General features: G+C 44.5%; 1 protein-coding gene across 1 annotated transcript; it reads left to right on the plus strand.

The window, feature by feature from the left end:
- Window positions 1–10,809: 10,809 nt before the first annotated feature.
- Eif3h (eukaryotic translation initiation factor 3 subunit H) lies at window positions 10,810–94,940 on the plus strand. Its single transcript, XM_027431421.2, has 8 exons — window positions 10,810–10,995; window positions 28,556–28,712; window positions 78,776–78,943; window positions 80,420–80,519; window positions 81,594–81,743; window positions 90,592–90,712; window positions 92,213–92,345; window positions 94,688–94,940. Exons 1-8 carry the CDS (start codon window positions 10,864–10,866, stop codon window positions 94,783–94,785), a joined length of 1,059 nt encoding a protein of 352 aa, XP_027287222.1. The 5' UTR covers window positions 10,810–10,863; the 3' UTR covers window positions 94,786–94,940.
- The last annotated feature ends 49,239 nt before the right edge of the window (window positions 94,941–144,179 follow it).

Here is a 144,179-nt window from a genome sequence, read left to right on the forward strand (position 1 = left end):
ATAAATCAGTCACAGGAGGGAACTGTCAACGATAATAATAGTTAATACTGCAACGAAACTTATGTGAAGTTCTCTTGTCTGTGTCTCTTGCCTAAGATCTTTGGCTTCAGTTTCCACCCACCTACTAAAGAACTACCAGGCTGCTAGTACATATAGTGTTCAGACAGAAAGGCACATTTATTATGAAAATTTCTCCAAGTCATCACTATGTTCATTAGTGTTCCTGACTGACCTTTTGCAGTAAAACACTACTGTTGATCCCATAAGATATTTCCATTAGGTGGTCTACCTAAAACATTTTTACCCAAATGCCAAATGACCTAGTACTAATGGCAAGTCAATATTTGGTTACAACCAAGGTAGAAGCTAAATATTGCCAGTATGCAATAAACTATGAGGCTATAAGTTTATGTTTAAAAACAAATGAATTCCTTTGAAAAATATTGTGATATCATTTTAAAAGCTATAGTCGTCTCTGGAAATATGATTTTATAGTGGCAAGAACAATAATACCTTAACATTGCTACCCTTTAGCTTAGTCTTGGGTTTCGGGACTGTGTATTTCCTATGCCAGACATTTACACGTTCAACTGAAGTGAGTGGAAAATTGTTTTTCTTTACGTTTTACTCTTTACGTTCATTATTGTGTCTGGATCAAATGTAATTTATAGAGTGACGTTACTGGACATGGTCTTGGAAGGTTTTTTTTCTTCATGAAAGTTTGATGAAGCTGAGGTGACTTGAGAATGATTTATTCTTGGAAGGTGTGACTAATACCCAACTAGGACTATTTCATGAAAGATTCATGGTCTAACTGGAATGAAATAGGTAAACATTAACTTCAGTTCCTAAAGGCTATTTTGTTTCACTCATGAATGCTAGTGTAATTTTATTTAATTTCGTGGCCATCGAGGGATGCATGGCACATATCTACTGTGATGTTATCTGCCTTGTATTTGGATTTTAATATGTAGAAACATTTGTTAGGATGACATTAACTCAAGAAGAACATTGCTTTCCTTCTAAATTATGCAGCTGCCATTCTCTTTAAATAAATAATTTATCTAAATAAATTGCATCTTAAACAAGTTGGGTAAACTGCTACAGAGTGAAGTCCTAGCAAGCTTTTAACTGGATAGAGAGAGCATGCGCGCTATACAGGTATATTTTGTTCTGTAGGACGGAAACCATATGGACTCCCTGATTGTGGAATTGCTTACCTGTCTCAAGGTGTTATTAAGACTAAATATAAAGGTGCCACATTTAAAAACTTACCCATGTCAATTACACAACAAGTAGAACAATAGACATATGATGTTAACTCCTGACAGAACTTTTCCCGGGAGACACAATGTACGAATCTACTCGTCCCAGATAGGGAACCCACGACATACCAAAATACAGATACCACCAAAGTCCAGTTTGGTGAACCAGTGAGTTTTATTTTATTTATTTATTTATTTGGTTTTTCGAGACATGGTTTCTCTGTGTAGCTTTGGAGCCTATCCTGGCATTTGCTCTGGAGACCAGGCTGGCCTCCAACTCACAGAGATCTGCCTGCCTCTGCCTCCCGAGTGCTGGGATTAAAGGCTTGCTCAGACAAGGAGGAGCCTAGTGAATCTGGTCAGTTTTAGGGAGTTCTAGAAGCTACTATGTCTACAACAACAACTACTACTAATACTACTACTTGGTTGTTTACCTCCTGGCTTAAGGAGCTAACCCTGCAGTATAGAACGTTTTAATTCTAACTTCCAAACCTGGACTTCCTAGGATTAGTTATCAAACGACTCTTGTCTGATGACTATAAAATTAGACTAGAAAGTTTATTTGAACAAAACCATACAAGATTACTGCCCGCTTGACAAAACTGAAGGAAATTCAATTTTCTGATATGGTTTGGATAGTACTTGGCATTGGAATTTCACTACAGAACCTTTGATTTTACTCTATAAAGGTGTGGGGAAACTATTAGAGAGAAAAGGATGAAGGGCTCCAAAGTAGCAGCCATTTTTAATTTTTCCTGTTAAACATGAAGCAGCTGCACTAAGAAAAATGTTTTGCTTTGATGGAAACATGTTGCCATGTGAAGTTTAGTTACATTATAAGTGAAATAGGTCGAAAAGATCCCCCCTGTGAGGGAGCAATCATTTTAACCCATCAGAGCATTTTAGAGATTAATGAACCCTTCTGAAATTACTCTAGGTAAGCAAATATTAGCGCTGTTCCTTAAATGAGTTTAAGGATTGAAATTTATCTCCGATTACAGCTTAAAAAGGCTTTTCTAACACCACCATTTATTTATGTAGAGCAAGATGTTAAAGCCAACTTTTCACTTACAGTTCCCTGTATATTTTTAATCAGCAGGAGGACTTTTGGGGGTAGAAACTGAACTCCTGGAGGCAAGCAAATAAATGTGCTTTATTAATCCAGTAGAATATTATTGCAAAGTCTGGTAATTATAATTGAATCACACCAAGTGGAGGTATTAATTACACGATAGTCAGACTCTTTGAAATTTTCTCAATGCAAGCTCAATTTGTTTTAATACCAGTCAGTAAGTCATAAATCAACACACTGGGATGGAAAGGCCAAGTGTCATTTTAAAAATTATTATTTTAGCAAACTTACAGAAAATGGCCACACGCTGAGTCTCGTGGAAGTGAATATTGTTTTCTTTTTAATGGTTCTTGCTTTACCCTCCCCACTGCTCCTTCTATAGCATTGAAAAAAATCACTTAAACTTCCAAGCATAGGACACACAGTTACACACAGGACAAAGTAGGAGGTACGTGGGTTAAATTGATACCAAGCCGAGCAAAGGGGAGACTTTTCCTGTGACCGGTGTTGTGGTTGGAATATGAAATACCCCACGGGCTAATAATGTGTTTGAATACTTAGTCTCCAGTGGGTTATGTGGTTTTAGGAAAGTTCTGGAACATCTAGACGACGGGACTGAAGGAAATGGGTCATCAGTGGTGGACTTTGAGGAATTTTAGTCTGGCCAAATAAATACACAGAAACGTGTATTAGGTACAAATGCTGCTTGGCCAATGACTAGGACTTCTCATCTGCTAGCTCAGTCTTAATTATCATAAATCTATATATTTTATAAGACTTATCTTTATAGAGGATGCCTTTCGCTGGCGCCCTCTCTTGCCGGTGGCTCACATCCCACCAGTGGAGGAGGCAAAGGGGAAAAAGGGACACTTCCTGTTTCTCCTTGCTAAATGAGTCTCCTTGCTATGTCACTTCCTGCCTGGATCACCACTTCTCTACTACATTTCCCAGAATCCTCTTTGACTCCTAGTCCTGTCTAACTTGCTGTCTCATTGGCCAAACAGTGTTTTATTCAACAATCAATAAGATAAACATACACAAAAGCACTTTCCCCATCACTATAGAAGTTGGCCTGGAGCCCCAAGCAGAAACATTCCATGGTTTTTCCTTTCTGCGCCCTCACCAAAGGTGTTGCTTAGAAGCAAGCCTGTGGGATGTCCCAAGTGAGCTCACCCCACAAGGAGATCCGAAAGAAGCCATGTGAAATAGGAGTAAAAACTTAAGTGAAGGCAGGCATTGGTGGCACACACCTTTAATCATAGCACTTTGGAGGCAGAGGCAGGGGGATCTCTGTGAATTCAGATCTACAGAGCTAGGTCCAGGATAGCCAGGGCTGCACAAAGAAAAAAAGAAAAAGAAAAGAAAAGAAACCCCCCAGTATTAAGTCGCAGGCTGCGCTGTGATGCTAAAAGCATCATTTGGTCTTTTGAAAGGGGTTTCAGTTCATCTTAGCCAAAGAAGAGAAAATAAGGGGACTCTACATGGCTGGTTTTCAGGCACAGACTGAAGACCACAGCCTGGCACTCACTAGGTGGTGCGTTCCTACTCATTAGAGGGCTTCTGCAAAAACCAGTGAGACTGTTTTTTTGGTGGGTTTTGATGTTGTTTTGTTTTGTTTTACTTTTCCATTCAGGTAAGACACGCTGTCTGTGATTCCTGGAATCACACATCTGCAGGGGCCCTGAACTACCATGAAAGCCCTCAGTACTGGTCCCCACTCCCCTGCTTCCTCTCTCTCTTCTCCCCCCGCCATGCATGTAATTAAATGTGAAATATGTCCAGCAAATAGAGAACTAAAAAGAAAGTTAAGTTCTATGACAGAGAAAATGAAGAATGTAGTCGGAGATACAGGCTGAGTCGATGCTGACCAGTAATGAGTACTGACATTGAAGTCAGTGTCTGCTGCCTTCTAGGGCACGGAAAATATAATGGAACCATTGTGCCCAACCATCTTTGGGTGACACTTGGTACTCCTGTTTAATTTACTATTTCCTGTTATCAGCATGTTTCAGGTGTCTTTCTCCCTCCCTTCCACCTCTCGGTTTTGAAAGGGGTTTTTAGATTACTGATTTGAGACATCTGATTTTTTTTTAACTCAAGTATTTAGCTACAACTTCCCTCTCAGCAATAATATAGCTATATTTTACAAATGTCAGTATTTTATATGCCCTATACTTACCAACCACAGTGTGTGTGTGTGTGTGTGTGTGTGTGTGTGTGTGTGTGTGTGTGTGTTTAGGACAGTGAGAAACCTCAGGATTTGTTCCTCAGGTGCTATTACTTTTATAAAAATAAATTTAAAATGATATTCACTTAGTGTGTGTGTGTGTGTGTGTGTGTGTGTGTGTGTGTGTGTATGTGTGTCTGCCACGGTGCACATATGGAGGTCACAGGACAACTTGCTTGCATTGCGTGGCTTTGGGGCACTGGACTCAGATTGTCAGGCTTGGCAGCAGGTGTTTTTACTCATGGACCTCCCTCACAGGCCCCACGTTTTCTCTGAGAGCATGTTTCACTGACCTGGAACTGGACAAGTCGTCTAGTCTAGTCTGGCTTGTTCAGCATGTCTCAAGGAGCCTTCTGTCTGCCTCCTTAGTGCTAGGTTTACAAATCTGCTCCACTGCACCCCACTTTTTATGTGAGTTTGGAGGATCAGCCACATGCCTTCATGCTTGCATGGCAAGAGCTTTATGAGCTGAGCTGTCTCATCAGCCCCTCCCCCCTTTTATTTTCAACATCTGAAGTGAGTTTCTTCTGGTCATTTATGCTTTGCTTGTGTTTATGTCTGTCTTGTAACTCATATATCAAGAAAAATTATTGTAGCTACTGAAACATTTGGGCTTAAGCCTCCCATTTAATTTGTTTATTTCTGATTTGTTGTCTCTGCTTTCTTTCTTATCCTTGTTTATCTTTCTATTCTTTTTCTTCCCTTCTGCATTCTTGAGGGGCCAGGTGTTCTGTGTTGTCATGGGTTGGTCAAAGGAAGAGGTCATTCCAAGATGAAATTTTAGGCCCGTGTGACAGCTGGAAGGTCTAGCCTCTGATGGACTGAACCTTGAACAGTCGTACAAAGACATATTTATTGATTGTGATTCCAAGTTGTTTTTTTTGAGTAAACAAATTCCCGTACCAAAGTCCTTGATCTAACCTATATGTTTTTCTGAAGGAAAGCGTCACACCCGGCCACTTTGATATTTATTGGGTACCATTTGCAGTACCCAAGAATCCAAGAGCTCCAGGTGTGTCAGAAGTCATGCAAAGGCTGTAAAACTCCCTCAGAAAAAGTTTTCTAAATCTCAGAAAATAATCAATTTTCCACAATGATTTCTTCATGGTCAAAGTATTTCTAGAAAACAACTATTTGTTCTACTGCTTACCCTATATACAATGAAAACTGTTCCTTCTAATGTTTATAGATTCATTGACTCTGCTACAACATTGAGGGTTAATAAACATCTTGAAGAGCCAGGCGTTTGTGGCGCACACCTTTAATCCCAGCACTCGGAAGGCAAGAGACAGGCGGATCACTGTGAGTTCGAGACCAGCCTGGTCTCCAGAGCGAGTGCCAGGATAGGCTCCAAAGCTACACAGAGAAACCCTGTCTCGAAAAACAAAACAAACAAACAAAAAACTTGAAGGATTTTTTTCTCCATTTTTTAATTTAAATTAGAAACAAGATTGTTTTACATGTCAATCCCAGTTCCCTCTTCCTCCCCCTCCTCTCCTGCCCTCCCACTAACACCCTAGCTATCCCATACCATTTCTGCTCCCCAGGGAGAGTGAGCCCTTCCATGGGGGGGTCTTCAGAGTCTGTCATAGCCTTTGCCATAGGGCCTAGGCCCACCCCCATGCGTCTAGGCTGAGGGAGTATCCCTCTATGTGAAATGGGCTCCCAAAGTCCATTCCTATGCTAGGGATAAGTACTGATCTACTACAAGAGGCCCCATAGATTTCTGAGGTCTCCTCACTGACACCCAGTGAGGTGATCAGTTCCATGCTGGTTTCCCAGTGATCAGACTGGGGGCCAAGAGCTCCCCTTGTTCAGGTCAGCTGTTTCTATGGGTTTCACCAGCCTGGTCTTGACCCCTTTGACTCTTCCTGCATCTGGATTTCAGTTCAGTGTTTAGCTGTGGGTGTCTGCTTGTACTTCCATCAGCTGCTGGATGAAGGCTCTAGGATGGCCTATAAGTTAGTCGTAAATCTCATTATCAAGGGAGGGCATTTAGGGTAGCCTCTCCTCTGTTGCTTAGATGGTTAGTTGGTGTCATCCTTGTAGATCTCTGGACATTTCCCTAGTGCCTGATTTCTCTTTAAAGCTATACTGGCTCCCTCTTTGATAGTATCTCTTATTTTGTTCTCCTCTATTCTTCCCCCTACACAACCTTCCTGCTCCCTCATGTCCTCCTCACCCCTCCTCTTCTCCCCTTCTCATTCTCCTAGCTCCCTCCCCTCCCCCATGCTCCCAATTTGCTCAGGAGATCTTGTCCCTTTCCCCTTGTCCGGGGGACCATGCATGTCTCTCTTAGAGTCCTCCTCGTTTCCTAGCTTCTCTGGCAGTGTGGATTGTAGGCTGGTAATCCTTTACTCTATGTGTAAAATCCATATATGAGTGAGTACATAGCATGTTTGTTTTTTGTGTAGGCCATTCTGACCTGCCTGGAACTCCTCATCCTGCCTTCATTTCCCAGGTTCTACACACCTGATTCTGTAAGCATGCCGTATTAATTATCTCTCGCATTTCAACATATTTCTTTGTAAAGCTTATTTGTCCCTTCTCTAGGTGTTATATTTAAGCTTAATTCAGGTAACTGGTTTAAATATTTATAATATACATTTTACTTATAATAGGCAATTTTAAAAAATTTTGCTTTAACTTAAAATATTTTAGAAATCTTGAAAGATGAGAAAAATCTAGTTTTACTTTTTGCGTTTTTAATTATTATGCTATTTTTGTCCTTCATCAAAGTCCAAAATTATTTACTCTTTTTTTTTTTCTTAGGCGGGAACTTCTTTTTTATTTATTATTTATTTATTTATTATTTTTAGGCAGGATCTTCTTAGACGACTTTTCTAAAATTGGTGACGGGGAGATAGGGGTTGAAGGAGGGAATTTGGGGACAGACAACCAAACCTGAAAGACATTTGAGGGGTGGTGTGGAAACCTATGGCAGTGGAAACTTCCTAAAATATATGAAGATGATCCTATTGAAATGCTCAAAAAATGAGGGACACAGAACCCCAGCTGGCCACCTTATGTTATCAAATGTAGTGTCCAGTACTATGACTGAGTTAGATCCAATTGAGTTGTCGGTCAAAGGGGTCCCATAAAAATCCTTAAACAACCCAGGCTGTTAACAAGACAATAGGCTGCTCTCCACAAAGTGACAGAAAGCTCCCACTGCCAAGGACAACACCCACACAACTCATTGAACATGGAGAAGTCCGAGCTGGCACCTACATAGAATCTTCACCCCTCCATTCTTGTGTCTTTGGTACAAGAAGGTACTCTGCAGGCTACCAAAAGATAAATGTGACCACCAACCCAGCCACAATACCTTTGATCCTCAGTGCTGTCCTGCCTGCAAACCTGCTGGGCAATGGTGGCACAAACCTTGTGGGAGTAGTCAACCAATGTCTGATTTGACTCAAGTCCTAGTCCAAGAGATGGGACTCACACCCAACACGGCTTGGGTGACCAGGAACCAGAGATTAGATAGACCAAAGAGACCAAAGAGACTAGGATAAAACCAAGCATTGTTGGTCTTAAAAGAGAAAGTAGAGATAAAATAAATCCTAATGATATTCTTCTATATTCATAGATGAGTGCCTTAGTCAGTCATCATGAGAGAAGCTGCCTCCTGCAGATGAGAACAAATACAGAGACCCACAGTCCACACACACACACACACACACACACACACACACACACACACACACAGAGAGAGAGAGAGAGAGAGAGAGAGAGAGAGAGAGAGAGAGAGAGAGAGACAGAGACAGAGACCTTGGAACACACAACTTCAAAAGGGATGTCTCTATCAAATCCCTCCCCTCAGAATTCAGCCCCCCCCCCCCCGGAAGAGGAGGCAGAGAAAGGGTGAGAGTCACAGGGGATGGAGGACGTCAGAAGAAATCTCTAAATCAGCTGAGCAAAACTCCTATGTGCTGAGTATTGGATCACCTGCTATTGGCTTCCTCCGCCGCCGATGCAGTAAGCCAAATCAAACCAAATTTAGTAAACAGAGCAAAACTCAGGAAGGAGGAGAGAGAGAGAGAGAGAGAGAGAGAGAGAGAGAGAGAGAGAGAGAGAGAGAGACAGACACACAGAGAGATAGAAAGACAGAGTGTGTTCCAGGGAGGAGCTGGGATGGCAGGCTTTCTCAGGGGCGGGGTCTACAGTGGGTGGAGCGGGTCTGGGTGGAGTTTCCCAACAACAGGAATTCACAGAGACTGAAGCAGTTATCAGAGGACCTGAACAAGTCTGCACCAAGTCTATCGAGTATATATTATAGTGAAAGACCCCCAGACCCCTAAGGGCCTCAGGATCCCGAGGAGCCCCCAAGACTCAGAAACCAGACCAAAGGCTGCAAAAGCAAGAGGGTTTATTGAACAAGTGCGCATTCGGGTGTCAGCAATATCGGGGAAGCTGCACACGCCAGCCAGGGTTACAGGCTTCTTATATAGGAAAAAACCGCAGATCAGCATACAGGCAAGGGGCACAAAGTGATTGATTACAAAGTATGAACTCATGTTAGAGTGGTCACCAGGTGTGACCTGCTTTTTTATAAAGGAAAAACCATAGAACGTACCCTGAAAAGTCCTTGATTGTCTGTTGGCCAGGTGTGACCCAAAAAGGATTGTTTGTCTGCCCTCGGGTTGGGGCAAGGCCTGTGGAAAACTTTTTCTCTCTGTGAACTAAAATCTTTCAAAACCTTTTCTCTCAGCAAACTAAAATCTTTCAATAGCTTCCAGTTTAGTTTTTTTTTTTTTTCTTTTCTTTTCTTTCTCCAAGACAGAGTTTCTGTGTAACAGCCCTAGATGTCGTGTAACCCACTCTGGCCTGGAACTCACAGAAATCCTCCTGCCTCTGCCTCCCGAGTGCTGGGATTAAAGGTGTGCACCACCATCACCCGGCCGTTTCTTCCTACTTTTTTTTTTTTTTGGAGCCTATCCTGGAACTAGCTCTTGTAGGCCAGGCTGGTCTCGAACTCACAGAGATCCTCCTGCCTCTGCCTCCCCAGTGCTGGGACTAAAGGTGTGCGCCCCGCCGCTGCCGCCGCCACCACCACCACCACCACCACCACCACCTGGCCTACCCTGCAGGCTCGACTCCCATTTAATTCTTTGTGAGGGTTTTATTTTTGCATTTTACATCCCTGCTACTGATTGGTAGTGTCACTCCTCTATGACCCACCTTGTGGAGATTTTCTCTGTGGTCCAGGAGATGGTCTACTTTGTTCATATTTCTTATAGACTTGAAAAATCGGTCGTTGAATCATTAGTAACACTTGGGGTGTAACAGTTTCTGTTGTCTGTATGATATATAACAGACCCTAAGTACTAGCAACAACGAAATCAAAACATCAGGGTACAGTATGGTTTGCCACGGTGTGAGCATTGCATGACTCCCGAATAGTGAGTGAAGTCCATGCTCATTGCAAACATAAGGCGAAAAGTCACTTGGGAGCAGGGATTGCTTAACATGGCTTGCTGCACAACCGATGCAGTGGTTTGCAGACCTGATACCATGTAGGTCCCGCGTGTCACAGGCCAGCACGGTTTGCAGGGCATGTATTCTGAATGCTCACCATTGCATCAACGTGAACGCTCCAACGGCCCATAAAAGAACCCCTTTGGGGGCTGGAGAGATGGCTCAGAGGTTAAGAGCACTGGCTGCCCTTCCAGAGGTCTTGAGTTCAATTCCCAGCGACCACATGTTGGCTCCCAACCATCTGCAACGAGATCTGGTGCCCTCTAATGTTGTATACATAATAAATAAAATCTTTTTTTTTTTTTTTAAAGAACTCCTTTGGTATTTTACTCAAGCGAAGCATCGGTCCTGGAGACCGCAGCAAGGTTAAGCACGGTCTAAGTACTTTCCGTGCGTTCCCTGGGGTTAGAGACTGCACAATCTGAAACGTCACAAGGCCAGCGAGCGGCCCCAGGAGCTTGTCACTAGTTAGCAAGCGCTGTGGCTTGCCTCACGCCTCCTTGAAAGCTGGTGGGAGGAGTGGGAATTAAACTAGCAGCGGGAAGCACTTTTGCACCGGCCCCGCCGCCCGAGTGCGCGCTCTGTCGCTGCAGCGGCCGCGCGTTTAGCGGAGCGAGTGCAAGCGCACGCTGGCCCGGGAAGGATCCGGGCAGGCACGCAACGCGCATGCGCGGGGCTATCCCCGCCCTCAGGAAGCACGGGGAGGGGGCGTGGCCGCACCCTGGCCGCCCTTCCAGACCCAGACCCCCCCCCGTCCAGACGCCGTGGTTCCGCTTCCGGCGCCGCACGCTTCCCTCTCTTCCTGTCTGGCCGGGACCATGGCGTCGCGCAAGGAAGGCACCGGCCCCAGCGCCGCCTCGGCGGGCTCCGCGGGCTCCGCGGTGGGGAAGGGCAAAGGCAAAGGCGGCTCGGGGGACTCGGCCGTGAAGCAGGTGCAGATCGACGGCCTGGTGAGTGCGGGCGGCCCGGCTTCCGGCCGCTGTCCCCGCGAGGAGCAGCACCCTGGCCGGCGTCTGCACTGTGGCTCCAAAGGTTTCCACCGAGGGGGCCGGGGGCGAGCAGAGCCGGGGTGGGCGACACGTTGCATGCCCTGGAGAGCCGGTCCAAGCCGGTGACAGCTGCTGCGGCGAGCAGGAGGGTTCAGGGCCCTGCGAGGGGGAGAGAGAGAGAGAGAGACACCTCCGGAGGAGGCTTTATTTTAAACATTTATTTATTATGTATTATACAACATTCTGCTTCCCTCTATATCTGCACACCATCAGAGGGCACCAGATGTCGTTACAGATGGCTGGGAGCGACCGTGTGGGTGCTGGGAATCGAACTCAGGACCTCTGGAAGGGCAGCCGGTGCTCTGCACACCATTAAGGGCACCAGATGTCATTACAGATGGTTGTGAGCCGCCGTGTGGGTGCTGGGGATCGAACCCAGGACCTCTGGAAGGGCAGCCGGTGCTCTGCACACCATCAGAGGGCACCAGATGTCATTACAGATGGTTGGGAGCCGCCGTGTGGGTGCTGGGAATCGAACTCAGGACCTCTGGAAGGGCAGCCAGTGCTCTGCACACCATCAGAGGGCACCAGATGTCATTACAGATGGTTGGGAGCCGCCGTGTGGGTGCTGGGAATCGAACTCAGGACCTCTGGGAGGGCAGCCGGTGCTCTGCACACCATCAGAGGGCACCAGATGTCATTACAGATGGTTGTGAGCCGCCGTGTGGGTGCTGGGAATCGAACCCAGGACCTCTGGAAGGGCAGCCAGTGCTCTGCACACCATTAAGGGCACCAGATGTCATTACAGATGGTTGTGAGCCGCCGTGTGGGTGCTGGGGATCGAACCCAGGACCTCTGGAAGGGCAGCCGGTGCTCTGCACACCATCAGAGGGCACCAGATGTCATTACAGATGGTTGTGAGCCGCCGTGTGGGTGCTGGGAATCGAACTCAGGACCTCTGGAAGGGCAGCCAATGCTCCTAACACTCTGAGCCGTCTCTCCAGCCCTGTCACCCTCGCTTTGAGTAAGTAGTGCATCACTTCACCTGGGGCAGACCCTTAGGCAGTGCTCAGTCTGCACAGTAACAAGCCGCAGGGAATAAGCTTTTTAAGCTTTTAATAGGATATTTCTGGGTAAGGTTTATGCACCGGGGCATCTGGAAAGCTCGGGATAAGAAAACGCATGGGACGGAAGACGTGGGCATCTCAAATGATGTGGGTTTCCAAGCTTGAGGAGCATCCTCCAGCAGGTTGTGCTGGCACATGGCTTTACTTGGAGCACTGGTGAGGCGCAGGCCGCCTGGGTGAAAACCCTTTATGCTGGTGACTGGGTGTGAGCTTGTGAAACTGTCAGTCGTGGTTATGGTCGACTGTGATGTATCTGTGGACGCCAGAGTTTGCAGGATGCTCGGGAGAGCTCTGGAAAGGTTTATCTAATATTTAAATGTCCCCTGTATAAGGCAATGCTGTCTCCTTTGCTTCGCTTACAGTTTCAGCTTTCAGTGGCTTTTTTGAAGCAGGTGCCTTCAGGAATGAATACTACATTTTTAAAGATTGTCGGTTAGTTGGTGGGTGGTGGACTTGAATTGTAGAAGTACCAGCTAAACACTCCCGGAACGTGTTTTAAGTCTTAAGAACTAATGTTTTAGTGCACTTGCATATGCTTTGAAACCACTCTTTGGATTCCTTGGTTTCCAGAGTTGTAGAAGGCAACAGGTAGATATTATAAATCGGTAACTACAAATACATATTTTAGGACTTGGGCTGGGCTTGGTGGTACATACCTGTAATGCCAGCACCTGGGAGGGTGCAGCAGGATGCTAGGGAGTTGTTTGTCAGTCTGGGCTACATAGTGAGACTGTCAAAGAAGAGAAAGTAAAATACTTTCAGGGCAGTCTTGAAACTGCAGAGCTGTCATGGGACAGTGCCTTAAGAAATTTGAAGCAGCCGGGCGTTGGTGGTGCACGCCTTTAGTCCCAGCACTCGGGAGGCAGAGGCAGGCGGATCTCTGAGTTTGAGACCAGCCTGATCTCCAGATCGAGTGCCAGGATAGGCTCCAATGCTACACAGAGAAACCCTGTCTCGATTCCCCTCCCACCCCCCCCAAAAGAAATTTAAAGCAATAGGATTGCTGCAGGTGGAAACAGACAGGGTCATTTGAGTTCAGCAAGCAGGCAGTGGGCCTAGGAAAGTCAAGACACTTGTTTGGGATTTCTGTACTCACATACCACTGTTTTCTTTACTTGGAAACTGACTAATGCTCTTCTTAAGAGATTGGATTAAAAGTTTATAATTTACTATGAAGATAGACTTTTTAGTGGCAAAGGGCCTCTTTTAGTTATCAGGTTTCCTGGCAAGTCATACTGAGAATTAGAAGCTTATGAGTGAACCCAAGTGAGTCATCAAAAGGGACACTCAAGTCCTTAAGGGCCTTTACTTGCTGAGTCATCATGGTGGCCCTTAGTTCAAATCTTAATATCCCCTTTAAAGATATCTTGATTTTTTTGTTTGTTTGTTTTTCTCATTCATTCAAAAAATTCCAGATCGTAGCTCCCTTCATTAGATGTTTTTGGTGAATTTGGGGCCCATCAAGGTGTAGTTTTTGTGTTCAGGTTTGTTTCCTGTTCTTCCCACACTTTGTCTAGAAGGTATGTTTCAGTTACCTGTGACCCAGTTAGCCATTCCCTGGCTAGGTCCTGCAGCTCGTCTTCCTTTTGTCCATGACATTCCTCTTGACCGCCTTGTCATGTTCAGGGTTGCTGTGTGTGACTTAATAGAACTGTGGTTTTAATCTCTGGTTTAATTTGAATCTGTGTATTTCAGATATGTTCTGTGATTTAGTAAAATCGTGGATTACCTGTCTTTTTGTTCTTTTGAGAGAGGGTCTCTGTGTAGTTCTGACTATCATGGGACTAACTACATAGACCGGGCTGGCCTCGAACTCAGAATGATCCTCTTGCCTCTACCTAGTTAGTGACATCGAGCTCTGCCAGATGCTATGCATAAGGCATGGATGAGCTACTCAGATATTAATTTCATATTGATTATGGTTGCTTCTGGCATGTTGCTAGTGACTACAACCAGTTAGTATTATCCTTAGAAATATAAGCTCTTGGTCATATTGAAGGTTAGTTCATAAGAATGACTTGATGTATTTCAAATATATTTCTATAATAAATGTATTCTCATGGAATTTAGATGCCTTGAGTAGTTTACCTCTCTAGTTGTTTTTTGGTTATTTGTTTGTTTTGTTGTTTTGAGACAGGGTTTTTCTGTGTAGCTTTGGAGCCTGTTCTGAAACTCTTTGTAGACCAGAATAGCCTTGAACTCACAGAGATCTGCATGCCTCTGCCTCCCGAGTGCTGGGACTAAAGGCGTGCGCCACCATGCCCGGCTGCCACCCTTCATTCTGTCTTCCATTTGTACAGCTGCTTCCTGTGTTCTGTTTTATGCGGCAGATGCTGTTATAAATGCTTTGTGTGTAGGTGGTGTGGGCAGACTAGAGATCACCTTTGGAGTCATCATTCTCTACCTTAATGTTTCTCTTTATTTCTAAAAGTCTCATATATGCAAGAATGAATTTGATCCTATCTGCCTTCCTTTTGCCTCTTTTAACCCTCCCAAGTACTTCCAGCGTGTCCTCCTTCCAATTTCCAACTTAATGTTTCCTTCTTTCCTGCCTGCCTGCCTGCCTGCCTGCCTGCCTGCCTGCCTGCCTGCTGCCTGCCTTCCTTCCTTCTTCCTTCCTTCCTTCCTTCCTTCCTTCCTTCCTTCCTTCCTTCCTTCCTTGTGCCTCTTTTTCTTCTTCCTTTTCCTCTTTTTGGCTGAGATGCTGTTGGTGGTAATCTATACAAATTCCAGTTAGTCCTGCCTATATGGGTTTGGGGTCATCTGCCAGAGCTTTGGAATCCTACTGGGCCTGACTCTCCCTTCCCCAGGGACTACTCACTGCCACTAGCCCCACACTATGGGATGGGCACATCTATCCCATCCATGCCAGACTTTTGGCTGGCTTCATCTTGTGCAGATAGCCACAGCTTCTGTGCGCTGTGCTTCTGACAGCCATGACAGCTTCTGTGCGCTGTGCTTCTGACAGCCATGGCATGCCCAGAAGACGTGTCCTGCAGTAGTACTTTGAGCCTTACATCCTTTCCCCTTCCTTCTCCGTGATGTTCCAGAGACCCAGTGGTAGTGGGGTCAGTACAGCTGTCCGTGTTAGACCTGGACATTGAGCATTGACTCATCGTGCATCTCTGTTGACCACCGTCTACTGCACAAGAGCCTCAGTTACCAAGGTTGAGAGCAGCTCAGGTCTGTCGGTATAAGCATACTTTTAATTAATTTTTTACTTAAATTTTTTTTTTTGTTGTTGTTTTTGACAGGGTCTTACTAAAAAGCCCGTGGCTGGCCTGGAATTCACTGTGTAGATCAGGCTGCCCTCCAACACGCAGCAGTCCACCTGTCTCTGTCTCCTAAGTGTTGGGACTGAAGGTGTATAGCACCATTCTTGGCCAAGCATGAATTGGAGAAGGCATGTTGACCATGCCCATTCAGCGAAGTGGCAAAAGCAAGTTCTGCTTTATGCTTTTGACCAGGATTACAGTATGAGGCATTCAATTTGTGCCTGTGGAGCAGGTCTTTAATACAGTCAGAAAGCAGTTAGTTACCCCATGACCGTTATGCTCCTGTCTTGCCAGTAGGCATGGCTTGTCTGTCAGGTTGGTGCAGCAAGTGGGGTGCAGTGCCTGATGGGGCCATTGGTGTCTCTTCTCCCCCCAGCAGCTTGTCCACTTCCTATTGAAATCTAGGGCCCTGAGGCGGACCTAGACTTGCTGATAGTTTTGCTGCCTGACGGGCTGAGTTACAGGAACCCAGCACTCCTTTCCTCCCTAGGACTAGGGTGTCGGGTGCCAGCACCAAGCCTGGCTTTCTTTTAGGTGAGTGCTGAGGAATTCCGGGCCTCCTCAAGCTGGTGTGGCAAGGCACTTTACAATTCGCTGTCGTCTACAGGTCTTTTCTAAGTGTGGTATACCCGCGCTCCTTCGCAGCGGCCTCCGCTCCCCATGAGCCTCTGGTAAAGGGGGAATAGTGTACGTAGAACTGTGGCTCGTCTGAGAACGGTGGGCACATCTGTGATCCCAGCATGTGAGGAGCAGGTGGAAGGGGTACATTAGAGTCCACCATTACTGCTCACTTGCTTGCTCACACATGGGAGATGGGGCACCTGCTGCTAGCTAGTATCAGAAGTACTGTACTGCACCCGGCGATGGTGGTGCACGCCCTTAGTCCCAGCACTCAGGAGGCAGAGGCAGGCGGATCTCTGTGAGTTCGAGACCAGCGTGGTCTACAAGAGCTAGTTCCAGGACAGCCTTCAAAGCCACAGAGAAACCCTGTCTCGAAAAACCAAAAACAAGCAAAGAAACAAACAAAAACCAAACTAAGTGTTCATATTAGTATGCCTGTTGCATCGATGCAGTTGGTTGATTTTGGTTATTAGGATTCCACTCTGCCTAAGTCACCCAAGCATCTGACATGTTTGATGAGTCCTAGACGGTTTCCTTAGAGTCTCTGAAGGTCACATCCTAGCTCTGAGTTGTAACTTTTTGGAGAGCAGAAAGCCCTCGCTTCACATTCCCCGTGGGCACCCATACCCAGTCAGCTCCTCTGAAGTGCTCCGTGAACAAGAAGCTGAACCTTGCTGTGGGGTATTCCCTTCCTGAGACAGGGTCTCTCTGTGTAGCCTAGCTATTCTGGAACCCTTTGTAAGACTAGGCTGGGCCCAAGCACAGGTCCGCCTTCTTCCTCTCTGTATCTTGAGTGCTGCAGGCAAAGGCATGTGCCACCAAGTTACATGTTGGAAACTGGCCTGTTAATCAGCACAGCAACTGCACTGGGTAATTCATATGTGCATATAGACCACAGACCATGAGCAAGAACAGGCAGTAAAGAAGCGGAACCCCCCATTTACCATCCATCTTTCTCAGACAGCCATAACTACTTATTCTTTTTAATGGCCCCTACTTTTCCCCTGGTACTCACCTTTGGTAGTACTGAAGCATTTGGTAATCTTAGTGCCCCCAAATTCCAGAATGGCCCATCAAGTAGTGCTCAGTGCGCCCGAGTGTACTGCAGTATTTTAAGGAATAGACATTTGGTAGCAGTTTGGAATGTTATTTATTAATTTATTGCTGTGTATGAGACAAGAAATAAATTTTGTTCAGGTAAGCCTTTCTGTCATCAATTTTTCTTTTGCACAATTACCCTCTAGCTACACCTGGGAAAAAATTACAGGTTAAGTGTTACAAGAGATATTGCAAAAACCTGTGAATTAAGCATCCTAGTTAGTTACCATGTAATTGTCTTGTATTCAAGAACATTTGGTTGTACGCTCTGTGACAATTGTAGGAGAGGACTGTTACTTTGTTCTCTCTTGCACAGCAATCAGTTGATTTAACTTTAAAATTGTGAACCATCAGTGAAATTAGATCCAAGAGAATAATCATGAAACGCGTTCTTTCAAAATGAAATATTATAGCGGTGATATTGATGAGCCATAGTGGAGCATTGTAACCAATCTCATATGTGTCAGGGGCAAAGTAACTACCCCACCATTAAAGTTACTTATGTTTCCTTCACATCACAACTTAACGGCAATGATTTAAATCCCATTTGCTCTTTGAGTCAGCCAGTTTCGAAGTGGAGCTCCTATCCCACTTGAGCTGTAAAATGTGTTAAATTTAAGACCAATGCAGCTTTCTGCTTTCTGAATTTACATTTTTGGCAATAACTGCCTTCTTTGTTCACTGTTAGAAAAAAAAAGGTCTAGGCTTAACCAAATAAGAGAACTGGCAAGTTCTCGGATATGGCAGTGAAAGAAGCCGGAATTAAATGAATGTCTAGATACTGACTTTACAGAATATGCTAAAGGGAGATCTTGTGGCATTACAGCTTCTTTGAGAGTAAAATCCGTCTGCAGTAATGGCTGTTCTTTGACAGATTGATGTGAGAAGGGCAGGCTGTGGGCCTTACCTCCCAGGAGCTGCAGAACCCAGGAAAGCCAGCTAGGACTTGGGCATCCCGCCTGAGCTCCTCACCCGCAGGTGCCCCACGCAGCTTGGGCTCTGCTGCTTTGCTTTGAGTTTCTAAGGAACCCTTTTTAAATTTATTTATTTATCTGACATCCTGGCCACATATTCCCTCCCCCCAACCCACTCCTCCTCTGTTTCTGTTCAGAAAGGAGCAGTCCTCCCACGGGAGTCAAGAAAGCATGACATACCAAGCTGCAGTAAGGCTCAGCACCTCCCGGGTATGAGGAATAGGGTCCAGCCAAAGTGTTAGGGCCAGCCCCTGCTCCCATTGTCAAGAGTCCCACGTGGATGAACAGATTAAGATACGTGGGGCTAGAATAATATAGGTTAATTTTATTCGGGGAGAAGTCACTTACACGAGAAACTGATAACCCCAAGTTCCAGCTCCGACGATCAACGCTCACTGCTCTGACCTGACAGGAACCAAGAGAGCAAGCCAGACCAAATCCAACACGCTCACGTACGCACCTGTGACCACACGCAAATGGGCGTGGTCAGTGCCACAGTGCGTAGTTAGATCTCTACTATAGTCCCACAAGTAGACCAAGCTACACAACTATCACATATGTGTGGAGGGCCTCGGTCAGGCTCATGCAGGATCCCTGGTTGTCGGTTCACACTCTGAGTCCTGTGAGCTCAGGTTAGCTGTTTCTGTGGATTTTCTTGTGATGTCCTTGACTCCTACAATCCTTCTTCCCCCAGGGTTTCCTGAGCTCATGTTTGGCTGTGGCTCTGCATCTGTTTCATCAGTTACTGGAGGAAGAAGGCTCTGGTGACAGTTGGGACAGTCACCAGTGTGATCACAAGAGAGGGCTAGTTCAGGCTGTGCATCCGCTATTGCGGGCGGTCTTAGCTGGGGTCATCCTTGGAGATTTGTAGTGGTTTTCCCTGCATCAGGTTTCTACCTGACCCCAAGTGAACCCTTTCCAGTCATCTCTTTCAGTTCTCCTCCCCTCCATTCGCCCCCTAGCCCGGTCCTTCAAGTTCCCATCCCACCCGCCATACTCTTTATGTCCCTTTGCCAGGGGATCCATGTGTAACCTTGCTGTGAATTGTAGCATGGTTATCCTTTGTAGCTCATACATACCCTTGTCCTTCTGGGTCTGGGTTACCTCACCCAGGGTGATTTTTCTTCTAGTTTTATTCATTCGCCTTCAGATTTCCTGATGTCATTGTTTTTAATAGCTGAGTAATACTCCATTGTGTATTAGGGAACTCTTAGAGTAGACATTGTTGGAACCTGGTATGCCGACCCTGCCCCCGACAATGGGACACGCATACGGCGTTCAGGCAGCTCAAAAGAGCCCTGTGTTGCATGGCCACGTCATGGCTACATCATACGTTACGGAGCTGTGTAAGGACTCAGTATGTATGTGCAAGCTTCTGCTTTTATGCGTGTACTTCTCTCTCTCTCTCTCTCTCTCTCTCTCTCTCTCTCTCTCTCTCTCTCTCCTTCCTCTCTCTGTTGGCTCCTCTCTCTGTCTCTCCCCCACCTGGAACAAACTCTATGGTTAATGTATTTCTCTTGTTCCATCTCCATCTAGAGATTTCTAATTTAAACAAAAGAACAACTAATATCTCCATGAATTTTAGCTAGGTTGGTGGTCTTTTAAATGAGAATTGCATGTCTATAACCAATACAGAATGTTTTGAGTAAAGTAGCTTAACAGTCTCTTATGTTTTATTTTTGAGACGGTGTGTAATAAAGAGCAGGCTGATTCCAGCCCAGCTTGCTGTAGCCAGGGCTGGCCTCGTGCTCCTGAGCCTCTGCCTCCACTTTCCAAGTGCTGGGATTGTTGACGGCACCCTCTTAGAGAGCTTGGGATTCAAAGAAGGACCTTGCTGTGGAAGTGCTTTTATTTTCACTCCTCCTAAAAATACACTGTGCGGAATAGAATTAAAGCTTAGGGAATAAAGGGAGGGACCTCCTCAGTGGAAGGAATGTCTCTGTAAGCAGCCGTAGTGGAAGGAATGTCTCTCTAAGCAGCCGTGGGGCAGCTGGAGAAAACCAGGGCTTGGTAGCCATGAAGTTACAAGTTCACACCTGTTGGGCGGATGATTTTTGAAACACTTTATTTTTGTGACATAAATTGATTCTGAAGTCTGAATAACTAAGCGTGGGGGTCTGGAGTGATGGCGCAGTGGTTAAGCACTTGCGTTGATCTTGTAGAAGACCGTAGTTCAGTTCCCAGCACACACATTGTGTAGCTCACGGTTAGGTGAATGACTGCATTCATCTAGTAGGTTTTTTATTTTTTAAACTTTTTGTTTTAGATGTCATGGGTTGTTCTCTTTTGGGTACTCCAAAGGATGTCTGGTATCTTTTGGCAGTAACATTTTTGTTTTTGCTGTGTGTTGTGATACAAGGCTCGAACCCAGTGTTTCTGGCACGCTAGGCAAGCCCACTCATCCTGGCTAACACCCTCATCCTGTTTTACTTCTCATTTGTGCTGTGACTTGAACTTAGCATCCCTCCCTCTCTCCTTCCCTCCCTCGACTCTGTCTACCTATTACCTATCGTCCGTCGGTCGGTCCGTCCGTCCATCCATCTGTGCTAGAATTGAACTTGGGACCTTCCACACCTAGGCAGGCACTACTTTTTTAGTCTCACTAAGTGGCCTCCAGATTGTGATCTCCGTGCTTCAGGTTGCTGGGATTGTCGGCACTGTACTCCATAATCTCTAGATGTTTTTGATGTCCTTAAAATAATTTACTGGGGCTGGACAGATGGCCCAGTGGTTTGGAGGACTAGCTGCTCTTGCAAAGGGCAAGATTTGGTTCCTAGCACCGATGTGGCCGTTCACAAGCATCTGAAACTCCATTTCCAGGGCCTTCAGCACCTTCTCTGGCCATCAGGCACCAACCACATATGTTGTGTACAGACATAGATGCAGGCAAATACTCATAAACACATAGACTCAAAGAAAAATAAAACATGTATTTTATGAAAAGCAGATGTTGTTGTTTTATTTAAAGTGTCCTAAAGGTATACTTTTTGTGTCTTCTTTTTGTTTGTTTGTCTGTTTTCTGAGACAGCTCTGGCTGTCCTGGAACTCTCTCCGTAGACCAGGCTAGCTGCAACCTCCAGAGATCCTCTCCTGCCTCTGCCTCCCGAGTGCTGGGATTAAAGGTGTGCACTACCACTGCCTGGTTCATAATTATTTTTCACAAACTGTACTCACGATCAGTTTTCTTTATTGTCATTAACATTTTAGATATTGTTTTAAAAGTCTCCAGGCTCACACTTTTCATAACCTGTAAACTCCCTCAGTGTCTTGTGTGTGCTTTCATGAGTGTTGAGTAGAGGCTCCAGATGCTCAGTGGAAAGTGATGCAATAAGAGGTTGAGCACAGAGGCAGACATGGTGATCCCCCTGCTTTACAAAGTGAGACGTTAAAGAGACTTGGAAGTGCAAAACAGTTTGAGTCTTCTGTTCTGCATACAGTATTTTTAAAAATCAACTTTTCCCCCAAAAATCTGAAAATGCCATTTGTGAATCCTGAGTAAATATTTTCATTTTGGAATATAGTTATTTTTTCATAAGAATGTAGTTTATGATGGCACATAGTACATTTATTATTGTTGCCAAGAGAAATATTGTTAGAATTCACCAACTGCAGTTTCTGACTGAAATGATCAATACTGGAGTTTTGGGGGCCTTGGTGGACTTAACAACTTACAAGTTTTAAATGAGCATTGAGTGTGCTTAGTTCTTGTTCCCAGTTTCTGTCCCAGAGCTTCTACAACTTTGAGGGCATTGAGTGACAGGAATGGCTTTTGTTCATACTCAGTCCTCTGATCCCATAGGAGTTAATGTTAATGACCTAGGATGGGTTTGGGCTTCATAAAGAGATTGCAGTGCTGAACTTCTGGGAAGGACTTGGGTAAGGTGGAGGAGATGAGTCAAATCAATAAAAACAAGATAAATTTAAAAAGTACTAAAGATGCCAGCCTTGCCGAGTGAGTGGAACTCAGTAGTTAGAGGCCCAGGGGGAGTGGTAGGCTGAGCCACTATTCCTGCTGCAGTCCCTTGCACTGTCCAGTTCTTTGACTGTTCTTTCTGAAACTAGCAGATTTCCCTGAGTTGTGTAAGCCTGTTAAAGCAGGTTTACAGGTTAAACCTGAGAAGGGTGTCGTGGGAATCTCTGGTTTACAGTCTGTTGGCCAGAAGTACCTGAGCCCTGAAGTGTGAGGGTAGTGTTGGGGCATGGAGCTCGTAACTGTGGGGTCTGCTACTAACTTGAGGTCATGTGGAATTGCCTTAAAATCTGAGATGCTCAGGAAGACTTGCTTGGTATGGAAACCTCTCACGTATTTGAGTAACAGACTTGCTGCTCTAAAACTTGGAACCTCATGGAAACAGACTTTGGTGTTTGACTTCATTTTATATTCCCAGGGTATGGGAGAGGTGAGCAGCCTGTAGAATTAAGTCAGTAAATATCCGAGCAAATGCATTAATGAAGGAATGAGACAAGTTGAAGGTAGTGGAAGCAGAAGATGCAAACCCTCTTTAGGTAATGGTCTTCAAAGACATAAAGACATGTATTTAAAGTCTTCCCTGTTAGGAAATTCAAAGGCCCTTACCTCTTTTTTTTTTTTTTTTTGGTGATACAGATCTGGAATTTCCAGTCTTCCACACCATACTGGTAAACTTCTAATGTATTTACAGAGATGTGTTAGGGAATCATAGGGAAGTTTACCATCCCATTAATGCTTTACTTGCCTGTTATGGATTGGTATTTCTCTCTCTCTCTCTCTCTCTCTCTCTCTCTCTCTCTCTCTCTCTCTCTCTCTCTGTGTGTGTGTGTGTGTGTCTTAAACTTCTTTGTTTGTGTTTTGAGACAGGGTCCTTCTGTGTAGTTCTGGCTGTCCTGGAACTTACTATGTAGATCAGGCTGGCCTTGATCCATCTACCTCTGCCTTCCAAGTGCTGGAATTAAAGGCGTGTACCACCAAAAGTTGCCCAACTTCTTTTAAACTTTTTTTATGGAAAAACAATTTTTGTACACTTTATTTGATTATGCTTTCCCATCCCCAACCCCCGGATCTTTGCCACCTCCCTACCTACTCCATTTTGTTTCTTTTCTCTTAAAACAACAACAACAACAAAACTAGTAAACAAAAAACCCGAAATTGAGGAGCTGGAGAGATGACTCAGCGGTTAAGAGCACTGATTGTTCTTCCAGAGGTCCTGAGTTCAATTCCCAGCAACCACATGGAGGCTCACAACCATCTGTAACGAGATCTGGTGCCCTCTTCTGGCCTGCAGACATTTACGCAGACAGAACACTGTATACATAATAAATAAATAAATCTTTAAAAAAAAACCAAATTGAAATACAAAATTAGAAATCAAAATAAACAAGCAAAATACTAATAAGACAGGAAAAGCCCAAACAAAGCAAAATGAGATGAAGAGCCACCAGAATACCATTGAATTGTCTTTGTATTGGCCAGCCACTCCTGAAAACTGGTCCTGCACTAAAGTGTATACCCAGTGAGACTAAGTTGAAGAGAACTGATTTTTTTTGTCAGTGGGTGCCAATTGCAGATAGCTTCTTGGTTAGGGGTGAGAGTTCTTGTCCACTTCTCCCCTTTAGTCCCAGGACTCATCTGGCTTGAACCTGGGCAGGCCTTGTGTGTGCCGCATCAGTCTAAGTTCATATGTGTGTCATCCTGTTGTGTGGAAGAAAGACCGTTTCCTTGGAGTCATCATCACTTCTGGCTCTTGAAATGTTTCTGCTTCCTCTTCTGCATAGATCCCTGAACCTTGAGGGTTCTTACACTTTTGAGAATACTGCTATCTTAAGTTAAATCATTTATTGCTTTTAGACTTTGAATCAGTTAGGCTGTGTTTGTTTTGTTTTCTTTTTTAAAGCCAGGCATGTTAAACATTCCTCTTATGTTCCTTAGAGATTATGTAGTAGCCTGTTTTACCATTTCACAGTGTGCATTAGTGATCTAGAAAAATGTTCCTTGTAGGGTTGTCTGAGCAGACCCAGCATCCTTTATATTTTGCTGGGAGGATTCCTTGCCTTGCTTTATGTTATGCAAACCTCAGAAGTTTCTACTATGGTTCTGGAGACAGCTTCCTATTCTGAGAAGAACACTTAGACACAGTGTGCAGGGCAGACTGTAGGGTAAGCACTCAGACCAGAGTGTGACAGTGTTCAAAGCACAGAGAAGACTGTTTTGCGTTCTTCAGTTTCTTCTATCCTGAGAAGATAGAGTTTATAGGGCCAGGGTTTATAGCAGACTGTCATTGCGCTCATTTCTAGGATCCTACTCATCACTAGTCTGGAGTCTAGGGGTCAGGTCACAGTCCTGAGACTTACTAGGCTAGAGGAAAAGGTCGGCTTCTAAGAAGGAAGGGACTCTGTGATTCTCTTCCCTCTTGCTTCTGTACTGCAGTGCTCTTCCAGGTTGAGCTGAGCTTCTGTATTAAGGGAGATACTTTTGCTTTTGTAAATAAAGTATTCACATTCACATGAATACAATATTCAAAAATATTTTCTGGGGTTTGCATGACACAAAGGAAGGCAAGGAATTCTCACTGTGCTCTGCTTTTAGAAACAATGAGAAGTCTTAGAAGAAAGCAAGCTCATGGCATTACATCTTTGGAGGAGTTAAACACAATAAAGACAGAGGCAGGCGGGATCGTGCTCATTAAAAGTTAGAATAGGGCTGCAGAGATGACAGTTGCTAAGAGCACTTATTTCTCTGGTTGAGGACCCAAGTTTGGTTCCCAGCACCCATGTCAGGTGGCTCACACCCACTCCAGGGAATCCAGTGTCTTCTTCTGGCTTTCACAGGCTCATCATACAGGAGCCGATACCTAACACATAGACACCTACACCTACACATAATTTAAATAATAATTAAAAATATGTTGTTTTAAGATGTTAAGAGCCAAGTAGGGAGATACAGTCAGCTGGAGAATCTAAATGCAGAACCCCCCAAGCAGTGTGCACACCTAGACCAGATCAGTTAACTCTGAATTCAGTGAGTGGGATTGGGCACAAGTGTATTTTAGAGGCTCCCTAGATGCCTCTTAATATGTTCCTAGTATGGGGCATTTATTGATGCTGAAAACATCTGTCAGATCTTTTGTTCAGCTGAGAACAAGTGATGTAGTGCTTTGGGGTGTGTGGGGTCACTTGTGACACATTAAAGCCAAAATATATTATGGGAATGTTTTTGTTTTGGAGAACTAGTAACCCTTCCACACATCTGTTTTTGAAAGTATGATTAGGGAGCCTGACATCACTACATAGGATTAATTAATTCTATCAGCGATGTTTTATGGAAAGAAACATGGTGGCTGGTGGGAGAGAAAGTGAGTGGTCTGCACAGGTGGGGGTTATTGTGGGTGGGCATTCCCGGTTTGCAGATCATGAGACTGATGTGTGGAGATCAAAAGCTGCCTTGCATGCTTGGAGCGGCTGGGCACTTGTTGGCTTTCAGTGAGTTGACTTTCAGTGAGTGACCAGGGCTCAATTTGACCATCGCCATTCGTTCACAGACTTTTGCTGCCTGACCTTGTTAGTTGTCTTTCATGCATGAACCCCTTAGTGTGTAGCCATAGTTACAGGGACACCACCTAGAGATGCTGGTGCTGCATCATAACTGTCTAGCCTTTTTATAAGTGTGGTTAGCGTACCCACACCTTCTCAGTTATTGTAAAGTAACTTAAAGTGCCAAGATTTACCCGCATCTAATTCTCCATGTCCTTAGAGAAGACAGGAAAATAGTCTAATTGGCTTTATAAAAAGGTAGCTGTAAGGGTTGAATTAAGTCATTCATTGCTTATATAAGACATTGGCCAGAGGGTTTAGTGTATCGTAACTGATTGATGATGTTTTTTTTTAATGCCTTCCTTGAGCAGCATCTTTCATGTGCCGGTGTCTGTGTTAGCCGTTGGAGAGAGATGTAATGCTGAGTAAAACAGCCTTCATTTGTCTGAGAGTCTTGAAGAGCAGTGTCATAAGCAGAGGGTTGATAGTTGAGATCCCACACAAGCTTTCATTACATGTGTGTGACAGAGTCTTGCTTGTGTAGAATTACAAAAGTGCTCCAGTTTGTTCTGGTCAAGAATTTCTTTTATTGATCCAATTGTTCTTTTTTTCAGTCTTTCAAATAAATATCATAGGGGCTCGAGAGGCTCAGAGGTTAAAAGGGCTTATTGCTCTTGCAGAGGACTCGGGTTTGGCTCCCAGCACCTACAAGGTGGTTCACGACGACTCTGGCTTTCTACATACATGGGGTGCTTTTGAAGTCACACACACACACACACACACACACACACACAGGAATACATTTTTTTCCTTTCCTTTTCTTTTCTTTTCTTTTCTTTTCTTTTCTTTTCTTTTCTTTTCTTTTCTTTTGAGACAGGGTTTCTCTGGCTTTGGAGGCTGTCCTGGAACTAGCTCTTGTAGACCAGGCTGGTCTCAAGATTAAAGGCATGCGCCACCACCACCCGACACTAAAATATAATTTATAGACAAGGAATTGGGATGAAATATTATAGGACAGAAGTACACATTCTAGAGAGAAGTGTAGGTTTCTCTAGAAAGTAACCTTTTTTTTTTTTCATTTCTTTCTTTATTGCTTTGCTGCCCTAATTTCAAGTTTGTGAAGGATTTCCATTGTATTACTTGAGTAAAAGGTTTGTTATGTTACTACTGATACTCTGATAGTTTAGGTACAAAGTGTCTTTCCAAAGCTTTTGTGTCAGAAGCTACATTGTCACCTGATGGGCTTTGGGAAGTGATTGGGTCATGAGGGCTCTGACCTAGTTCTCTCTCTGTTAGAGTCATACTTGATGGTGTTATTGGAAGCACTGGAGACGTCTGTGGTAGTACTTGGCTGGAGGAATTGGTATCTGAGGGCCTGCTTAGAAGGTCTGTAGTCGTCCCTAATCCATTCTTGTCTCTGTTTGCTGTCATGGAGTCATTGCATAGGCAGCTCCGCCATGCTGTCCACCATGGCGCTCTGCCTCCCTAGGTGGAACCCCTGAATCTGAGCTGAAGTAATTTCTCCTGTAAGTGGTGTGTCAGGAAGCTTGGCACAGCAGCACAAAACAAACATTGTGTGCAAGTGTATTCCTTCGCATTGCTCTGACAAACACCAGAGAAAAACAACTCAAGAGGAAGTTTTCCTTTGCTTCGAGGTTTCAGATGGTTCAGTTTGTGGTTGCATGCTCCATGTGTTTGAGTAGAGCCCGTCATAGTGGCAGACGTGGATGACCTAGGAGACTGTTCTCACGAAGTAGGAGAAACCCTGAAAGGAAGGAACTTGGGCTCAGGTTAGAATTGAAAAGTCATGCCCCGGGCACCTTTATCCTCAGTGAGGTCCAGCCTCCAGAGATACTGTCACCAGTTGAGGCTCAGCATTAAACACAGGAGTCTGGGGCCTTTCATAGTCATACCGTAGCAGTAGGAAAGCAGGAAGACCATACAGCTTCAAATGGTGGATGGGTAAAGATGCTTTGATTTATTTTTGAATGCTTCATTTCATCAGATGGAAATGGCAAGATTGTGCATTGATTACTTTGGTGGCGGAGTCTTTCTTGATAAGTTTTTATTTTGGCCAGTGTTGAATGCTGTAGATAATTTATCCTTAAATTTGAAATTTTATTTGTTGAGAGGATCACTGGTGATTCCCAGGTTTATGTTTCCACGGAAGACCAATGCTCCAGTACCTGGAGCTCCTTTCCATTTGACAGGTACTCCTTTTGAGGGCTTTTCCAGAGATAAGAATTTATTGAAGTCAATGAGTCCTCATCACAGGGTTTTAAGCTTTCTCTGTAATTATCCTACTAGTCATTTATTTATCTGCTGAATTTATTTAGCAGCCAATTGGACCTCTATGATTTCCTGTCTCTTTTGGGAACGTTGAATGGTTAAGTGTCCCTGGTCCATAAGAGGAAGCAAGTGGAGTGCTTCAGGAACGCTGGAAGGAATATGGGATAGTTTCCTATGCTTCAGCTGCAACTGCTTCTTACATCCTTGACAGCCTTCCTTTGCCTTGTTTCCTCTGTGAAAGGAAATAAGGTTACTCTGACTGGCTTCTTTGTGGAAACGTGCTGGATTCTAGACATTAGCATTCCCCTTTGCATATGTGGATACTGGCTTTTAAATTGTAGGATTCTTCTAAACATCTAAGTTCAGCTTACCTGTCTTCTGATAACTGTTACTTTGTTTTTAACAAAGGCTTAGTGATCTCATTAGTAGGGTTAACTATCTAGGAACCTCATGTGAGCCTTATTATTTATGTTAGGTTAAAGGAAATGGTTTGCAAGACAAAATTTGTTGAGTCCTAATATGTAGTTTTGTGGTTTTGGAAACTTACTGGTGGCTTTTCGATCTTTTCCTTAAAAATAAGTAAAACCTAGACTAGTGTGGTGTTTAAGTTGTCTTTCCTGTTTCCTTTTAGGTGGTATTAAAGATCATCAAACACTATCAAGAGGAAGGACAAGGAACGGAGGTTGTTCAAGGAGTGCTCCTGGGTCTGGTTGTAGAAGACCGACTGGAGATTACCAACTGCTTCCCGTTCCCTCAGCACACGGAAGACGACGCTGACTTTGATGAAGGTAAGCGTGCAGACTGGTGTCACGTGTGTCTTTACCGTATCTATGTATGTATGTATGTATATGTATATGTGTATATATACAAGTTAACACATTTTCTAGTGTAGCTTGATAATATGTTATTGGGAATTTTTTATTGGGTTAACCTAAATCATTTGATTTTTTTTTTTTTTTGAGTTTTTTGGAAAATGCATATTCTATGCAATGAGAATTTGCAATAAAGTTCATTGCTTTGTCCTGTTTGGCATCTATTTATTATCTTCTGTTTTGAAGTATTTAAGAAGAGAGATGCTTTAGGAAGATTATCCTGTAGTTAAAAGATTACACCAGACACAAACTAAACATCCTTAAAGATTTCTCTTTTAAAATCTAGTTGAAAATAACTTTTCACTTTTTCAAACTCTTAGGACCCCGTTTATATACGATTAAAAATTAAAAATGGTTGCCTATAGCATATGACCGATTTTTATTATCATAATTTTTATGAATTATGCATGTTGTCAGTAGATCTCTAGAAGTTTCTCATAAAAGTGACACTGTTAGCCTTTCTGTCTCTCACTGCTGATAACCACTGTTCTGTATTGCTTTCTGTTTGCCTTTTAGATAATTGATAAGTTAAATCATGCAGACTTTGAGGCAGTATCAACTTTCATCCATGTTGTAGCATATGGCAGGATTTCTTAAGATTTTTTTTACTTAAAAGATGTGTGTGTGTGTGTGTGTGTGTGTGTGTGTGTGTGTGTGTGTGTGTGTGTGTGCGCGCGCGCGCATGCATGCATGTATGTGGGTATGTTGGATCCTCTGGAGCTGGAGTAATAGGTGGGTGAGCCACCTGATGTGGACCTTAGAAACCAAACTCCAGTCCTGAGTCATTTCTCCAACCAAGAATATCTTTTATTTATTCCTTGACAATTTTTATATATTTATGCAATGTATCTTGGTCAGACCTATTCCCAGATCCTACTCCACCCACCCCCTACTTGCTACTATAAATCCTTCCGCCAAAGCCGCTGAGCCCTAAGGCCACGTGGGCGCTCTCCGCCAGCCGCCCGCCTGAGTTAGGCCCAAAGGAATACACAGAAACTTGTATTAGGTTCAAAGCTGCTTGGCCAATGACTAGGATTCTCATCTGCTAGCTCAGTCTTTTTTTTATATATAGTCTTTTATTATTATTATTATTATTATTATTATTATTATTATTATTAATTCAAGTTAGGGAACAAGCTTGTTTCACATGTAATTCCCCTCTCCCTCTCCCTCCCCTCACCCCCATTCCTTCTCCCCCACCTCCAACCTACCCCCCACCCCATCCACCCACCACTCCCCAGGCAGGGTAGGGCCCCCAACAGGGGCTCCACCAAGTCCACCAAATCTTCCTGTGCTGGGCCTAGGCCCCTCCCCATGTGTCCAGAGACAGAGTGCATCCCTTCAAGTGGGATGGGCTCTTAAAGTCCCCCACACACACCAGAGCAAAACGCCAGTCCACCTCCGGAGGCTCCCAGGAGTGCAGGGGCCTCCCCATTGGCATCCATGATCAGGGGGCTGGATTAGTCCCGTACTGGCCTCCCAGAGAGCGTCTGGGGTCGATATGCTTTCCCTTTTTCAGGCCAACTGTTTCTGTGGGTTTCTCCATCCTGGTACAGACCCCTTCGTTCTTCATTCCTCCCTCTCTTCAACTAGGTTCCCGATTTCAGCTCAGTGTATTTCTGTGTATGTCTGTCTCTGCTTCCATCAGCCACTGGATGAGAACTCTCCTGGCGGATCGGTCGCTGGGAACCTAGCTCAGTCTTAATTATCATAAATCTATATATGTTATAAGACTTATTTTTATAGAGGATGCCTTTCGTTGGCGCCCTCTCTTGCCGGTGGTTCACATCCTGCTGCTGGAGGAGGAAGGGGAAAGGGGACACTTCATCTTTCTCCTTGCTTATCAGTCTCCTTGCTATGTCACTTCCTGCCTGGAACACCACTTCTACTACGTTTCCCATAATCCTCTTTGACTCCTAGTCCTGTCTTGCTGTTTCATTGGCCAAACAGAACTTTAACAATCAATAAGATAAACACACACAGTGCATTCCCCATCACCTACCTTCCTGGCTATTGGCTATTTTATCTTTTTCTTCTTATTTTATTTATTTATTTAGTGACCCACTGGGTCCAATTAATGCCACCAGCTGGAAAGTTGGCGGATCACCAGTTGCCTTGTTCTTGCAGGTCCCCAGTTTCAGTGATTTCATGAGCGTAGTGTCCATATCATGTCAGGAAGATAGCATTTCACAGCACTCCTGCACAGACTCACCCCCCAGCTCTTAGCTAAACTCCTCCTGCCTCTTATATGCTGTTTTCTCAACCTGTATGTGTAGGGACTGGATTGAGATGTCCCATTTTGGGCTGACACTGAGCTACCTTTTCTTAGCACCTTACCAGCCTCTGCATCACTGCCCACTGCAGAAAGAGGCTTTTCTGGTCAAGGTTGACAGTAACATTAATCTGTGGCTATAAATATAAGTATTTTGATGACAGTTTGACAACATGGCCATTTAGCAACAGCAGTAGGCGCCCACTTAGAGCCCTTGGGCTTTTGACCAGGTTTGTGGAATGAGCCACGAATTCCCTTCTTTGGAGTAGGCCTCAAATGTAGCCATAATCTTCTTGGTTTTCCCATAATTTTCATGCACTGTTGCACCAACAGGTACACATTTCCTGGCAGGTCCTTATTGTAGAGTTCAGGATGCAGCCCTGGGTAATGATGTGTTTTCTCTCAGTGGCCTGCATGGCATGTTCTTGATCAACATTGATGCTGAACCATTTTTCACTTCTATCCAGCCCTTGTTTTCCGTTAGGGATTGGTTCTAGGACCCCTCTGTAAACATAAAATTTCTTGTATGCTTCATTCCTGGTCATTTTATCCTATTCTGCACAGATTGTAATTTTTATCAGCCCTATTTGCTGCTTTAAGAAACCGGTGTGTCAGAGATTAAAATACATTGAATGTGCCGGGCATTGGTGGCACACGCCTTTAATCCCAGCACTCAGGAGGCAGAGGCAGTCAGATCTCTGTGAGTTCGAGGCCAACCTGGTCTCCAGAATTAGTGCCGGGATAGGCTCCAAAGCTACACAGAGAAAAACATATATATATATATATATATATATATATATATATATATTGAATATGATCCATATCTGAAATCTATTTATATAAACCAAGTTTAAATCTCTTGGTTTACCTTTAAGAACTAATGAGGGGCTGGGAAGGTGGCTCAGTCTGTCACCATTGAGAACCCAGGTTAGTTCTCCACCTCTCTGGTGCATGTCTGTGATCTCAGGGCAAGGCCCTGGGGTGGAGGGAGGAGGGTCCCTGTACTTCACTGTAAGCCCGTGAAGCTGAATTGATGAGCTCCAAGTCCAGCGAGTATAAGGCAGAGAGAGAGTGATTGACGAAGACACCGGGCACTGACCTCTGGTCTCCGGGTGTGCAAACATGTACTACAACACACACACATACAAAGAACTAATTGCCGATAGGCTTGAATTTTAGGTCCAGTTACCTAAACCCATTCGTTCTCTTAGTAATCTTTAGATTTTCTTGTCAATCAAATAAAAGTAAAATTTATTACCATATTTGGATATCTTAGAATAGTCCTAGATGTGGGTTATTTTGTGTCATGGTAAAGGCTACTTGTTGTACTCACTGGTTTTCCGTTGTTCAGTGTCCTTTTAAATCAGTATTTATTAAGAGAAAGAGCTTTTCTTCTACCACCCACTCTATGAAACTGAAATATCAAGTATTTTATAGTTATGGTAATTATGTAATTTGGGTTTCTTAAGATTTTTTTGGTTGGGATATTGGCTTGGTTTTTTGTTTTTGTTTTGTTAGGTGCCTCCTGTAAAGTGAGGAATTTTAATCTGTGGTACAAATAAAATATTGTAAGTGTTTTAAATTGGGTTGACAAACTGATCTGTGTGCCTGCTGTTGTAAATAAAGTTTTATTGGAAGTCTGTCCTATTTGTTTATGTATTTGTGGCAATGTTATTACTACAGTTGTTAACAGTAATCATATGGGCCTTTGCCTAAATTAAGAACCTGTTTGGACTCTGAAAATTTTTGACTGATAAGATAACTTTCCTACTCCTTATTCTCTGCATCTTGTTTGGATAAAAAGTAAGATGATACTTTCTCTTTTTTATTTTAAATATGTGTTTGTTGGTTGTTGTTCAATGCTTATTTCTCCTGAATGTCACACTTAGTATCACCCAAGTTTAGAATGGAGTGTGAACACCAAAATGAACATTCTAATGCTACTGCATTTATTTCACTGGCAACACTGGGAAATATCACAGTAGATAGGTTTTGCTTTAATCTTAGTGCCTTTTCTTTTAAAGAAAATAGCGCACACTGGGTTGTTATATTTGAGGAACCACAGGGTAGAGGTGTTACTAGGTGTCAACTGTGTTGCATTGTGAAAGGCTGATTCAGGAGCTCTGGTGACAATAAGTAACCTATGACCCAATTCCTACCGGATTGATTCTCTGTTGCCTTTCATTTAGCAGATGCTGGTTGCTGGTTTAGTGAATACAGAACTGTAGTGAAGAAAGAGTTTCCTTAGCATAAAATTGTTTGCCTGGTGTTTTCTTGGACTGTAGTATAGGATAATGTAAATCCTAGAAATGCCTTTTTAGATTCTGTTATTCAGTTGGTATTTTTTGTTTTTTAAGTTCAACGTAGGTAACTTGTTGAGTGTCCAAGTTTTGTTAAACTTACATTAGAGAGCTTGGATTTGATGAAAGTGGGGTAACTCATTCATTAGAGAATATTCTTGAAAATGTGAGTAAAACCCCTCAAGCTAGACCTCCCATTAGGGGGCACTGTTATCAAGCCTAGAGCTGGAGATGGTTTGTTTTCGCAGACATACAACCCTAGCTAGGCTTGCTAACAGAGAAAAATATTTTCATGTGATAAAATTTAGATCCTGTTTTATACAACTGGATTTCTTAAATATGTTATAAAGTGCATTGAACTAAGCACAGATTCAATAGCTCACTGTCTTGTTTTTCAGCAGACTAAACCAATTTAGTATTGCAGGTGATACAGAAAACTTACCTTCTCTGCATCAGAGCCAAATTCATAATTTTTATATTTGGAATGGCCGAAGTTTTAATTTTGCTTGCCTTAGGCTAGTCACAGAGTGGTTGGTCATTGGCTTCCAAACTCGATCTTACCAAGGAAGCAGGTGGTAGGAAAACCACTTGGACAGTCCTACTGGGTAGTCGGCAAATAGGCTCGATGCATGAGACCCATATTTTCTTGGGGTAATTTTTGTTGTGGCAAAATTGTTTTCTTTGTTAAAAGTTTAGTGTTAATTAAAAAAAATATTAGTACAGACAGTTTTGCAGAATTACCCCCCCCCCCAAAAAAAAAAGTTCAAACAGAAAGTGCCGGCACTCTGAAATGGACTTTTCAAAACAAAACAAAACAAAACAACGAAAATGACAACAACAAAAAAACCAAACCTTAATAAAAATAAGGTGCTTTGAGAGTAGCTTTTCACAGTCAGGTGCTGTTTGTCTGGGTGGGTTTAGGGAGTGAAATCTGTGGGTCGGTGCTGGGCAGTGCTCTCTGTCAGAGTCCAGGCTCCACAGTGGAGATAGTCCTGGCTGAATGACTTTTTGCCTGCTCACAAACCCGAGCCAGAACCATTCGAAACCTAGAGGGAGGGCTATTCCTCTTGTCTGTGTTGCCTCAGAGCGTGGCCAGGACTGAGAGCACTGTAATTTTCAGACAGATGGAGACGCTTTGTGGAGAGATGTTTGCTTATTATTTTGTTGATTGGCCTTTCTGTAGTTAGGAATCACTGTGGTCCTTCAGTAGATTCATTCTAAGAAATCTGCTTGTTTTGTTACTTTTTGTTTGTTTGTTTGTTTTTTGTTTACAAAGAACTTTTCTTGGCAGAAACATTAGACAATTCTTTATAGAGACATTAGACACTTTGAGGGGTGTGCTTGAAGCTTCTTGGAAAGATGGAGACGAGACATTTACTTAGTGACCTCAAATCTTCAAGTACAAATGTGATAAAATGCTTCATATATTTCAGGGGGAAGAGATTACCCACAGTACAGTGAAAGAAAGATTGCAAATCCTGTTATAGCCGTGGAAGGTTTTAAGTGGGAGAGACAAGTGTGTAAACAAGAGAGTTTGAGGTATACTTGATACATCTGGAAGGAGGTGGAGAAAATGGTAGGAACCATCAGATAGCAGTGTGGTTTCTTGTTTGGGATGACCTCACACAAGCCAAGTTTGAATTTGTAGATAGATGTCAGTTGGAATTTAAGTAATTGTTAAGGAAGGCAGTATATCCTTAGTGTATCCTGATTATCCGTATTTGTGGGACACAGGAAGTGGCACACACATCTCAAGAAATGAAGCACAAACCACTGTGATTATTTGACCTGGCATTTCGTCTGAGGAAGTTACTTGGTTCAGGTGGGGCTGCCCCGTAGTCCGTACATAGTACGGCTTTTGGGAGGCTCATTGGGATGGGCAAGTAACTCTGCTAGTATCAAGTTTGCTCTCCTTAATATTTAGTAATAAAATGTGGTCATTTTCACATTGTCTGGGCAGCAACCACAGGACTGTATACTAAACTATAATTCTCCTAGTTTTTGTTTTTGTTACTCTCGGTAAGGTTTGAAATGTTAAATATTTAATGATTTTCTGGTGACTTCAGAGCAGTGAACTGATTTAGATTAATGCCACACCGAACTATTTTGATCATTCAGACAGGCTGTTTGTGATTTAGATTTTAAATGGTATGTTTCGTTTTTGGTTCGTTAAGGTGATGAGAAAATGAGAGAGTCTAAATGTGAAACTGAAATCTCAGTATATTCAGGCCTCTTTTTTTGTTCTTTTGAGTTTTTCAAGAATAACCGTACAAGTGTGGGCAAAATCTGGCTTCATTTTAAAACTTTGAAAAGTGTCATTGTGTTTATTTCGTGTTTTAAATTTCACTTTTAAAAAATGAGTTGAGGAGTACCGGTGTGAGAAGGCCGTGCTATTGAAAATGTGGTCCACGTGAAAGGCTTTCTGCTTAAACTGAAAGCGCTCTACCCGTCCTCCAGTGGTCCCCAAAGCGTAAGTGCTATGGTTTGGAGAGAAGCCAAGGAAAACCTGTTTGAATTTTGTGCAGACTTAAAGTAATACTGTAAGATTTGAAAATTACAGGTGGATATAGTACTTAAATAGTATTTAAAATTCCTAAGTTTCCCAAGTCTAAAAAACGTAATCCTTAATTACCGTTCCCAGTGGTTTAAATTTTAATTAAATAAAACCTGCTTTACTTTTGACCCACAACAACTCTAGTTGAGTTACATGAGTTATTACTAAACTTCAAGCTGATAACCCTTTAAGAATGAACTATTTAATACCAATTAAAATGTCAAACAGCCACAATTAGGGTATGTAAGCAAAGGTCCTTGTTATTTCTGTTTTTCTATAAACCGTTTCCTAAGAAGCAAGTTTAAGCTCGCTTCGTATTTTGCCCAGAAGTGTTGGCTAATTTCAGTTTTCCAATTAAATACATTACCTAATCTGTGAATTTTATATATTGCTAGGTTAATTATAATTAGATTTGATGTTTTTGATGCTGATGTTGCATTTTCCAGAGTTATCTCAATCAAGAACATGAAATCTGTTTGTAAATTAACCTTTCTCTGTGAAATTTTATAGGTCTGCATACCCTGTCTACTTGAGACTGAGTAAGCTTTGCATACCTTTCCATTTCCAGCATAAGTTTTAAAGTTGCCTTTTTAAGATCAGTAACTTTCACTTGGTACATTTAATCTACTTTCTGATGTAGTGAAACCCAAAAGCAATGTTTGTTTTGACCTAGTATCGTATAGTACAGATTTGGACAGCCTGGATCACCTCCTGGCCATACCCCTGTGCCCTTACTGTTGCTTCCTCAACATCTAACCTTCAGACATCCTATAATATGCAGGAAGAGTATTATATGTTTATTTCAGCAGTCTTTGTAGAAGTCTGTCCACAGAAGTTGATCAGTGGTGATGCTGGGCACGTGTTTGGTAGCAGGTAACTAACCTTGGAGCCAGCAATCGTGGCAGTGGGAGTCTGGCTGCAGAGCCTAGTTAGGACTCTTGGGATTTGTGACCTGCCTTTAGCCTGAGCAGGCTGCGAGGATGACAGCAGGGACACTGGCTGGACAGCGATAGCTTCCAAGCTCCGTTTATATTCTCATCCCTTCCCCATCTGTTAAACTGGTTGATATTTGAATGAAAACTATATGGAAAACTATACAGCTTCCCACATCTCTACTATGGGTGTTTTGGGGAAGGGAAGTGCTGGAAGGAACTTAGCTGTTGTAAGCAGCCTAATAGATGATGTTAGTAAATCAGAGAACTATACAAAGTGAAGACTGGTGAAGTGAACGTGCCAGATCCTATCTGTCTGTCACCTATAAATTTGGAGAATGGAAAGTGTATCTGGAAAACTCGGCATCGATTCTGTAATTTTAAATGATTCTATATATAACAAAATATTCTGTTCTTGAAAAATTTAAAATTGCATCACGCTAAAGTTCCTGGTATTGTGAAGTATTTCTCCTTAAAATTGTATAATTTGATTTACTGACTTCTATCAACAAGCAGCTTAACTCCACCCCCGTCACCCCCCCCCAAAAAAAAATATTGCTACAACACAGCATTAGCAAGATTCAGACTAGAACAGGGTCAGGGCTGGATGAAGAATGGCGCAGTCGGGCCTTGATAGGTGCGAGTCTTTCCTCTGGTGGGGAAATGGGGAAAGGGATTGTGGAGTCGGGCGAGGCAGACTTGGATCGTAGTGAATGTCCGCGGCGTCCTGCTGCTTCTGCAGTCACTGGTGTGTGAGAGGCGGTGAGACTGCTACTGTTGTCTCAGAGTCTAGCTTTGTGTTTTCTTCTCAGAATGTCTTCTACAGAACAGCGATGAGAAAAGAAAATACTAGTAGCTCATTACGGGAACTGCACACATATATATACTATGAGAGTGTCTGCCTGGGAAAATTTCTCAAAGACATACATTTCCATTGCCAGCCTTTGGAAAGCATGAAAGGAAGCCCAGGCTGAGCTGCTCAATAGTTCGGGCTGCAGTTAGATTTGCCACCAGCTGTCATCTTCCTCCAGCTAGTTTTCACATTTATAATATTGTCTGAGAGTGATACAGACCCTTAAATGGGTTTACAGGCATGATGTGTCCACCTAAAGCATTGCTTGCTGTTATCATTTACTATTGGCAACCGAAGCCAGACGGTTGTTGAGTTTAACCTAGGTGTCACAAAATTTAGTAAGTTTGTATGTGTCCCATAGACATTAAAAATCCAGGGCTGCTCTAAGCTTTGCATTAACCATAAATTAGTGGAGGTTGAATCAAGTCAGCTCAGGCGTTCTCTAAACACAGTTGCTGAAAGTCAGCCTAGCCTCTAGTCTTTGCCACCAGAATGGAGAAACTATTTGGAAGTATAGATTGAGCCGAGTAGGGCAAGTCCTTATTAAATGCCAGGGGCTGCATTTCCAAATAGCGTGAATAGATGGTTTGACTTAGTGTAAGTGGGAGGCCGCCTGATGGCACAGGCTTTGCAGAATCCATTGCTTTGCAGCTGACTTAAACAGACAGTACTGATAAAGCCTGTCATGTGGATTTCCTTCTTTCCCGAGTACACAGTATGGTGAAGTGATATGTTGTGCAATGCTCCCAATCTGCCGCTTCTGCCATCTGGGCAAGCAGGATGAAGGAAGGGCGCAGGGGAGGAAAGGATGCCTCAGCTGTAAGGGACCCATGTGAACACTGGGTGCCACTCACGGCACGCTGAGCTGTGGCAACTAACTGGCTGTGTAGCCCGTGTCAGTTGCCGTGGATGACATGAACAGCCCTCGAGGTCCCTTTTGGATGTCCTGGAACCTGTGCTTGAGACAGACTAATCCAGCACCTAAAACATTCACAGCCAGACAAAAAAGGCCACCAACCATTATTTCTGTTCTTCAGCCAGTCCTTCACTCTGTTTTGTTACTGAATCTTCCCAATGGTTTGTTTTCCGGAGTGTTTTGGGGGGTGGGGTTGAGTTGGTGAAAGAAGGCAGATAAAACAACATTTTCCTCTTTAAAATTGTCTTTCTGCTGCCCCAGGCTTTGGCACAAATGTCTAGGTGGATATAATAACCATTGGCACTTTAACTTCACTTTAGTGAATTCTTTTTGGAGCCTAATTATGCTCTAAAGACAATTCCCCAAATTTCCCATTTGTTGCTTCAAACCTTACAAGTTGTACCAACGGGGGTGGGGTGGGGTGGGGTGGGGGGGTGTTTAATGGTGAGGTTTTGTGTTTGGAGTAAGCCGACACCTTTGTTAGTGGAGACATCTCTTATTTTAATCTTTAGGTTTTAAAGCAGGCTTTTGTCTTATGTTTGCTTTTCATGCTTCAACTTCTTGTTATTATTATAAAATACGTGAGGCCTTACTAAACTGTGCTAACCATGGTCATCTGGAACCTCCTCAGGAATTAACATAGCCCTGAATAGCTGGCTAATAGTAAAAGCCACTGTGGCTTCTGAGGTTTACCAGTTGTGCTTCAGTTGAAACATTCAAAAGACACCCACTCTTTTTGTTTACTTTTATTTTTATTTTTTGCAAACAGAGTTGTCTTATCAGAAAACACGGTAATTTAAGCAGACCCATAACTGGGAGGAATTAATAACAGAAAGTTGTTGTTGACACCAGGAAGTCGGTTAAATAGTGCAGTGCGGTAATAAGGACCGGACCATGGATGATAAGGCCAAGCCACCTGGCTTTTATTAGGCTGCTCGATACTTTGATCACAATATTATTTCAAGGCTTGTCTGTTTAAATTGCTAAGGTTTCTTGTCATCTTGTGATTTAGACCACAATTTCTTTCATTGCAAAAAGTTTCTTCTTTCTTTTTTTATTTTTTAAAAGAAAGATTCTGGCCAAGCCAAAATTTGGAGAAGGTGCAAGTTCAACAGCTAGAACCTTAGAACAAGCAAAGCATTCCAGAGACTTGAAAGCTACTGAATATCAGGGTCATCTGACCTCTGCAGTTTCTGCTTAGATCATAATTACACTCATAGGTTGGGAATGCTGAAGGGATGGCTGGTATAATTCAATTAATTATTGTTTGATATAAATATGTGCATTTCAAACACATATCTCATGCTTTGAGAGGGCTCTGCTGCGCTTGCTTTCCCTCCCAGCTGCTGAGTGGTTTTGATGACATCTTCAAGAACTTAGAGAATGATTTCTAACCGCTTTGGCCATAATGACTGAATTATACTAATCACAGAACTTAATGTGCTTGATAAATTGTCTGGCTTTGCCTTTGAACCAGAAATCTTTAAACTTCAGTTAGCTTAATGTCAGTAAATGAAATGTTACTCATCAAAACCATCAGAATTCCCTTCCATTAATTTTCTTTATCATAGAAACAGTCTTCGCTACTATTTAATGGTTTCTTTGTTATGTGTTATAGCAAATGTTTTAGCTTGGAAAAACATTTATTTTGAGTAGTGAAGGGAGGGTAGGAAACATTTAATAATTTAAGATACTGTATTAGCATAGTAGCAACCGATAGGCACTCAGCAATGTTCTAACATTTATATGTAATACTCTTTGTACATTTGTTCACATTCTCACTAATTGTTACTCTTTTGCTATTTGAATACCCTGTTGTAACTGTTATAATTTTACCTTTAAGTTTCTATTTCCCCATGTAACTTAAGCCTGGTTAAAAACATGTAAGAATATAAATCTTTGATTTGTTCTTGGTAGTAAAAGGAATATGTGGAATTGACACCAGTATAACCTTTATTATTATTATTATTTTATTAGAAAAAAGGGAGGAAAAATGAAAACTAGCTAAAAGACTTTGAATATTGGAAAGACAGCTTACCAAGAGGTATGATATTGTTGATTTTGAAAGTAGGGCTTTAACTTGTCCTGTACAGCTTGTTGAATTAAGAAAGATGAACTTGAACAAAAGACAGACACGAGTAGGAAGGACCATGCGTGGGATGCAAGCATAGAATGATTCGCTGTATCAGTTGAAGGAGAGATTTACTTTTGTAGTAGACTGAAAAAAAGTAGGAGGCAAATGAAGACCGGTTTATATCCTGTAGCAGAAGGTGTGGTAGTGTCAAGCCAGCATTCTGTGGCTTGGAGAGGGTCATCAGAAGGGCTTGAGTGAAATAGCTAATAGCCATAGGTGAATAGTAGAGAGATGAAGGACAGATAAGGCACAGCTAGAGGCTGATTACAAAATAACCCCAGTGCCTGCCGTGTTCCAGAAGAATTAAATTGTGTGTGTGTGTTGTTCCCCACCCCCTTTAAAATGTTTTGTAAAAAATGCCTGTGGTAATGGTATGTGCCAAAGAGCAGATAGGTACAGTAAGGGCAAACAATTGGTAACAGGCCAAGAGGTTCATGTAGTTAGTAGTAATATCATCTTCACTGAAATGAAGTGCTTAGTGTTTTTAAACTTGGGAGTTGTCGAGAATTGTTTAGGTCATTTAACATAGAGAGAATGTGGACCAGTCAGTGTGGTGCAGATGGGAGCTGGTACTTCTAAGGCTAGCTTCTAGAAAGAAAGATGATCATTAAGCCTGAGACAGAGCTCAGACCTACCTACTAAAAATAGAAAGAGGGTGGTGTTTCTCAGTTTTAGCAAGTTGCTGACCTGATTGGTTTGTTTAATGGGTATTTCCTCGTGCCATCTATCTTGGGACCTTTACTATGTTGAGGGATTCCACAGTAGAGTGGAACAGAAAACATTTGACATAAAATAGTCAGCATGTGCTAAGTGGAAGAGCTGAACAGGTAGGTGTACTTGTGGACAGTGACCCTTGTATGAAAGGTACAGCCAGCTGACACCCAAGGGATAAAAGAGTCATTCAGCAGTGCTGGCTGCTGCCTGCAATTCCAGCACTTGGGTGCCTGAGGCAGGAGCATCACTGTAAGTTCTAGGTTATGAGCACCAAGGCAGCCTGGGCTACAGTGTCAGATCCTATGTGAGCAGACAGACATACAGACAAACAGACAAAACCACTGTGCAGAGCCAAGAGAGGAAGAGCAAGTGCAGAGACCCTGCCCTGGACTCATGTTTTTTAACCAGTCTTTTTGACTGGGAAGCTGTTATTCAGAACCCCAGAGGGTGGTCATGGTCTCTGTAATTCATGACTAATCTAAGACTTTCCCTTCTGGTCTTGCCATTTGCTGTTTGAAGTGTTTATGGAAACCCAGGTTGGGAATTAGATTTTTTGGTGGTGTTAATTATTCTAAGAAAGCTTAATGGGTACTTAGATAACCTTTTCTTATATTTTTTGTTGTGAGCCTAGCCTTTAATGGCTGAGCTATACCTCCACTCCTAGATAGATAACCTTTTCTAAATAAACTTAAATAATAATCTTACATTAAACTCCAAGTACACATGCAGATTTCACAATTTTTACCAATATCCTTTGCCTTTCTGAGATTTGAGTGTAGGCCACACATTTTATTTGTCTTTTTTTTCCTTCTTTTTATTCTTTTTGGTTTCTTGCTGTCTATTTTCTCTTTAACAACCTAGGTAGCCTCGAGGAGTCTGATTAAGTATTTTATGATATCTCTCATTTTTAATCTTTTAATGTTTCTTCATAATCATACCAGAGTTACAGGTTTTTGTTTTGTTTTGTTTAAGATACGAGTCTCACTGCGTTGCCCTGGTTGGTCTGGACCTCTTGATGTCGACCAAGCTGGGTTCAGATTTGTAGAGATCCACCTAACTCTAACTCTCCAGTGCTGGGATTAGAGACCTTTGCCACCACACCCATGGAATAATACCCTTCTGGTCATTCCCAGGAGGAACGTCATACCCACATAGTGCCACTGAGGATGCTAGCCTGGTTCCTGTGGTTTAAGGTCTCACCTAATGTCTGAGTCACACAGTATCTTAGAAATCTTTGTCACCTAGGAAAACATTGGAACATGAATTCTCCACTCAAGAAATCAGAAGTTCATTTTGTTTGCATGCAATAGTTCAAATAGCTTCCCTTGCACTTCTTGTCACCAATACCTCATATGGATAGTGTATCTCTTTGCCTTATGTATCTCATGCAGATGGAAGCATTATTTATATACTGTCACATCTTGGTCATAATATTATGTAAATTCCCATAGGTGGTAGAGCATGCATCAGTTTGAATTAGATGTTGGAGAATATTCCTTGTAGTCATTCAATCACCATATTGGCACAATCAACGCTTGGTAACATTTCCCAAAGTGTCACTGGTGTGGTTGGTTCCTGTTGCAAAATATGGTTTATATCAGGAAACTGTAGACATCATTTGAGGTGAACATAGTTTGGGCCACTGCCGTGAACGATTAACGTGTGAGCTGTATAAGAAAATACAATTCATTATACAATTATTTAAATAATACTTGAAATGCTTTCCTTACACAAGCCCTAACTTACAGTGTTTATTTTCTCATGGATAATTGAAACTTAGCCGGATGGCTTTCAGTTAAAAAATAGGAGAGGAAATACTAAAGGTTTAGAGTCACTCTTTTGGTTTTCCTTTAATTCAGCTTTTCCTCAACCATCTGTCTGGTTATTGGTTCCCAGGATGTCCTCATATTTGATGACTAATCCTACTCTAGGAGTATGGAGCAAACTAGCAGCCGTGCTCATTAACAGCAACACCAAGGCTTTGCTGTTAACGTTATTTTTACTACTGTTATAAACTAGCTGTTAGTAAGAAGACTTCTACTCTATCTTTTAAGCTGGCATAGATGGTTGCAGAGTAAAAGACCTGGCCCTAGAGGTTCGATAGGAAGGATGTTATCTTTGTTGTCTTGTTCTTTACATGGATGTATTGATAATGCTAACATTCTAAGCATAGTGGGAATCATTAGCACTTTGGGAGTGTTTGCCATGTACCAAACATTCTGCTGAGCACTTAGCAAGTATTTGTTTAATCTGTAAGATTCATGTAAACTTGCTTCCTGTTACCTCAGACTATTTGTAGTGGTAAGATTTAACTAGGAAAAACATGGCAGAAGACAGTCCGGGTTGACTGTTAATTTTAAATGCTTAGGACCACAAGTGGATCTTGGAGGTGTGTTTTGTGAATGTTTGCATAGATATTACAGACTTAGCATCCTGATTCCGAAAACTCCAAGTCTGAAACTCCTAAAGGGTTTTGAGCACTGGATAAGATGCTCTTATTGGTAGTATTTCAGGTTGTGGGCTGCCAGAGGTAAGATGCCTTCAGAACGTGATTGTGACGAGTGACAGATGTGAGACAGGAGTGGTGACGAAAGGCGGTTGCCATGGTTGGTCTATCTGGGATTCCAGCTGGGTCTTGAGGACAGGACTTCTTGTTCTTCCCTCATTTCTTGCCTTAATCCTTCAGCTGTGCTGAAGCACTTGCTTCCCATACAAATCTGGTCTACCTTCTTCCTAGGTAGTCCTTCTCCACCCCCACCCCCCCCTAATTAACCCCTGCTGCTGTTTCAGGCAGGGCTCAGTTTAGATGATCCTCAGATGCCAGGCTCTCCTCGCCCCCCAGCCCTGGGGTAAGCCCTGGCTGCATGCTATCACAGATGGTGCAGTGTGCTTACCACGTACATATATTGAAAATCTTCTTGATACGTGTATTTGTTTGTTTTTCGAGACAGGGTTTCTCTGTGTAGTTTTAGAGACTCACTCTGTAGACCAGGCTGGCCTCAAACTCACAGAGATCCCCCTGCCTCTGCCTCTGCCTCCCCCCCGAGTGCTGGGATTAAAGGCGTGCGCCGCCAATGCCCGGCTGACACATTCATTTTATCAGTTATTGTTACGTTTGTGGGTTTGAGTTTGTCTGCTTTCTCATGGCTGTGTTGAGATTTGGATTTGGTGGAGACAGTGGTGAAGTCCTCATTGCTCCCATCCCGGGCAAGTGCTTCTTCGAGCACACCAACAGTTATGGCCTCTTGGTCATGTGGTTTTTGGTTGTGACTGAACAGTTTGTGCTTTTCTTTTCCCATACTTATCTAAATGCAGCCTGCACTCAGGTCGGGGCTTAAATTCCATGTCTTTGTGGGAGGAATATCAAAGCCTTGCAGATACATGAAACACTCTGCATAATTAATAAACATTATGAGGACTGTCAGATGGTATCTTTTCAGTTATTACTCACTTCTGCTAGACCGGGTTCTCATTGAACATGGGCTGACACTTACTTATGGTTTCCCTTGTATGTAGAACAGTAGAATGCAAACGTGGTAGATCCTGGCACACAGGAAGGTGGGTGCTGCCCGTTTTCCATCTGTAGGAATGCATCCCAACAGCTTCCTTTGTTTTACATTTATTTGAAATTAAGCATTTTTTTTTTTTTTGTGATTCTCTTATTTTAACATGCTTCTCAGTTGTGAGGAAGGACATCTGATTAAAGCTTTTTGACAGTATAAGTAGGCCAGAAGTCCTGTGATTAAAGTTAGTTGGTTGAATCTTTTGAGTATACCCTACATTTTTAGAAGGGTGGATTCAACTTGGGGAAGCTTATAATTTGTAAGTAAATTAACAGTCACAGAAAAATTCCCCCTCCCCCACTCCCCCAAAGGTGTTTAAAAGCCTCAGTGCTGTGTTTAACCTGGCCTTTGCAATATAAATGTCTGAACCCCAGGCACATTAAGTCTTAACTTATGTAGTCCATGGCAGCTTTTCTTATGCTGCACATCGCTTGCTGGTTTTCTTCCTTCCTCTTTGGAAAAGCCTGTAGGTTGACCCACTAGGAACAGAAACAATAAGCCATGCTTGCATGGAACATTTGGCTCTTTTGTTGTTTTAAACTAAGTAGCAAATGAAACATAAAGACAGTTTTCCTTACAAAAATGACGGGGCTGGGCATGGTGGGGCACATACTTACCCCCAGCACTTGGGGGCAGAGCAGGGGAACCTTTGAGTTGAAGGCCATCTTGGACTGTATAGCTAATTCCAGGGCTACATGGTTTTAAACCAGAACAAAGCAAAGTGCATGAAAACTGCAGATTGATAAGTGGCTGTAATCTTTTGTTTGCGCAGCCGTTGCTGCCACCCTGTGAAGGCTGTCTTTTTCTTCTGCCTTCCTCCTCCTTTGGTGGTGCACTGCTGTTAACTTTGGAGTTAAAGCCATGGCCATTGGCCACTGGAGACTGCTCAGATGTTCTGTCTTCTGTTTCATTGTTTCCATTTAAAAATTACCCATGATGTCAGTGGTTAAGAGCATTAGCTGCTCTCCCATGGGACCTGGGTTCGATTCCCAGCACCCACATGGCATCTCATAGCTCCCTGTGACTACAGTTCCAGGGGGCCCTACACCCATGGCAGGATTAAAGGTGTGTCTGTGGTCTTGCCCCCCCCCCCCCTTACGCATCTGACAGTGGTGTCTACGGGAGCCTTTTGTGTCATGAAAATGTTCAGATTTGTAATAACTAAAGCTGTGGATTTGGGAAGATCAGTTAGATCGTTAGTGGTGGCAGTGAAGACGGGATGGATACCAGAGGTGTGGTGGCTGCTGAGTAATTGACTTGTGAGCCAGGTTTCTGAAGATTGGAAAACCTGAATAAAATATATGTGCTTTACCACCTTGAATAATGAATGTGTCACACTTAGCAGTTTGACATTATAATAATAATTATTATAAATTACTTAGAATGTGAAATGATAGCTTTCTAGTTCACTAAGGTGCATTTAACTGTGATCTTAGTTTGATCAAGAGAATACTATTTACCCTTTGGGTTGTTCTTGAGATTAAGAAATTGGGTTTCATTGTGATAAAGCTGTCTGTCCTTTGGGTTGTTCTGGAGGTTAAGAAAGAATGCAAGTAAACTATTGAGGCGCGCTCGCGCGCGCACACACACACACACACACACACACACACACACACAGAGAGAGAGGGGGGGCGGGAGGGAGGGAGGGAGGGAGAAGGAGGGAGAGGGAGAGGATTATACTTACCAGATTTCAGGCCCGAGACTTGCTGAGTAGATTAATTTGCATTATATAATTCAAAACTAACCAGAGCAAGTTGAGCTTTAGAAGGTTTTTAAACAAGATACTATTTTTTTTTTTTTTTTTGGAACAAGTAAAGGTTTTGGCCCCACGGGAAGGGACATAGCCATTAGCCAGTTTAGTGTGATGAAGACAGGCAGGTCAAGAGTTTGATTCTTGGAGAAGGTGAGTGTAATAGCGTGCACCAGGAATCTCCTGTTTTACAGTGGTTTGGTGGATAGGGGCAGCTGTTCCAGTATATATACATGAGACTGTCATCATCTACAATTGTAATTTATTTTTGTTAATTTTATTAAGTGTTCATGTGTGTTTGCAAGCAGGTGTATGAATGTGTCATGGTACCTGTATTGAGGTCAGAGGGCAACTTTCAGGAATCGATTCTCCTAGTGTTGGTTTTGGGGATTGAATTTATACCAGGCTTGCTTGGGAAGTGCTTTTGCCTGAGCTATCTCCCTGGGCCCTTTATTTAATTCTAGTAAGTTCAACTTAATTCAGAGTTTGTCTGATAAGAAGTGGGTTTCCTTTGCTCCTCTCACCTTAGGTGGTGTGGGTAGCAGAACTGGAGGAGAATCCATTGTGACTAACACTACCTAGACGCCAGGAGAGTCAAGGTAGCAGCGCTCTTTAGTACCCTAGTACTCTATGCGCAAACTGGTCTGTATTTAACTGAGTTTTGAAATATTGTTATGCTGCCCAGGGGGGAAATCTATGGAATTAGTATCTGTGCACACTAGTGTCTCATTTCCACACACATGCCATGGTCTGTGCATGTCCCACACAGACATCCTTTGGGAGATGCACAGGGGTAATACATTTAGCATTTGAAAAAAGTATATCAGAAACAGAGCCTGTGGCACCTTAGTGTCACAGGACACTGAAGATAGTCATGAAGGGGTGAATGGGCCTGTTGCTTCTGTGTGTTCTTCATCCCCCCCCCCCCAGCTGTCTTGTAGCACCGCAGTTGTCTTGCAGGGTATCACTCAGCCCTGCACATAGCACCGCAGTTGTCTTCCAGGGTATCACTCAGCCCTGCATACTTGCACACAGACACTAAATACATGAATGCTTTTATTATATACCTGTAATTTAACCCCAGCTTACCTTAACCTGTATTGTAATGTCATCATTGTATTTACTAAGTTACTATTTAGTGTCTGTTTTCAACACAGACTTTCTCGAGTGTTTGAGCCTTAGTCTTGGGAGGAGGGTTTTAAAAGATGAAGCATTTATGTTAAACATACATCTATAAATTTCTGGGTACATGACAGCTGACCCATGACAGTGAAGATTTATCATTCTTGTTTTCAGATGGGGACTAGTGAGGTTTTAGTGAACTAGCTACAGAAGCTGCTCTGCTCAGTGACTGGTGTCCACTTACAATGCAGCAGTAATGTTTTGCTCAGTACCATGTGGAAGTGTTGAAAATGTCATTTCTGGGGGAAGAACACTAGCAAGAAGAGGCACTCCCGAGTCTGGGAGGCTGCACTGCTAACCCTGTGTTTACAGTCATAAATGGCAGTGGTTAAAGGATTAAAAATACAGTTTTCCCCAAATAAAGCAGTATGGGTTTGGTTATGTGGGACAACCAAATTGTGTATTTTGATGTCTTGAGATACTACTCCATCAGTGTCGCAGAAGGTTCTAATATCTTAGTGCTCATGAGACAACATTTCTGCTTCATTGTGTGTTTTCTGGGCACACACTGAGTATTTAAATATTTAAATCTTAAGAAATTTTCCCTATGAAGTTATTTGGACATAGAATTGAGATCATCTCCGTCTTATTCCTGAGCAGAAACTTATATAGAATATTTTTATTACTACAAAGTTAACTTGAGTTTCATGCTAGATCGAAGAACTTGGGTTTTATAAGGAAGATAAATTCCCAGTGGATTACCAGTTGAAAGTCTGATGTTCTCTTGGTATCTCATAGCTGCTATTAAACCCTGCTGCCATCAAGAGTTAAACCCTTCTTCTCCAAAGCAAAGCCAGCTGATTGGGGCTGATGAGAAGTGCAGTCTGGGGGAGCTCAGAGCGTCCCAGTGTGCACCAGGGGTTAAATGATGGTGCTGATAAAGTGGAAAACTAGTGTGTGGTGGCCCTTGCACGTCTACCCTGGGAGCTGGCAGAATCATACTGTAGCAGAAGAAAAGGGTTGGCCTTACTGCTTGGGTCTGTAGGTGCATAGACATGTGTTGGTTGGGATTTAAGGGAAGCTGGAGAATTGAGCGCAGCCCAGTCTGAGGGTCTGTGTGCACATTACCAGTGTGCAGCTCAAAGGGAGCTGGGGAGGTGACAGAAGCCTCCTGGACTCAAGAGTCGCTGGTACCCAATTTGATTTTCTTCCTTGACACTGGCGTCTTAACTTAGAGAATGAATTCACTAAGTATAGGTATAGGGACACAGTTTTTAAAATCAATGTGTAGTGCCAGAGTCTGAGAGGTAAATACAATGAAGCCGTGAGAAAGGACAGAGTGTGATTTTCCTGATTGCTCCACAGTTGTTCTACAGAGTCCAGCTTAAATTAAAATCTTAGACACTGATTTTGCCAAAATATTCCAGGTGTGTTAAGTTCTAGGTAAGTCAGACTTCAAAACAATATTTACTTTTTTTCCTTAATAGGCTAGGTGGTCTTTTCCTTGTATCAGAATATTTAATTGATCTTTACCATATTATTGCTTTTTCTTTGGTATGATCAAGGTTGCGAAAATGCATGCTGTTAGTAGTTTTTCCTTCAAAGAACTCTTGGGGAGGGGCTTATAATGTCTAGGTAATGGTTCTTTTCTCCTGATTTTTTTTCATTTATTTCATGTTACTGGAATTGTGTTAAACTTTTACTGAATTTAGGGAGTTTGCATATCATGTGCTCCATACTGTAGCCCAGGCTGGCCTCAAACTTGTGATCCTCCAGCAAATCCTGTCAGTGTTCATCACCATAACCAGTCTTTTATTGGGCGCCACAATGAGGCAGACTAAGGAAGTTCATGAATGCCCCGATAAAAGAATAAGAGATATTTGTTTGGAGAGCACTCACAATGAAGGTAAATAGCCAGGGCGGTTTTATTCCCCTTCCAGGATGCTCAGACCACCCGAGTGGGGGCGGGAGGGAAGGAGGCAGGCAGGCCGACCGGCCAGCCAGCCCCTCTTCCTTATAAGGGATCACGTCTGTCTACACACCGAAGCCACACCCTAAGGCCGATCGGTACCTTAAATCTATTGGCATGCCACTACTCCTTTGTTTGTGGAGGATACATGCCAAGTCTCTTACAAGTATCTGAAACCATGCTTAATACTGACTATATAGGTGTGTATATATATTTAGTATCCATGACTGTGCTCAACTAGACACAGTGCGAGATGAGCAATTATCAGCAATACAGTAGAGCAGCCATCACTAGGTACTGTTACAGTGATAGTGATTTGCTAGCTGAAGCTGGCTGAAGTTCTGTCTGAAGATTCTGCAAGGCTCACTGACCCATTGGGATGTGATTTCATGTAGAGCTGCAGTGATGCAGAGCCAGAGCCAGACTGACCTGGGGCTGTCTCTATTTCCTTCCAGAGCTTACATTCAGTATTTAAGCCATGCTACTGATTTCCACAGACCCCAAAGTAAAGATCGTTATCACAGAGTTTCTGAAACCCACTCCAGCCCTGCCTACTTTGCTGTGGCCCATCTGTCTGTCCCCACCACTGCATCTGTAAACAGTGTTGACAGATGTCTTTCTTTTGTTCTGTAACTGTAACATGTTCTTGTAAGCACAGCAACGAATACCCATAGAGAATTAGAGCAGCAATGTTGATGTCAGCGTACTGACATGTGACAGTCATTCTATAACATGGCCACCAGTATTTCTGGACCATGGTCACTCGTTTGGCTCAGACTGAATTCTCTCTTACCCCTTAGGTGAGAGCTGTGTTTGGGGTTGAAAGTGGTTGTGCCACACAGTGGGATGGTCGTGCTCAGAAAGGCATGTAAATTAAAGTGTAAATAATGTCTGTGTTTTTCCATTTAATAGTTTGTACAGACGGGGATTATCATGTATGTCTTCGTTTGTTTGCACCACTGTCTGTTTTTTCTTTCTCTATTAGGTAAAGGAGGGTAGTGCTAGGGAGGATATTTGAGGAGGGTGTAGAAGGTAGGCTCTTATCTGCCTGGTGGCCATAGGAAGTCCTGATTAAAAGAAGGCACTTTACATTGGTGTTAGTGCCAGCTGCTAAGAGATCTCTGCTCCAAGTGTGCAAGGTAATTGTATCTGTCAAACCTGAAAATCAGCGTAGAGACTGAAGATGTTTACTGTCCTCTCTTTTCCAGCTAGAAGGGCACTGCTTCTGGAGGATTCCCCTCTTTTTTTTTTTTTTTTTTTTTTTTGAGACAGTTCAGATTGCTGAACATAAAGCATGTGAGGCGAAGATTCTGATGTTAAAGACTTAAAGAACAGACACTGAGAACCAGAACATTTAGAGTGTCCCTAGAGCTTTTCAAGAAGCCTCCATCCGCAGAAACTCACACTTAGGGCTAGGGGAGTGAACACACACTAAGGGGAGTGAACACACACTAAGGGGAGTGAACACACACTAAGGGGAGTGAACACGCACTAAGGAGAGTGAACACACACTAAGGGGAGTGAACACACACTAAGGGGAGTGAACACACACTAAGGGGAGTGAACACACACTAAGGGGAGTGAACACACATTAAGGGGAGTGAACACGCACTAAGGAGAGTGAACACACTAAGGGGAGTGAACGTGCACTAAGGGGAGTGAACATATACACTAGAGGGAGTGAACACACACTAAGGGGAGTGAACACACACTAAGGGGAGTGAACACACACTAAGGGGAGTGAACATCCACTAAGGGGAGTGAACATGCACTAAGGGGAGTGAACATATACACTAGGGGGAGTGAACACACACTAAGGGGAGTGGACACACACTAAGGGGAGTGAACATGCACTAAGGGTAGTGAACACACACTAAGGGGAGTGAACATATACACTAGGGGGAGTGAACACACACTAAGGGGAGTGAACATATACACTAAGGGGAGTGAACACGCACTAAGGGGAGTGAACACCCACTAAGGGGAGTGAACACCCACTAAGGGGAGTGAACACCCACTAAGGGGAGTGAACACCCACTAAGGGGAGTGGACACACACTAAGGGGAGTGAACACCCACTAAGGGGAGTGAACATGCACTAAGGGTGGGTTTGGCTTGAGCAGTAGTTCCATGCTATCACTATCAACAGTTTGATGAGTGGTATCTCTGAGTTAAGGACACAGCTTACAAATGTGTTGTTGCTTATGGGTCGACAAGGAAAGCCATTCTTTTTATAAGTGTGACTGCTTGCTCTTAGGAATCCCCTGTCTCCCCCCCCCCCATTGCAGCAGGTTGGAGAGGTGCTTAGCTCTAGAGCAGCAGGACACAGCTTACCAGATGATCAGCGTGAGTGTTCTCTCCAGACACCCTGGTGTCAGTCATGTGAATTTGTCTGAACTCAGCTCTGGGATGTGGGAGTTTTTAAAATATGATTATTTTCTTTAGCTTTAGTTCTGAAAATACCTATTATAATTAATTGTTCAGTGAAATAATAAAATGTGTGTATACGTTCAGCTCATAGATAAGCTTATTTAATTTAGAATTATGTAGGCTTTTGAAAATACAGTTTGTTGTGTTGTATTCTTTATAAGCAGCTATGTGCATTTTACAACGCATTCTCCTTGCACACTCATTCAAAGTGAGCTTTCACAGAGGCAGCCCTTCTCTGTCACGGCCATCTCCTGGCCTTCTGTCCTGTCTCACCGAGTCCCCGTTAACCCACTCCCTGCTGGGTTAACCTGCTGCCGGAGGTGTTTGTTTTGTACACTGTAGGGATGTAACCATGTAGCTGTGTTTGCTCTTGATTGCTTTCTTTCACTTGGCATATTTTCAGAGTTCTTTCCCGCTGTAGCACGTCAGTACTTCATTGTTTTCTTTTTTTTAATGCTTTTTTTTTGACAAACCACCTTAGTTTTTTAGTATGTAATTAATTGATAATGATTATATTCATGATGTTGCAGTAATCATTTCTATTAACTTTCTAATCATCCCAAACAGAAACTCTCTACTTACTAAAAAGTAACCTCATTCCCCTCTCCTTCTGTGATAACCTCAAGTTTAATTCCCCTTGCTGTGAATTTTGCTTTTATCTCATGTAGAGGCATCATACAGCATTTGTTCTAGAATGTCTTGCTTCTTTGATAACATTTTCAAGGTTTATCCAAATGGCAGCTTCTCAAAATAACTCAAACAGAACTCAGAAATGTCTTATTAGGACCAGGTAGAATTCTTTATGTGCGTATGTTATCCTTTGTTTATCCATCGCTTGTTGGGCATTTGGCTGTGAGCAGTGCAGCTGTAGGCATTTGTTAGTAGAAGATTGCGTGGATAGTGTACCTTCCTCTCTAGTGTATTCCTAGGATAAAATGGCGGGGTGACATGCTAAGTACATGTAATTAAGGAGCTGCCAGATTGTCTCCCAAAGCAGCTATACCATTTACACATTGTTTATAGAAAACTGAGATATACTTTGCCCATTAGTTTTAAGATCACTTAAAAATGCCCCATTTAAAAGCATTTTTATTGCAAAAGATATCTGGAGGAGAATATAAAACAAACGCAGAGCTTGGGGAGCAATTAGAAAGCGCACATCTCCTAACCACTACCTTGGTCAAGAAATAGAACCCGATAGTATCCCACAGACTCTCCTAGAGTGTTCTTGCTTGATCTCAGCCTACTTGTTTACCCGTTAGTACTAACAGGCATTTTGCTGTCTATGGCATTTCATCTTTTTGCTTGTGCCAGCTGTGTTTACATGCATTATGAGTTTGTCTGGATTTGAATTTTGTAAATGTGCATCTTTTCTGTCTCCCCTCTTGTCCTCGGCATTAACATTTGTTAGGCTCGTCCTCTCTGGTTCATTCATTTTTGTTGCTGTACCCTTTGACATGACTATATCATGCTTTATATTTTCCTCTCTCCTCAGACTACAGCTGTGTTGCTCCCACTTTTTAAGTGGAATTTCCAGATTTTTAAAAAGTGCTGCATGTTAAGACACTTGTATGGTAAAATTGTCTCATGTAGTTGGTAATTTTACAGTTGTCTTAATTATGAGTGCCGGTGGTTAGTGTGTCTGTTGTGGGTGGTTCTTTACTCTAGCTTCTTGTTGCAAAACTTTTTGAACTTTTCCATTGAATTGCTTTAGTTTTTCCTCAGTCATATGAATAATATATAGATTAAAATGAGGGAACTGTGAGATAAAACGAACTATTAAATATGGTATTTGTAATGTATTGTGTTTGTTTTGTTCTCTCTGTTTTTTTTTTTTTTTTGACAGGGTCTTTCTACATAGCCCTGGCTGTCCTAGAATTCAATATTTAGACCAGACTGGCTTTGAACTCACAGAGATCCACTTGCCTCCCCCCCTTCCGAGAGCTAGGATTAAAGGCATGCGTCACCATGCCCTGCTCTATCTATTGTCTTGTATTTAAGCTGTAGTCAGAATCTGTTGGCCTTCTAAAACTGTTAATATCTTTAACTTGTATCATGAGGATATGTAACCAGAACTTGGATCAGTTTAGAATAGTGTTGGGACCATTGTAAATTCTTTGGGTTTGTTTTTCTGTATTTGGTAGTTCTTTTGCAACAACTTAAGTTTGTCTGGTAGCCAAGGCTGACCTGGAACTGGCTATCTAGCCCAGGGTGGTCTTGAACTTCTGGCACTTGTCCTGTCTGAGCCTGTGGAATGGTAAGATTACAGGAATAGTCTACCATGCCCATACATGTTCCATTCTTTTATGTCAATGAAAAGAACACTTGCTTTGGTGACCTTGTGGGTATCTTTAAGAGGAATCATGCCATAGGTAAATAACTTGAGAAACCTCATTTTTATTATTTTTAACAGATTTCACATTATTCCAGAAATGAATGCATCAATGGGAAACTATTGTTTTTAAACCCTGTAAGAATGCCCAAATGAATTTCTCTTTGTCCTTCTAGCTTGAAAAGGGGACCAGGCAGAAAACAAAACAAGTAGTTGGCTAACTTATGATATCAGACATTGTCTTTCACAACACACAGATTATAAATCATGTCAGCTGCTTATGTGAGAATATTCGTGTTGTACTCTTGACTTGTAGATTTTACGATGCCAACGTGAGGTTGTGTTTTTGCTGGAGCACCAGAGTTGAGGCAGATGGGATGCAGATTTGCAGTCTCCTGGTGGATGAAGCCGCTCTGCACCACACCTCAGGTGTCTTCCAGAATTCATTCTCTCCTTTTTCTGATGTCACGCACACACTTTTGGACAAAAGTTGTGACATTTCTTGCAGTTTCATGTTGATTCTTTGTAGTCTTTCTGAATTGCCTCACCCGACCCTGCTGTCTTTTCCTGCACCCTTTTCTTGGGCAGATCTCTTTCTTGTTTACTTAACCCCCATTCCATTGCAGTGCCTACAGCAGGTATCCAGAGTCTGCATTTAAAAAAACCAGTTTTGTAAGTAGAGTTCCGGTCTCTGGCCTTCAGCCCTTTGAGGTGTGCTTCAGAACTATCTGCACCGCCTTATTTCTTGTTCTTTTGCCATGGGCGGTATATAATCTGAGATTGTTAGAGAGCCCCGAAGTCTGTATTCATGTCCTGTGCCTTTGCAGAAGGCTCAGTGGTAGATACCCTCAAGGAAAGGCTGTGATGCCACTCTGACTTTCTGCCTGGCTAACTTAACCACCCTTCGAAGACTAGCACAGGAGCATTTTGTGAGAAGCATTTATCAGTGCCTTCATGTCTGTAGTTCCTGTTACGTCTTTTTCACCTGTCAGTTTTTATGCGTGTAGTTACTTGAAGGCAAGGTTTGTGTTGTCTTTCAAAGCTTGCTGTTAGCTTTTACTGTAGCTTCTGAGGGATAGGATACGTACTCAGGAAATACTGGCTGGAATAACCTAGAAATTAACATTCAAGTGACTTTGAAAATCTGTCTTGGAACTCACTGTATACAGACAAGACTGTCTTGAACTCAGATCCTGCAAGGCCTGTTCCACCACACCTAGGCATCAAGTGACTTTGGATTTCCCATCATGTTGTTCTCGTAAAGGGCGCTATTCTCTTAGTTGGTCGCCTGTCTTTTACTTTTCAAGCTCTGTAACTTGAAGCTGGCTGTTCAGAGGACCACTGTCTGTAACCATCAGTGACCTTTAACTCATGATCCTCTTGACACTACCTCCAGGTGCTGGTGTTACAGCAACTTGGTTTCTATACAGCAAACCCAGAGGGCCTACCCCCATGCTTGCTAGGTAGGCAGCGTGCCAACCAAGCCACATCCTTTTCATGTTTTAGGCCATACATAATGTTTCATTCAGAAGCTGGATTCCAAAATATGCTTCATATAGACTAAGCCCCCCCCCCCCTTAAAGTACATCCTCTTCCTAGTTGTAGAATGCTGTGTTCTTCATGAATGAATCCCTGTGGCTTTCCCTTTTTTCTCCTGTCAGTGGAGCTTGCTATACTGGGATACAAGGTAATTCCTTGTCTTTCTCCTGAGCACTAATGGAAGTGGCTGATGGCTGAGGTGATGGAGACATGGGGCATTGTGAATAGTTTCTAGTCTGCACTTGGCTTCTGTTCCTCTAGGAGACTGGTCCTTCACAGCTGTCAGGAAATCTAAGTGGGCTCCTCTCCCACTGTTCAGATCGTTTCTTGTTGGGGAACCTTTCACGGCACAGTTGGGGCTCTTAAAAGTGTCAGAAATGTAAGGCAGTTTATACTGCAGCAAGCATAGCTTTTTCTTGTTGCTGTTTATGGGACCACATTGAAAGCTGGAGGTACATGGAGAAGGGCTGCTGGGTGTGGTTGCCTTTGGTGAGTTAGTAATGCCACCTCATCCAGACTTCCTCCGTTGCCTTTACTGTTTGTTTATTTGCTTATTCTTTCTATCCCGGGTTCTTTTCAGAACCACCGAAAGGGCAAAATAGATAGATGAATCACAGACAAGAAATGGCATTGATGTACGTGGAGGAGCGATGTAGTCAGCAGCCCTGGAGTGGAAACAGTGTTGAACTCCCACACGCTTGGAAGGAATTTGCAGGAATGTTGCTCCTTGTTCTCTGCGAGCCTCGGTTGTTAGCACACTGCCAAGGAAAAAAGAAAGTGCTCTATGGAACACGCTTCCGCATATTTTCATCCTGCATTGTGCTCTTACTGTTGTGCATGGAGGTTGCAGCTCTTGCTGGGTCCCGAGCTCAGCAGCAGATGTGGTCCTGAGGCGTGTAACACGCCTCACCAGATGCTCTGCCTCTCCTTCGGCTCCCTTCTGGTCAGTGCTTACTGCACACTGTTGAGAACACAGACTTTGAAGAATACGCAGATAGGAGGAAATGGTATGACTCGCCTTATAGTAAAAAAGTGCTGCCACCGCATCTTAGGAATATCTCCTGACTTACCCATACTATGCATGAAAAAGTGTGGCAAAATCTGTTTTAGGAACTGTTCCCAATGAGTGTGTGACAAAGTACCATTTACATATCCTTCTCAAAAAGCGGGAAATACTTCTTGTGAATTTAACAGTGTAAAACATTTGGTAATTGAGCGCATTTGGGGTTTGCTCACTCAGGCATCTGCAGGGTATTGATTTAAAAGCCCTGTAAAATGCTGTGTTGCTATCATGTTATGCACATTCTCCAGGCCATGTTTACAGGTGAGAGGAATTATTTTCTTGTTTCTTTCAGTCTTTGGATTTTAGCACTGCTCAGAATTCTGAGTCTGCAAAAGATTGCACGTATTCCAAGTTTCTCTGTTATTTGTCTTATCAGCAAAAGGTAGCAATTTTATTAAGGACCGTGCCTTATAAAAATAGCTACATAGCTAGGAAGAAATGCAGCAGGCATCACTCTATAGTTAGGACAGGATGGGATACCTACGGGTAACCTTCAGGTTCCTCCTGAAGCGTTGCTTTAGAATTGTGCTTCTTGTAAGTCTCTCTTTCAGAGGGTCCAGCAGCAACAGCTTGCTTGTGGATGAATTGTAGCGGACTGACTCTCTGCTCGTCCTGTTTTCAGTCAACACTTTGTGGAAAATGCCCTTATCTGTGGACTTTCCATGTGCTGAGAACTTGATCTCATTCCTGCCTTGTTTCATCTTGCTCCTCTCAAGTGGTTGTACTGCAAGTTTCTCTTTGGACTTAAATATAAGTCAGTGGTGAGACGATGACTGAGCTGGTAGGAGGTGCTTGCCATGTAAACTTGGAGCCCCTAGTTCGATTCCTGGAGCCCACATAAAGGTGAATGGAGAAAGCCAAGTACACGGGTTACTGCCCTGCTTTCTGATGGGTGCTGTGATTTGTGGACACTGTTTCCCACACTTAGACACTTGTGCCCCTCCCTCCCCTCTTCCGCCCTCCCTCCCTCTCTCTTCCCTCCCTCCTCCCTCCCTCAGAGGGCTTTGGATTTGTGTTGATTCCTTCTAGAAGTAGAAATTGTTCACTTATACTGGGTAGCTCTTCATCTTTTCTTTTGGAAAATGGGGACAGTAACTACTTCAGTCCTGGGTCTGTTTGGAGGATCCACATAAATATATGGGAAGTGACTGTTACTGTTACTGTCTTTTCTCTAAACTAGGTAAGTGTCTTGTTGATCATTCTGTGTCTATAAAAGCACATAATTAGGAAAAATTAACCATCTCTAAATTGCCTTGGTTTCAGAAATCACTGTGGTGAAGTGACATTTAGGATTTATTGAGAGAGATCTTCATGATGAACAGAGATGTGTTTTCTAATGTGTTCTAATATAATCCTGTCTCTGAATGTTGATATTATCATTTCATAGAAGTTACAGTTTAGTAAAGCTAACTGATGTCACGCAGCCCAATACACATACAGTCAGCGTAGAGAAAAATTTAAGTTGTAGACTAAATGTCTGTGTCCTCTTTAGCACCCACCCTCCACAATGTTGACCCTAACCTTCAACGGGATGCTTTGTGGAGAGGGACTTTAGGAAGGTCACTAGTGTTTGATGAGATTGCCACTCCTAAACATGGTAAGAAGGCCGCTTTCAGTAAGCCAGAAGAGTTCTGCACTAGACCTTCATGCTTTGATCTTGAACTTTGCAGAATCCAGAATTGTGAGAAAATAAACACTTATTGTGTAAGCTACTCTACCCATGGCATTTTCTTATGTGTTGATAGCCCAAGAAGATTAACGTACAAGTCCATAATGGAGGTAAATAGGTGTGCAGTCAGCTATGTATGCTATGCTATACCATGGAAATATGAAGTGTTGTAACAACGAAAAGTCATTCTGCACGGTGTGTGGGCTATGGCTTTATTTACCACCATGCCTGATAGCGCAGATGTTTGCTGAAAGTTGTGTTTTATGAAGCCATCTGTAAAACGTTATTGTAGGTGGTAGGTACCCTCAGTGTTTTCATCTTTAACATTGATTTTCTCTGGACTGGCACTGAATGCACTAGTCATAATTTAGTGTCTGATGGTTACCTTCTAAGCAGAGTTCTCTAGGAAAAACCTCATGGGTCACAACCGTGGCAAACCATGTAATACAGCACTTCATGTATGTGTCCTCTTGATTAGGGTGCTGGGTAGAAGTAAGGGGTATTACTCTAGATACCCTTAATAAACTCATTTTACTTTTGTGTGAAGGCAAATGGTTTTGAGTACAGAACAAGGTAAACGGTAATTTTTACTTATGTGTTGTGAGTCTCTCATCTGGTAATTATGTAATATTACATAAGCAGACTTACATAATAGTCTCTAGTATGTGGGCAGGTGAAAAGGGGAGAAACGATAGGTACAGCACAGGCAATTGAACTTCCTTTGCATTGCATCAAATGAGATAGCATCTCTTACAGGGGCTTTTGTGTTGGTGTACATGGGGGTGGTGTGGATGGGCAGAGTGCAGAAGCTGGGGTTGGGTGGCTTGTCAGTCTTATTCCAGTTAAGGTTGGAGCTTCCTGGTGAACTTCAGGGATCTGCCTGTCTCCCTGCACTGGGATTGCACACGTGGACCACAGTGCTCTGCCTTCCAGCTGGGTGATTGTGACCAGAATTTGGGTCCTCCTGGTTACACAGCAAGTCCCTTGTAGACCGAGCCACCTCTCTGCCCTCCTTAACTTAGTCTTTTGATCTCTGTCTTGACTTGATTGTCATGTTCATTACCCAGTGAAGTACTTGAGGGAACAGTCTTCCCATATTGCCAATACTTGCTTTTACTCCGCCTTCAGCTGATACTAATTTGACTTTTGCTGGAGGAGGAGCCTGGCTGGTTCCTCCCTCCCTGTGATGGACAGCTTTGCATCGGGGTGGACCTGACTTTGATGCTTTGTGATCTCAACGTGGCCTTTGAGATTCTGATTTTCTCTTCTCATCTGCTGAAGATCCACAGGATGTCTGGTTTACCTCTTGAACTGCTCCTGTTTTGCATCTCTCTTGCTCTTTCCCCTGTCTTATCTGTTCCTTCAAACCATGACTAGAAAACTAAGGAATGTACTGCAGCTGAACTTTGAGTCTTTGCTTAGTCTTTCGTTTTTAGATGACTTTTGAATGATACAACTATTAGAAAATATTTCAGGGAATTTAGAAGAAGAGAAAAGTATTCAATCTTAAACTGTTTTAATGTGTATGACTATTTTGTCTGTCTGTCTGTCTGTCTGTACCGTGTGCATACCTGGTTTGCATGGAGGCTTGAAGAGCACATTGGTTCCCCAGGACTAGAGTTACAAGATGGTGTGAGCCACCCATGTGGCTGCTGGGAGGTGAACCTAGGTCCTCTGGAAGAGCAGTCACCTATCCAGAACACGTCTTATATTATCTTGAATACAACAGTTATTAGTTTGGCGCATCTCATCTGAACTTTTCAAAAGTTTTACATTTTGCGTGTTTCGTGTATATTTTAAATAAGTCACACATTCTCCTGTAAATGAAATCATCATCACCATCAGTATTGCAGTGGTACTGCAAACTCTGGAATGTATGCACTGACACTTTATCATTACAGTTGACTTGTATTTGTGTGGGTGTGTGCGCATATGTGCAAATGTACGTGGAGGAGGTCAAACAGTGGGCTCTCTCTCTATCTTATTTTGAGATCGTGTCTCTCTCATTGCACCTGGAGCTCACTAGTTTGGTAATCACTGTCTAATCAGGGTTACAGGCCTGTATTACCACACTGCTTTGTCTGTTTTTATGATACTAAAACCTGACTTTTTACTCTGCTTGCTGCTGGAGATCTGAACTCATGTTTGTACAGCAGGCTCTTGATGACCAAAGACATCCCGCAGCCTTTGTGTTTGTTCATTTTTGTTATAATGTTTGTTGCTTTATGTGGGCTTGAAACAAGGCCTTGCTTTAGGCGCCCTGCACTGCCGTCCATACAGGCAGCATTTCCATAACTGGACACAATGCGGAGATCAACAGACTGGAGAGCCCGGCCCCAGTGGATACCAGTTCTTGAATCTGTGGCTCAGGGAACATCGCAGAAGAGGGCACAGAAAGACTGTAAGAGCCAGAATAACAGGAAACCTGTCCTAGAAATGGCCACATAAATAAGAGTAGAATGGCAATATCAATGAGCACGTTAACACGGAGGGGGAGATTTCATGGGATCCCACTGCTAGACAGAACTATAGGTGACTGATGACTGCCAGGAGAAGAAGAATTAGTCTCTCCCAGAGATTAGCCCCTTCATTGGTTGCCAATGCAGAGAGGGCAGCCTTGAAGCCTTATACACACAAAGCACAAAAACAGACTCATTGGATGGTGTGTGTGTGTGTGTGTGTGTGTGTGTGTGTGTGTGTGTGTGGTTTATAATTTGTGCAGACACATATATGTGTGTTTATGTGAAAAACATAGTCAAGGAAACAACTTGAGAGTAGGGCACATAGTAGAGGAGCAAGAGAGACTAGCTGGGAGAGCTTCGAGAGCCTTGTGGAGAGGAAAGTGGGGAGACAAAAAAAGTAAGAACAAATAGATGTAGTGTGTGTGTGTGTGTGTGTGTGTGTGTGTGTGTGTGTGTGTGTGTGTTTTGTTTTCCACACAGGGTTTCTCTGTAGCTTTGGAGCCTGTCCTGGAGTTCACTCTGTAGACTAGGCTGGCCTCAAACAGAGATCCACCTGTCTCTGCCCCCTGAGTGCTAGGATTAAAGGCGTGCACCACCACCATCTGGACAGAAAAACTAATTCTTAATAAGGCTCACTTTGTAGTTCAGTCTGGCCTTGAAATTGCAATAATCTTGCCCCATCTTCGTGAGTGTTGGTATTGTAGTTGTGCTACAACATTCCCAGTTAATTTTGTGATGATCATGGACATAGTTTTCTTTCCCTTAAAGTTTGAATTATAACTTTACTCTGTATTCCTTTCAAAGGAGTCAGTCACTGGGCATAAACATTACTACAGTATATTGGAAATAGCTTGGTCTTGGCAGTTTGGAAAGTCTAGCCTTGAGTTATAGTTGTTGGGCCCTTATTGTGTGGGCCTACGGGCATCTGCCTTATGTAGGAAATATGAGAACTGTCTGATTGAGAGAAATACAGGCACAGAGTGAATGGAACCTTTATTAGTGCCTACATTTTCCCTTTGGGCTTGTTGCTCTCAGTATGTGGGATTTCCATTTAGCTGTGTGCATATAATTTACCATGCAGTATTACTTTTGTCAGGTAAGTGCTGAACCCTGGAAGTTAGGACAGAGAATATATTGAAACCCAGGCGTTGTAGAACATATGTCCTGCTGTGACTAAAGCACATTTTAACTGCCTTTGCGTGGTCCCTCCTCCATTCGTACACTGCACACTTTTGGATGAGAGTTCTGCTGTGAGTTTAACTTCCGTGGTAGATAATGGTGTGTGGGGAGATGCTACTTTCAGTCCAGCAGGTCAAAATTCTGGACATAAGCATATATGAAACCTCAACTTTTCCATGGCGTGTTTTTCTGAAGGTGAAAACGGCTTTATAATGCCTATCATTGTTCTACATTTGGAAAGTTTCATATATAACTCATATATATGAAAGCTTGGAGTCAGCACAGTATTTTACATTGCATTCAGGAATTTTCCCTCTTTCCTCGATAGTCTTAATCATTGAATAAATTTGTAAGTATTATTATTATTATCCAACCATAAGAACATCTACTTCAGAATTCATCTGCATCTTTCAGGAAGGTCTTACTAGAGAATCTACCGTTTCTGGGGACCATCTAGCTACCTAGTGTTAAGGACATAGCCGTTTGTTTAGAAAAGCGAAGGCAAAGCAGCAATAGAGCATCGGGAGACACCTTTCCCAACCCACATGGTACACAGCAGCCATAGAGCATCAGGAGACACCTTTCCCAACACACATGGTACACAGCAGCCATAGAGCATCGGGAGACACCTTTCCCAACACACATGGTACACAGCAGCCATAGAGCATCGGGAGACACCTTTCCCAACACACATGGTACACAGCAGCCATAGAGCATCGGGAGACACCTTTCCCAACACACATGGTACACAGCAGCCATAGAGCATCGGGAGACACCTTTCCCAACACACATGGTACACAGCAGCCATAGAGCATCGGGAGACACCTTTCCCAACACACATGGTACACAGCAGCCATAGAGCATCGGGAGACACCTTTCCCAATGCACATGGTAGGCAGGCTGGAGGGCAGGGGTCCAAAGACATTGAAGATGAACAGCACATGGCCTGTGTGTGCATTAGCTTGTCCTGTAGGTTCAGGCTTGTGGCCCATCCGCTTTTATTTGGTTACTATGTAGCACTGCACTAGGACACTCAATTAGAAAGACTGCTGCTACTTGTGTGTTTCATTGTCTTACTGTTTTTATTCTGTCGTTGTGTCCATAGTCCCAGCTCAAAAATGTATCACAGTGGCTCATTTAGGCATCCAAGTAGTGACATTATTATCTCAAAATAATGTGACACTTGGATGCAACTCCAGTGCTTACAAATTAGTATTCTCAGGACAAACTGAGGCTGGCTTGCCATGAGAGATTAAGTAGTTTGGAACTTTTTTTTTGTTTTTTTGTTTGTTTGTTTGTTTGTTTAAATAAGATTTCTCTATGTAGGTTTGGAACTTGTCCTGGTACTCGCTCTGTAGACCAGGCTGGCCTTGAACTCACAGGGATCCACCTTCCTCTGCCTCCTAAGTGCTGGGACTAAAGGCGTGTGCCACCACTGCCCAGCTTGAAAGCATTTTTGATGGTACAAATCTGAAAGTGTGTTCAGCCCCTACCCAACCCCAGAAAGAATTATCCAAACAAATGTCACCGTTGCCCATGTTCAGGAAAAAATGGTCTGTGGACCTGCAGCTTCTGAGAATGAGGTAGCATTCTTGTGACTGCAATTGATAAAGAGAAGTATGAACAGAGATTGCCGTCACACAGGTCTGAAGAAAGGGTTTTTTGGCTCAGTTAGTCATTGCTCTCCCCCAGAGCTTTGGTTTAGTTGTAAAACATTGTTCAGTTGTGGCATAGTGCCATCAAAATGTTTGTATGATTTAAAAGCGAGTTGGGGTGACATTTGACATTTGTAAATGAAGCAAGGTTTTCTTACATTTTCTGAAGACTTACTCTCTAAATGATGAGTCTTCTCTCCAAAGATAAGAAGTCTCTTTTGCCAGAACAACAGTCAGAGCACGATGTCTGCACACACAAATCATGTTATGTAGTGTGACGGTTGACTCTTGTCTTTTCGAGGGGAGGGGCCCACCACCCACTTCCCAAATAAATCACAAATGGCGTCTTATTATTACTTATGAATGCCTGGCCTTAGCTTGGCTTGTTGCTAGCCAGCTGTTCTTAACTTAAATTAACCCATCTACCTTTTCCCTCTGGGCTTTTCTCTTTCTTACTTCTGTCTATCTTACTTTCCTTCTTACTCCGTGGGTGGCTGGATGGCTGGCCCCTGTCATCCTCGTCCCCTTCCTTAGTTCTGCTGCTTATCCTCTCTGCCTGCCAGCCCTGCCTCGCTATTGGCCTTTCAGCTCTTTATTAGATCATCAGGTGTTTTAGACAGACACGGTAACACAGCTTCACAGAATTAAACAAATGCAACCTAAACGAAAGTGACACACCTTAAAATAACATTCCCCAAACAATGCTGTGGCAAAGAGCGTTTGAAATTGGTTACAAAGTTAGTGAAAAATACATTTTGGGGAAAGCAGAGTAGCCATGTCATTTATTTCCTTTACAAACTGGTGATTGAATAATATTGACTAATATGCAAAAACCATTTAGTAGTAAATGCACACAGGAATGGCGAATGCACTCAGACCCACAGCTAGACTGAACATGTTTTGTTTCTGTGCAGAGTAGTTCTTTTGGAAAACCTGTGATTCTAGAGAAGAGTTTTTCGTCTGTTAATGTGAGCTGTGTGTGATACATGGTTGCAGAGAAGTGTGTTGGAACCAGCCCTGCTGGCGCAGCTGTGTTTTTAGAAGGGAGCATGCTACCACAATGTACTCTCATACACGGCCTCTACAAGGAACCTCCTGGAACATCTCCGACAGTCCGCCTCCTGTTACTCTGACAAAAGCGCCTGGCATAGCTTAAAAGAAGTGAATGTTTTTGTTCACTGATGGATTCAGAGGTTTCAGCTACAGTAATTTGACCCCATTGTTTCCAGGTGGGGAGGTGAGTGTCATTTTGAGGAATAGGGCAGAGCAAAGTCGTTTATTTCATGGTGTTGGGAAGCACAGTGACTAGTAAGTCAGACACTGACTGGATTCAAGTTCTCAAGATGGAGTTGTTACAAAGATACCCACCAGCTGGAAACCAAGTCTTAGGCACCTAAGCCTTTTGGGAAATTTTTTATATCTGAATTATGAAAGCAACTTTTGGCCCTGGTTGTCCAATTAAAATTGTTGGCCTTTCCTTGTCATGCTCAGTAGAATTTTAGACTTGATGAAATAATTACTGAAGGAAATACTGAGGACAATGCATTTCAGGTTTTGGTCTCTAAGTGTTCTTTTTTCCAATGTGCTTGACCTCACTTTTCTAGATTCATTGTGAGGTTACAGAGTTACATTTCCCTATGTTTATGGCACACTTAATGCCAGTAAAGCCAGCCCCACAGTCTTTCAAATAAGGTGGTGTGCTGTAGGTAAGCATACAGTGCCCAGATAAGTGTTTCCTCTTGGAGTGAGCCATGGTAACTTTTACTTACAGAGGACAAAGTTGATGAGATTGCTTGACATTTTTAAAAAATATCTAAATTATTTGGTAGGCTGCAAGTAGCTCCCACAGCTTAATTAAGTCAAGGATCAGATCTGATCTGCATATTTTCCCTAATTAAAATATGAATTTCTAGTTTTATCCTGCTCCTTAGACAACCAATGTGAAGTCACCATGATTGGCTGCTGTTTTGTATCCCCTAGCAGTGGCCAACTCTCACTGTTGACAGATGCCCCTCTTAATTCCAGTAAAGAGCTTTGCAAGCAACCACCATTCCTTACGTAATCCAAATTGAAACAACTCCGTTTTCATGAGCGCCCACTACAAAAAGCCTGAGAAATGCTACTTTTTGTCTGAAAGGAGACTATGCCCGAGATAATAATTGATGTCTGTGTGGTTGATTGGCCCGCCCGCCCTCCCTCTCTCCCTCCCTCCCTCCCTCCCTCCAATTCTGATTCCCAAATATAAGAATGAAGCCCAGGAGCCCCTCGGTGCCTGAGCGGTGCAGTTCTTTGGAGGGAAAGGGTCCCTGTCTTTTTAAGAGGAGGCTGCTTTGAAGCATGGCGTCCTGTATCTCGCACTGCTTGCCCTGCTTCTGGGGCATCTTCACAATGCGATTGGGATAAACTGCCCACTGTGTGGCTTCGGGGACATATACCCCTGCTGAATGGTTAATGCCTACTTGTGTATGCATATGTGGTTTTGGTTTATTTCTGTCCTTGTCACTAACCATGACCTTTGTGATCATGGAGCAGGAACACAGAACAGAGAGCTCCTTGGTCTCTTTGTAGCTTCCAGGTCATTCCTCCAGTCGTTTCCTTGGCTTTCAGTAGCATTTGCTTCCCAGCACACTGTGGCCAGAGTGGCCTTCATGGAAAAGTATCCATGTGAGCTTCAGACTGTGTAAGGACGGCTGTGCAGACAGGTCTCACTAAGGAGTTGTAGAGTCTCTGTAAACATGCTGCAGGGTAAGATGGGTGCGTTTTTTGAGAATGATGTTGCAATGCAATGTTGTCCTCTCCAGTACGTTTGTGGCAGCAGAAAAGAACACCTATATTTTTGTTAGAGGCGGTACTATCCGTATTTGTGTCTGCATCTTTCCCACACATCAGTGAAATCAGCCCCCCGTGTGCCAGCTCTGGTCTCAGCATTGCCAGGAGGGGTGGGTGTTTCTTTCCTGTCCACCTTGGGAACTGTTCACCTGGACCATGGAACGGTCCTGTTCTTGGTGGGAGGAAGGAGTGTTCTTCTGGGGGAGGTTCCTGCTGACAGCTGATATTTTCTCCAAACCTCCTGCCTGTTTTTCTAGGCTTCCCTAAAGGCCTCTCTCTGGTGGCCAGGTCAGTGCTGGCCTGTGCTACTTCACAGCTGTCCCCTCTCTGGACGGATAACTCGGATAAGTGCCTCACACCCAGACTCTGCTCTGCTTCCTGCGCCACAGGAACAGGCTTTTCTGAGAGCCCCGAGCACTCAGCCTTGTTGTTAGCACCTGTTAGCCTCTTTCGCCTCTTAAGACTCTTTGAGAATGTGGTGAGAGCTCTAGGCCCTCCTTCACAGGACTCATACATACGCATGTGTTTGCAGAAATGTAGCCTGAAATCCCAGACCAAGGACCCCTGGGTTGGGGACTGTCTCCTAAAACAGTATCTGAACAGGAAATGAAACATGTCAAAAGGAAGCCACGCATGGCTGCCCTCAGATTTACCGTGAGTTGCTCTGAAAGATCTCAGTTTGACCATTTGTCTCAGCACGAAGTCCTGTGTTTCTTATCCGGTAAAAGTGTTTGGATGAAGCAGAATGCTCTGCTCGGGGAAGGAGGTGGGGACAGACAGAGCGGTGGGGTGTGTGACTATGGGAACGGAAAGGGTTTTCTTACTCAATACAGCCACGGGGAATTATTTTCTCGTTCCATAGTTTCTGTGACAGCAAGTAGTACTGTTCCTTTCCAGTTTTGCCAGCTTCCCTTTCTTTAGGCTGCAGTTGGATACTGTTCAAAAATTGTAGCCCTGGAACTTGCTTTGTAGTCCTGGCTGGCGGCAAACTCGCAGAGATGCACGGGCCTCTACCTCCCGAGTGCTGGGACTACAGGTGTGTGCCTTCACAGCCAGGCTCACAGTTAGGGTTTTAAAATGGCTTTACAAGATAAATCTTAATGTTTGAGGGAAAACTGGACTTTTGGACAGTTAAGGTCGCAGTGATGGACCAGTTCCTTCAGGCAAACATGGTGCATTGTAAAGTTGAGAGAGTACTTTGTATGGCCAGCGTGCCCGAGGAGCCCCTGGCCAGGCCTCAGAGCGGCCTACCCGGGCTTTCGTGTGCTGGCTCCTCTTGCCCTTCCCCACCAGTGGCTTTGTTTTAGTCACCTCTTGGAGGCAGGGTTTATCTCCTCATTTTAAAGGCTTAAAATGGAATCAGGAGATAGAGACTTGTGTAGTACAATGCAATTACACTGTTAGATGCACAGCTGTAATAGAACACTCAAGATTACCTATTTCTGAAATCTAATTTCTGTAGCTTGTCTCTCTCTTTATTGAATCTGTTCTTTATTGTATGGAATATAATTAGCTTATAGTTTTAATACCTGGAAGTAGTTTTCCTTTTGTAATCTTTCTCGTTGTCAATTGGTTTTTGGTCACATTCACGCTTACACATGAGTTTAATGAACGTTAATGCAGCCCTGCTTTGTCCTTTGTGGTCAGGTACAGTCTCCTTTGTATTCCCAATAGAGAAATGATAAATCAGAACTTTATACAATACCAGGTTGTCAAGTTAATCAAACCCAGTTTTCCAAATTGATTGATTTTGATCCCAGGTAAGTGCCTGTTCCTTGATTCTGAATACTTCTAACCACCGGGTGACAGGGACAAGATCTTGATTTCTTTTGAGGTGATCTCCTTAGCATACTTAGAATTAATTATCCTATTTAACATCTTTACTACTTTAGGAGGCAGAGTAGTGTCCTAATGCTAGCATTAGTGCTGCCAACAGCACCAAAAGAAAATAATAGTAAAATCTTGTGTGGTTCTCCTCGGGAGAGCCGGGAGCACTCTGTTGTAACCGTCTCTTTAGGAGTACCCAGTTGTCTCCACATAGCCACCGTGTCCTGACAGACCCACACTCCACCTTGTTTCTCTTCGTGCCTCATGCATCAATGGGTGTTTACCCATGCCATCGTTTCCCTCCAAGGGTCGAAGGGATTGTGGCGGCTGTATGAAAAAGAGACTTTTATCCAAACGTATCTGGCTGTATAAGCTGGGAAAGGGGTAGTAGACTGCTGGCTCGCAGGGTTAGCACTGAAGCAGCCAGAAACAGCGGACTGCAGGGCGGGAGTGATGGTCACTGTGAGCTATCTGTGCTTTCCCCTCAAGTTAGCTTTGGAAATTGTTGTCTGTCGATGCTGTGGTTTTGGAAGTTGAAATAATTATTTTCTAGTTGATGAAATGAAGATCCCAGAGAAGCCAGCATTGCTAGCCATCGTCAGTTCACGGGACCACTCCAGCTTTCAGGCTCCAGTTCAGACAGAGCCCACACACAGAAAGGGCTTCCGACTCGGGAAAGTGATTCTGAGTGCGTCACCTGCCACCAGCCTTCCACGAGCCAGCAGCAGCACTAGCTCCCCCCCCTTTTTACTTTTTTTAGTATACTCTGCAGTGTGTCTCCCTCTGGCTTTTTGTTTTGGTTTTAGAATTGAGGTTTGAAATTGATGCATGAGTCCATATAGGATGAAACTTTTGATTCATTTTGACAGCTGTTTTTAAAAATTTCTTTATTGATTCTTTGTGAATTTTCCACATCATGCACCCAATTCCACTCACCTCCCAGTTCCCCCACCCTCTCCCCCATCCACAAAATTAAAAAATCAAACCAAAGCAAGCAAACAAAGAAAAACAAACCAGACTAAACCAAAACAAAGCAAAGAGAAAGCTCTTTCTGTCTCCTCCTTTCCTGCCTCTCCTCTGTCACCTCTTCATTCGTCCTGGTAGCACTGAGAGCCGAGGCGTGTCATACAGTCTACCCTTTGTCCAGTCAGCTCGACTGATAAATGCTCATCACGACGAGTCGCTGCTCTGGCTCAAGGCCCCTGGTTTCCGGCACGTCATCATCATCACTAGATCTTCACTGGAAGCCCTCTGGGATATCTTGTGGCTGCCTCAGTCCTGGAGATCCTAGAGGTATTGTTGAACAGGAAATGTCCCTTCACAGGTCCTGGATTTGCAGTAGACCTTAGAGTGGGCCAGCTGAAGGCCCGGCTATAGGCTGGGTGGTAGCTGAACTGGTCAGTCCAGGCCACTGGGCCCACCCACCTCGGGTGCAGGGGTTGAATCAGTTCCTATACAACCATACCCTTAGGGTTGGTTCACCTTTGCCTGTGGTGCGGGGTGGAGCCATCTTTCCTGAATGCAGGGTTCAGCTTTCCCTGGGCCAGCGCACGGCAGGACGGCTCATCATGGCCCTCTAATTTCATCTGGCACAGCTCCTATGGCTCCCTGAGGTGACCTGAGCCACAGACATCAACACAGACCCCAAATGCAGCTGGACCACGTACTCAGACATGGCCCCCGGCAGCTGTCTGGGCCAAGATGACAGCAAGGCCTCAGGTTGTGGTTGAGACTCCAGGCCTTGGTGGGCCCTAGTGGTGTCCTGAGGTACAGACATCAACACAGACCCCAGCTGTAACTGGACCATGGCCCCAAGCAGCAGCTCAGCCTGGACGACATCCTGACTCGGAGTGGAAGCCCTGGGCATCAGATCAGGATGGCTCTGGAAGTGGCCGGGCCCCTCCCTGTACACTAAGGCCCCAGGTTGTGGCACAGACCCCAGGCTTCATGTGATCTCTGTGGCAACATGGACCACAGATGTCAACACAGACCTCATCTGCAACAGGACCACAGACCCAGACATGGTCTTGGGCAGCAGCCCAGGTCTTGACAGCCATTCTTACTCCCAGTATGCACTATTGTTGTTATTTGGAAAAGTACTCATGATCCAGTTCTCTCCTTGCACATTAAAAAAATCCAAAGTTATAGGAATGGCAAGTCAGATGTTTTTATTGCAGGAGTAAATGTCCATTTCTTCTTCTTCTTCTTCTTCTTCTTCTTCTTCTTCTTCTTCTTCTTCTTCTTCTTCTTCTTCTTCTTCTTCTCCTCCTCCTCCTCCTCCTCCTCCTCCTCCTCCTCCCTCCTTTCCTCCTCCTCCTCCTCCTCCTCCTCTTCTTTTTTTTTTTTTTTTTTTAAGACAGAGTTTCTCTGCAGCTCTTGCTGTCCTGGAACTCACTCTGTAGAACAGGCTGGCTTCTAATTCACATGCCCATTTCTTAAAACCATGCATGAAAGTTTTCATTGAAGCCTCAAGTGGCAACTGTATTTAGGGCTAGGTAAAACCTTGCCTACTTTGAAATACAGTCTTTTTTCGCTCCTGCTGGACAGTGTAAATTTTTGGTAGCTGGAATGCCAAGAGGCCAGAATTCCACATGTCTGACGGACTCTGTTGACTCTACTTCTAGTTTTTGCCTTCTCTTTGTCAATTCAGACTTCTGTTCTGATACTACTGGTTATTGTATAGAATTTAGCATGGCTACTTCAAATCCTTTGTAGATTTGGGCCGAACAGGAACACACACAATTTTCTGATAATTGTTACCCTTTTTGTCAGTAATTTTCCAACATTCCATTCCTTCAGAATAACCCTTAGTTTTATAACCACAGTAAGGGAGTCCCTCATAGATGACTATAAATATGAAATAGCTGCTACCTGCCTTTTGTCCACATTTAGAGATTATCATTTAGTCTGCAATATACCATGCTAGAGTCATTTTGTAATAGTTTTTCATGGAGTGAAGAGTCGTATCCCTGCTCCTATCTATATAGGGAAATTAACTTGGTACACAGATGTCAAGTGACACACAATGAACTTCCCAGTGCCTTGTGTTTCCTTAGTGAATGCGTTTTCATAACCTTAAAGAAATAGATTGTATTGGCTGTATTTTATGACCTGATTATGAAGACATTGTGTGTTGCAGGATGAAGATATGATTTTCTTTTACTTCTGTTTCATGGACAACTCCCTAAACATACCAACACCCCTCTCAAAAATTTTCAGTAGTTGTCAAAGGCTCTTACTAGTTTTAAAAGATAAACTAGAGTCACCCTACCACCTTTATTTCCTTGTCCCCAGCCTGACAGTCAAGAAATTATTTTGACAAAATTTCATAATCAGTTTAAGGAATATGTCTGACCACTCAAGACTAAGTAAGTATTTTGTCATTTCTTTTAAAGAGAACAGAGTAGTTTTTGGTATAAGAAGAACTTATATTGAACACTTTATTGTGAAAATTTGAACCATTACCAAAATTCATAAGCTGTCACAGGAGTGGCATTAATAACAGATGTGTTAATTGAAACAAGGGACAAATTCATGGTACAGACGGGGTGAAGAGACTATGGAACTTTAGAGAAATCTGTGTGTTCCATAATTCTCCCCACCCAAAGTAGACTGTGTTTAATTCTTCTTTCAAATGCACATTCTGTGTGCTTAAATCTACATCTGCTAGCTTTGAGCGCTGCCTGCAACGTATGTGCGGCTTGGCAGAAGGTCTCAGTATGAAAAGGAAAGCACAGAACGAAGTTTGTCTTGCTAACCACTCGCAGCCTGTGATGCTCCTTGGCACCCCTCATCGTCAGTGCTGCGGGGAGAGAGGCTTCTAATGGTTTTCTTCAGTCCTCTCTGGGCTGCAGTGCCCCAGCAGATAGGAAGTTTTTATGAATTACACTTTGACGATATTTGCTGAAGTCATTACTTTGTTTCAGGGCCATTGTATGGCTTTGCTTGTTTTGAAAACCATTTGTGTACCCGAACTTTTTTCTTTGCTGTGAAATATGTGCTCCATTGCTGTGTCCCTGCTTGATCTGAGCCGCTGTTTAATGACAACTCAGTCTTGATCAAAGTTTCAAAAACTGCAGTGTCTTGGGAGTATGATTTCCCATTAACGTTGGCACCTAAAAGCCTTTGGTGGTAGTGTGACCACTTAACTTCTTACTGGCCGTGCTTTGTCAGAGTTACCTTGAGGGTGAGAAGCCAGCCGTGTGACTCCTCATTGTAGCTCCCGGTGTGTCAGATGTCATCTGCTCCACATTCCCCAGCAAGGGACTGCGAGTGAGCGGCTGGTTGCCTAGGTTTGAGTCAGAGTTTGAAGGCAAGTTAGTCAGAGCTTTCCCGAAAGCACTTCCACAATTGCAGTTAGCTCGTTACGGTTATTCTGAGTTAGATAATGTGCAGACCACTCAGGAAGTCGGACTAGTAAATGATCGGGAAGGGATGGTTTCTTTTCTCATGCCTAGATGTGCCCTTTCCCTTCCGGGCTTTACCTGTGTGTTTTTAAATCCTGTTATAATATTGTCATTGACTGTAAGCCTTTAAAATGTTTTTTAATTTTTTTAAATTCAGGTAATTTTGAACTTGAAGCGTTCCCTAATAACGCATCGGTCCATTTCTTTCTCCCAGTCTGCTGGACAGGCCTCTAGTTTTTATTTCAATTGGGCTGCAGCTTTGTTTATGGTATTTAGCTCATCCCAGCATGGTCATCCTTTCCTGCTCAGTAGTGACTATCTCAGTATCTCAGTGGTTACGGGTGCTTGCCACCCAGCTAACTGACCTGGACCTGAGGGGTGGAGGAAGAGAGCCAGCTCCCTGGCTTTTACATGCACACATATACACAATAAACCATTTTGAAAAATGATACGAAAGAGGTGTTAAGCAAGTAAGTGGCGGTAAAGGGAGATGGTTAATAATTCTGGAGCGACAGACCTCTAGTCCATGTGGTAGGCTGCTAGAGTCACCCAGCATAAGCTAGTTTCATTTTCAGAGTTACCCAGACACAGCAGGTCAGCATAATCTAGTTTCATTTTCAGGGCTCTCAGATTTACACATAAAGCACCGGGGGTGTGGCTTTTATTAAGAGTAGTTAGTTAGTGGGCAGGCTGCCTTAGGGCAGTTGTTTCAGGAAAGGTAGGCGTGCCTGGAAAAGTGAAGGCATTGGTGCCAGACCTGGGGCAGCTGCTGGTGCTGCCACCAGGTTCTCTGTTGCTTGAGAAGGTTAAGGTGGTGGTGGAGGCTGGAGTGATCCGTGAAGCTTCAGCCCATATCATCGTAAGCGGCCTCACGTGAGGGCACCACCTCCCTTGCATCCGGGTGCAGGTTTTGTATTGGGAATCTGAGGTGGCTCAGTAATAACCGCCAGTTTGTCTGCAACATGTGTTTGCCGCTTGCCGCTTCTTTTCCGTTGCTTAGAGACGTGCCTTGCTTTCACAAAGTGTGTGAGTGTGCACCTGAGGACATCAGAGGACAACCTCAGGGGTCCAGGGATAGAGCACAGGAACCATCAGGCCTGGCAGCAGGTGCCCTTCCACTGAGCCAGCTCTCCAGTCTGAGTGTTCGGTTTTTCAGCTACGAATATTTTAAAGCTTCTTCTCCAGACTTCTTGTAATGAAATTTCAAGCCCTTCTGTTGAACATTGTCATCAGTTTTAAAGTAGTCCGTCTTCTGAAGGATTTTCCCTTTGCCATTTTCCCTTGGAAAATTCCCAGGATTCCCCAGCCGTTAATTCAGAAATGAATACCATTGGCTGTCTGCTTCCACTGCTTCTCCTCCCAGGATGGGAAGTTGACAGCTTGTTGCTTTACTGGTCTGCATTGGTGCAGCAAGGGCGAGTTTCAGCTGACTCTTAAGGGCTCCTTTTCTTCTTCCTTTTGCTTCCTTTGGATTTGACTTTCTTCCTTCTGGTGTGAGCCACTCCCTACATGGGAATGGCTAGATGTGAGTTTGAAGAGTGTCATGCTTCCCAGAGCTGTGGGCTACAACTTGGCCTCATCCGCATGCGCTGAGGCTTCTCTTTTTATCTGTGGTTTATAGCTCAGTGGATTCTGTGCTTGTCAATCTGCCCACTTCTGATGGACTTAGCACAGCCACAAAAGCAGTGGTGTTAACCTAGGAATCAAAATCCAAAATGGCCGCTCCTGTTATTGACAGTGTAAAACTTACTGTAAAGGTCACGTCACCACTTCACGATTGGTTTCCTTAGATCTCTACAGTGAGCCCCTAAATGGGTGCCAGCTACTGTGTCACCTTAACCGAGTGGGCTGGCGGTGGCTGCTGGGAGTGTTGCTTTGGTCTTGAGAATTTAGTGGTGCTGTCTACTGTTTACTTGTACTTAGTTTTAGCAACAAGCTTTTTGAAAACTGGGGTGGGAGGGAAACAAAAGCTAAGAGGGGAGATAAGAACCACATGTGTCCGTCAACCTGAGAACCAGGACAGTCCTTCAGTTAAATGTCTGCAGGTAGGCTCAGTTCACATGACTTTTCGTGAGCTGTCTGGTTCCTTAGCTTCACATGGTAGAAACATCAGTTTCTAAGTTGACTCCAAGTGACCTTTCTCAGACAGCACATGCTTTGGCTCGGGCCTCTGCCTAGCCTCACAGTGGAGCCCCCTCACATTAAAGACACTTTGTACAGAATGGGCCAAACACAGATTTGCTGTAGAGTGTGAAATTCCAGTGCACTGGGGCGTTTTGTTTGTTCTCCCAGTTTTGGGGTTTCTATGAGATCTCTGGCTGTTCTGGAACTCACAAAGATCAGGATGGCCTTCAGCTCAAGGCAGTCAATCCTCTTGTCTGTTTCCCAATGGTTGGGATTACAGGCATGCACCACCTATCTGGCCCAGTTTGGAATTTTTGAAAATGGTTTTGTTCATTCACTTGTTTTTGCTCTTAGCATTTCCATTTTTATATTGGTTTGAGGTGGTTAGGTGACTTGTGAAAAAGTGTGTCAAACCTTCCAGAATCTTAGTTCTTCCCTGTGGTGCAGAGGCCCTCCCATGATAATCAGGTCTCGGGCTCTTAGTCCTCGGGTTTCTTTCTCCATCCAGCAGTCTGGGGGCTTGTGTGTCTGCTTCTAGTGTAGAGAAGGGCTTCATCTTTCTTGGTCTTACTGGAGGTCCTATGGCATAGGGAAGAGGGGGAGCTGGACACTGGAGTTTTGCTACTGATCTTGGAATTTTTTAAAACTCTGTGAGGTATTCTAAAATGCTCTTGTAAAATCCATCTTATCCAAGCCATTTGAGGGAGTCTTAGCAAGCTTATAGACTATTTTTTCCCAAAAATGCACTTTAATTTAAGTCCTAATGCATGCCTGCTTTAACTAATAGACAAGTCATTGTTTATAATTAGCATGTCCAATGAACAATGTAGAGGCCTAGCGTTTGACTGGGCTAAGTTCTCAGATGTCTTTAGAAACCAGAACACTAAAGATCAGAGACGCAAGATCCCCACAGGGAAAATGTCAGGACTGGCTCAGGAGCACTCCATCTTTTTTCTACTCTTCCAAGTTGGTAGATGGCACTAAGGCTTGACTACTCACTAGCAGATGTGTGGTAGATGCTAACCCTCTCGGGCTAAGGCTTCACCACTCACTGACACAAGTTTTCCAAGTACTGGTGTTTGTTTTTTAATGGTATTTGTCCTGTCGATTGTTTGATAATTCCTCCATTCCTCTTTCACTTTCGTTGTTGTAAAACAATCTAACGAATTTCATTTTAGCTCCCATTTTACTAAGAGTATTAAGACATTTATTTGTAAGTTAAATTTGGTTAAAATTCGTCAGATAAGTTAACTTAAGAGTATCGTAGCTAGAGACCAAAGGAATGATTTGGGTTGTCTCGGAGAATCCGTTAAGTTTGCCGAAAGGAGGGGGATTGTAGGGTGTCTCTTCCATCACAGAAAGAGATGGTACCAAGACAAGAATACTTGATATAAGATTATTGATTTGATTGTGGCTCGCTGATTTATTGTTTTCTTTTTAGCTTGAGTAGGTAGGTATTGAACTTTCCATGAGCTACTGCTGAGCTAGCTATGCTTCCAGCCTCGTTGAGGTGTTCTTAACTGTAGTTTAGGATGTAACATGGTTTATAGGGCTTTGTTTTCACATATTCTTTATAAAAGCGTGTAGCATCTTAGTGTCCCCTGCTTTGTGACACCCTTTGCCCTTTTTGCTGTATGTGGGTGTTTTGAGTGTATACATGCATATGCACGCTTGCATGCCTGGTGCCCACAGGGGTAGAAGACTCATGGAGCTGGAGTTGTCAATGTTGTGTTGGCAGCTAAACACAGGTCCTGTGTGGGAGTAACAAGTGCTCTAAACTGTTGAGCCATTTCTCCAGCTCCTCCACCATACTCTTTAAAAAAATAAAGAAAGAAAGAAAGAACGAAAGAAGCAATACAGCCAGAGGCTAATGAGTGAATAAGCTCCCGTGGAAGAGAGTTGTCTGCATCCATCCGCTCGCTCAGGTGACTGTGGAATTGCAGTGCGGTCCTTCCTGCCACATAGTGGTAGATTGGAGCACTCTGTTTGGGCCTTTTCTGCAGTTTTTCAGTCATCCTCTACTCCTGACGTAAAATTGATTTCTTTGCCTAATGTCAGATGTTGAAAAACATTGTGATATGAGTCTTGTTTGCTTTTTGAAACGATAGTGCTATGACCAGGGGAATAGCAGTAATAAAATTTTTGGCAAAACTTCATCAAGTTTTAAAAGTAAAGTTGGCAGGTTCAAGGTGAAGCAGTTATGGCTATCCTAAGCAGCCATGTGTTCATTCTTTATTACAGAAATAGCTTGTTGACTGTAAAACTTTCCCCTTTATTTTACCTTTGGTGTGCATTGTTAACCTGTAATGCTTATTTTAAAAGATTTATTTTTATGTGTGTGTGTGTGTGTGTGTGTGTGTGTGTGTGTTTATGTGTGTGCGTGTGTGTGTGTGTTTGTGTGCGTGTGTGTGTGTGTGTGTGTGTGTTTATGTGTGTGTGTGCGTGTGTGTGTGTGTGTGTGTGTGTGTGTGCGTGTGTGTGTGTGCGTGTGTGTGTGTTTGTGTGTGTGTGTGTTTTTGTGTGTTTATGTGTGTTTGTGTGTGTTTATGTGTGTGTGTGTGTACATCCACAGCCGAGATGCGGGCATCTAGTCCTCCCCAGAGGCGGAGGTAAAGGCTCTTGAGAGCTGTCTGACGTCTATGCTGAAGGCTACACTCACTTCTCTTAACCTCTGAGCCATTTCTCCAGCTCTATATTGCTTCGTAATGCCATTTATTTTTATGAATATGTCCCTCTTTCTAGTTAATACTGCCTTAAATGAAATAGAGAGAGAGAGAGAGAGAGAGAGAGAGAGAGAGAGAGAGAGAGAGAGAGAGAGAGAGTGTCATTAATTCAGCAGAAGGAAACATCATCAGACCTTTTCATTGTATGGTGATTAAAATACAACCTGTCTAATAAAAAATCATCTGTTAGCACAAATGAACGCAAAGAGAAGACAAGTAGATGCAGCAGGGGGCACTAGATGAAGGCAAAAGTGAGTTCTTACGTTGAAGCAGCTGTGTAGCCTGTGCCTGGTTCCTATGTGAGCGGTGGGGTTTTCTTGATGGCCGCTTGCGAAGGAGACAGTGGTGACGGTCTCACTATTAATCCAGCTGGAGTGGCTGCAGTCTGATAGTTGTACACCTTTCCTCATGCACTCATGGTTTCTAGAGCTTTTGAAAAGAGGAGTAGAGCAGGACATTCATTAACTAGGTGTTTCGAATACCTTTTGTACAAAACGTGATTTTGTTAAAAAGGGAAAGAATGATTTGAAAACTTTGTTCTCTTTCTGTGTAAATGAAGAAAGGTTTATTTTCAATGTTAGTGGTATCTTTGAATGCTTGGTTTTTTTTGTGTGTTTATTTGTTTTTTTCTTCTCTAACCCCCCCCCCCCCTTGCATCTCTAGTCCAGTATCAGATGGAGATGATGCGAAGCCTGCGCCATGTCAACATCGACCACCTGCACGTGGGCTGGTATCAGTCCACGTACTACGGCTCGTTCGTGACCCGGGCGCTTCTGGATTCTCAATTTAGTTACCAGCACGCCATTGAAGAGTCCGTCGTTCTCATTTACGGTTAGTAGGAGGCTCCTTTATTATTCTTTTCCTCCCGTAATATTATTACTGCTATTTTTGCTTTCTGTCTTTCTGCCTCACGGAGAAGCCCTGGCAGGCCTTCTCAAGTAAATATCAGCCCCGTTCTGCAGCAGCCTCAGCAGCAGCTCCGTCTAGACAGGGTTTCCTTCTTTCTGTTTATTTTTCTTGCTATCAGAGCCCTGATGTGTACGTTTTGGAATGCTGGAGTAGCTGCTTCATTTTTTTTCTCATCTCCCTCCTTCCTTGCAGGGGCTGGTGGAATAAGACCAGATGTCTAACAAACCCCGATTGCTGGCGTGTCTGGTTCTGTACGTGACTGACCAATCATAATGCAGCTTGCCAAGTTTTCCTTTTTTTTTTTCTTTTTTTATACCTCTGACAGCAGTGTACAAAACCTGGACTGTTTCTTAGCACAAAGATTTTTTTCTTTTCGGCCTATTTAATGGTGTTTCCTCAAGCTCTCCAGACCAGATGTTCTGTGCTATATCAGAACCGTAGGCAATTTAACAGCTTTATAGCCTCCCCCTTCCCAAACACTCACAGTTTGCCATATCTGGCAGACTTGCATATAGTTTCCAGCTGAGAAGTAAATGTAACGTCCTGAGTATCTGTCAGAAAAAATACTAATGAATACGATCAATCTTATGAGCTGCCCTGAAATTGTTTCAGTGTGTTAGCAATTGGATTACAGAGAGAACAAGTTGTTAAAGTGCACTTATATTGGCTGGAAACATTGCATCATCAGACCTTGATGAATTTTCCACTTGCTTCAATCTATTTTGGTTTTCATTTTATCACCTATTGCTAAAAGTTTGACTGTGTTGAATTTCAGACGACATGAATGCTAACACAGGTTTTAGGCAAGCGTTGGCACACCAGAGCCGTTATCATGCAGCAAGCGCTAAGCTCCCTTCCTTGCCGAGTGTTCGTTCAAGCAGTCAGTTTTGACAAACTTTGTTTCTCAGACTGAAAAGACAAGTTGTGATAGCACTTGGACGGAGTGGTTTTGTTTTTACATCTGCTTTAGTGAAGAACCGTGGACAGCACTCACTGGGATGATACGCTTTGTTCCCAGGGCTATTTGTTTTCAGTTTATTGACTGAAGGGCTGGAGAAGTATACACAGAGATTTTCTATGTTTAATATTCATGAATATTTTCTCCTATCTATGCAAGATCTATAGGACATTATCACATATTTAATTTTCACCAAGTTGACTGGTTCTCATTGAGGGATGGATTTGAAGGTATCCCACCTAGATTTTGGCTCTTAGTTTTTGTTTTAAGGAGGAAGCTATGCTGGTTTTAGTCAGCTTCAAATGATGTCCTGATTATTTCTTTTGGTCTTCATATTTCAAAGCTTGTATGATAAGTAACAGTGTGCCCAGAACTAGTACTGTATGAGAACTAGTAGTGACAATATTCTCAGTGATATCTTTCTCTTTTTCTTTTTTGAGATCCCATAAAAACTGCCCAAGGTTCTCTCTCACTGAAGGCATACAGACTGACTCCTAAACTGATGGAAGTTTGTAAAGAGAAGGATTTTTCCCCCGAAGCGTAAGTGTTCCGTGCCCATGAGGCACGTTGTAAAGGACTCGTGTGATTGCTTTAGGATTTCCGTTAGCCACGTGCTGGGCTATGGTAATGCCACTGGCGTGTGGATGAAAACGCTTCTGCGTGTACAAGTGCCACTGGCTTTCTCCCTCTCCGTGTTTGAATGATTCTGTATGGAAAATCTCATCTGCTGTTTTTTTACGGTGACTGCAGTTAGTGGGAACTAATTACCCACCGTATTTGAAGCCCTTTAAAAGTGGTAGGATAAAGGGTGTGAGAAGAGAGAGTGCTTAGCCACCATCAGATTGCAAGCTGTAGCCTGCTTCTGCACCGTGCGGCCTGTTGGATGGCGTGCAATAGACCTAAACATTTCAAGGATTCAGAGAAAAAAAAGTGGCTTCTTGGAACTTAGGGGGTAAGAGGTACAGAGCACATTAACTGTTCTGTGATCCCATTTTGTGGCAAGGGAATAAGCACATTTAGAGAGTATTTAGAAGTCTTCTGTTACTGTGAAGGTTCTTCCTTCCTCTGAAACTTCATGGTGGACACTTCTTCTCTGCTTTCCCAATTGGCTCCTAAAAATCCCACGTTTAGAGTTTTCAAAGAAAAGCTGACTCATGAAGAGTTGTGAGTGTGGGGTTGCCCCTGACCTAGGAGAAGCTGTGTTCCGCACTTGCTGTGGCATCTCCTGAGACTGTTCTCGTGGCTGTAATTTTCCCGAAGTGTAGAGCATGGCCCTTTTCTAGCTGCCCTAAGTGTAGATTGTGTCACAACTCAAGTGGCATCTCAGTGTCACTGAAGGTTTGAGAACTCCTGATTACAGAGGATGAGTAGTTTCTTTTGCCAGGGACCTCATTTTCAGGCTTACAGTCCTTATTCGGGTCATTTTCAGAGTTACTCAACTCAAAGTTACTCAAATCAACACCACCTCGATCCCCCCCCCCCCCCCCAAAGCCTTTAGAAGAGCCAGTGAAACACAGACCACGGAGAGTGCCCGTAACATTGTAAAACCTGAAATAGCCAGGTTGCTTTTCAGTTCTGACCACCAGCCTCAAGTATCTGTCACTGGCTTCACAGATTGAAAAAGGCAAGCATCACCTTTGAGCACATGTTTGAGGAAGTGCCGATCGTAATTAAGAATTCCCATCTCATCAATGTCCTAATGTGGGAGCTTGAGAAGAAGTCAGCCGTGGCGGATAAACATGAGCTGCTCAGCCTTGCAAGCAGGTAAGCAAGCAAACCTTCTTCCTTTTATAATAAAACAAGGAGAAACGACCGAAGAACACGTAACAGTGGGTAATGTTTGTCTAGCCCTGTTAAGACCCCTGTGAAAACCCTCAGTGATCGAGGTTGTAAGAGCCCTGGGCTGTGTCATTTGGGCCCTGGGAGGATAATGGCCAGGGAGGCTCTGAAATTTGGTCTGATCCTGTTTACTGTACTGGGTCCCTGAGACTCATGCTGTGCTCTGACTCTGTGACGTTCACGAGGAGACAGAGGTCTTGGCTTGACTGCAGCTGCCCCTGTTCAGATGGAGGCTTCCCAAGCAAAAAACTTCCAGTTATTAGCACACTTGACCAAACTTAGCATTTCTGATCCTGACAAGGGCTTCTGCTGTTTTAGAAGTTGCAGCAAGAATGCAATTTAGCTGTCAAATTGACAAGATAATATTTTTTATTTTGCTATATTTCTGAAATTATTCTTTGTCTCCTGACACTTCCCCAATTTCTTGTTTTTTTTTTTCTTTCTTTCCTTCTTTTGTTCATTTGTTTGTTTGTTGTTTTGTTTTTGGGTAGTCACAGGGATTGAGTGCATGACCTCACACATGCTAGGCTAGTGACTTGTTGATTGGCTGCTTCAGGCCCCAGTCCTCGTAGGAGAAGTGTTAGTACATTCACCAACAGCTTGTCTTAAATGCCCTTTAGACGTTAGTGATTTTCCTTTGTGGGGCATCAGTAGGCGTCCGTTATGAAATGAACAGGCAGAGTAGATAATCAGTTGACTAGAGAGACAGTTGCTCCTTCAGTACTCACAGCTCTTCTGCCTTAGACTACTAGGTGCTGTGCTCACAGGTGTATGCCACATGCCTAGCTAAGGGGTGTCTTCCTCCCTCCCTCCCTGCCTGCCTGCCTGCTTGCCTGCCTGCCTCCCTCCCAAACCATGCAAACCTGAATACAGAAAATCCAAGTGCAGTAAGCCTCTTGTGTTGCTACAGTTCCCATCCGCTCATAGTCAGAGTGCGTTGCGATGGCTATGCTAACACAACTGCCCTGGCCCCTCCTCCTCTGCAGCCTACCTGAAGGGGAGTCGGGTGGCCTCCGGCTCATGCATTCTAGCTTTCAGTTTGCACAGCTGATTCCCACATGTCTGCATGCACTGTGGACATCTCAGGCTCCCCCGGACATGAGGGCTTGGCTGGCTTGGCCTGCAGGGTGCAGGTCAGGGATTGTGACCTTCATTTCTGTTTCTCCACCCTGGTTTTGTATTGAATGTTGACTGCCAGATCCCAGGGAAAGAGACAGGCGCTAAAACCAGCCTCCCCCCCCCCCTGGGTGGGGGTGGGGGTGGGGGTGGGGGTGGGGGTGGGGGCAGCAGACACACAATGCCAGCACAGCCAGTCCCACTGGCCTGCTCTGGCTGTCCAACTGCTGTCTAGGAAGTAGCCCTGCTTCTCACTTTTCTTCTCACAGGGCCTCATGCTGCCCAGGGTAGGGCAGCCCCCAGTGCCTGACAGCCTCCTCAGAGGAGACTCAGGGCCTCCTCCTCTTAACTTCAGTGCCTTCTGAGAACTCTTTTAGACATGGCTTCAAGCTCTGCAAACGACACCACCAGTTGATAGGTTATCGGAGGAAAAAAGAATAAAAGAGAAGGGAGACTTTTCAGGCATGATAAGCAGTGGGGACAGGGGCAACCGACCCCCGGTTAACTTGAGTTGGGCCAATAAGGTGTATTTTCTTACGCCGTCAGTTTGGAGCAGAACTCAGTTATTTATCAGATTTGCTGTTATCATTTGTAAGAAAAATAAAGAGCTTTGTAATTATGAGAGGAGCAAAAGACTGCAGACCAGTGTTCTCCGTGTTGTCCATCACGCTAATCCGCCATAAAGGCCGTGAAGGGCAACAAGATGGACAACTAATGGTAACCAGAATGCTAAATGATACAGCTAGGTTTCAAGGAAACAAAGAGTGTACTGTTTAGTTGCAAAGCTGCTTTTATTTCATTCATTCATTCATTCATTCATTCATTCATTCATTCATTCATTCAAATGTTCTGTCTGCAGACCAGAAGAGGGCACCAGATCTTATTATGGATAGTTGTGAGCCACCATGTGTTTCCTGGGAGTTGAACTCAGGACCTTTGGAAGAGCAGCCAGTCAGTGCTCTTAACCTCTGAGCCATCTCTCCAGCCATCAAAGCTACACAGTCCTTACATATGTCTGACAAGATTACTTATTACTATTTTTAACAAAGGCATTTGGCATGCATACCTGTGTTTCTGACTCTTTGGTCATGCTGAGAGCCCTCTAGGCCATGCGGGTACAGCTTGCTGTGTTAGCGCACAGTTGTGTGCTCACCTCTTCTCTCCCTGCCTCTCTCTGTGGAGCACACAGAACAACACGGCCTCTGTGCCCCTGGCAGGCCACCAGTCAGCCTGGCTGTAATTCCTGTTTGTTCAGGCAACGATTGTAGTAGCCAAGAATATTATCCTAGCTTGCCCTATCCCCAAAAGTTCCAAAATCCTATTTGATTATGGTTTTATCCTCTCTGTTGTGGTGACTTTGAAAGAGAAGCCTCTGCTTTCCCTGTGAACATGTTTAAAGGGTAAGTTAGTGTCCTGGGTGGGAAACAGTGCCTATCCTGAACCTGTGACCTGTTACATAGAGCCTTCAATGCCACAATGTACGTTTCCTACATTCTTATGTTTTGTTGTGCGCCCCCCACTACCCCCCCAGAACCCCCCCTCCCCCCCACACAGGGTTTCTTTTTGTAGCTTTGGAGCCTGTCCTGGCACTTGCTCTGGAGACCAGGCTGGCCTCGAACTCACAGAGATCCACCTGTCTCTGCCTCCTGAGTGCTGGGATCAAAGGCGTGCGCCACCAACGCCCCGGCCGTACATCCTTATTAATTGCTGATATTGGTAGTATAACGCACTGATGTGTGGATGTGTGCCCGCCCGCCCGCCCGCCCGCCTTCCTTCCTTCCTTCGTTCCTTCCTTCGTTCCTTCCTTCCTTCCTTCCTTCCTTCCTTCCTTCCTTCCTTCCTTTCTTCCTTCAAGCTTTTGTTACACAGCTCCTTCCTTCTATATTAGGGTTATTTTCTCTTCCTTGCCCATATGTGGGTATCAGTTCTTGTAGTTACAGTTGATTTGTTTTTTTTTTTTTTTTTTTTTTTTTGTGCATCCCTAGAATGTACAGTTCCTTTTGTTTAGAGTCTTAATTATTCTTGTACAGTTTACTAGATGGGCATTTTCAATCAGTCTTTGTTCATTTTAACATTTGTAGAGCTCAGGTCTTGAGCTTGTCACCCATGCAAAGCAATGCTGCTCCTCCTTTGAGACAGTAAACTAGGGCCGAGCGTCCTGTCTTCAGGATTAGATCCGATGCTGGGGTGAGAGCCGACTTCACACTGTCTTGGTTCACATCTGTTTAAGTTATCTATTTACAGTTCTTGGTTTCCTTGGCAATAAAAGGCAGGGCTGTGTTGCAGAAACTCCTCACAGGAACTCCCTGTTTCCATATACTGGCTAAAGCAGTACTGAAAAGATCACCTAGGAAAATGGCTTCTGGTGCGGGAACTGGTTTTCTCTGAATGGGTATGGAATGGGTATGGATTGTTAATGGCTGGTGCCTCTTCATTGTGTTTCTTTTTGAGTGCTTCTGCCCGCTTGTGTTTCTAAAGACCACTGCCACAGTATACATGTTGCAGTATCTTTGACGTCTGAATAGCCGTAGTTACAGCAGTCTTCTTTTACTGTATATACTATACTTTTTAGTACATGGTTTATCAGTTGAAAGAAATTAGTGGAAAGGAAAATTTAGGAATTTGGGAGGGTGGTTTTAGTTTTTTTCTTCTCCCATTACTCGTGTGTGTGTGTGTGTGTGTGTGTGTGTGTGTGTGTGTGTGTGTGTGTGTGTGTGTACACGTATGTACGTACGTACGTGTACATGTTTAGGTGTGCACTCATGTGCTCATGGGGGGGTGGTCAGAGGTGTCAGGTCCCCCGGGAACTTGAGAGACATGGGTGTTGGGCACTGAACATGAGTACCATTCCAGAAAAGCACACACTCTCACCCAGTGAGCTATCGCTCCAGCCCCACAAAGGGTTATTTGAGCTTTCTTATTGCTGAGTGTAGCCAGGCTCCGAGATTGAAGGTCCAACTCTGCTGCAGCTTCTCCGAATTTGGCAGCAGCTCTCCTGTTCTCTGTCATCTCCCTGCTGCCTGAGTGGGTATATTCTTTCCCTGGTCTCTGCACTGAAGAGGGTAAGTGTCTTACTTAACACGCAGTATGTCATTGGTATTTCTGAGCCTTGACGTAGTTCTATTCTTCCACTGTTAAAATTTTCCCCCCAGGCAATTCCACCCTGCCCAGGTCTACCCTGGCCTGACTGAGTTGAGGGACCCCAGTGTTCGTCCTCCGCTTAGACTCTCATTTCCCATCATTCCTAGGTTCCCGTCATCTCCAGGCTTTCCCATTGCAGAAAGAATGACCCTGACTTTATGCTATTATTCTCCAGCTTTTCACCTCTTTCTTGTTTTGTGTTTAAATGTCTTGATAGGGTTTTCTATCACTGTCTTTATTTCCTCATTTCCCACTAACTCATTCTACAGTGTTCCATCCTTTGTGTGTTGTTGGAGCTTATGGTGGTTTGAATGTAATTGGCCCCCATAATCTAATAAGGAGTGGCAAGATTAGGAGGTGTGGCTTTGTTGCAGGAAGTGTGTCACTGTGGTGGTGGGCACTGAGGTTTCCTGTGTCACTGAGGTTGACAGTGACACAGTCAACTTCCCATTGCCTGCAAGATATAGCAGCCTCAGCTGCAGCACCACCCCTGCCTGCGTGCCGCCACGCTCCACCCCTGTCCGTGTGCCGCCACGCTCCCTGTTATGATGATATATTGTCTCCTCACAGCAGTGACACAGCGCTCAGCAGAGCTCTAAGAACTAGCTTGTCCCTGTGTCCTGGATGCCTCTGCTCGGCACTGAGTCCTGTTGGCTAATTCCCCATGGGACTCTTCCTTTGGATCCATTCCTTAGCAGGGGCTACTTTTACTCACCCTTCTCTCTCCTGCTCATCCTCCAGTGTCAGTGCTCGCCTGGCTCTGTCTCCCGCATGTACATTGAAGGGCGAGCTCATCTTAGTTCCAAGAACTTTTGCTACTTTAAGCTAAAACTCCATTATCTTTCCTTAACTTATTTTGGTGGTAAAACTTCCTGCTTTTTTCTCATTTATTTTTCCTCTAATATGCTAATGTGCTCCCCCCCTTTTTTTATTAGAAAGAAAATTATTTTACATGTCAATCCCAGGCTCCTCCTCCCCTGCCCCCCACCAACTAACACCCTACCCATCCCATACCCTTTCTGCTCCCCAGGTAGGGTGAGGCCTTCCATAGGGAGTCTTCAAAGTCTGTCATATTCTTTGGGATAGGGCCTAGGCCAACCCCCATGTGTCTAGGCTCAGGGAGTATCCCTCCATGTGGGATGGGCTCCCAGAGTCCATTCCTATGCTAGGGATAAGTACTGATCCACTGCAAGAGGCCCCATAGATTTCCAAGGTCTCCTCACTGACACCCACATTCAGGGAGTCTGGATCAGTCCTATGCTGGTTTCCCAGCCATCGGTCTGGGGACCAAGTTTTCCCTTGTTCAGGTCAGCTGTTTCTGTGGGTTTCACCAGCCTGGTCTGGGCCTCTTTGCTCATGAGTTCCTCCCTCCATGCTCCCAATTTGCTCAGGAGATCTGTCCTGTCCCTTTCCCCTTCTCCAGGGGACCATGTATGTCTCTCTTAGGGTCCTCCTGGTTTACCAGCCTCTCCCGCAGCCTAGACTGCAGGCTGGCAATCCTTTACTTTATTTCTAAAATCCACATATGAGTGAGTACATACATTGCCTGTCTTTTTGTGAGTGGGTTACGTCGCTCAGAATGGTTTCTTCTAGTTCCATCCATTTGCCTGTAAATTTCAAGATTCCATCCCCCCTCCCCCATAGTGCTCACTTATTTTTAACATCCTAACTTTAACCCTTTCCTGTCTTAATTTCTTATTTATTTTAATTTTTTATTTTCAAAGGGTTTCTCTGTGAGACAGCCCTGGCTGATCTGGAACTCACTCAGTAGACCAGGCTGGTCTCAAACTCACAGAGATCCGCCTGCCTCTGCCTCCCGAGTGCCGGTATTAAAGGCGTGCGCCACCTCCCAGCTTCCTTTCCTCTTTCAAAATAGTTGCCTTGCTCAGTGCAGACAAGATGCTCACATTGCTCCTTTGAAGTCTTTGATTGTCTTTTGACAGGAGCCCAAGATTGTAAAGGTCTGTATGGTGTCTGCTGCCCACCTCTGCACTGTTAGAGTTCTCACTCAGGGGTCTTGGTAGCATGGCTCTGCCGGAATGAGCACGTTCCCGGTCCCGAGTGTATTCTCCCGCCTGCTGAGCTATTGACCGTCCTTACATGCGACTCCTTATCCACACTGGCGTCCCAGCACACTGCTTTCCCCAGTATCTGAAGTAGGCTTTTCCACTCTCCTTGCCTGACTGCCACCATCTCCCTTTCAGAAACCCAGAATTCAGTTGTCAAGTCATCTGGGGGGACCTCACTTTATCCTTCCAAGCCATCTTTTATAAACATCTGTTGTACATCTGTTTCAGCACTTTCGCGCTTATCTCTTTACTTGCTTCTCGGTGCAATATGTTAAGTGCAGTAATATCTTACAGATTAATCCTCGTTGTCTAAGGGAGTGACTGGCAGTGAAAGTGTGGCCCCCGTAGGTGGTGAAAGAGCGAGGGTGGGGTGCAGTATTGTTAAATGAATTCTGAAGGTACTTGGGAAGCAATGTGGACTGACTAATCAGTGGTTCTGGACATTTGGTTAGCTACTAGGGAAAAAAAAATCACTCTCATTCCTCATCTTCCACCATATGCCCAAACACTTGACTCTGGCTGGATTAAAATCAAACTATTAAGATATTACAAAACAGCAACAAATACTCAGTGCTCGGAGAAGAAATATTTTTCAGGTTAAAAAGTGGTTCAAAATTTCAATGGAATACTGTAAGTGTGAATTAAGTATTAAAGTAGCACTTGAAGCCAGGTGTGGTGGCACATGGCCTGAAATGGCAGCACGAGGGAGACGGAGGCAGGAAGGGGCGGGGGCGGGGGGGGGCTCCATGACAACCTGTGCGAAGGAAAGGGCAGAAGATAGAGATTAGGCCGGTGGACTTAATGAGTCAAGGTTGTTCAAGAGCTGCTTGAGTGGCATTAAAATGTGGATAGATGCACGCACGCACGCACGCACGCACGCACGCACATGTACGTGTGCGTGCCTCTCATTCTGTTATAGCACCATATAAGAAAGAACCCAAACTTTGTAATTTTCTGGTTACAGATGGAATCCATAATTGAGTTAGTTTTCCTTTGATTTGGTCCCAAGCTCCCCAGCCTGTTTCTTCTTCAACCAGTTGGCTGCTGAGACAGGAAATGGAGCCACCAGCACTCTGCTTCTCTGTGATACCCCATTTCTGTAAAGCTCACTGCTGCTGGGCTTGCTCAAGCTAAGGGCATTTTTTTCTGGAGTGGCACGTCACTATTTGTGGGGTTTTTTTGGGGGTGGGGTGGGGCTTGGTTTGGTTTTTCAGGACATCGTCTCTCTGTGTCGACCTGGAGTTCTGGACTTGAGCTCTGACATGTCCCTGTCTCTGCTTCCCTTGTGCTGGGATCAGAGGCATGCACTACCACACCTGGCTCGTATTTCACTGTGCTAGCCATTCGACAGGAAGCAGGTTAGTCTTTAATTGAGTAGGACACTTGCACATTGTAGAGGAGAAGATTCACTCACACAAACCACGTGACCAGGTTGGATGCCCCTGGGCTCCTTGGGTGGTTTTTGCTTTTAAATCAAATGGATTTTCAAATGCCTATTTCTTGCCTGTCTCGGGCCTTCATCACTTGTGCTGTCTTTTCTCTGCTACATTTTCTGGCATAGATGACTCCTAATCCTCTGTTTTCTGCCTGTCATCTCCTCAGAGATACTCGGACATGCTATCTGAAGGGCCTCTGCGGCTCTCTGCAGTTATCCGTCCAGTAAAGATAGAGAGCGGGCATGTCTGATTCATTGCTGTCTCCCTGTTTCCTACGGCTGAGACTGCTGTGTAATACAGTTTAGCAAATGTCTGTCTGTCTGTCTGAAGTTAGTGAGTGGGAGTACTGCTTGTCAGCCAGCCCTGTTGGAATGTGTGTCTGTCTGTCAGTTGTCCAGGCTTCCTTGAAGCAGCGATGATTGGAGGCAGCAATGGTCTATATTGTGGTCATTCTGTTACCGTTAGCATCCCGTAAGAAGATGTTAGTAACTGAACTGCATTGGAGTTTCTGGGGTGAGAAGGGAGTAAAAGACTACTTACTAGGGTTCTTGGAATGGTGAGAGACACAGCAGTCTTCATCTGCTGCACAGAGTAAATGCTGGGCTTTCGTTTAGACCCTGGCTGACAACTGCAGTTTGAGGAGCTTTAATTGTTTACATGGTTTTTCTCGTGACTGCTAATTTAAAGTCCCAGGGGCATGAGGGAAAGGTTTTAAGGAAGAAAAGTTCAGGAGTACAGAATTTAAATTACACTTGGCTTTTAAAAAATGCCCATTATAGATGTCTGACTAGATATGCTGAATAGTTCCTGGCCCTCTTCCCTGTGTTTGACATCAGCAACAGAGCTAGCACAGACACTCCTGGGCTTATGCTCTCACCATTGGCTACCCTGCTTCTATATACACATGGGTTCATTGCTTTAACAAAAGGCAGGTTCAGTTAACATCTCACAACTGTTCAGAGCACACTAAAAGCAACAGCCTGAAGAATGACTGTGTCCTTTGCTTTTCAGCAATCACTTGGGGAAGAATCTCCAGTTGCTGATGGACCGGGTGGATGAGATGAGCCAGGACATAATCAAATACAACACGTACATGAGAAACACCAGCAAGCAGCAGCAGCAGAAACATCAGGTGAGCAGGGTGAGCTTCTCGGCCACTCACCATGGAGCCGATGCTTCAGGCGTCCTGCAGAGCTGTGGGGACAGTGCTGGTGCTGACCTGGTGACTCCCATACCTGAAGAGAATATTCTTTGTTTACACTTGTACTTAAAACACCTGACCTACGGAGCAGGTCTGTTTGGCTCAGAGTGTAATTCCAAGGTTATGCAAATAGGTGATCCATTATGAGGAAATGAGAGGCAGAAGAGAGGCAGTGTCACAGCTCATTTCTTCACTAACTGTAATTGGTTTGGTAGTGGCTCATTGCGGCATACTTAGCAATCTTCAGTTCATTTAAAAACTGAGCAGTTGTGATTAAGAGCAAGCAGTTTTGATAGAAAATAATAGACCAACTGCTGTGAAAAATATGGTATAGTACAGATAAAAACCCTAGGATAGCCCAACTATTCATATACACATTCATAGCCTTTTGTGCATTTAACCTTGCTTTATCTTGTTACCTGGTGGCCATGTGGCTTTCATGCTATCTTGAATACTGCTTTTATTACTCTTAAAATGTTCTTAGCCTTTGATTCATAGGTAAGTTGACTTCAGAATGTTTATCTGTGAAAATAGTGTTTACACATGACCACTTTGCTAAAATGTACTATACACTAGGTGATGATAAACACACTGTGCTAACTAGGCACAGCTAAGTAGTTCTGAGAGCGTTGTATTTAAAAGAATCTTAGCATCAGTTCACACATACAGTGAATGGAGAATACTGTTAAGTGTTCTTTTACACAGAGCATATAGCAGATAATGTCTGATAAATGTCTGATGGGACCCCGCCTTGGTTTCATTCTCCTGCTTTTATTTTCCCCCCGGTAGGGAAGGGACTCACATGGGGTGTCAATACACTAAACAAATTTATTGCTGTAGTGTACTGAACCCTTCATTGATGTTTGTGCTCAGTCACAGACACTGTTCAGAATCCCTTTTTGGTTTGTGTAGGGGAAGCTGTAGCCACACCTTCTTAGGGGCTGGCTACAAGAGTACCTGAGGGCTTGTGAGGGCGTGGTCAGAGTGAGTAGGGGGACTGCGTTGTCTCAGTATCCCTTCTCCTGTACGATGAGACCTCTGCAAAGCAAGTTATGTTTGTTTAGAATGGTTATTCCTACTGGTTTGCATGGGATCTACCCCTTTGTCCAAAGTGTTAATCCATCACTGGTGAATCACGACCCCTCCAAAGCCCTTAGCTGCCAAGGCTGCCCTCAGAAGCGGTAGACTCTTAGAGCACACAGTGAGACTGCAGCAGATGGAAACGGAACTCTCTTTATCGCTGCCGCATTGAGCCTCACAGAAGCCAGTTACCAAGCACTATCGTTTATGGATGCTCTCTTTGGAATGCAGAGCTGCCGGGGTGGCTGGGTGTCTGCGTGCGCGCGCGTGTGGTTGTGCGTGTGTGCACGCGCAGAGTCTCCGTTTCCTTGACTAAGAAAAATAATCAAGTCCTTTTCCCTTTGATTTTAGTATCAGCAGCGTCGCCAGCAGGAGAATATGCAGCGCCAGAGTCGAGGGGAGCCCCCGCTCCCTGAGGAAGACCTCTCCAAACTCTTCAAGCCCCACCAGGCCCCTGCCAGGATGGATTCGCTGCTCATTGCAGGTATTGCTGGCCACAGGGACACATGTGGCTTCTTGTCTTCTTCAGGGACCCATATGTAATGAAAAGTTCCCAAGCACCATCATGAGTCATTGAAAATAGTGTTTTGATTTGGTTTTTGTTGTTGTTGTTGTTTTTCGAGACAGGGTTTCTCTGTAGCTTTGGCGCCTGTCCTGGAACTCACTCTGTAGACCAGGCGGCCTCAAAATCACAGAGATCCGCCTGCCTCTGCCTCCCGAGTGCTAGGACTAAAGGCATGTGCCACCTGGCTAAAACTAGTGTTTTATAAGTGGAAGAAGTGAATTTGTGTCTAGCATCTGCAGTTTTTGTGGCTAAGGACTTGTAACCCTTTTGTGTCTTGGCTCCTTGCAGGGCCTCACTTGGTATGTGTGTATATGAACACTTCTGAGCTGACATGATCAGCTTCCCAAATAGGTTTTATATAAGATGTTCGTGGGAACCTGGAAAAGGGCTTATAAGCTCATAATGCAAAAGAGCATGGAATCGAGGCCTTTTCATTCATCTCTTCTCATCCGAACTGAAAAGGGCTTTTGGGTGTGAGGAAAACACTGCCCTTTCTTTGACTATGGCGATGCAGAAAGGAGCCCTCTTTGTGGATGCTTGGTTTTGGCATCTCCTTTCAGTGGCTGCATTTGTCTTGTTGGAGGTAAGGTCCCCTGTGTAGCCTGCCCGGCCTCCAGAGTGCCTGGGGTTAGGGTGTGTCCCCCCACTGCCCAGCAAGCACTGTGGTATGCTCTTACTCGGCTATAACATTTGTGTGGAGGTTTTGTTAAAAGTGATTCTTCAGTCAGCTAGCGTCTTTGGAAATTGTATCAGAGTGAAAACATAAAAGCTCATCGTCTACAATTTACTAATTGAGAGGTAGAAAATCGGATTCCTTAAAGCGCTAATATACACCGAGACTTGCTGGTTTCTGTGAGCACCGTGGTGAAGGAATCTGTGCGTTAGGCGGGCTCCCTGTGCGTTTTGTTAACTCGTGGTCTTCCTCACGTATCTATAACAAACGTGTACTGCAACCTGGCTCCCAGTCAATGTGAGACGGTGGCCTATAGTGGATAATGTGCAGGCTCAGCTGACTGACGGCTGTCCTCCTCCTCCATGACAGGACTTTTGAGTTCTTTCATCCTGACTTCCTGTGACATCCAGACATCACTTCCTGTGATTATGTATTATTGAAAGTTCAGTCGCCTAGGATCAGTACAGCTAGATGGCTACGTCCTGGCGTTACAGTACATGCAGAGCAGCAGAGTGAACTTTGATGAAAATGAGATGGGAATATTGGCACGGATCTAAAAGACCAGTGGCATCCAAGGGAATCTAGCAAGGACTGTAACGGAGGGATGGGTTAGCCTGGCTGGACCTCGAGAGTCTTGTCTCTCCAGTGCAGTCTAGTATTTAAGCTGACGCAGTTTGCATGAGGATGATCCTCGCTCGCTCATAAGTAGAAATAATTGCATCTTTTTTTTCATCATTTTCTTTTTTTTAAGATTATAATTGTATGTATTTTGTGTGAAAGCTCCTCTTCCACCAAGGGGATCCTGGGAACAGAACTACTCATCAGCCATGGCTGCAGGCATTTTTCCACAGTGAGCCAGTCTCACTGGACCCCTTTCTTTACCATTTGCAGTGGGCTCTTTTGAAATTAAAAACTTGTCATGCAGTCCATTCATATTTTTTGCTTCCCTGAGTTTTAAATTTGTCATGAAGCTTTTTGTTGAATGTTTTAAATAAATGTTTTGCAATTTTTTTAGACTAGAGGAACCGAGACATATGCTCTTCCTTTAGGTCAGGTTCAGGTGGTCCGTGGGGCTCGTATGTAGGTCACGTGTAACTGTGCTAGCCTTATGACATCAAAGCCCCCCTGAAGACCTTCAAGAGGTCTGGGCTCTTGCTTAGTTGTAACCCAAGGGAAGGGTCCTTTGTACTTCTACCGGTCACATTCCAGACTAAGGTGGCTGCTCACACGTGGACCTGGTGAACCTTGTTGAGTTGCAAGCTGAGGTTTTATTCTGTTCATCTTCCTGCATGCTGGGGAGAGCCTGTGCTCGTTTCTCCGTTGTCTGAATGGGACTGATCAGAATGGTCAGCCTTTGATGGACACCTGAAAGATAGGAGCTCGAGCCTGGGGAGTTTTTTCTTTGCGTTGCCAAGAGTGGAAGACAGACTCTTTGCAAAAGACATCTCCTGTGGAAAAATACCACTGGGTGGTTTTTCTTTATTGGATTCTTGATTTAAAACAATGTACAAGTGATTCTGGTTTTGACACTCTAGGCCATTTAGCAGTTTGTTGAACATAATTATGATTTCTCTTTCTCAAATATCAGGCCAGATTAACACTTACTGCCAGAACATCAAGGAGTTCACTGCCCAAAACCTAGGCAAGCTCTTCATGGCCCAGGCTCTTCAGGAATACAATAACTGAGAAAAGGGAGCTTGCAGGAGAAGCTGAGAAGACCATGGAGACCCCACCAGAGTGACTCTTGGAAAAACATTTCTTTGCTGCAAAGCGGAGAGGGATTTCTGGTGTCACTGCTGCAGTGTTTTTCTAGCCAGTAATAAAACATTCATTGTTCACTTGTTTTGGTTTCTTTATTTCCAAAAAGATGAAAGAGGTCTTGACCAGAGGCTTCATTCACAAGCTCCGACTTCAGGCACTTAGCTTGCATTCAGGCATGCGCCTGTGGTATTCACTGCTGTCCGTCTGTCCTTTCACAACCTCCCTTTCTGGGCAGCTGGGCCTTCTTTTTATCCTCTGCTCTGTATGCCTGTGGGTGCTTCATATCTTTGCAGATGTGGCCCCCTTTTTATTCACGTGATGGGCACCATTTTCCACACTCTTTGAACACTGAGCGGGAAGTTTTAAAAGTCATTTTACCAGGATCATATTTGTGTTCTGCATATTACTTTAGGACTTTTATCTTCCTACACCATAGAGTGTTGTATTATCATTGACTGTCATATGCAGAGGAAGGAAACTTAGGAGAATAGTAGTACATTGGAACAGACATATTTGAACAACTTTATACACAAAGCATGGTGACACCCACCTGTGAATTATCTCTGAGGCAGGAGGCTCATGAGACTGTGATGGCTACACATTTGAAAGATTATTCAAGAGCCCACATTTGTATAAAACCCAGAATTACCCTGCTGTGAAGAGACTGGTCATTTGTGAGAATATTGATATTCTAGACAGTCTGTGCAGGGTATGAAGTAGTTGCTTGAGATGTAACTTTAAAAGACTAGAGCCTTAGACATTCTAGAGATGGGCCAAGTTTCTTATTTGGCTTGTATGCTTTGTATGTCATTATCTGCCTAAGATAAATTCCTAAAAATGGGTCTGCTGGCCAAGAGGTTTTGTAAATTTTAACTATATATCCAAATTGCCTTCAAGTGGTGTTCTGCTGGCCTTACAGGTTGAGAACTTGCCTAGCACATGGGAGGCCCTGGGCTCAGTCCTCAGTGTAGGGGCAGGGTTGGGGGTGGGTAGGAAATGTTCTGCAGATCAGCCTCCCTGCCCATGGTGGTCCCTTGTTTAAGACATTTGAATGTAGGACACTGGGTGCTCTTGATTTGTTTCCCTGTGTTCTGTTTGCCTGGACTTGGAGTTTTATTGCCCTGAGACAGCTACTCCTGAAGATCAAAGGGAAAAATGGAAGACAGCTCAGACATGCCCTTACTTACTGCTCTTTTCCTGATGTGAGATGACCTTACTGTGTTTTTTTTTTTTTCTTTTTTTTTTTTTTTTTTTTTGATGTGTATTGGCCCTGTGTTTTCTAGAGCTATGGTCTAGAAAACCCTATGTTTAGATTCCACTAAGTCAGTAAAACATGAATGCATGCTAAACAGACTTCAGTGGGTTTTTTTTATTTGGAACTATTAATGAAAAATAATTCCTAAATAAGGCTATCACAGTATGTAGTGCTGGGGAATAGCTTCTGTAGCACGAATAATACAAACCCAGAGACAGATATTGGTCTTCAAGCTGAAGAGAAGCGAAGTGGCCAGAGTTCTCACCTCTGCCAATGCTCAGCCTGAAGGGGTGATCCACCAAACCTTACACTGCTCCCGACCGCACTGCTGCTCAGACTCGCTGAGACTGCAATGAGTTCCTGTCTCTTTGTGTCTGATATTCCTCTCACCACCCAGCCAGATCACTCCTGTCTCCACCTCCATAGTGCTGGGATTAAAGGTGTGAGCTCTGTTTTCCTTTTAGACTGACTGACTGTCATGTAGCCCTGGGTGTCCTTGAACTCACAGAGATCCTTCTGACTCTGTCTCCTGAGTCCTGGGATTGAAGGTGTGTACCACCACTTCCTGGCTTCTGTGGCTGTGGCTAGCTTTGCGTTCTGATCTCCAGACAAGGTTTATTAGATTATTAACAGTATATCACCACAAACTTTAGACTGGAATTCAGTTTCAGTACTACACAGAAATGGTTTCCAAGACCAACGAATGTCATTCATAAATATTTGTGATTTCTTTCACTTGAAATGCAAAGGCCATGGACTTAGGACAAGATCTAACAGCCATTCATTTACCTAATAGAAAATTGAATGTTAAGCACTAAGGAATTAAAGTCTATTTTACATTAACCTTTAATTACATTAATGCTTAAATACCAGAGAGCTACAAATATCTTTGAGCAACTTAAAATACCTTTTTCATAAAAATACATAGTGCTGAAGAGGTGTTTAGTGGGCAGAGTGTGGTGCATGTGTGCCCTGTAACTCCCAGTGCTGTGGGGTGTGGAGGCAGGGGCATCGCCCTGACCACCTAACTTCAGTTGAATGTGAGACGGGGTCTCAGAGGAGGAGGGCAAAGGGAAAGAAAGATTCAGGACACCCCAAGTGGCCTGCGCACATGTGCATAGACACTGGTCCCCCAAACACCAGATTTATGCTTGCACAAGTTACATGTATTTTTACATCACAAAGTGCCGTGACTTGTGAATACGGTATAATGACCACGTCAAGCAAACCCATGCTATCTAGCACCCCCGATAGCTGATACCCTGACCACAGTCAGGGGGATCCACTCTGCAACTCTGAAATGTAGCATGTTTCAGTGCTAAGCAACCAAGTTCCCTAACATGTTGAAACACTCCTTCTGCCCAGCATTTGGTCATCATCTCCCTATGGTTTGCCACCCACAACCCCAGACTTTGTACCGTCATTATTTCTGCTTCCAGGAGCTTAACTGTTTTAGATAGAAATATCGGAGAGCGCACAGCATTTGATCTGTATTTGACCTGTGTGACTTAGTGCAATTTATGCTCTGATAGTCTATCCATGTTACAAATGACATCATTTTTTCCCCACTTAGGGCCACATAGTGTTGGTTGTGTGTAGTTTTCATAGTGTGTACTCACTTATCCATTGGTGTCCACTTGGATTCAATCTATAAACTGGGCTACTGTGATGGACACGGGGGGGGGGGTGGCACGGGGTGAGCATCACTGATTTCAGATCTTTTAGGCTAGCCTCCAGAAGTAAGACTGTTATAGCCCTTATTTTAAGATCAGATGTTTAAAAGATGTTTCATTTTTTTTGAAGCTTAGAAATTGAAATGTGATTATGATAACTAATAGATTTCAGTATTGAAATAAAGTTTTCCTACTTTCTAAAGTGATACATTATTCATATTGCGGTTTTGTGTTCTTAGAAAACTTAACGTCAGCTTCATTTGCTGTCACTGAGCTCTGGCATACTCATAAATCAGATGTTAAAATTTAGGTGTTTTAGTTTTAAGTCCTGTCTTTATGGCAAACAAGTCTCAACCCACTTAATGTAATAAACCGTAGCCCATTTCGTTTTCCTTTTCACTGAACGTTTTTCCCCCATGAATGGTCTAACATCTACTCATCCTTGTTTGCTTTTCATGTAAAAAATATTTATCAAGTATCTACTATGTGTCAAGTGCTTATTATATTAGAAAGAAAAAGAGAACACAGATTCTGTCTCGGAGCTTGGTCCAGGAGCCAGGAGAACTGCTTGTACAAGTCCCAGGAGTTAGCTAGGTGGCCCCGATTCCTCGGAGAGCGCTTCAGGCCAGCTTCTCCTAGATGGAGCCGTGCAAAACGGATGAGACACAGACACTGCATAGGGGCTGTACAGCTGAGACTGTCGTGTTGGCAGTACAGCAGGAGAAGCAGTGATGTAAATGCCTTAGAGCCCATTTACTGCTCAGGGACTCAGATGTCAGATGTGTGTGCTTTTTTGATGGATTGGACGTGAGATTGGCCCAAACTTCTGGAGACACTGAGTAAGGAGGATGACGAACCTGGAAATTTGTTGGAATAAACTATTATGGCAATACCGTTGAGACTTGAAAATGTAAACTCCCTATAATGCATCGTGGTTCCGTAGCTACCGGTAGAACCCAGACTGACCACACAGAAGCAGCATCTTGGTGTGAACTGCAAAGGGTTCTTATTTTGTCAGACAGCCCTGGGTAATCTTTCCTCACCTTTGTTTATCTTGTTATTTGGCTCTCACTGGCCCATGTCACTCCTAATTTCAATCTGCCAGTGATCCTTTGGTTTTGTTTCTTGCCCTTCTCCACGTAGAGGTTTTAAAATTACGTGCCTGTGTGCACTAGCATGCGCACACACACACACACACACACACACACACACACACACACACACACACACACACAAAGATTTTAATTCGTTCCGTGATTTAACCATGCATCTCAGAATGTTGCAATTTTCCCATCAAGTGGGCAAGTATCCCGATAACCTCATCTCTACCACAACGGTGAGGGGCTATCTTTTCTCTGTGAGGCGTGAGGCTCCCATTATGGCTAATGAAAGGCCTTCATGCTAGGCCTCTAATGAGATACAGGGAAGAATTGCAGGTGACGGCTTCCACTTCTAGCCCGCTGCACTATGACAGAGGTGTACTCTCAGGAGGTAATGGGCCAGAGAAATACAACATGCATGTACTGCCTACATAAAATATCTGTTCTAATGGGAGGCTGCCTTTGGCTAGTACTCTGTGATGCTTCATAAATCCGGAGGGGAGTCTTCCGAAGGCGGAATAGCCAAGTCTGGAGGAGAAAGCACGGAGACAGATTACATTGTATTTGAGATAGCTTTAGGTGCTATTCCCTCGGTATTATGTCCCTTTACGATTTACAAGTACTTGTTCCTATGTTTTTCCCCATTCAGATACATTAGGAAGCAAATTCCTTGCCTCCTGGGTGCTGGGGTCAAAGGTGTGCGACACCACCGCCCAGCTGGGAAGATACAGTCTTAAGAGTGAACGTGATAATCAAACGAGCTATCAGGAGACCTGGTCCAGGCTTTGGCAGCACCAACACACAGTCAGAGGCAAAAATGGGTCCCTAGAGCCCTGGTGACGGTCCTGAAACATCCTAGCCCCCCACCCTTTCAGATGAGCCTGCGGCACAGCCTATGTCTAAGCCCAAATGCGGTCCCTTCCACAACTGAACTTTTCTATTTGCAAGTTTCCCCCATGATACATCCTGGAGAATATTGCTCGCTCAAAGAGGAACAAGAGCTTAGATGGAATTTCAGCCTCCATCTCCCCATCACCTTGACTGTTCCAGCTGGGAAGTGAATGGCAGAGGTGAGCTGTGACTGCCTTGCTGGAGACCGGCGGCGTAAACAGGTGGCTGGGGATTCTAAATTTGGTCTGAGATGAAAACATTTCAAGCAAGCCAAATTCAGCTACGTTCTCTTGACAGCGAAGTCTGTCTCCAGAGATGCAGATGTCAGTTTCAGGCAAGTACAAATCAGCTTTGGGAAGAAAACCCTGGAGGTGGTGGTGGTGGTGGGGGGTGTTGGTGTGTTTAAGAGCAGTTGCTTCTCAGGGAGCCCTGGGTAGCCGGAAGCCCCTTTGCCCTAGCTCCTAAGCTTAAGGTGACTTTGCAGAGACCCTCCCCTAACACAGAGGAGAGAAACTGGCATGATTTGTTAGCAACAAAGACATTTGTGTTTGTGACATGCCTGTCATTCTGTTTCTGCCTCTGTGAATCCATAAATGTACAGCAATTCAGAACTCCTCCGGGGGAGAGGAAGGAGGAAAAGGTGTTGATTTTGCATGGCAATGAAGCCCTGATGTGGCCAATCTCGGATGACGGTCTTCTGTCTTGTACTGATGGACTGGACCAGTTTGGGGGGCTCTGCCGTGAAGCTAGAGCCTGACAAGACAGCTCCTGCTTAAGCACCGAATATAATAATTGTTAGCATTCAGTCATTACTCTCACCGAAGCACACTCAGGAAAATATGATCTCCTTTCTGGTTCTCTTATGTGCTACAGACTTGCCCCCAGCAAGAAAACCCAACTGGCCAACCAGCAATAAGAAGGCAGGCGGTGGTGCCACGCACCTTTAATCCCGGCACTGGGAGATGGAGGCAGGCTGATCTCTACGCCTGGTCTGTAGAGTGAATTCCAGGACAGCGAAGGCTGTTAACAGAGAAACCCGGACTCGAAAAAACAAAACAAAAAACCCCAACCAAACCAGACAAAACAACAACAAAAACCAAACAAACAAAAAGCACCCAAGTCAAAAAAGGGCAGCATGTGTCCTTTTTTACAACCGTGCGTTGACAAAACTCCCCAGAGACCTTGTGCTCTCCCTGGGAACTATGTTGAACTATAGCATGGGGTGGGAAAGAAGGTGGACAATCTATTCCCTTCTCTCAATCTTAGCGCCCCAAAATTAGGGTCAATAAGTCAGATAAAAAGGTGAAAACAGGCCAGGAGGTGGCGCACGCCTTTAATCCCAGCACTTGGGAGGCAGAGGCAGTCAGATCTCTTGAGTTTGAGGCCAGCCTGGTCTCCAGAGCGAGTGCCAGGATAGGCTCCAAAGCTACACAGAGAAACCCTGTCTCAAGAAAAATAAAATAAAATAAACCAAAACAAACAAACAAAAATGTGAAAACAAAGATTAGAAAATGTGGAGTTTTGTACCAAAAACAAACAAGAAAAAATGTAATTTGTGAACACCACCTTGCACTTTGCAGTGAGAAGGCCAGCGAGGTGGCTCAGAGAGTAAAGGTGATTGCTGCCAAGCCTGAAACCCTGAGTTTGAGTCATGGGACTCACGTGGTGGACAGAGCGACCTGACACCAGCTTGTGTGTATTCACATATCAGAGTCTCTCTCTTTGTGATAATGTTCATGTTGATTAAAAATCATACTTGTCTCAGTTTTGATATTCCACCAGAATTACATGGGATTTTTTTTTTTTTTAATCTGAAATGCCTCCAAAATATTGGAGTCCTCCGGGGTTTTCTTCTGTAGTTAGGTATTATCAATAGAGTAGTCTTCCCGGAGCACAAACCTGCATTGCTTATGGCTATGAAGCAAGCCCCCGGACGCAGGGAGTGAACTACTGCTCTTTCCCATTCCCACTTTTTCTGTGTGCTTTCTAATAACGACCTTTGTGGAAAAGAGCATATAGGAGTTTAAGTTTAATTTGTTACAGCTTGCCTTTAAGGCTCTAGGAAAACGAGAAGTAACGAAGAGAACAGCAGCAGCTGCTTAGCCAGTTGTTTCAAAACGTGGCAACAAAATCTCCAACCCGAGCCTAGCCATTTTTGTGTGCGCATGGCCTTCACTAGCTGTGACGGGTTTTGAACCTGCTTACCGAGTAAATGCTTTAGGAGGGGCTGTGGAGAACACTTAGGACAGGTAAAGACCTTGTTCCTAAAGAAAGTGTTATAAACAGGGCCCAGCTAAACTTTACACATAGAAGAAATTGTTCTTCCCTTTGCAAAGGAGAGGGGTGGTTGCTAATTGTATACCAGGTTGGTTAATTGGCTTGGACTAGAAGGCAGCCTCAGTTTTCTGTACCACACATTGTAATGTGTGCAATAAACTGATTTGGTGCATAAATTCAAAGGGCACGGACTTAGAGAAAGAGGGGCAGTTTTGATGGACGACGGAGTTCGTCTGCATCACAGATGTGAGGTGTGGGAACAGCACAGCGTAAAGTAACATCTCTCACCACACTAAGGCTAACGCTTCTTTATGCCTGTAAATGGTATTAGCCCACAGCAATAGCGAGGACAATGCGGGTTATTTGTCTCCCCGGAAGGGTCCTCCGCCCCTGTTCAGGCTGCAGGCTGCTTCCCGCCCCTGGTTAATTAATCCAGGAAAGGCCAGAGCTCATTAAGACTCGCTAGTCCCAGAGCTGCCTTTTGCGGGTGGGGAAACTGAGGCAGTGCAAGGGTTACGGGATTGGCTCGGCTCACAGCCTGCTGCAAGCTGAGGGCAGGATTTGGGCCAGCACAGCCGTTTGGCCCTGGGAACCGGAGCAAAGTCTCAAGGGCAGCTGAGACTTCTCAGACCCACCCACGGGAAAATGGCGTTGCTTTTGCCCGTGGAGTGACACACACGGTGTGTCTTTAATTGGGCATGTCCCCAGTGCTCTTGCGTGGGTCTCCGGGGAGGCAGGGAACCGCTGGAGCCAGGGAGCTTGCTGGCAGCGCCTCAATGCTATGGGTTGTTTGATGGGAAGAGGGGACAGTCCTTAAACAGTCCTAAAAAGCAGGGGCTGCTTTTGTTGGCTACGCCTGAGTGAGTGCTGCTTTGCAAGGATAGGTGGAAACTGGCCGGCCAAACACAGTCTAAGTAGTGGTAGTCGAAGACAGTCATCTTTAGAATTAGCAAGATTCCGGCCATGAAGTAGCAACGCAAATCATTGCATTTTACGGCTGTCGGTCACCACAGCATGAGGAACTGCAGTAAATTGTCACAGCACTGGGAAGGTTGAGACCTAGGGACCTGGACATACCAGTGTACTAGGGACCTGAGCGCTTTCACGTTTTAATCGTTTGCTGCCGGCCACAGCCCCTTCTGTTCCCTGCTGCAGCTCTCCAACTCTGAGACGATACTGCTAGCTTGATTTTCATGAAGTTGTCATATTTGATCTATACAAAGATGACACTTTGACTTGGTTGGGGGTCACTCCCCTTATCATGTCATATTATAACGTGTGCAATAACATACGCCTTGTAGGATTAAATTAATTAATCTATTAAAGCACCCATTAAAGGGTGTGTGACTGTGTGAACGAGTAACCACAGAACTCGGTAGCCAGCAGTAGTTCCCAGGGCTGATGGGAGACTCGTGGGAGAGGGTTTGGGCAGCCTTCCTCCGGAAGGGGCCATACATTGTTTTAGGCGTTGTGGGCCAATGTCCAGCTGCTCTGCTCTGTGACAGCCAGAAGGCCGCTGTAGACAGTACAGACATGACCAGTGTGACTGTGCTCCCCAGAAATGTCAGGAGCTGGGCTGGGCCTGCTGTGTCTTCCTGGCCCCAGCTGAAGCAAAGGGAGGCAGTGAGTGTGAACACAAGTTAAATGAGACTTTGGAGACCCCTCTCTTGGGTTCCAATTCCGGCACTGACCGTATCAAGAGAACTTTGAAGCCTGATTAACTGTTTTTGCCGGGTGGTTTAGCATCAACTCAGGAAAGAGCAGACAGGAAGATGCATTGACAAAGCCCACGTAAACCTATGGTTTTATCTATCGAAGATTATTCCTTTTTACAGCGGGAATTACAGCCGCCAGGGTCCTTGGGAAATATGATCATAAACAAGACCTGTCTGTACAGCGCCTGCATTCTTCTGGGGCGGTTGCCTTTTGGCAAATTGTGGTATGATTTAAATGGGAAGTGTTCCGTGGCTCTGCAAACACGGTTCCAGAGGATCCCCCTTTGCTTCCTGGGTATCCTCGGGGTGGGAAAATCGATCCAGATGAGCTAAGATCTCCGTGAGGCTGCAGCTCTCCCCGGAAGGGTCCTCCGCCCCTGTTCAGGCTGCAGGCTGCTTCCTGCCCCTGGTTAATTAATCCAGGAAAGGCCAGAGCTCATTAAGACTCGCTAGTCCCAGAGCTGCCTTTTGCGGGTGGGGAAACTGAGGCAGAGCAAGGGTTACGGGATTGGCTCGGCTCACAGTCTGCTGCAAGCTGAAGGCGGGATTTGGGCCAACACAGCCGATGGGCCCTGGGAACTGGAGCAAAGTTCTCAAGGGCAGCTGAGACTTCTCAGACCCACGACTCCAATTAAGCTTAAGACAGATTGGGACGACTGCAGGCCCTGCTGCTGGAAGCGTGTGAGTGTGTGTGTGTGTGACTGTGTGTGTGCGCGCGTGTGTATGTTTGTGTGTGAGTGTGACTGTGTGTGCGCGCGCACGTGCATGAGTGTGAGTGTGAGAGCGTGTGAGAGTTTGTGCGTGTGTATGTTTGTGCGTGAGTGTGACAGTGAGTGTGTGCACGCACGTGCATGAGTGTGTGAGTGTGAGAGCGTGTGAGAGTTTGTGTATGTGTGTGAGTGTGAGAGCGTGAGAGTTTGTGTGCGTGTGTATGTTTGTGTGTGTGACAGTGTGAGTGTGTGCGCGCACGTGCGTGAGTGTGTGAGTGTGAGAACGTGTAAGAGTGTGTGTGCGCGTGTGTATGTTTGTGTGTGAGCGTGAGAGTGTGTGCGTGTGCGCGCGCACGTGTGTGTGGTGTGTGAGTGTCTCTGTGTGTGAGTGTGAGTGTGCGTGAGTGTGCGTGAGTGTGTAAGTGCATGATGTGTGCATGTGTAAGTGTGTGAGGGAGTGTGAGAGTGTGTGCATGTGTGTGAGAGTGTATGCATGTGAGTGTGTGAGAGTGTGTCTGAGTGTGTGTGTGTGTGTGTGTGCGCGCGCGCATGTGCTGCTTTGACAAAGGAGGGGCTCCGATCGAGAAACCAGATGTCGCTTCCGGACCCAAAGGCTAAGCCGGTGGCAGCCTCAGCCGCTAGCTGGAGCCTGCGGTGTGGGTGTGGGACAGTCACTCCTCCCCGCCGGGGCAGGGGCGCTGGTGCTCAGGGGCCCACGGTTGCAGCCTGGAGTGAATGGTTTGTCGCCTCCTCCAAAAATAGCAGAGAGCGGGAGTTGGAGTGTTAGGTACGGTATGGCTCAGCTTGATATTTCAGTTTTGTGTTCTGCAGATTCAACCCCCTTTTTCTGATTTGGGGTTTGCTCCCATCTATCCAGCCAACAAACAGGCCCCACTGACGGTTTCATAGCTGCCCGTGATAAATCAGTAGGTGTTAAAAATCCTTGGGAAACTAGATAATGTTAATGTTTATAGAGGTAGGATATAAAAAGAGGATCATGGCAGGGTGATAGGCCCAACTTAGACAACTGCGGATGCAATCACAGTGGTAAGATGAAGGCTAAAGATTATCAAAGGTTACATCTTTGGGGGGCGGGAGCTGAAGGCCAGCTGTCCCCAGAAATGGCAGTGCGTCCTCAAAGGGGCTCTACACCGCTCCAGAAGCCAGCTGATCGCGGTTTGCCAGGGGAGTCTTGGTCTGCAGCCCAGATCTCGGGAAGTTGTGGCAGGTGAGGAGGGAACCCTTGAGGCAGGTAGCCTGTAGCTGTGCACAGGGCGTGTGCTCGCCGCTGGACCAGGAGGCCAGGAAGCTCCTGGGGACACTGCCTTGCACAGGCTGCTGTGGGTTCAGAGCCCAGCAGGCTGGGGCAGCTCTTTCCACAGCAGGGGACCAACACAGCATGTATTTGAAGACTGCCACACTCTTACCTAGATCGTGGGCTCCAGGGGAGACAGGCATGCAGTAATGACTTTGGTGTTCACTCATGTGCAGTTGTCACCGGCACCGAGAAGCCATGTCATGTCATGTCATGTCATGTCATGTCATGTCATGTCACATTACAGCACCACAGAGGGCGGGGAAAGTTCAGAGGGGCTTCCCGGGAGAGATGTCAAAGGCACACTGGACTCCAGAGAGAGGGGCGGGGGGGGGGGGGGGGATGGAAGACTGGGTGGGGATGCAGGATGAGCTGGGGAAGAAGAGAAAGAGAGGGAGCATAAGAGGGGGAGGGAGAGGGGAGGAGGGTGGGGCCTCTGCTGCCTGGCTCACTTCCTGCCTTATTCACTCTAAGACTGGTGCGGCCCCTACATCATCACTTAGCCCAATCTACAAAACTCAAAGACACCCCCAGGGGTTTGTTTCCGTGGTCATTCCAGACCCCATCAAGCCGGCAATCAAGATCAACCATCTCAACATAGAATTTCTGGGGTCTCCTGAGACTTGTTTCCCCTGGCGCTGTTCTTTCTGGGGTGCGTACCAAGCTCACGACACCGGGGCCTGCGTTCAGTCCTCCGCACTACTGCAGGAGAAGAGGAGGAGAGGAGAGGAAATGGAGGAGCAGAGATATTGAGTAGGGGGAAGAATAGAGGAGAGAGAGGAGGATGAGAGATACCATATCAGAGGGAGCCACTATAGGTCCGAGAAGAGATCTGGAACCAGGGAGATCGCCAGAGACCTACAAGGATGACACGATCTGACAGTCCAGGCAATGGTGGAGAGGATAACCTAAAAGCCCTTCCCCTAAAATGAGATTGATGACTACTCTCTATGCCATCCTAGAACCCTCATCCAGTGGCTGATGGAAGCAGAGACAGACATCCACAGAAATACACTGAGCTGAAATCTGGAATTTAGTTGAAGAGAGGGAGGAATGAAGAGTGAAGGGGTACCAGGTTAGTACCCCTTCATGTACCAGGTTGAAGAAACCCACAGGAATAATAGGCCTGAACAAGGGAGAGCACATCGACCCCAAATGCTGTCTGGGAGGCCAGTACAAGACTGATCCAGACCCCTGAACATGGATCCCAATAAGGAGGCTCCAGGGAGCCTCTGGTGGTGGATTAGTATTTTTCCCTGGTGTAAGAAGGGACTTTGAGAGCCCATCCCACGTGAAGGGATACACTCTGGCCCTGGACACATGGGGAAGGGCCCAGGACCAGCACAGCAAGATTTGGTGGACTTTGCAGAGCCCCCGTTGAGGGCCCTACCCTGCCTGGGGAGTGGAGGGTGAATGGAGTGGGGGGGGTAAACTGGGGGTGGGGGAGGAGGGATGGGAGTGAGGGGAGGGAGAGGGAGAAGGGACTTACATGTGAAACAAGCTTGTTCCCTAACTTGAACTAATAAAAAAAAATTTTAAAAAAGTTTACAGAGAAAACAAACAAACAAAAAAAACTGGGTGAGAGCCACAGCTCAGTGAGTGGTAGAGCATTTGCCTAGCTTGCACAAAGCGCCAGGGTCGAGTCCTGGTATTGTAAAAGTGGCCAACAAACCAAAACGCTACAGCAAAAGAGAAAGAAAAGGCTATTTATTTATTTAAAAAGATTTTATCTGCTTATTACATGTACAACATTCTGCTTCCATGTATATCTACACACCGGAAGAGGGCACCAGATCTCGTTACAGATGGTTGTGAGCCACCATGTGGTTGCTGGGAATTGAACTCAGAACCTCTGGAAGAGCAGCCAGTGCTCCTAACCTCTGAGCCATCTCTCCAGCCCTGAAACTGTTTGGCTCATAGGTTAGGCTTCTTGTTGGCTGGCTCTCTCTTTATTATTATTATTATTATTATTATTATTATTATTATTATTATTATTATTGGTTTTTTTCGAGACAGGGTTGCTCTGTGTAGCTTTGGAGCCTATCCTGGCACTCGCTCTGGAGACCAGGCTGGCCTCGAACTCACAGAGATCCACCTGCCTCTGCCTCTGCCTCCCGAGTGCTGGGAGAATCTTGCTCCCTCAGCAGCTACGTGGCGTCTGCTCTGCTCGCTTCTCTCTGCCTCTTGGTCCCATCATTCTCCGGCCAGTCAGTGTTTTATTCACCCGCCAATAAGAGAAGCACATACACAGAAGCGCATCCATCAGTCGTGTCTGCGAGGACAACCTTGAAACAAGAAGCCAAGTCCACCCGAAGAGAGTCCCACGATTGGCTTCATTTTTTGCCCTTGGCAGATGCACCCCGCATCACAAATGCTCCTCCTGGCTTCGCGTTGATGAAGTTTTACGACGATTCCAAAGCCACAGAGTCTCAACCAAGTCTGCAGCGACCTGGACACCGTCACATTTACAGGCTTTGTCAAACTGTTCACGCGCTCTGCTGTTGCCTGACCGAGTGCTCCCCGGTTCCTGGGACATCAGTGTGGCCGGGAATGCCGCTGCCATCCCGCATGGCTCTCATCGTGCTGCCGTCGTCGCCAGGCCTCTCCCGGCTCCGTCTGGATGGATGCTCTCTCACTGGGGGCCACAGCGCAGATGTTCTCAGGGTGACCTTGAGGAGGGTTCTTTGTCCAGCTCTTCATTACAGATTGGACATAATGAGTAGCATGCGGATGTCGTGAGGATGGAGTGACGTCCTGTTCAGATTCCAGTACAGAGTCAGTACCTACTTAACAATACCTTGCTTTCTCTCGCCCCGCCTCTCCCTTCTGTTTTCCTCTTCTTTTCCTTTTTCCTTTGCTGCTCCCCTCATCTTCATCCCCAACATCCCAGTTCTCTTTCTTTCCCCCTTTTTTTCCATTCCCACTATCATCCCGATTGTAAATACCATGACAGATTGTTTTTAGAGAACGCTTGCTTAGCATTTCTCTAGTGTCTGTCGTAATTTTCACGATTCTAGACATGACTCCTACCAGCCAGGTTTCGGCAAAGAGGAATGGCATTTCACATTTAGATAAAGAGAAAAGTCCAGGGGCTGGAGAGATGGCTTCACGGGTGAGAGTACTGTCTGCTCTTCCAGAGGACCGAAGTTCAATTCCCAGCACCGCATGGCAGCTCACACCTGTCTGTTAACTCCAGTTGCAGGGCTTCTGACACCTCACACATGTACATGGAAGCAAACCACCAAACTAACATAAAATAAAAATAAAGAAGAGTCCATAGGAAAGGGGCAAATTATGGAGAGTGTGGAGAATACAGGAAAGCCACGAGGTCTATAACAAAACTCTGAACCTGGTGGTAGGTGTCACAATTACTCACGGGTCCAAGGAGGCAAGGGAAGTTTATCAGTCCATTTTTGATGTGATAACTGAAAGTCTCAGTAGGTCAGTGGCTTGTGACAGGGTCTATGAGAGCTATAGATTGGCTGTTTACCCATGGTCTTGACATTGTGTCTTCTCATTTGAAAACTGAGCTGATATTGGTCTCTCCTTGGGCAGCCTTTTCTCTTAGTGGACAGTAGCCAAAAGAGGGATGGAGTCAAAGCATCCAGAAGGCGTTAAAAACTGCTTTGATGAGATGGAAGTCACCTATGCTCACATTCCATGGACCAAAATCAGGCAAATGGGCAAGTTCAAAGTCAGTGATGCCACCATTGTACTTTGCAGGTAAGTCCTTGCGATCCATCGGTTGAGTCAGCCTATCACAGCAGGGGTGGGTGATGGACCTGAAGCAGGGAGGATATGCTGTCACTCAATGCACATGGCGCTCACGGGAGTCCACCTTTCCCTGCTAGCCACTTCTGATCTAGTTGCCCTTTGCCCCAACCCCATTAGAAGCTAAATGCCTGGGAGATTATTCAGCGATACTTAATGCCGGTTTCCTGGGACGAGAAACAGAATGGAAAAGGGCAGTGAGTTCACTGTACAGGCACATAGAAGATGGCTTGGTTGTTTTCTGAGTCATAATAAAGCTATTAAAGCTGCAAAAAAAATGCACCACAAGGCATTTCTTAAAAAGCAGCAACTCTTCATTCCTAAATGACCAAGGAAAAATTCCAGGCTGACTGTTCTTAAAGTTAAAATGGAGGAAAAAATTAAGATGGCCATAAATCTTCCATGAGATCACACTATAAATCTAGGGAGAAACCCTTTTGGGTGACATAAGGCGTAACCTTTAACAGCTAATAGTCTCGAAACTGTTTGTGTCTGACCGTGCCGAGTCCCTAAGTGGACTCCATTCCAACATTGTCATTTATCTTGTGTTATTTACTTTATTGTGGTAGGTTCCAGTGGTTTCTTTCTTTCTTTTTTTTCCTCTCAGTGAGTCTGTGATAAAATAAACTCACTAGAGTAAGATGAATGCTGTCTTATTAACAAGCTCCACTTAGAAGGGAATGGGGCTGAGATGGCCCAGCATGAGACGGGGCATTTACATTTTTCATTGGGTATACCAGATGGTCATCTGCTGAGTGGATTCCTGTGTTTTTTACAGCCAATATGATAGAAGAGCTCTGCATTCTGAAAGTTTCTTGAGCAGAACCGTAGAAGGAACACAAAGGTCTCTATGATTTTCCACACCTTGCTAGTATCTTTTTACTTCTTAAACTCTTTCCCAGTTCCTGAAGGGCATGGTATCATGTTCTCCTGGCTGTCCAAGTACCTTAGACTGTGGGATCTGGAGTTTCTATCAAGGCTGCCCCTGTGGTGTAGAAGAATATGTAAATATCTTCTCCCTATATTTTGGCTTCCCCAAAGTGAGTGCAAAATTCTTCCTTTGCCCATGCTATCCATACAAGAGAGGAAGTTAGTTTGAATGCTGGAGACATCCATGGAGCTGTTTTCATTCTTTCTCTGCTTCACCCCACATGAGCTGGAAGTTTGCTGAAGGTCCTACTCTATGTAGTTATTGGATTAGAGAGGTTTAAAGATAAGAGGGCCATTCTTAGCTATTTGGCTTGGGGCTTGTCATGTAAGTTTAATCATGTATGTTACAGAGGAGAGAAGCTTGGGTGCATCATGTTGCATACTAGTCTACTCCAGAAACACTGCTTTATGGGACTTACTAGGGGCTGGATTTATACTTTGAGAGAATCTGTCTTTCTTTCTATCATCTGTCTGACTGTCTGTCTAATGTATAATTACCATCTATCTCTATCATCTATCTATATCTACCATCTATCTGTGTTTATTTATCTGTTATCTATAACTATCATTTAGCTACAACTATCTATCATCTATCCATGTACTTATCATCCATCATCCAAACTGTAATTAATACTTGTTCATTTGATATTTTCTTAGACAAGAACCCTAGAGGAGCTGGGTGATGGTGGCACACACGTTTAATCCCAGCACTTGGGAGGCAGATGCAGGCGGATCTCTGTGAACTTGAGGCCGGCTTGGTCTACAGAGTAAGTTTCAGGACACTCAGAACTGTTACACAGAGAAACCCTATTTTGAAAACTAAACCAAAGCAAACACCAACCAACCAAAAAGGAATCTTAGAGGAGAGGGAGTGCCTGGGGAGTTAGACAGGGCACCAAGCTTTATTCTAATGCCAAGGCATTTCCTTAGGTTTGGCATCATTTACTCTGCCCACAGATGTCAATCCTGCACAGATGTCATGGTGTAGGTACCAGTTTCATTCTTGCCACCTGAAAGGTTCAGGCATTATGCTGGCCTGCCCCTGTTACCTGGTGGAATCCACTCAGGCAGAACCCTGGTCAGCCCAAGGTTCCATGGGAACTAAGTCTGCACGCAGGTGCAGAGGACCCCTTTAAAGATAGGCCCCTGCCCATTTACGCTCTCTGTTTCTCTGTGCTCTCTGTCCCCTCTCTCTGTTTCCCCGCTCTGTCTCTCTATGGCGACCGGCCATGGCAGTCAGCCATTTACCCTGTTCCTCTTCTTAGTCTCCCCATTCTGCCGGGCCTTGTAATAAACTTATAGTCTTATGTCTCATGTCTCAGCATTTCTCTTTTCTTCTTTTTAAACAAAACAATAACACCACCCATTCAACTCGGGGGTGAAATTTGGGCAATCCATTTAATGCCCTAGAGTACCTGCCTTTCACTATCAAACAGGATTTAGCTCTAGCTAAATGTATGCTGGCGGAATGGGCTGGGCCTTCCAGAACAACTCCCAAAGCAACACCACAGACTCATCCCACTGGGGAGCTGCCATTTCTGCTGCTGCCACGGAGCCAGGAAAGCAACACGGGAGACGACAGACCAGGGATGAAGAATGGGCCATAGTATCCATTGCCACAGAACTGCCATAGCTTCCAGATCCACACCTTCGGACAGATCCTCTCCTCTCCCAGAAGAGAGCACTGGACATGAGGACCCTGCACGGTTCTCACAGAGAGGCCCAGGTCCTACAAAGATGCACTTAGCAGCAGCAGCAGTGTGGGGGACCGAATATCCCTGTTATGAAATATTCTGGGTTCCAGGCCCTGGCTGCCATAAACAGCGGTGGTGCCAGGAAGCTCCGAGTCACCGTTGTATCGTTAATTAACACTAGGCTGTTACTGTTTACCAAGGCGATATGCCTCCTAATTTGCATCTCTGTAGCTTAAGCCTTGAGTAGGCCCATACCTGGGCTGAAGACCCTGCCTGCATGACCAAGAGTTGTTTAGGTAACAGAATCACTTGATGTTAGCGGTATGTATTGTGATAAATGCTTCCCGATGTTGTCCCTGCCCTTGGAGGACTATTTAAATGGACTTCTCAATAAACTGTGGCTGCTCGGCGTCAGCTGGGAGCCCTCCTGAAATGATATGGTGTTTCCTGTCTCATCATTAGTGTCGTTGGGTAACTCAACTTCCCTAGTCCACACACCTCCACTCAGAAACGGACCCGGGACTGTACAGCCGGCTCCGTCCACAGTCCTGAAGACATCGGTCCGGAACACAGCAGCAGCAGCAGCAGAATAACACGCCATGAAGCTCCAGCATGCTTTCCAAGTCTTAACATCCTTGCTTGGCCAACCAAAATTACATTTAAATTTTAACTCCAAGAGTCTAGGGAAGCTGCCATTGTTATTTTTTCTGATCTTCACAGTTTGGAAGGATACGCTAAGGTGGAAGGCATGCTAGGAAAGTGGGGGTTTTTAACTAAGAACCCATACTTAATGATATATTTAAACTTACACTCAGGCTGTAGGCATACGTTTGGGCTCATAGTGGTTTGCAAGCCAATGCTAAACTGTTGTGTACAATAAACAGTATCTTTTCAGGCTGGAGAGATGGCTCAGAGGTTAGGAGCACTGGCTGCTCTTCAAGAGGTCCTGAGTTCAATTCCGAGCAACCACATGGTGGCTCACAACCATCCGTTATGAGATCTGGTGCCCTCTTCTAGTGTGCAGATATATATACATGGAAGCAGAATGTTGTATACATACTAAATAAATAAATTCTTTTTAAAAAAGTATCTTTTCTTTTGAGACAAGGTCTCTGGCTGGCCTGGAACCCACCATGTAGACCAGATGGTTTTGAACTCAGACACGTACCTGATCCTGAGTGCTAGCATTAAAAGTGAATATCACCCCCCCCGCTAAAAACACTACTTTTATAACTCATTTCATTAAATCCTTTCTCACTTTATTATCTATAAAACTAGATGTGATCATGGACTTTTAGATCTATATGACTGCAACACCAGATTGGCAAACCCTACACCAGAAGAAAGGCGATTGCTGGACACTGGTGAGCGATGTCCAGTCTACATGGTCTTCTCTGGAAGGGTCTGTGTACTCTGCAGGGTTGTAGGGTCTATCTACAGGGTGCTGCTGTTCTGAATCCTGTTTCTTCCACTCTCCTGCATTGTTTTGATTCCTTACTATATGTGTGCGGTGGTTTGAAAGAAAATGGCCCCCAAGGGAGTGGCACTGTCAGGAGGTGTGGCCTTGTTAGGAAGTGTGTCACTGTGAGGGCAGGCTTTGAGTTTTTTAAATTAATTAATTTATTTATTACATATACAGTGTTCTGTCTGTATGTTTCCATGCATGCCAGGAAAGGGCACCAGATGTCATTATAGATAGTGTGAGCCACCATGTGGTTGCTGGGAACTGAACTCAGAACCTCTGGAAGGGCAGTCAAGGCCCTTAACTGCTGAGCCCTGGGCTTTGTGGTCTTTTTCTCAAGCTTCACTCAGTGTGACAGTCAGTTGACTTCCTGTTGCCTCTAGGTCAAGATGTAGGACTCTCAGCTCCAGAACCACATATCCTCACCATGATCCTGGTCATGATGATAATGGACCAAGCCTCTGAAACTGTGGGCGAGCCACCTCAATGAAATGTTTTACTTGTTAGAGTTGCTGTGGTTATGGTGTCTCTTCACAGCCATAAAGAAAACCCTAACTAAGACAATGTGTATTAGTTGTTTGAAATGTCACCGTTCTCCAGAAGCATCCATGACTATTATAATTGAGCATCCTGGGCTTGGGGAGTGTCAGGACTACTGACCATACTCGAGAAGAGCTGTCAATTCTCACAAAGGAACCCTCTTTCTTGCTTCCAGGTTGGTGGTTGGGCTGGGCTCTTAACTGGAACTCTTGACACCTGTAGCTGGAAGATGTTTGAACTGGGAGTCTTTTCTTCTTTCTCTGTATGAATTGCACACTTTTATTGAGAATTTCACTCCTGCATATGATGTGCTTTGACCAAGAGTCACCATATTTCTTCCCGTCCAGTTCCTTCTCATTTCCCTCAACTTTCTCCCCTCAGCTTTGTGTGCTCCCTTTCTCCCACCCCTCCCCAAAATCTACAGAGTCCTCTTTATCTTGTTCTTCTTTCATTTTCTTTCTTTCTTTTTTTTTAAAAAAAGACTTTATTTATTTATTATGTATACAACATTCTGCTCCCATGTATATCTGCACACCAGAAGAGGGCACCAGATCTCATAACAGATGGTTGTGAGCCACCATGTGGTTGCTGGGAATTGAACTCAGGACCTCTGGAAGGGCAGTCGGTGCTCTTAACTGCTGAGCCATCTCTCCAGCCCCCTCTTCTTTCATTTTCAAGACAGGGTTTCTCTGTGTAGCTTTGGAGGCTGTCCTGGAACTCGCTGTGTAGACCAGGCTGGCCTCGAACTCACAGAGATCCCTCTGCCTCTGCATCCCAAATGCTGGGATTAAAGGGGTGCGCCATCACAGCCCAATTACATACATGTTTTTAGAGAGAAAATACTGCTTTTTTTTATAACAATAAAACTATGATCCTATGGATGATGGATGAACTATCTCTACGGTGTCTGCCCCACTGCCTTCTCTGTGAGGACCTCTCTTCCTTTCACTTTCACACACCTATATGTTTTCCCCCCTAGGCATCTGTGGTGGAGGCTGCCAGTTACCCACAGATATCTAGCCCTTTTCTTCTTTCTTCTCATGCCAGTAAGAACCATGTTTTTTTTTTTTTTTTTTTTTTTTTTTTTTTTTTTTTTTTTTTTTTTTTTTTTTTTTTTTTTCCAGTTAAGTACATTGTTGTCAGTTCAGACCCCATTCTCGAGTGTCTTGCAGAGAGAGAATCCTGAGACTGTATTCTGGGTAATGAGACAGAGGGAAGTAGAATTCTGGGTAATGAGACAGGTAAGTAGACGTATTGGAGGAAAATGTAGGCGACCTGCGTTAGGGGAGGGAGGGGCCCCTTCTGGTCGCTTTGTGGTCTGGAACACAGGCGTGGTGGCAGGAGCTCCAGCAGTTCATCTTGGGCCAAAGAATGGAGTGGACAGGAAATGGAACCCCGGTCATGTGTGAGTTCTTGATAGTCTCCAGATAGACTTATTTGTTATGAGAAATCATATCTAGATTTTTGCTGTTTTTTTTTTATTTTTTATTTATTTATTTATTTATTTTGACACGGGATTCCTGGAACTCACTTTGTAGACCAGGCTGGCCTGGAACTCACTGATATCCGCCTGCCTCTGCTTCCCAAGTGCTAGGGAATCCAAGGCCTGTGCTACCACTGCTGGGCCATATCTAGAGTTTTAAAGATTGTAATAATTTGGCTTTTCTCTTTCACACTGTCTTGCTATACTCCTATAATGTGGCCTTTCACTGGTTCATCAGCGATTTTGACCTGACTCAACAGGTAGCAGACAAACTCTGAGGTCTTGGTGAAGTGAATGTTCTGTGGTACTGAGTGCCTGGGGTGGGGTGAGGGGTGTCTGATGCAGAGATGTAAAAAAATGCTTAATAAATGACACTTTCCACATGTCTTCCTGGAGATGGCAGAATGTCTTCATTCTGGTTTGTAAGGTTTGCCCCTATCCTTGAGACTATAATATAGCAACTTAAAAGGGTCTTCCTGGCTCTCATCTCTCTAGTAGCCATGGGACATGGATAACCTTCTTGCTGAGAGCTGAGCCTCCTCACTTGGGGTATCCCAGGCATGGACAAAGGGTTTCCTATGATGTTGGTTATCTTGCAACATGGGAGCTACACAATCCAAGCTGTGGGATTGGGAAGAGAAGTCAGAGATGTCCAATCAGCCAATTCATTCACAAATTGAAGAAAAGAAAATTTTAGAAATAAGTTGAAAAACTAGAAAGGGAGAGATCTTGAATAATTACCTGGGTTCCTATTTACCACAGTGATGTTATTTCTTGACCAAGGCACCTGTAGTTTTTTTTTTTTTTCTCTTTACTCTTTCAGGGGACCTCCACCCAGCTCCCAAATAAATATATGGAGTCTTATTCTTACTTATAAATACCTGGCCTTATGTTGGCTTATTTCTTGACACCTTTTCTTAACTATATTTTGCCTCTGGCTTTTACTTTTACCTTTTTCTATTCTATATTCTTTTTTTTTCTGTCTTGCAGAAGAAAAAAAAGTATTTATGGCATGAAGATTTTCATTCAAATCTCTGAAGCAAAAAGAACACTAAGTTATGCACTATTGCCTAGGCAAGGGAAGGGGAGCAAAGGCATGAGGAAGCAGTGGGCTCTGCGTTAGACATGAGGTCAAGTTATTTCCGCTGAGTTTACAAATACACTCAGACAAGTGAAAGGAAAAATTACACTGTGTTCAAATTTATATTGTTGTAGTCCAATTCATTTTCATACTTGAGGTAGCGTTAGGCCATGCAAAGATTTCACAATGGAACTATTCTATATTCTTTCCAGCTCCTTGAGTTGTCTTCTTCTTCTCTCTCTCTCTCTCTCTCTCTCTCTCTCTCTCTCTCTCTTTTGCTCCTCGATCCACTCTTCCCAGATTTCTCCTTCTATTCATTCTCTCTGCCTGCCAGACCCTCCTATCCCTCTCCTGCCTGGCTATTGGCCGTTCAGCTCTATTAGACCAATCAGGTGTTTAGACAGGCACAGTAACTCAGCTTCACAGAGTTAAACAACCGCAACAGAAAAGAAGGCAACACATCTTTGCTTCACTAAACAAATGCTTCACAGCATAAACAAATGTAACACATCATCAACTAATAGTCCACAGCAGTGGTGTCCGTGTTTTCATCCATAATCCCTAAAAAGTAGAAAACAAAACAGAACAGAACATACAAGGACATCCTTAGCCTGTATCAGGGAAATCCAAGAAGGAACTGCAATAACTTGAAGCCACCAGTAGACCACGACGCAGATCTGATCCCAGTTGCAGGAGAGAGAGAGGGCTTGGATGGAGTAACTGGTGTGAGGACAAAAAGATGAACAGAACATGTTTTTAATTCCAGCGTAGCTCACAGGGAAGTGAATTTTTGGATTCCTAAGCAGAAAACCAAATCCTGTGAGACAAGGCGATCAAGGTGATTGGAGTGAAAAGGACCCGCCCTTCCACAGGCCCTAGGGTGAGCATCATCGGCCAGGCTCAGGCAATGCTTTAGGGAGGCAGCAGAAGTAGAGTTCACCAGTTAAGGATGGGAGAGCTCAAAGGAAAACAGCACCTGCCCATGAGGTTAAATTGCAGACAGTCTGTGGCACCCCCGAGACTCGGTCAGAGATTCATTAGGTCCCATTCTCTCGTGGGTTTAAGGTTTAAGATGGGGGTTTTCTGAATGTTATATGAAGTGTGATCCCACAGCAGATTACATGCACAGCCTGATGAAAATCTAGCTGTCTGCTGTCTGGCCAGACATTTCAGAGACTGGCAAAGACGCAGAACAATGCTGCTCTTTTATACCATTCATTTATTTTAGCTTGGAAACTATAGCTACCTTTCACGATCTATAGGCTATTGATTTAACATGTGTTAGGTTTATTATTGTTAGTTTAAAATAAAAAATAAATTTCTAATATGGTAAAAAATGATAGTTATAATTCAAACAAACAATAGCTTCTTGGATTTCTCTCTCTCTCTCTCTACACACACACACACACACACACACATATATATATGTATATATACATATATATATGCATGCTATGACATACCAACAGGGAGACTTTGATATGTGATTAAGGACCGTGAGATTAGAAGATGATCCTTGATTACAGGGATGGGCCTATGGTCACCTCGAGGGTTTTTATAAGAAGGAGACAGGATGGTTGGAGATGAAATCTGAGCAAAGGGCTTTGGAGATGCAGGATGCTCTAGGCATGGGATGCCTGGGTGGCATTGCAAAACTGGAAAAAAAAAGCCAAGAAGATAAATGATCCCTGCAGCTTCACCAAAGAATATGGGTGATCTTGTGGACACTTTGGATTTAGCCCGTAAGACTGGTGTCCAGACTTTTGGTCTCCAGAACTCCCGAATAATGAGTGTGTGTGTGTGTGTGTGTGTGTGTGTGTGTGTGTGTGCGTGCGTGTGTGTGTGTGTGTGTGTGTGTGTGTGTGTGTGTGTGTGTTTAACTCACCAGCGTGTAGTCATTTGTGATGGTGGAAACTAATACAATTATCTACCAACTCAGACTGGTGTTGAGTTTCTCTCAAGGGTGTGAACTTGCCAACCTTTTCATAACATCTGCCAGATGAGATGTTTTATATTGCATGAATTTATCAAGAGTGATAACAAAAGATAGCCCAGTCAGAGCCTTGTGTGTCCCAAATGTTACTCTACTGGTCTCAGAGTTGCTTGAATGTTTTTTGAAAACCTACTTCATTTTATAACAATCACTAGGCTTGTTAGTGGACTGACTGAGGCATTTATTTAACAATTATTTGTTGAGCACCTAGCATACCACCAGCCCAGTCCCGTTCTAGACCCCGGGAATGGTGCCATGTCATGCTGTGATGATGTTCTGTGAAGGAACCAAGTCTGATGGTTCAGGATGCTTTTACCATCAAGGTGGCCAAGGAACACCTTTGTGAGCAGCTAACATTTAGCAGCCGGACCTTTAAGGCTGACAAAGAATTGGGCAGTTGAAAGCTACAGAGAGAGCTGCATCGGTGTTCTTGGTAGAGGGGACATCAATTAAAATGAAGAATAAACCAGAAGTATAATGATCGAGCTGAAAGGAAGGTCACATGCCTGGAGTGAGATGTTGGTGCTTAGATGATACAAAGACAGAAGAAGTATGGATTCTGAGTGCTGCGAAAGCCTTTGGGATTTCGAGAGAGAGAGAGAGAGAGAGAGAGAGAGAGAGAGAGAGAGAGAGAGAGAGAGAGAGGGAGGGAGGGAGGGAGGGAGGGAGAGAGGGAGAGAGGGAGAGAGAAAGAGAGAGAGGGGCAGGGGAGATTTGAGTTTTGTTTTAAAATATCAGCCTGGCTGCTTGGTGGAAAATGGATCACAGGAAGGCAGGAATGGGAGCAGGGAGACCCATTCGACTTGTTTATTGCAGTCTAGGGAGATATGACGATGGTCAGGATTAGGAGGGTAACCAGAGAGATGGACATAAATTACGCAGCTCCTGATGTTCTTTGGAGAGTGTGCTGACGGGCCTAGGAGACAAATTGGATGTGTGCAGGAAAAGACATGGGGGGGTGCAGTGAGAGAAATGTATGCTTTGGGGTTCCTTTTACTGGGATTGAAGAGGCTCAGATTTTTGGAAGCAGAACAAGAAAACCTGATCTTCCACTTGGAAATGTTGAGTTTAAAACACTCTCCATGTTTCCAAGAGATGCAAGCAGAGATGCTGCCTTTGAATAAATGACGCTCTAACTTAGACGGAGCCAGGGCTAGAGAATACATTGGGAAGTCATGAAGACACGGAGGCCATTAGAGTCAGGCTACCCATATGAGGCCATCAGTCAGTGACGGTATGAACAAGGAGGAGGGCTGGAACAGGGCTGGGTGAAGTCATACTTGACGGTTAACAAGCAGCCATGTTGGAAACATGCAAGGCAGTGCGCTAGTGTTTGGTAAAGATTGCTTCCCGGCCGTTTCCTCTCTTGTGTTCCCTACTTAGCTTCTCAGACTTGACCACAACTGGGAAATCTGGATCACACGTCTCCAGTATTCCTACATGTGGACTCATTCACACAAAGAAAGTGTCTCCTCTGAGTGTTAACACTTGACAACTGCTTCCCAGGACTTGCTTGGGAGAAGAAGCCAGGAGGCCAGTTATGGGAGGGTGAGGTTATTTGGCTAGGAGGGCACCTTCTCATCTTACCTGATGGGATAATTGGCATTGAACTTGCCTCCATGCAGGTGGATAGCCAGAAACCTTAATGCTGTTAGAGGTCTGTGGGCCTTGCTGCTGTCTCCTGAACGTTTGGTTAGCTCAAGCATTAAGCCAATGGTTCTCTGTCTTCCTAATGCTGAGACCCTTTCATGTTGTGGTGACCCCAACCATAAAATTATTTCATTGCTACTTCATAACTGTAATTTTGCTACTGCTATAAATTATAATGTAAACCTCTTGTTGGCAGGATATCTGATGTGTGATCCACAAAGGGGTTATGACCCACAGGTTGGGAACCGCTTGGTGACTAAGCTTATAAAGAGAGAAAAGATCACCCTTTGGCTTGGTGTGGCAGATCAAATAGGAGGGACATTTGTCTTTTCTTTTCCTTTCTTTTTCTTTGTTTTTTGTTTTTTGAGACAGGGTTTCTCTGTGTAGCTTTGGAGCCTATCCTGGCACTCGCTCTGGAGACCAGGCTGGCCTCGAACTCACAGAGATCCGCCTGCCTCTGCTTCCTGAGTGCTGGGACTAAAGGTGTGCGCCACCAACGCCTGGCTGTCTTTCCTTTTCTTACCTCAAGTTTCCACCTGTTGATCAAGATGCCATCTGTGTCTGTAAATAAGGGGCTGGGACCTTCCCAGGTGAGATATGGAGCGAGTGCCCTTGGGATCCAGTTGAGATGAGCACTACAGATGGACGAGGCAGGTAGAAAATTGCTGGTAAAAATTTCCTGGACTTTCTCTACCACCTTTCTTTCCCTAAATAGAACTGTAAAATATTTACATTTGTGGGCATTCAATTTTAATAGGAGACATTGTTCTATAATTTAGATCAAGGACATCTGAATTCTGTACGCTCTCCTTCCAGCAAATCCTGGACTCATCTATAGAAGAGTTGTGTCCTAGTCTTTCTACCTCTTGCAAGCCGATGACCTTGAACAAGTCCTTCGCATTGTTGAGTTTCAGTTTATCAGTTACACAAAGTGGAGGGCTGATGAGGTCGACGCCAGAGCGAACGGATATTCCGGAATGCGGCAAAGCTTCTGTAAAACTTGCATACACAAATGACTCACTGGGAGTATTTAGGAAAATTGAACCACCTGGAAGGCTTAGAGATCAAACTGTTCTGGATTGTCACACAGAATAATCTGCTAATGAGTTAGTTTTGTTTGCAGGCTAGAAGCCATCTTTACAGGCAGCAAATTAGGAGATGCTTTCAAATCAATTCTTCCAATGGAAATAACAGAGAAACAGCAGACTCCGCGGAAAGTTGTGAGCTATTTCTATAGCGCTGTCCAGAGTTAGCTCGTGATTTCTTTTCTTGCATCCTTTGGGCTGTCACATGGAATGACACATTTGGAGCACTGTGTGCCACTGTGCCTGAGGTAGGAAGCTAGGCCTCATGAGGTTCACGGCCTTGTGGGAGACCCAGATAGGAGAAAAGGGCAGGAAGTTTGGCCAAAGGTGGAAAGAGGAGGAGGGCGTGGTTATGTTAATAAGTGTGTCAAGGATGGCATTTTATTCTGTTGGGCTTCGTGACAAAAATGCCACCAACTGGGGGTTTGAGCACCAGAGAGTTACTCCATTACATTTGTTATTTATCACCTCTCGCTAGATACCTCCCAAAGATTCTAGCTCCAAATGCCATCACTGGCGATTCAACTATGAATTTTGGGGAGGCCCAAGAGTGTATGACGGAAGGCTTCTGGAAGCAGTGAATTGAATTTCATGCCAACTCACTGAGGAGAGTAGACTGGTGTGGGGAGGGGTGGGAGCAGGAAGCCAGAACCATTCTGGCTGAGAATTCTAGATGGCTCCTGATTTTCCAGCTTCCTAGGCTTTTAAGTAGGACGTCCTTACCCTATGGAACTTTCCTTCCTAGACTTTCTGACCAGGCTGTGTCTGTCCCTCTGCATACTGGGTGCTGTTCTCTTCTACCAGCGTCTCCCACCCTGGACCCGAGTTAGCCTCATTGTCCTTTCTCCCGTTGCAGCTGGAGCCTCCTCGGTGAGTTCATTTTGGTCCACCGCTTCTCATATTCATCTGTGCACAAGTCGTTACCCATCTTGGAAAGAAGATCAGGGTCTTTTCTCTTTCCTATGTATATTTTCAGTGCCACCCCAGCAGTGGAGCTGGGGTGTCTAGTCACTAGACACTTTTCTTTTCAATAAGCTACACCAAACTGGATGGTTTAAAACAACAAAGTTGCATCCAACTCTTGGGCCATTTGGGAGGCTCCTGTGGTTTGGGCAAGGTGGTCTTTGCTGAACTCTTTCAATTGAAGAAGGACAACAGGTAGGCTGATGGGCTTCATTCCCACATCTGACTGTTGGAAGACTGTAACCAAACTCTTTTTCCTCACTGTGGCCTTCCGTGATGGAGCCTCAGATTGCCTACCAATACTTCGTCCATTTTCCGGAAGAAGGCAAGAAGGGGATTCCTTTTGCCCATCGTCACTTACTACTATTGAATGAATAGAGACTCCTGATGCAGTTGTTCTATTAAGGTTTGTATCTGAAACGCCTTCCCTTGTCCCATCCTCAGCTTGGGTTTTGACAGCTTGGTCCTCAGTTTGTGTTACCATGTTTAAGGACATGGAGCCTGTAACACGAATAATATAAACCCAGAGACAGATATTGGGGTTCAAGCTGAAGATCAGAGAAGCAAAGCAGCCAAGCCACCAGAGAGCTCTTACCTCTACCCAGGCTGGGGAGATCCTGTCCTCAACGTGGCTGGAGATTAATTCCCTAAAACTGATCGCCAGTCAGTTTGAGACCCTGCTCCCGTTTTACACCCCTCTCTAGTGCTGGGATTAAAGGCATGCACCACCACTGCCCGGCCTCTATGTCTAAATAGTGTGCCTGTGGGTATTAAAGGTGTGTGCCAGCGGGGTGGTGGTGGTGGTGGTGCACGCATTTAATCCCAGCACTCTGGAGGCAGAGGCAGGTGGATGTCTGTGAGTTCGAGACCAGCCTGGTCTACAAGAGCTAGTTCCAGGACAGCCTCCAAAGCCACAGAGAAACCCTGTCTCAAAAACAAAACAAAAAACAAACAAACAAGAAAACAACAACAACAACAAAACAATAAAGGTGTGTGCCACCACTGCCTGGTCCCTATGGCTGTGGCTAGCTTTTCATTCTGATCTCGAGGCAAGCTTTATTAGATCATAAACAATATATCAGGACCCTTTAGGAGGTGGCTGGCAGAAGGTGACTACGGGTAGGCCTTTGGAGGCTGAAAACCTCCCTGGCACCATCAATTAATTGTCTGAGGATTTGATTCACGTGGCTTCATCTCTCTGTGCCTCTGATTCCTCCTCAAATGGTGAGGGTTGGGGGAGCAGACAGTCCAAATGGTACCTGAGTGCAGAATATTTATTGATGGAGGTACCCCTGGTGTCCACTTCATGTAGGGTGCATAGAGCACACAGAGAGCAGGGGCTCCCTTAGCAAGGGGGACATCTTGGGTAGTGCTCCTTTTGGGTTACTAACACTTTTCCCCCAGGGCTCATTCTGCTTCTTTTGTAGGCAGGCTGGCCTTAAGCTGGTGATTCTCCTGCCTCAGCATTGAGCACTGGGATTGTAGGAGGACACTACCAGAACCTGCAGAGTGTGTGTGTGTGTGTGTGTGTGAGAGAGAGAGAGAGAGAGAGGGCGGGGGGCAGGAGGGAGGGAGAGAGAGAGAGAGAGAGGGAGAGAGAGGGTGGGAGGGAGAGAGGGAGAGAGGGAGAGAGAGAGTTCTCAAGCCTGCTTTCCACTTCCACGCCCCCTCTCCTGACCCATTGCTCTCCAGAATCTTCTGTGTGGAATGTCAGAAGCTCTCACGCGTGTCCAGCCACCCTTCACCCCTGAGGGAGACCAGCTGAGCCATATTAGAGCATGGTGAAGTTACACAGCCATGGAAAGGGCGTTCTGATTTCCCTGCTCTATAAAACACCCCATATAAACCATAAAACGAAATATTTACATTTTACATACCTACAAGGACTGGGTTGATCGAGTGAAGTGATTTGGTAGATTTCCAAGTCTACGAGGCTTGCAGGGTTCTGGTTTTGCTTCACCTGGTGCAAGCCGATACTCCAGCTTCCAGACGAGTAGGCTTTCATGGCTGGATCATTACCATAGGGGTCTGGAGGCCATCCCGGTGCTGGGAGAATGCAAAGAGAGACTGTGGTGGTGACCAGTGAGAGACCACTCAAGTTCTTGATAACCAGAATGGGGAGTGTGTGACTACAATTAATTTTCATATATATTATGTACATATGGGTGTGTAATTAATTTTCCTGATTTTATGAGAGGAAGTTTTTAGGTCAGAGAACTTTCTACTCACAGCTGGTGAGGTTTTGGAGCTGGTAGGAAGACAGAGCAAGACAAAAGGTCTGATTTAACCATCTAACAGGCAACTCAAACGCCCACAAATGGTCATTTACAGTTTGAAAGGGCTTCGTTTCAAAATCTTAGGTTTTCAGTGAGGTGACACTGTGCCTGAAATATTATACTCTCTGATAAAGTGGAGAACATAGCTTTGGCCATGCTACCCTACTAAGGTAATGTCTTAGTTAGCTCTCTGTTGATGAGATAAAACACCATGACTGAAATGCAACTTGGGCAGGGAAGGATTTATTTCATCTTCCAGTTTGTAGTCCACCATCCAGGGAGGTCAGGCCAGAGGCTCAGGGCAGGAGCCTGGAGGCAAGAGCTGGTCCAGAGGCCACAGAGGAGTGCTGCTTAGTAGCTTGCTCTCCCTTCCTTCCTTCCTTCCTTCCTTCCTTCCTTCCTTCCTTCCTTCCCTCTCCCCTTCTTTTTCTTTCTTTCCTCTTTTTATTTTTTTTTGAAACATGGTCTCACTACATAGCTCTGGCTGTCCTGAAATCACTATGTAGATTATGCTGGCCTTGAACTCACAGAGAGCCATCTGCCTCTGCCTCACAAATGCTCAGATTAAAGACATGCCCCACTGTGTCTGGCCTTGGGGTGTGGATTTCAACTATCTATGCTAGGGAGCTTCGTGGCTTTAGGATCCTCTATTCTGGCCCACTTGCTTCTGTTGCACAGTGGGCAACCATGTCAAAAAGGGACACAGGTGATCTTTGTCATGCTTCTTTTATTTGTGTACCCAGCTTCCTGTTTTTCCCTACATCTGGTGGAGTGATTGGCCTGTGTAGATGCCTTAGTGTCAGGGGGCTTGGCCTGTGCATTGACCTGGCAGAAAAGACTCTGCTGTAGCTCAGATATCGAGTGGATACCAAAGGCCCAAGTGCTAAAGGCTTGACCTCCAGCCTGCCGTGTATTGGAGAGGTAATTCACTATTGAGGAAACGTCACAGGCCTAAAATCCTAGCGCTCTGTAGATGCAGGGCCATCTGCACGTTCCAGGCTAGCTGGGCTGCGCAGAAAGTCTTCTTCTCAAGAAAGATGAAACAGGGCTGGAGAGATGGCTCAGAGGTTAAGAGCAGTGGCTGCTCTTCCAGAGGTCCTGAGTTCAATTCCCAGCAACCACATGGTGGCTCACAGCCATCTGTTATGAGATCTGGTGCCCTCTTCTGGTGTGCAGATATACACGGAAGCAGAATGTTGTAGGCATAATAAGTAAATAAAAAATCTAAAATAAAAGTAGGAAAAAAGAAAGATAGATAAAACAGAAATAGGCTCAAGAGGAGGAAGTAGACCAAAGCTGGCATGCTCTTGACAGGGTAGAGGAACCCTGCCCTCTTTTCGCTCTCATTTTTTTGTGATATCCATAGTTCTTCTCTGGCATATGTTCCTGTCACAATATGCTGGGCTATGGCAACTGGGCCTAGTGACTGTGGATGGAAGCCCCTGAAGACATGATCCACAATGAACTGTTAGACCCCAGAAAACTCAAGTATCTGGGGTCCCAGGCCACGACTGTGGTCACCCCAATCACCAGGCGGATTGGAGAGCTTGCTGCAAACTGCATGAGGCTTTATTGTAATTTATCGAGCTAACCCCATGTTAGCTCGGGTCTTTCACCCACCCACCATGGCGGGTGGCTAGCAAAAGACGGCTCCTAGGGTCTCCCAAGAGATCTTATAGGACAGCGTAACCGGAGTGTCTAGGGGTACGCACAGGCTCATGATTGGTGTGCCTCCAGGCTTGGAGGGCTTGCCCTGTGTTGATTGGTTAACTGGTTGTTATGGCCCATAGGCCTTCCCAGGGTGGTTGCTATGCTCTCTACGTAATTGCTGTGCGCTTGTCTGTAAAGCACACCCAGAGTCATAAAGCATAGCGCCACCAGCTAACTTCTGATTGGTTCCTTGTCACGAGGCAGGCATCTGACTTTCTAGTGTCTAGGACAAGGTCATAGAAGCACGTGTTCAGCCGTTATGGCTGCCAAAAGGGAAGCTGGTCCCTTCAGAACCTTCCTTCCAAATAAGTCTGTGGTTTTCAGTCACGATAATGGCAAGCCAAACCAAATAGCTTGGTCTTTGGTGGCTAATGAAGGGCCCCGATTAGGAGTGATGAGGGCTCGTGGCAGAATTTTCATCTAGGGTGTGTCTTGGTCTCACTGTCATTCAGCTGTGAACCACCACAGTAGTGGGGTTTAAGATGTTTGGTACTTGGTGAAGACACGCATCTTACCTTGAATGAAACCAGTGCTTTGACTGATTGATTCACTAGAGTGGATATGACATGGATGCTTCCAGAGGCAAGTCTTCCCTGGGCTGTTTCCATTCTCATCCTTGTGGAGGGAGGAAGACTCCCTTGGAACCACCATGTGGTGAGAAGTGGCTTGGAGGAAGCTGACACCAAATAAGAGGCCCAAGATGTGGGAGGGGCAGCCACCTGAGTGAAGGAGCCATCCTGGAGAGAGAGCACGCCCACTATCAAGCTTTTGGATCACGTCAGTCAGAGGCTTCATCTGCACTGAAGACCCCAAGTTCAAGTTTTCCAGTCAACCCTTATAACCACAAGAGAGAGGGTAAGTAATTTAATTTAATTCATTAAAATGGTGTGTGTGTGAGCCGGGCAGTGGTGGCGCACACCTTGAATCCCAGCACTCGGGAGGCAGAGGCAGGTGGATCTCTGTGAGTTCGAGACCAGCCTGGTCTACAGAGCGAGTGCCAGGACAGCCTCCAAAGCCGCAGAGAAACCAAACCAAACCAACCAAACAAGCAAACAAAAAACCCAACAACAACAAAACACACACCACCACCACCACAACACACACAACAACAACAATAAATCTGATAAAATGGTGTATGTGTATGTGTGTGTGTGTGTGTGTGTGTTTACATGGGATCTTGGAATTTGGAATTAGTTACTCAAGTTTGTGGAGCAAGTGGTTTTACCGGCTGAGCCATTCCCCTAGCCCGCTACCCTATCATATTAAACGCTAAGTTCTGGATGCCTGTGTGAATTATGATAACTGAAATTCCTTCTCCCCTCCCCACCCCTCCCTGACAAAACCAAACACTCCACGTTTCCAGCTGAATGCTCTTTTGCCTCTTGCAACTTTATGACCAGGAACCAGCGTCACAGGGGAAACAAAGACTATGGAACACAATTTGAGTTTCATTAAAATAGACCCTGGCAGGCAATGCCCACATTTCTCACCAGAAACTTGGACTCTGTTCCTTAACTTTATATTTCTCCCTGTTCCACTCAGACACAAGGTGCATGGGAGCATTAATTCTATCATTTATTCATATATCTAGTTGCTTAGTATATGGACACCAGTGACTGATAGTCCATAGCTTCAAGTAATGGGGACCAAAGACAGGACAGTACATCCCTTCCCTCCTAAAACCTTCACATGGTGCCAAGTAAGACATATTGGGTAATGTTATGGGGGAACTATCAGATCCTCTGGAGGGAAGGATACTTTTAATATCCATTTCCAAAGCTGCACGCAGAAGAAATAGCCAGAGGACCTGCCTGGATCAGTCCATAATGCCATGCCCAGCAAGTGGCATGATGATTGTGAGTTTTGACTATGGCTTCCGAAAATGGGGTAGGACATCAGATGGTACTTCAGTCGGATTCTGGCCATAGGAACAGCCTTGGAAGCCAAACAGAACTAGTGAGGGATTGCCATGGGGACCTGCTGAAGTCACCATCTTCTCTTTGTCCATACGCTCACTTCCAGGCCATCTATGGACCAGTTACTCATTCCTCACTGCCTTTCATTATTTGCTGGTAGTCTCTTTCACACCCCATGGCCTCCTTAATTAGACTACGACTTTCACGTTCTTTTCTTTTATTCCTCATATGGGTTCTGATGAGCATTTAGAACTCAGGACCACTTCACAGGTGATGAATATGGAGCTCAACTAAGCGGATGATAAAAACTTAGATATGAAAACATCCGGGTGTTGAGATAAAGTCTTGGAGATATTTTGTCATTGGTAGACTATTTTAATATGTGACAGGCAAAGAGTAAGCTTCTTTCTTTGTTTCTTTTTTCTTTCTTCTCTCTTTCTGTCTTCCTCCCTTCCTTCATTCTTTCCTTTCCTTTTTTGAAACAGGGTCCAGGGAGCCTTAGCTGGTTTCAAACTCACTACACAGCCAATGGCAGTCTTGAACTTCTGATCCTCCTGGTTTCCCTCCTGAGCGCTGGGAGCATAACCAGGAGCTGTTACACCTGGTTTATAGGGTGCTAGGAATGAAACGTTGAACTCTGTGCATATTAGGCAGCCACGCTGCTGACTGATCTATGTTCCCATTCCTACATTTTTTTTGGAGGGGGGCATTTCATATGCAGACTGCCTTCAAATTACAGATCCCCCCCTACCTCTGACTCCCAAGTCAAAGCTTCAGACCTGTGCCATAGTGTTCATCACAGGCGAAGCAATCTAGTCTTTGGCTTATATATTTGACTTATATGTTCTTACAGCTTCACAATGTAGGGTAACATTGTTCTTGTTTTATAGCTGGAAAAGCTGAGCCCTCAAGTGGAAACTATCCTGGCCATAATTATACAGCCAGTGAAGTGGTAGGCTTAGGTTTGGAACCCATGAGACTGCACTTTGGAGATTCATAGCCACACCGTCTCACCACCTTTAGTGATTGGGCTGATTTAATGGGCCCTCTCAGATATTGTTCAGTTTTTATGTGTCTGGTTTCCCACTTACCCCATGTATCCCTCTACATTCATGCTCCAAAGCTTGCATTCATGGGCTTTGAATTAGCCATCTCTCAGATCTGGTCCCTAACTTAGTGTGGATAGCACATCCAAAAATGCGGAGGCAGTATGTGTGTCTCTTTCTGGTGGAAGCAAAAGATGCAAACTTGTCAGCCTCTGTTACTTATAATAGCGCCATATGAAATTACAATTTTGGATTTAATTGGGAAAAAGGATGTTTTGGTACCCAGATTTTGATGTGGAAATGAGCAAAGGTGGAAAGTAACTGATCCCCTACAGCTTCCTTCCAGAGAAGATGATGTGTAAAAAACAGTCACATGTCCAGAGAAGGGGTCCTGTGCTGAAGTCTGCAAAAGAGATGGGTGAATTCTGTAGTTGAGATGGCATCAAGGACTAGAATTATACATCTCTCCTTAAAACTAGACTATTGAAATCTCAGAATTCTACCTCCAGCTCCCCTGCATTTGCATTTCCATCTTCGGCTGTTGCTGTAATCTGCCTCTGCTCTTACTGGCATGGTCACTGTAGGGGGAAATCCTCTTTAGAGGTACTGCTGACCATGCCCGATTGGGGCTGGCCACAGGGGTTGCTGACCACGCCCGCTTGGGCGTGGTCAGAGTGACGTGGGAAAGGTTTAAGTAGTTTAGAGGTGCACACAAGGACCCCTTCTTCTCTCGCTCACTGCCTCCTGGCTGAGTGGGCTTGCGTGAGTACTATTACTTAATAAACTACCTGTTATCAGTCTAAATCTGACTCCAACTTGTGTTCGGCTTTAGGTCATGGTTAGAAGACCCGAGAGGACAGTACCATAAAACCTTGTTTTCCAACCAGGGTCCGTTAGTTAACCCACTTGTCCTAGTTAGCACCGCCTGGAAGCATGATGGAATCTAAAATCACTGGCAGAGAATTTCAACTGAGTAACTGTCTTCATCAGTTGGGTAGTCATGTCTGTGAGGGACAGTCTTGATTGTTAATTGATGCGGGAGGGCCAAGTTCATTGTTGGAGGCCCTGCCCTGTGGTGATATATTGTTTATGATCTAATAAACAGAATGCAAAGCACCCATAGAGACCAGGCAGTGGTGGTAAACACCTTTAATCCCAGCATCCACACGAGTTAGCCGTAGAAGCTGCGTGGTGGTGGTGCACGCCTTTAATCCCAGCACTAGAGAGGGACATAAGACAGGAGATCAGGGTCTCATGTGGCATTCAGTCTCCAGTCACAGTGAGGATAGGGTCACCCCAGCGTTGGTAGAGTGCAGTCTGAGATTGGAGTCTGAGGACTCGTGGGAGACAGGATCTCCCTTGCAGTCTGAGGTAGAGGTAAGAGCTGGTGGATTGGCTGCTTCGATTCTCTGATTTTCAGCTTGAACCCCAATATCTGTCTCTGGGTTTTCATTGTTTGTACTACACTGTCGTTAGGCAGTGGTCCTGGCATGTAAAAGAAAAGCAGCTAAGCGTGAATCTGAGAAAAAGCCAGAGAGTAAGCCAGCAAGCAGCGTTCCTTCATGGTTTCTGCTTCAGTCTCTTCTTGAGCTCGTGGTTCCTACCCTGTCTTCCCTCAAAGCTGGAGTGTGACCTGGGGCTTCAAACTGAAATAAACCCTTCCCTTACTTATATTGCTTCGATCATGGTGTTTATCTCAGCAACAGAAAATGTGTCCTTCATTGGCTGAGGGAAACTCATACAGTAAGAAAAACTCAGGCTGGGTGGAAATGTCAGTAAAAGATACACGGACAGGATATGTTTGCTTGCTTGGGCTGCCCAGGTCAAGGTGCTAGCACTGTAGGCTTCAATGTAAGGCCTCTTCTCTTACAGGTAGCCCCTGTTGGGGTGTGCACTCAAGAGACTTCAGAGAATGGGGAGACACTCTTCTGATGTGTCTCTTTGTAAAAGATGCTGGTCATACTTATGATCTCATACAACTTGAATTACTTCTTCAATTCCTTTCTGTCTTCTAAGGCAGCCACACTGGAGACCAGAACTTCAGCTGAAAGAGTAATATTGTCAGAAGCCAGGTATAATTGACATCGTGTTAGCAACAACACTGAGAACACTGGGACATATTATCTCACAAACACTGTACCAGGAGCTGACATCTATTCATGCCTGTAACCTACATGGAAGCAGCTTCAGTTGCTATCTCATTTGCATAAGGAGAAGTCAGGTAACCTGGGCAGACTCATCACATAGCTAAGATAAAAATGATGCACTCATTTGCAGCTTTTGGGTCAGCTCTCTTCCCCCCTCCCTTTTTCTCCCCCCTTTCCTATCTCTTTCTCTTGCCCTCCCCTAATTACACACACACACACACACACACACACACACACACACTCATGCACACTCTCTCACACACATACATTGCTGGCCATTTATTTGTATCTGAAAATTGCATTTTAAAGTACTTTTCATGGAAGTGGGGAAGTTTGAAGGGCATTTTGAAACTCTTGAAAGTATGTATGTGTGCATTTATACACGGATCCAACAATTCTGTTTGTGGGAATTCACTGTATAAAGAAGTAAAATTACCCCAAGACAACAGTGCAAAGATGTTTGTGTCGATATGGTTTGAAATCGTCAAAAACTTGGTATAAATATAAATGGTACTCAGCAGGGTTTTGTGATGAAATGCGGTCCCTTCCTTAAGCACTGACACTGATGTCTCACAAATAAATTCTAAGACATTGTATTAGCTAACTGTGGTGTCCCCAGATGGGGTAGGGACAGGGTTAAACCACACAAGTTCATTTTATCACAATTCTGAAAACTGGAAGTCCAAGGTCCAGGTGTCTTAGGTAGGGTGGCACCTGTGAGACCTCTCTTGGTTTGCAGATGGCTGCGATCCTTCTGCTTCTGCTGTCCCTGTGTGCAGGAGCGCCTTGGGGGCTTTGTGTGTCTTCTTCTAATAAGGACACCAGTGGGGTGGTGTTAGAGACTGCCCTCACAATCCTAGTTTCCTGTATTTCCAAATACAGCGAGACCGCAGAATTCTGGGGGTTACAGGATGATGTGGTAGACTTTGGGGAGCCCCTTTTGAGGGCCTTACCCTGCCTGGGGAGTGGAGGGGGGATGGCTAGGGGCAGGTGGGATGTTGGGGGGGGAGGGGAGGGAGAGGGAGAAGGGATTGACATGTGAAGCAAGCTTCTTCCTAATTTGAACTAATAAAAGAATAAAATAAAAAAGAAATAAAAAAACACAAAGCACTCTGCAAATTAAAACACTGCATATTACAAAGTAATATGGTACTTTATACCTAAAGAACTTAGGCAATAAAGTTATATGTGTGAGCAACTAAATAATAATAATAATAATAATAATAATAATAATAATAATAAAAGAATTCTGGGGGTTAAGGCTTTCTCATAAGAATGTGAGGAGCGGCACAGTTCAATCCATAGCATAGATGAAGACAAAACATGGGTTATCTAGAGACTAGCACTAGTTGAGAAAGATACACAAAGGCTAAGTTATGCACTGAAATACTTCTCCATTGCTCTCAGAGGGACTTAGAACATTCTTTCTTCTTTTTTGGTCTGAATATAGTTGCTGATAAACTCCCATCATATTCTGGAACATTCTGCGCTTACCATTCTGTTCACATGGGCACGCTCCTTTCCTGTCACCGTTCTAGTGTGAGCAAAGGCTGTCCGGGCAGTGTGGGTGATGGATCATTTTGATGTTTTTTTTTGCCAGATGGAAAACTTCATAAGCATTATTAAGGTACAAATATATCTTAAATGAGCAAGAAGAAAATCAAGGGGAGGGGGGAGGAAGCATGTAGAGTTCCTGGGTGTTATTATTTCCACTGTATTGTGGTTTGTTGATGTCTTGAGGATGGTGTTGGGAAGAGGGCGGTGAGAAGTCCCACAGTCTTTGATATCATCCCATTTTTAGCGTCATCTCATTTGTAAAGATTAACCTTTGCCAGGAAGGTGTCGTATGTTCTCTTTTTTGGAAACAGTCCAAAATGCGAGGTGGGGGTGGGGTGGGGGGGTGGAGATCCTTCAGTGCGTTCTGACTACCTACATCCCATCGATCTCCTGCAGAGATTAAGCATGCCAATTTAGTAATCGCAGCCTACCACAGCTGTGTCCCCTCAATGTCAAAGACCCTTGCACGTTTGTTTAAAGCAAATGGGATAAAGAAGTAGGATCCGCTGCAGATGCAGAGCCGCAGAGGGCGAGGCCACCCACCTTTCTCCCAAGTGGATCATGGTCGCCTTTTTGTTTTGTTTTGTTTTTTGGTTGCTCGACCCCTTGCTTCTCAGGACTGACAGGCTACTGCTTCCCTCTAGTATCCCGGGAAGAAACATTTTCCGGCTTTGACTTAAAGCAACAGCACGGGAATTGGCGCGCTGATGGCTTGCCGAGTACTGAAAGGACTGTGTTCTTGCTTTTCTCTTGATCCCGTGAAGTGAGCATTGTTACTCCCTGCTCTGCAGAGGTTAGGAGTCAGTCAGTCTCTGGGACAGGTGGCAGCAGGGCTTAGCGCTCGGCCTTTGGGTGCGGAAGCACAGTCACCCCCATCTTGGCTATCACCGTGCACACAAAGCTCTGAAGGGTCCCCCAGCTGCCAGGCTTTGGAGCTCTGCAAGACGGGCAGGACGGCTTGCCAAATCTCTGGTTTCCTTTGGAAATAGGACTGACAAAGACCCTTGGCTGGGCCTAGGGGAACTGGTTAGGCTAAGAGCTGTGTAGTTAGAGAATCTGCTGCCAGGCCTTGCTTTATAAACGAGGAACAAGATGTCCAGAAGACAGCAGTGAATTGAATTCCCAGTCTCCTCTCTTTCTCTCTCGCTCCTCCTCCCTCTTCTTTGTGTTAATCTAAAAGATGAAGGGCCAAGTCTGCAGGGCAGTCGGCAGCTTACCCTTGGACTCTGTGGATAGTGTGGCTGAATCCCTTTTTGTTGGTTAACTTTAGTTTATCTTGCGGTTGTCTTTCAGGTTTTCAAATTTGACATTTTTTAAAACAATTATTATTATTGTTACTATTATGATTTGAGAAGGTGGTCTTATTTACCTCAAACTGGACTTGATCTTGGTATGTAGACCAGGATGACCTGGAACTTCTGTTGTTCCCACCTTTACCTCCCAGGTACTGGGACTGCTGGTGTGTGTCACCATGCTTGTATTTTACATTGTGCTGGGTTTCAAATTCAGGGACTCCTCCATGCTAGATTAATTTTTTTTTTTTTACAGCTGCATGCAAGCTCAAGACTTGTCCATGTGATTTGGTACTGTGTCATGATATATATATATATATATATATATATATATATATATCAGGCTAAGTATATTTACTTCCTGTCCTGCATAGTTTTATGGCAACTTGACAAAACCTAAAGTCATCTGAGAGGAGGGAACCTCAACTGAGAAAATGCTCCATAGATCAGGCTGCACGCAAGCCTGTAGGGCATTTTCTTTTCTTTTTTTTTTTAAGATTTTATTTATTTATTATGAATACAGTCTATACAGTCTTCTGCCTGCATGCCAGAAGAGGGCACCCGATCTCATTCAAGGTGGTTGTGAGCCACCATGTGGTTGCTGGGAATTGAACTCAGGACCTTTGGAAGAACAGTCAGTGCTCTTAACCGCTGAGCCATCTCTCCAGCGTAGGGCATTTTCTTAACTAGTGATTGATGGGGGAGGGCCCAGCTCATTCCAGGTGGTGCCATCCCTGGGCTGGTGGTCCTGGGTTCTATGAAGAAGCAGGTACTGAGCAAGCCACAAGGAGCAAGCCAGTAATCAGCACCCATCCATGGCCTCTGCATCAGCTCCTGCCTCCAGGTTCCTGCCCTGTTTTGAATTCCTGTCCTAACTTCCTTCAGCAATGATACACCGTGGAAGTAGAAGCCAAATAAACCCTTTCCTCCCCCACTTGCTTTTGGTCATGGTTTTCGTTGCAGCAATAGAAACCCTGTCAAAGACACGTCCTCCAGGACGCATCTTGAGCTGGAAAAATGACTGTTCTTGCAGAGGGGCCAGGTTCCATTCGAGGAACCAATCATGGCTCACACCCTTCCATAACGGAGGATCCACAGGACCAGACTCCCTTTTCTGGCCTCTTCCGGCACCAGGCCTGCATGTAGGTATCCAATTGTATTAGAATGTCTGGTTTTGAAAAATTTGCTCTTTGAGTTCCTGAAAGTAGTAGTTTTGTCAAGAACAATGAGATGAAGTTTGGCTTGGAATTAGAAGAGAATTTCCAATGATTTCTGAAATGGCCCTAAACGGACTTCTGCCATTTTGTTTCATGTGTTTGTGCGTAGTAAGGTTCTCAGTACAGGCAACCGGAAAATTAACATACCTGTCAACTCCACAGAACAATGAAAACCACGCACCTTGCATTATCCTACATTCAGCCAGAATGTCTTTACTTTTCTGTAAAAAGAGGCCCATTCCTCTCACGAGTCTATAAACTTACTTTGGCCTTTACAAAGATTGCTTTCACAAGATATTCATTTATGGTTTATTGTCAATAAGCATTTGATTTGGCATCTATTTTTCTGTTCCCACATACCTTGGATTGTGCAAAAGCTTCTCAGGTTCAAACTAGTTGCAGGTAGGAAGGGGTTAAGGAGCCCTTCCCTAACTCACCAAGTGCTTCTCTCTCTCTCTCTCTCTCTCTCTCTCTCTCTCTCTCTCTCTCTCTCTTTCTTTCTGTCTCTTTGCATAGACTGTTTGCTCTATCACCCACATTGTTTTTTTTCTTACTATGTCAAAGAACTCTTTGCTATCCTTGGATTTCTAATACAAATAGCATTAGCAAGTTAAAAAGCCAAGCCAGCAAGCAAGCAAACAAATAAGCCACAAAGGTGTCTTCATGGCGCCCCGAGGACCTTCTCCACCAAACTCTTTCCTGGCCTGGCCCTGGCTTCTGTGTTTGTCTCAGGGAGCCTTTTGTCCATGGTGGTTGTTGCTTCTCCTGCCTATGCTCTTATTTTGAAGGTAACTTATTGGAGCCAGAAAGCTGGTTGCTGTGTATGCAGAGCAGGCCACCTCTTCCCAAACTCAGGGAAACATTTGGAGCACAGATTGCAAAGCACCTGAATTTGAAATGTTTATTTCTTGGCTGGCTTTTATTTTCTCCCAACTATCAAAGGAACTCTGGCTCAAGTTGATGCATTAATCACTTGTCTAATTTCATTTCTTAAATCCCAGTTATTTTTAAATGATAAGTAACATGATTTGCTGCCCTTTTGGAGTTAGAAACCTGTTCAGAATTCAGAGTGGGTCTACTTCTTTGTTAGCGGTCTTCAGATGCTTTTTCGTTTGCCTTTTGAGAGGAGTAAATGCTTCTGTTTCTTCTCTCTGAAATGCATGCCCCTTCCTGACACAGTTCACACACTCTGGGCTGTGGGATTTGAGGGCTGCTTATTTGCAGTAAACCGCAATGCAGTTGGTGTTTCTATAGATAAGAGAGCTGAGGGGACTACCCCAGCCCATCCTGAAGGTTAATATGTGTTCTTTTCACCCTGTGGCCCTAGTAAGCTGACATGATCACTGATTCAGCTCTTCGATGGCTCAGTTTCTGTAGGCTGCAATGCCAAGCCTGAGCTTCGGGACACTAGCCACAAGGGACATGTACACATGTGTGAGTGTATATATGAGCTACCGATCCAAGTCTTCAATCATTTCCTGTGTCGTGAGCAATTAAATGCATAGGCAGGGCCAGATCCCTTTAAGGACTGGCGTGTATTCATTGTGGTGTGTGTGTGTGTGTGTGTGTCAGGGACACAGACTAACTAGTGTCACTGTGTGAGTGTGATTTGTAAGTCAGGTGCCATGAATTATGCTCCACACGAAATTCAGATGTCAATGTTTTAACCCCAATACTTCAGAATGTGAGTGTATTTGGAGACAGGGCCTTTAAAAAAAAGTTCAAGCTAAAAATGCAGTCATCGCTGGTGAATCCAATCTTATAAAAACTGTGAGTATGTGCACATGCACACATGAGAGAGACAGACAGACAGGACAGAAAGAGAGAGAGACAGACAGACAGGGCAGACAGAGATACATAGATATGAGAGAGAGAGAGAGAGAGAGAGGGAGGGAGGGAGAGAGAGAGAGAGAGAGAGAGAGAGAGAGAGAGAGAGAGAGAGAGAGAGAGAGAGAGCTTGTGCATTGGAAGATGTGGGGAGAAGGTGGCCTTCTTCAAGCCTACAGTAGAGGCCTCAGATGAAACCAAAGTTGCTGAATCCTTGTTCCAGACTTCAGGCTCCAGACTACGGTCCTTGTTGATGTAGGCCTGATGAACAAATATAGCTAAGGGCAAGGCCACCTTCTGAACATTTTTGTTGAGGTGGTCACTGGAGATCTTACATTAATTTTCTTATCTTGGCAATTTCTCTCCCTGTAAATAGACTTTCTGTTTTTGGTTCTTCATTTGTTGTGACCCTCCACGGAATGACCCAGTAACTCTCTGCTTTGGGTGCCAGATAATTTTATGTCAACTTGACACAGCTGAACTCATCTGAGAGGAGGAAGCATCTCGTAAGAAAATGCCTCCATAAGATCAGAATGTGGAGATTTTCTTATAATTAGTGGTTGATAGGTCAGATCCAACATCATTGTGGGTGGGGCCATCCCTGAGCTGGTGGCCCTGGGTTCCATAAGAAAGCAAGCTGAGCAAGCCATGGGGAGCGAGCCAGCAAGCAGCTCACCTCCGTCACCTCTGCATCAGCTCCTGCCTCCAGGATCTTGCCTTCATGGCTTTTGATGATGAACTGTTATATGCAACTGTCAGTGAAATAAACCCTTTTCTCCCCAAGGTACTTGTGGTCATTGTATTTCATCACAACGATGAAAGCATAACTTCTCCAGCCTAAAGGAGATGCCCCTCAATTTATAATGGGGCTACAATATGCTAAGCCCAAGTTGAAAATATTGTAACCCTGAACACACCTAGGTGCCTGAACAGCTCACGTTAGCATCACAGCTATTGAAACTTCCTCTTCCAGTGGTGGGATGATGGGAGCTATAGCTACTACTCCCTTCCATCCCGGGAGAAGATGACACTGAACTGCTACCTGTAAAGGGCTCAACATGCAGGTATAGTTTCTCCTGATTGTCCATTTCCTCACAGTCAGAAAGTTGAACAATCGGAAGGCTATAAGTCAAGCCATTGTAAGCCAGGGATCATCTGCAAACTGAAGAGTGGGATGCAGAGCGTGGAGGTGGCCAGGGATCTGTTTCTCGAACTCTGGTCCTCTGTACTGAAGAGGAAGAGGCCAGCACAATCACCAGCTAAGTGCTGGGCCACGAGCTATGTAAGCATGGCTTCCCTTATCATCACCACAAATCTACCTGATGTGTTATATTAACCCTATCTCACAGATGGGAAAACTGAGGACATGGGAACGAACCCAATTCCAGAAAGTTTGCTTGCCTGCAGATTTCAGACTTGCTAGCTGCAGCTGAGTGGGTCCTGTGTGCAAGTGTTCTGCTTGCCCTATTCACTTATAGATTCCTTCATCTAGGGAATGAATGGCCTGGCCCATAGGGAAGATGGGGTTTCTCCCAGCAACTAACAAAATCAAGACAGTCCCTCAATGGCATTCTCATAGGCTAACCTTAGTCTTGACAGTGCCCCACAGATTTGCTACTTAGGTGTCTTGTTCAGTTTTATCACACTTCTTCCTTCCTTCCATTCTTTCTTTCTTTCTCTCTATTCCTTTCTTTCTTCCTTTCTTTCTTTTTTTTCTTTCTTTTTTCCTCCTTTCTTTCTCTCTTTCTATTCCTCTTTCTTTCTTTCTTTCTTTCTTTCTTTCTTTCTTTCCATTCCTCTCTCTTTCTTTCTATTCTCTTTCTTTCCATTCCTCCTTCCTTCCTTCCTTCCTTCTTTCCCTTTCTTTCTTTCCCTCCCTCCCTCTCTCTCTTTCTCTCTTTCTTCTTTTTGTTTTTTAAAGTTGAAAATAGATCCTTGTCTCATACAAGACATTCTAAATTAGCACCCTCTTCTGGCTTCCACTGCTGTGTACGAACGTGGTGCACAGACAAAACACTCAGAAAAATAAAATAAAAATAAAACATTAAAAAACCCAATTTCCCTTCCTCCTCTTCTCCCCGCTCCCTCTCACCTCGCCTCCCTATGGGATCCACTTCCCTTCCATTTCCCTTCAGATAACAACCGAACACAACAAAAGAGGGTGCAACAGGAGAGGAAAAAGGTCTCTATTGAGGCTGGACATGGCAACCCAATAGGAGAAAAAAGTCCCAAGACCGGCAAAAAGAGTCAGAGAGACACACACTCTCTCTGTTAGGAGTTCCACAAAAACACCAAGCTAACAGCCAAAACATATATGCACAGGGCCTGGTGCCGACCCATGCAGGTCCCTTGATTTCTGCTTCCGTCTCTGTAAGTCTGGATGTGCTCCACTTAGTTGATTCAGTGGGATGGGTTTTCCCTCTGATTCCTACAATCTTTCCTCACCCTCTTGGGAGGTATTCCCCAGTCTCCAAGGGGAGGGACCTGATGGAGACCTCCAATTTAACTCTCTCTGATCGAAGAGAATAACAGAATATCAGTAGGAATCACTACTTTTTTTTTTTTTTTTTTTTTTTTTTTTTTTTTTTTTTGCCAGTCATGTTTGGCTGTACCCTAGGTCTCTGGACTATCCAGTTCCTGGTTCTTGGCTATCCAGTCACTGTCTGGCGTGGGCTTCCTTTCATGGTCTGGATTTATTTGAAGAAGAGAATTTAACTCAGTTTTCAGGTAACTGCATGTTTATTGCATTTTTTATTTTTTGGGGGGAGACAGAATCTCATGTATCCCAGATCTGACTCAAACTTCCTATTTAGCCAAATATAACTAAGTGACTAGATTGGAACTATTGATTCCCCTGCCTCCACTTCCTGCAGGCTGGGTTTCTAGGTATACACTATGGCCAGTTTATGCAGTGCTAGGGTCAAACATGAACCTTGTTGCATGCCAGACAAACAATCTAACTGAGCTTTAATCCCCAGCTCTCATTTCATTCTCATTCTTAACAGACAAGAAAAAGGTGTCAAATTTGAAAACAGTCACCTGTAACAATGCCCTTCTTTTAAATACTCAGTGTCTTACCAGCCACTGGTAGGGTGAAAACTGAAGACAGTTTTGATTTCAATTGACTAGGAAAAACTGAGGCAGAGCCCATCTGTAGTTGAGTAACTGCCTGCCACAGTGGAGTCATAGCATTTCTGAGAGCTGAACATACTCTTTTTGTGTGGCAAGCACAGTGTGGTAATTATCAAGACGAGTTTCCTAACTCTAAAGAGCCTGCCCCTGCCGGCCTTTGGAGCTTGTCTTGGTGTGATGAAGTGAAAAAGACTGAGGTCAAAGCCAGGCACTCCTGATTGCTGCTGACAAGCAGACTCCCACTAGGAGAGCTGGTGATGGTTTAATAAACACACACAGTGGTCTATGGAGTAGGATCTGACTGGCACAATAGCCTGGCTCCTTCCTCCTTCTACGCTGTGGGTCCTCCTCCTCCTCCTCCTCCTCCTCTCCTCCTTCTTTCTCTTCTTCTTTTGAGAGAGTTTAACTTCTCTATTGATTCTTTGGGAATTTCACATCATGCACCCCAATTCATGCACCCTCCATATCCTCCCCTCACCCCTGTAGTGCCCCATACAAAAGAAAATTAAAAACTATTAAACCAAAACAAAACAAAGCAAGCAAGCAAACAAACAGAAACAAGAACAAACCAAACCATCTCCCCAAAACACAAAATTCAAAAACAAAAAAACCCCAAACAAACAAATAGACAAAAACCACACCCCCTCACCACAAACCCCTCCTTGCTTCTTCCTCTTTCCTGACTCTCCAATACCTCTTTATTCATCCTGGTGGCATTGGGAGCCTCGGTATGTCATGTCGTATACCCTTTTTTGTGGACTCGTTCTCAATCTATCCTTTGTCCTGACAGGTGAGAGTGGAGAGCCCGGCCCCTTGACTGGAATCTATTCCTTCCTCCTTAGTTCTTGGCTGAGCATAGGCTAGTGAGGGAGATTTCCAGTGCAAAGGCACCGAGAGGAATTTTTTTGAGAGAAGGGACAGACAAGGAGCGAACAAAGCCTTCTGAGGCTTTGTTTCTAAATACTTCTAAGTCAAGTGTTCAGCTAGAGAGATGGCTCAAGGATATAGGTGCTTGTCACCAAGCCTGAGTTTTGTTCTCTGGAACCCATATGGTAGAAGGAGAGAAATAGTTTCGGTAAATTGTCCTTTGATCTTCACAAGCACGGGCACCCTAAACCCACACACATACTCACAGTAATCATTTGAAAGAAAAAGTGTTAGTTTGTCCTCCAGGAGTCTATACCCTCCCTCCTGAGCTACCCGAGAAAGCAACGCCATCAGTTTCTCTCCTAAGAGCCTTGGAGAAGTCAGACTAGCAGTCTAGCTGATGTACACATTATCATACATCTCTCTATAAGTATACACACACACACACACACACACACACACACACACACACGTGTATATATATGAGAACATACAGACAAATACTCAATAGCATTTAGTGCTATTGAGGTCAAGCTGGGGGATCATAAGTTCCATGCTAACCCAGGCTAATATCAATATCCTGTCTCAAAAAAAAAAAAAAAAAAGAAAAGAAAAAAGAAAAGAGAGAGAGAGATAAATCCACAAATAAATATATGCAACACATCCATGTAAGATTGCACAGAAATACATACATATATTATATGTAATATTTTAAAGTTCTCCCTGTGTAAGACACCCAGTGGGAACAGATTTCCTAAGAGAAATTGCAATAGAAACAGAAATCATAACAGCCAACACAATAATTATAGGGTGGCCCAGGACACAATAACAACTCTTGCCCAATGCCTTCCACTGTCCTGGCTGGACTCCCTGGTTCCTGGCCTGAGGCCTGTGCCCATGACTACTGTGGTCCTTGCAGTAAGTGCTGGGCTTGCTCCCTGGAGCTGCCAAGGGCCCTGCCTGGAGTCCTGGGCACGCACCCCACAGTGGCAGTGGAGCTTTAAATAAACACAGCCCAGGGGAAGAGAGGGAAATAAGAAGCCTGTGTTCTCACACACACAAGGCTCCTTGTGGCTGCAGCCGGGAGCTCCCCTTCCAGCTGTCCCAAACATTTTCTCTTCCAAGGAAGCACTTTACAGACGATACCTTGGACAACAGCGACGGTTCTGAGTCATCCACCACACAGCAAGAATTGGTTTGGGAAAGTCCCTCAGTGCTGCTTGGTCAAGGCGGGCAGCAGCTACTTGGAGGCCGGGACAGGACGTTCCTGTGGTCTCAAGGTGGCATCCAGGCACAGGCAGCCTTTCTCTCAGAAAGTGATGGTGTGGGTGGTGGGCCTTGGCTGCTGGCCAGCCATGAGGACCCACAGATTTGGTGCTCCAATGGGTTAGCTTTGCTTCCGGGCTTTCTCCCTCTTATTCCTGCGCTTCCCTCTGTTCACACCACTTCCGGTTCTTGAGTGTTTGTGATGAGCCAACACTCCACTGAATGAATGCATGGGAGGTCTCAAAGAAGAAGAAAAGAGCTCTTTTGCCCTCTTTGGAGGATTAAAGTCTAACTTTGTAATCTGGTAAAAGTTCTTAGTTCACAATATCCCTGTCACAGATTAGGGGCAATGACCTTGGGCAAGTCATTGAACATTTTTTGAGTTAATTTCCTTATCTATAAACTAAAGATGGCCATGGAAGGGTGTGTTAGACTTTCCATGGGAAGCCGGTGTCAGGTGAGTCCTTTGTTTACATGAGGAAAAGAAGGCACTGTGAGTTCTTGGAGAGTTCTCGGGTGGGGGAAGGAGCAGAGAGCTTGCACTGGGAACAGAGGGAAATAACAAGCAAACCCGAAGGCCCAGACGCGATTGGCTGGAGGATGATGACCCAGTTCTGGGGTATCAAGTCCTGGCATCTGGTGTTGTGAAAGGCAGCTCTTAGGCATGGAGAACTAAGAGTAAAGGGACGCTCTTGGAGTTTAATCACAGTCTCAGTGACAGTGAGGACAATGAGGAGAACAAAGGAGACAGTGTCACAAGAAAGGTCAGGATGCAGATGTGTGGGGCTTGGGGTTGATAAGAGGACGGACATCCATTGGAAATGGTTGATGTTCGGCTAAACACCATATTGCCAAGTCCTGTGTGAAAGGCCATGAATGGCCTTTGAAGACAACTAGTGACTAGGCCACAAGTTCATAGTGAAGTCAAGGAGGTTTGACAAAGGTGACCAAAAACAAACAAACAACAACAAAAGACCAACCAAACAAACAAAAGAGCAACAAACACCAAAAAGGAAGACCAGAGAGCTAAGGACAGAGGTTCAGCTGGAAGGACTAAAAGACACAGAAGAATGATGGCGCTAAGAGATCACGCTTGGGAAGTGGTGCTACCTTAAGGTGACGGTGACCTGGAAGGGTCACATAGTGCTTGACAAACACATGTTCACCACACATCGTTTGTGTTTTTCACTCCATGTAACTATCTGATAGGGCATTTGGGAACGTTTGGTCAGACTAGTATTTTTAAAGTGACTTTTTGATTTTTCTTTTATTATTTGTTTTATTATTATATTTGGAGAAAGTTAAAGAATTAAAAACTCTTCTTTCCTTCCTTCCTTCCTTCCTTCCTTCCTTCCTTCCTTCCTTCCTTCCTTCCTCCCAAAGTCTTTGCCAAATTTATAGTTAATTTAGTATCATGACTGGTTCATTCACTGAACACTATTGGGTTGAAATTCAATATATGAAATGCCTGAGCTATT

This window comes from Cricetulus griseus, chromosome 10, assembly GCF_003668045.3.
Source record: "Cricetulus griseus strain 17A/GY chromosome 10, alternate assembly CriGri-PICRH-1.0, whole genome shotgun sequence".
Classification (NCBI taxonomy): Eukaryota; Metazoa; Chordata; class Mammalia; order Rodentia; family Cricetidae; genus Cricetulus; species Cricetulus griseus.

Excerpts from the sequence above, each read along its gene's own strand:
- Eif3h (XM_027431421.2), top strand. The coding sequence starts at position 10,864 with ATGGCGTCGCGCAAGGAAGGCACCGGCCCCAGCGCCGCCTCGGCGGGC. Across the intron at positions 80,520-81,593 it reads AAGGATTTTTCCCCCGAAGC|ATTGAAAAAGGCAAGCATCA; the intron begins GTAAGTGTTCCG and ends CTGGCTTCACAG. Across the intron at positions 90,713-92,212 it reads AGCAGCAGCAGAAACATCAG|TATCAGCAGCGTCGCCAGCA; the intron begins GTGAGCAGGGTG and ends CTTTGATTTTAG.